At 48.9% G+C, this 142,780-nt stretch overlaps 2 protein-coding genes across 3 annotated transcripts; one reads left to right on the forward strand and one right to left on the reverse strand.

Moving 5' to 3' along the window:
• Positions 1-21,971: 21,971 nt before the first annotated feature.
• On the forward strand, positions 21,972-82,364 carry NDRG1 (N-myc downstream regulated 1). The gene is made up of 16 exons (XM_002759215.6): positions 21,972-22,088; positions 34,841-34,921; positions 38,495-38,530; positions 54,772-54,877; positions 56,245-56,365; positions 59,448-59,510; positions 60,565-60,625; positions 62,167-62,253; positions 64,336-64,392; positions 68,131-68,234; positions 69,876-69,932; positions 70,715-70,766; positions 71,976-72,023; positions 74,328-74,363; positions 77,289-77,340; positions 80,506-82,364. Exons 2-16 carry the CDS (start codon positions 34,859-34,861, stop codon positions 80,745-80,747), a joined length of 1,185 nt encoding a protein of 394 aa, XP_002759261.1. The 5' UTR covers positions 21,972-22,088; positions 34,841-34,858; the 3' UTR covers positions 80,748-82,364.
• A 6,870-nt stretch (positions 82,365-89,234) lies between these two features.
• CCN4 (cellular communication network factor 4) lies at positions 89,235-129,968 on the reverse strand. 2 transcript variants are annotated; one of them, XM_035276840.3, is made up of 5 exons: positions 129,794-129,968; positions 108,730-109,009; positions 101,338-101,598; positions 95,332-95,525; positions 89,235-93,524 (listed from the first exon to the last, which is right to left on the reverse strand). In XM_035276840.3, exons 1-5 carry the CDS (start codon positions 129,860-129,862, stop codon positions 93,225-93,227), a joined length of 1,104 nt encoding a protein of 367 aa, XP_035132731.3. In that variant the 5' UTR covers positions 129,863-129,968; the 3' UTR covers positions 89,235-93,224. The 2 variants fall into 2 exon arrangements, with proteins under 2 accessions (XP_035132731.3, XP_035132730.3); XM_035276839.3 differs by lacking the exon at positions 129,794-129,968 and adding an exon at positions 115,249-115,501.
• Positions 129,969-142,780: the final 12,812 nt, after the last annotated feature.

Consider the following 142,780-nt stretch of genomic DNA (forward strand, 5'->3'; position numbering starts at 1 on the left):
TATTCCTTAACTTGAAGTGCTGGAATATAGTTGGGGGCATAGAGTGGTAGAACTCTTTAATTTGGTTGGACATGGTTTCACAATCAAAGCTCGTTTTGTTTGGTTCTCATTTCTGCCGCACGGTGGAATGGTCAGCGCACATCCCTATGGAGCCACCCACCTTTCCACAAAACCCTCCGAACTGGTAAAGGCTGGATCATCAGGGAAGTTCCCACTGTGCCTTTTTCTGCCTGGCAGCCCTCTGCTTCACTGATGAAGGTTCAGCCAGGACTCCTGGGCTGCCTCTCAGTCAAGGCCAAGCTGACTCACAGCCACTTGTGACAGTAAGTAAAGCATCCCCACCATCATCATCATCTGACAAAAACTGATCCCACCCCAGTCCTATGCTGGGGCCTGGGTGCTAAAGACAGGCTCTCTCCTGAGTGTGCCACTGCCTGGGCCTCACAGCGAGCCATGTGCTTGTACTTATGTGATGTATCTTCCTTTATCCACACCGTGGATTATACCAACCTCATGGGATCAATGCTGTTATTATTTCTTTGGGGCAGTTTTTACAGCTTTATTTAAACACAAAACGTACACATGAGCTGTCTACACATTTTCTTTGCTGCGTAGCCTGGCATTGGAGTTGGTGACTCTGATGGCCAGCTGGGCGAATCTTTCCATGATGGATTTGCAGTTCTTGGAGGAAACATCGTGAGCCATCTCAGCACAGTAAGATATTTTGCAAATCAGCAGCACTTCCAGCTCCTTGACATGGACCAGGAACTTCCGGAAGTCACTGGGAAACATGTGCTTTGTTGTTATTTTTGTTTTGTTTTGTTTTTTTTTGCTCCCATAACCAGTGCTAGGCATCAAGATCTGGCCTTTGAACCTTCTACTAACCCTGTTGTCAGTACTTCCAGTTCCCTGCCAGTTACTCTTAATTTTGACGTATCATTCTGACTGGTGCCGGATGAACTGCTTAGTTCTCCTTTTGACGATCTTGGGCTTCACAAGGGATCTGAGGGTGGCCATGATGCTGAGGAAGAGATGGCTGCCACCTCCGTAGGGAGCACCAAGGAGGAGGATAAATGCTATTACTAGCCCTACTATACAGATGAGTAAATTGAGATTCCAGATGGTGAAGTCGCTTGTATAAGGTCATACCCTTAGCAAGTGCATCTGGATTTACGTTCTGGGCTCTTGACCAATCTATGTGGCCTCTAAAGGACACCTTCATTAGAGACTTGCATTCGTTAGATTATGTCTAATTATGAGTAACAGAACAGAAAACAAATAACAGTAGTTTAAGCAGCACAGATGTTTACTTCTTGGTTGTGTCCAAGACATTCTGAGGAACCGTCTGGGCTGGTACGGTGCCCCAGAGTGTTGATGAATCAGCTTCCTTCTCTGTTGTTCTGTGCTGTGTTGGTTTCATGCCTAAGGTCACCTCATGGTCCATGGTAACTGCTGGAGCTCCAGTCATTGCATTTCACTCTTGCCAGCATAAAGGAAGAAACAAATTAACTTGTGCATGCCTTTTCTTTAAGCATATTTTCTAGAAGGTTTCAACCACTTCTAATTAGATTGCATTGGCCAAAACATAGTCACATGCAAGGGAAACGGAAATATTTATTTGGGCTAGTTATCTGTTAAAATTTGGTGTTCTGTTAGGAAAGACGAAGAGGAGGCTGAACACACCTCATTATTTTTTTATTTGAGGCCAAAACAAGGGCTTGGGCTGGGAATTAATGTATTCAATGATGAGTAAGTTATTTATTAATTCTTAAAACTATTATGTAGAAAGGGTTTCCTCTGTGGTCATCTGATTCTCCATCCTGGGGACCCAGGGTAACTAAGGCAGACACAGTCTCTGCTGCCATATTCTTACAGTTTATAGTCATACAGTTAGTCATGCCTCTGATTTTAATCCAGTTTGTGACTCCAATAAACCACATCCTTCTCCAAGCATTGGTTTTTCCATCTGCAGAACTATCAGATCCTGTAACTGATAAGGACCTTCTAGCTAGAGTATTCCCTGATGAGATGTCTCTGAGATTTAGGAAAAAGGCAGGATGATAAAGAACTTGGTTCCATGTCCTCCCCAGGGATAACAATCACTAACTCTCAGGGTTATTATTTAAAATGGGTGGGTCCCCCTGGGGAAGTGCCCAGAGAGGTGCCTGGCAGAGAAGGGAGTCTTTTCTTTATAGGTCTCCCTGTCTCTTCTAAAGAAGGAAATTCCCTGGTCATGTAAGGAGAATGCATTTGGGGCTTTGGGACATCCAGAGAGTGTGGGGTGCCCAGGGCTTGGAGGGCTGTCAAGGGAGGTTGGAGGGCATCAATAGTCTCCCATTCACTCCCCACACTACCCTGACTCTGGGAAATTCTCCCATCCTAGGGAAGAGAATCCCTGCAGCCCTTTTATTCAGGATAGGAAGTCTCTCTGAGAGGCAGCACGTGGATTCAGAGCCTTTCAGCCTGAATTTAAATCCTGGCTGTGTCACCCACTAGCTTATAGTATGGGCAAAATTATGTCCCACAAATTCATAGGATGATATATCCTAACCCCTAGCACCTCAGGATGTGACTGTGTTGGAAGACAGGTCTTTACAGAAGTCCTCAGGTTAAAATGAGATAACTAGGGCAACCTAATCCAATGTGACTAGTGTCCTTACCAGAAAACCTGGCCACAGGTACAGAGGGAAGGCCATGTGAAGACACACGGAGGAGACAGTCATCTACAAGCCAAATACAGGCCTCAGAAGAAAGTAACCCTGCTGACATCTTGGTCTCGGACTTCTGGCCTCTGGACCCGTGGAGAATCCATTTCTGTTGTTTGAGCCCACACTCTGCATTATGGCAGCCCTAGCAAACTACTACAAGCTCTGAGATGTGACACTTTTCTCACCTAAACTCTGTTTGCTTTCCTCATTTACAAAACTGCCAGCATAGTCACATCTCCCTCAGAAGACTGTTCTGAGGCTTTCAATACGGAGAGCACCGAGAACAGGGTGGGGAACAGGATTTGCTCTCATTAAGCATAAACTACGATTATAATGGTGAGTACCTGCCCACCTCCTCCTCAGACCTCAAAGGCTGAGGTTCCTGTCTATGCCTCCACCTCTAGCATTCAGTGGAATTGACACTGTGCTCCTAGCAGGTCACAATGTTGGACTAACCAGGCCTGAGCTGACTAAACGCATGATAAATGAATGAATGCAGCCTTACAAGTTTACTGGAACAAGCATTTCAATCAACACCAGTGGATATCTTAACTGTAAACGCTTAAAGGCAGAGATGAAACTGTTGGTAGTGGGTAAAGTACACGAGTGCCCAAGGGTGAAAATAGGGATTTCTTTTGGGGAAGAGGCAGCAATTCTAGCAGTCACTCCCACAGGAGGTAAGCCAGGTCAGAGACGCTGGCCCCAGGCCAAAGGCTTACCTGCATCTTGGAAGGCTGACGCAGCTGCCTGGAGAACGTGGCCGACGAGTGGGACGTGACTGAGCAAGCGGGCAAGCAGGTGCAAGGTGGCAAAGCTGTCAGAGAAGCCAGGGAGACACCTGTTGGGCTGGGCCACCCAGAAGAACAGTGCCCTGCACCAGCGTTCTGCAGAGGAGCCCCCAGATACCACCAGTAGAGCTGATGGGGGCTGAGCAAGGCCGGTGAATGTGATGTCACCCGGCTGCCTGGGGGGTTGCCCAGAGCAGGGCCTACCCTCCAGGCCTGTGACTGACTCCTAGGCCTGGCTCCTCCTCCTACCTTGCCCTAGGGAACTTCATAAAAGGGTTCTTCAGCACCTATCCACAATGGGATTTCTGTTGCTTGGATATAAGACACATGTGAAATATCCCATTGTATTCTCCCTGCACAAATTTTTAGATTCTGAGCCACACAGAGAGGTGTTAGCTGGTACTTCCTTCCCACCACTGCTGGGGAAATCACTGGACAAAAGGGCCTGTCCACCCCAAACGTCCCACATGAGGCTTTCCTCTTCCACTTTGTCTACTGAGTTTCTGCCTGAGCCTTCCCCTTCCCAACCCTCCTAGTTTTCTGGTTATGGATTCCTCAGCTCCTCCACCTATGATACCAGAACCATTCTGGGAACTGAGGAAAGCAATCACGGAATCTAGGAATCCCGTTGTGCCCAGAGTTGGGGGTTGGAGCCACAAAGACGTCTGGAGAAGATGAAGTTTACACCCAGCTTTGTTGGAAGTCAAAGGCAGCCACCCGAAGTCAGCTTGCCATCTGCCAGCATGCCCACTCATCTCATCAACATTTATTAAGCCTCTGCAGTGTATAGCCAAGCTCTGGATGCTGGGACATACTGGAGACCAGCAAATGTTTCTCAAAGAGCTAACCCCCAGAGGAGAGACACGCCTGCAAATAGAAAATGGGGCTTACATGTGACATTGGGTTTCAAAATACCTTTTGCAGAGTCCTCCTGAGATGCTGGGACACATAGGCAATGGAGACTTGGCAGGAGAGGCCAGCCTAGAAGGACTCCAAAGGAGGGGCCTACAGATGTGTTTTGAAGAACAAAACATCCGCAAACTTCCCACGCCTGCCAGGTAGAAGCTATCTGCACACACATTCTTCCCCCACACAACGTATATCCACCCCATGTGTAACTGTAGGCCTCTTCCTCCACATTGACTGTTAGAAATCATTTAAACTGTCCCTGAAAACAGAAATAGTCTTCACCTGTTGTCCAGAGGAGTAAAGGAAGTTTTTCCCCAGTGCTTTTTGGGGAATTGTCCTGTGTTACTTACTCTAGATAGAATTGTCTAGACAAATAAAGCAGTAGACTAACAGAATGTCTACAATGACGGAACTGTGCGCTGGCCAGTCTCAGTAGCCATTGGTCACCTGGGTTACTGAGCACTTGAAACATGGCTTATTTTAAATTTCTTTTCCTTTGAACAAATTTAAACACAGACCCGTGGTGGCTACGGGCTGTTGTATTAGACGGTGCAGGTCAAGCCATCGGAGGCTGCTCCTTCGAGGGACTGCAGCCACTCTGTTATCATGGATGTTTATTCTCAAGACCTGTTTTCTACTCGGGAGCTTAATGCACTGGTGCTCTGGCCCTTGCAGTGATGCAGGGATCCCGACACTAGGGTGGTGGGCAGGGATCTGAGGCCACACATTCAGGTGTGCAAGAAACACCTGTTTTCCTTACTTTTTAAAAAATCCATAGGGACTTGCAGCCCCCATTATGCTGGCTCAGTGGAAAATTCAGTCTCTGTCATTAATGGACACCCAGCTCCTCTGCCCCAGTGTCAGGCAAAGTTTCACGGGTTATGTTACAGAGTGACAGTCTCTGGGGAACTCAGGGTTTCTTCAGAGCAGGGGCTGCTGCCTGGGCACCAGGCTCTCCAGAGAGGTGGGTTGAGGACATAGCATCCCCTCTACCTCCCCAGGGCAAGAGCAAGCGGCCCCGCTGCTAACAGAACCCCGGACCTTGGTCCCAATTCAAGCAAGCAAAGCGTTCTTCCTTCTCCACCTTTAAGTTTCTCTCCTTCCCTTCTGGGATTCTTGATGCAAATCTTTCATGGCTTAAGTTTTATCAAAACAGAAGCCAGCAATGACTGTGTCTTGCCTTGGGCCCAGTAACCCTAAACTGCAAGTCAAGTGGGCTCAAATGGCCAGGTTTCTTCCCAAGAGCCCTGCTGAAAAAAATAAAAAGAGCCTCACTCTCTAATATTGCAATACATTATCCTTCCTCAGAGGCCCATCACTCACCACATGGAGAAAAGGGGGAAAGACCTGGGAAAGACATTTGCAGAAAAGGAACAGTTTTGTCAGGGCCTGTGGCCAGCAGGTTCCAGCGTGGCAGCCTCCGAATGATACTAGTTGCAATGGTGGCAGCTTCCTGAGTGCCTGCTGGGCAATCATCTCCATAAGTCCTCATGACGAGTTGGATATTGGCATGCCCATTTCAAAGATGAGGAGACTGAGGTCCCAACAGGTTAGACAATGTAGGTAAAGTCTGCAAGGATTAAACCTAGGTCTCTTTGTCTAGAAGCTTCAGCTCCTGCAGGCAGCATGGCAACAGAGGATGTAAATGAGTGTAAGGAGAGAGGCAAGACAGCAATTTGCCTTGGGAATGGGGTGTCTCAGAAGTGAGAAGCCAAGCCCTCAGCCAGGAGATGAGTCAAGTCATTCAGGTGACTCCAGAAACCCAGAGACCAAGCCAGCCTGGCATCCCAAACTGCTGGCCTGCTGCTAAACACGCACACCTTCCTCAGCTTCTATTAATAATCTGCCAGGAAGCCTCCCACGGTTACTCACCTAATAATTAAACACATGATCACTCTTTCAAAGAGTCCTGGCCCACCACCACCAAGGGGGAAGGGAGGAGGTGAGATCAGCAGCAATGCCCTTTCTCCCTTTGAGGAGAGGCAGTGTGGACTGGATTGTGGTAAGACTGGATCTGCAATCATAAGACCAGGGACCTAGAGCCAGGAACACTCTCTCTGGGTGTCAGGTTCCTCAAACTACACAGGCAGAATGTTGATTTCAAGCATTTCCCCATCAACCTTGGCATTTCCCAAGCACTTGGTTGCTTAGGAAAAAGAAACCATGGAGATTTGGGGTCCTCCAGATATGGTGGTTAGAGACAAACTTGGCTGACTGCCTGGGTTCCAGTTCCAACTCTACTTACTCCCTGGGACATCTTTGGCAAATGACTTAACTTTTTCCCTGCTTTGGCATTTCCATTTATACAGTGGGGATGATAAAAACAGTACTCTACCTTTTGGAGATGTGGTAAAGATTATGATTATTACATGCAAGTGGTTTATAACCATCCCTGGTACTTACATGCTAAATAAGTATTAGCTCTTCTCATTAGCCATGAACCCTTGGTCCAGAACTTTACCTGTCTGAAGCTCAGCTTCCCCACTGTCAAAATGTGGATATAATAATTCCTACAGTTGGATTGCTAATTGCATGAGATGATGTAGATGAAGTCCCTGTGTAGGGTTGGCCTTTAGTCATGGCAAGCCCTCTCATCTTGTTCTTTTCTTCTGAAAGGGCTTCAGGTTAATTCTAAGTTTTCATCATGGAGGGCTTACTGGACAGGTGAGACTCACAGAAGCCAGGAGAAAGTGGGGAAGCTGGTGGTAACAGGAGGTCAAAACAAAGAATGGAGCCAAAGGAGGAAAGAGCCTCCTCTCATTCTTGCAGAGCTTAACTAAAGTGGGCCCTGAGTCCTGGGGAGGTCTTCCAGCAAGGAACAGTCCTCACCACATTCTGGAGGGGTACATGGGACAAACAGCAATGGCACCACCATAGGGGAAAAAGGGAATTCTTCAAGAACTTTTCTAATAAGACGTGCTCTAGACACCATTTAATGATCATCATTCCATATGCCTGTCCAGAGATGTTGATGGTGCTGGGTCCTCACAGAAAGAGCAGATTCTTGGGAAGCAGCCAGGTCTGTTAGTCTTCCCAGCTGTGAAACTGTGAGCAAGACACTTCACCTCTCTGAGCCTCAGTTTCCTCCTGTGTAAAATGGAGATTATAATATTTGATTCACAGTATTGTTGCAAAATTCAGAAAGGAAGCGTGTATTTAGCACAGTACCTGGCATATAATAGATGTTCAACATGTATTAGTTTATTAAAGTTAGAGTTCATAATTATATTCCATTTCCATTTTTCTATCATTTGCTAACCCTTGTCAGCTGAGGACCGTGAGGCTCAAAGAGAGGAGTGACTTACCCCAGTTCCCCGTAGCTGCTGATTAGCACAACCAAGGACTTTGCAATGAAGCTAGGTTTGGCTTCAAGTCTGGGAGCTGATAAATGGCTCCAGACGTGGAGTGGGCAAGGGAAGGGGTGGGATGGGATTTTTATGACTTGCGGATGGACACAGAGATAGGACAAGCTCTTGAGATTATATGTTTTAATTGTAGGATCTCTCACTGGTAATTCTTGGAGGACAAGTATAATTACACGACATAAATGATGTCACTCATCAACAAAAAAGACATGCAAATGCATTGAGACAATGAGATACTAACTTTCATCTATCAGATGAGCAAACGTCCACCATGCTGGAGGGCTGGTGAGACGCAACCCTCCCACTGCCTGTAAAAAGGCAACTTGCAACAGCGTATTAAAAGCCTTAAAAATATGCACACCTTTGAACCAGAGATTTCCCTTCCCTGACTTTAACCAAAGAAATCCCTGAAAGATGTAAATAGATATGTGGAAGTACCTACAGGATATTCACTCCAGCAGAAAGCAGAAACACTCAAAATGTCCATCAATTTGAGATGTCACATTGAATGAACTGTGGTTCCTGCTTGTGATGGAGCAAATATTATGTGTTTTTAGGAAAGATCATGTGGACTTATTGGTGGTGGTCCTGGAGGAACTCCCCGTGCGGTGGCCGTGTTCCCCATCTTATCCCAGGTAGCTGCTGTATCCTTCAGTGTTCATTTTCTAATTATTCCATTATACTGTATACTTCAGTTTTATGCATGTTGTATTTTTTAATAAGAAAGTTTTTAAAAAGTGTGGTCAGATGTTTTAAGATGCAAAGATGCTCACCATGTATGGTATAGAATAAAAGAAGCAAGTTATTAAACAGTCAGTGAGTATAAGAGTGTTCTGTCATCAAACACCTGTTCATACTTGAACCCTATCCAAAATTCTAAATATATATTTACATACACATGCACACTCAGAGAATAAAGTGTGAAATGATAAGCATCAAAATACGAATGGTGATTATTTCTGAGTGGTAGTTTGGTTTATTTTAATTTCTTTTTCTGATGCATGTACGTATATACATATATGTGTATGTATTTAGTGTTTATCTGAATTTTCTAATAGTTGTACATGAAACATTTCTTTCTAAAAGTTTAATATATTTATTATGAGAGTAACAATCATTTCTATAGCATTTCTTAGTTTATTATAGCTCAAGAGAAAACAAAGTCTAATAGTTGGGTGTGGTGGTGGGCCCCTGCAATCAGTCCCAGTTACCCAGGAGGCTGAGGCAGGAGGATCGCTTGAGCCCAGGAGTTTGAGGCTGTAGTGTGATATGGTTGCACCAATGAATAGCCACTGCACTCCATTCTGGGCAACATAGTGAGATCCTATCCTTTCTCTTAAAAAAAATAATTGGTCTACTTACACTAAATGTTCATGTGCTGAAGATAAAGTGTCTGTCTTCCTGGGCAAATATATATTGACCTGCTATAAACTATGGATGGCTCATGTGTTTTAGGCAGATGTGCATCTCAGACCCACCCGGTCCTCAGTGCCATCCAGCAGGCTGTCTGGGTAGCTGTCACTATGTTTTCTCTGCTCCTGGTGCTTCCTGGCTTTGCCTCCACCTCCGTGGTGACAGCCACTGGTTGGATGTTTCCTTGAGGTCCAATAGATTGCCCATGTCACCAGATCCTGTCCAGCACTATGCAGGCCCTGTCATTGGAACCCCTTTCCTGAGCCTAGGCTAGGAGTTGGATTTCTTTTTGGTATTAGTCAAGTGTGGCTTCAGCTTCCTCATCTTCCTCATCTTCGAAATGACAGGACAGATGGGAATTCCCTCTGAAAACTCCCTGCACTCTGCACTTGTAAGGAAGATTATTAGGTGCAACCTCCCCACCTACTCAGGTGAACTCTTTGAACCTAGGTTTAAGGTAAGGGCATCAATCTGAATAACACACAGAGAGAGAGACTCTAAAATAAAATATCATTTACTGGGGACTCAGCATTGTGACGGGGATACATGTGTCATAGTGAAGTATGTGAGGATTCAGGGAGGCAAAGAAAGATGAGTTTTTAAAGGAATAAATAATGAGGAAGATTACATAATTGGTTTAAGATAATTATTCTTGACTACAAGGATCAATAAGAAGGGTGGTGTCAGTCCAGGGCTGGATAGGCCGTTGCTGGACAGATGCCCTAGCAGAAGCGTTCTTTTTGGTAACATTGCCATGGCTTTGGACAAGTTGTGTTTTTGTAGTCTTTTGTGATAGTTTTTCTTATCAGACATTTGTGCGTGAGAACCCTTTCTTTACAGTCTTTCTCAGCTCTACCTTTTAAGAGTTTATTTAACACAAGTGACTCCATTTTGATTCTGACAACTTTTATATTTCTCCCTTTTGATTAAAACCTTTTTTCAAAGTTTGGTGCAGTGGCTCATGCCAGGAACATTTGGAGGAGGATTGCCTGAGCCCGGGAGTTCAGGATCAGCCTGGGCAACATGATGAGACTCTCTCTACGAAAAAATGAAAAACAGCATGGTGACACATGCCTGTGGTCCCAGTGACTCAGGAGGCTGAAGAGGGAGGATCACCTGGGCCCAGGAGGTCAATGCTGCAGTGAGTGTGATTGCACCACTGCACTCCAGCCTGGGCAACAGAGAGAGACCCTGTCTCAAAACCAATTTTTTTTTTTGAAAGTGTCCAAAAAAAAGGCTGATGAAAAAAACGTCTTGATGAATCATCCTGCAGTTATGATCTGATTGCTCCTCAGTGCTGTGATGGACTTGTCCTGGGATGTTGTTGGTCTGAAGGGAAAGATTGGTGACTAGAAGTCAGTGTCAAAACTCTCTTAGCCACATTTGAGCAACAAGGCATCTAAGGTTTAGAGGAAGTGACATTTAGGCTAAGTCTACCTGAAATCTACTGTTAGGTTTAATTTTTTTCTGTTCTGTAGTCTTTTGGCCATTATCTCAAAGTGCAGGGACAACATCATTTTGATAGGAATCATACTTTTGCAGAAATTTGACAAGTAACAGGTACAAAGTTTCAAAGAAAATTACAAAGTAACATAAACAGTAATATGACAATCCCAGTTTGTATAAAAGTCTTGAGCTATAAAAATAGGCTTAAAGGTGGGCAGGTGTGGTGGTTCACGCCTGTAATACCAGCACTTTGGGAGGCTGAGGTGGGTGGATCATGAGGTCAGGAGTTTGAGACTAGCCTGGCCAACATGGTGAAACCCTGTCCCTACTAAAAATTCAAAATTATCCAGGCGTGGTGGTACATGCCTGTAATCCCAGCTAATTGACAGGCTGAGGTGGGAGAATTGCTTGAACACGGGAGGCAGATGTTGCAGTGAGCCGAGACTGCACCACTGCACTCCAGCCTGGGTGACACAGCAAGACTCCATCTTAGGGGGATAAAAAAGCTGAAAGGAAACCATTTGAATAAATCGAATGGCCATGGAGAATTAGGTGAGACCTATCATAACCATGTGACCTGCTTTTTTTTAACAAAAAATTTTGTATTGGGTCTCAGCTTTTGCGGAGGAATTTATCCGGGTGTAGCATGAAAAGGATAGCCATAAGAAATTAAAAATTGCTGGGATTGCAGGCATGTGACACCATGCTTGGGTAATTTTGTATTTTTGGTAGAGACAGGCTTTCTCCATGTTGGTCAGGCTGGTCTCTAACTCCCGACCTCGGGTGATCCGCCCACCTCAGCCTCCCAAAGTGCTGAGATTACAGTTGTGAGCTACTGAGCCCTGTCAACTTTTTAAAACTTCTTTTTATTACTTTTTAGCTTAAACGAGTTCAGGAGTTAAATATTTAAATGTTTATATTTTAGTTATGACCGGCTAAATTGTACAAGGAAAAAACTATCCAGGTGGCCTTGAATTTTAGCAACAAATTTATCTTTTTGTTTATGGGTGCAGTTTGCTTGATTAGCTGATGTGGGCAGGAAACAATTCAGAAAAAGATATTTCTAGTTTTGGGGCTTTTTCCTTGGCTTTTGCTGGTGTATGTGTGGAAGGCAAAGCAAAATTTTTATGCCAGACATAGAAACCTTATATCATTGTTCCGATCTCAAGACTCTGACCTGTTTGATCTGAGAATGTAACTTTTATAAACATGCTATCCTGTTCTTTCTCTTTTAAACTATCAATCTTTTAATTAACTGTTCCATCACACTGAGTGATTATAGCACAGAAAACCTAAATTTACATTTCCAAAAGGGATGACCCTCCAGTGTGGAAGGTTAGGTTGTTGGTTATCACGGAGCTGTTGTAATTAGAAAGCACTCTCTCTTTTTTAAGTCTTGGCTGAAGTGTCCTCAGAAAAACTTTTTAGTGTTTTTCAAATTAACGACAGTAGATTATCTTAATAGTAGTGAAAAAGAGAGCAGATTTAAAGCACTCAGAGAGGAGAAAGAAAAGGAAAATAAAGGAGATAGATAAAATTAGGAGCTTTTACATGCTGGCATTTTATTTTCACCTTATAGTTGCAGTTTTTGAATTTGGTATCCAGAAAAATGAGCTTGGGGAGTTCTAATGATCCCTATGATGGCTACCGATTTAAAAATGCACATGAGGAAAAGCCAGGTAGCTGGATGGAGTCCCAGAAAACTTGGGATGCCTTAATATTTGAGAATCCCATTTCATTTCTTATTCTCTTGAGAGCAAAGTAAACCCTATACATCCTGTCAGGGAATGTCAAGAGTTTAGACCAGTGTTTCAGATGATGGCAACCTCCCCAGTGGCTTTTAATTGGTCATTTCACAGCCACCATTTAGAGTGTTTATTTTTGCTTTCAGAAAATGCTCAGAAACAAGCATGGGGGAAAAAATCTAAATTACATCTAGACATGCATAGTCAAACTAAAATAAACCAAAATCAAAGTGTTTACAAAAATTTTAAGTCAGGCATGCTGATCAAGCAAAATATTAAACCAGGTATGCAGAAGGAATCAATAGTGAATGCACCAGAAAAGACAAGCCTCACTGGCAGAACATAAGTTCCATGGAAACCAGAAAAGAACACCCATCAGAAAGACAAGATCACTTTGTACTAGAAGGGACTTGTCAGAGAAAAACAAAAAGTCTTTTATTTTCTCAGGAGGAATGTAAGCTCTTTTATTTAAGTCGGTCTTGCCCAAATCAGATCTTAAAGTCAATGAGCTTTTACTGAAAAATGGGGTCTTGGCCTAAGCGAAGCCTCACCAGGGATGAAACGGTGAGCTGTGGAAGAAAAGAGCTCAAAGGACTCAAACGTGCTTCCTGCACACCAGTTCCAAGAATCGTACACTTTCTACAAAGATTATTGTGCTTCCAATCCCACTTCTGACACCAGTTATGTTATCCTAAATAACAGAGAGGGAGACTCTCTTAAAGAAAACGGTATTTCTTTGAAAATGAACATTGCAATGGGAATACATGTGTAATACTAAACTAGATGCATATTCAGAAAGGTAAAAAAAAAAAAAGGCCAAAAACTTTTAAAGGAAAAATGAGGAGAATCACATAATTGTTTTTGATAATTATTCTTGGCTACAAAGATTAATAACAGGGATGGCATCAGTCCAAGGTTGGACAGGGACTTGCTGGAGAATACCCTTGCAGAGGCGTTTATGTGTGTGTTAAGGCTGCAATGGCCTTTGTGAAAGGCTGTGCTTTTTGTAGTGTTTTGTGATAGTTTTTGCTATCAGGCATTTTTGCATGAGCACCTTGTCCTTATGGTCTTCCCACAATCCATTTATCCATTTTTTAAGGTTATTTATTTATTTATTTATTTATTTTTTTAGCACAATTGACTCTGTTTTGATTCTGACAATTTTCACAAAAGCCTGTTGGTTTCTCCTCTGCATCACCTTCCTGCCTTAAGAACAGGGCAGCCGTGCTTTGGTCTGTCTTGTAACCTGAAGGTAACATCAACTCTTCCATGCTGCAGTCCGTCATTCCCTGAGAGTATGTCTGATTTTCTACAGCAGGCAGGGTGAACAGTCTTCCCTGTGTTGCCTAGAAATGGGGGTGAATTTTCCCTCTCTTCTTGCATCTTGTCCTGGTGGGAGTCAAAATTACACATTGCTGGAATGCGGGCTTGGGTGAATGTTTCAGTCCCTTTCCAGAAAGAGGGAGCAACAGGCTCCTACAGAATCAGTGCTGTTGCTGAGTTGTGGGTTAGTAGGCTGCTAGTCAGTAATGAATCAAAGAACCATTTAGATTTAGCTTCAGAAAGCATTGCACGTGAAAAAAAACGAAAGGCTTCACATTTGTATTTCTAATTCTAATAACGTTGAGCAGGTTAATTTTTTGACCAAGGCAGAATGTACCTCCATGTCTAGCAAAGGAATGGCCACTTGAAATTTAATTATGAACAAAATATGCAAAGTCAGGTGTCATTTATCCTGCAACCAGGTTGGGGAATAGGTTGAATGATGGCTACAAAACCTTTTTGCAATCCTTAAGCCAAATCCCAGGTGATGGTGGCAGGGAATCATCAGTCAAGAGCCAGGAGGGAGATCCAGTGAGGCTAATTCTAACTTTTCTATCAGTAAAGACAATCATTTTCTCTCAGAAAGTCAGTGAGCCCCTCTATTAATAAGATAAATGCAGTCTTGGAGGCAGGTTAAAGCTTAGAAAATGCCAAAGAACGATCCTATCTTCTAAACCTCAATGAATGAGGCTAGCTTTAAGCCAATTGTCTGCATATTACACTGAAATCTACCTTCCTTCCTTCCTTCTTTCCTCCCTTCCTTCCTTCCATCCTTCCTTCCTTCCATCCTTCCTTCCTTCCTCCCTCCCTTTCTCTCTCCCTCCTTTTCCCCCTTTCTCACTTCTTCTCTTCATCCTCTCTTTTCCTTCTTTCTTCTGCTCCCTTTCTTTCTTCCATCTCTCTCTTCTTCTTTCCTCCTCTCTCCTTCCCTTTCCTTTGGTTAACAAAGATCCCTTCAGTCTTATCCATCCTATGTAAGGCGTTGTGTTTCCAAGACAGAGGAGCCATTGCGCCTCAGTGAGTTCCACCTGCAGAGGCAAAAGCAAAGGCACAAAGACGGGATGCCAGCTGGCCTGATGGAATGAGGAGGCAGGCAGGTTTGGCTGGAAGGTGCAGTTGGTAGTGATGGCAGTGGAGGCAGATGATCAGGTGATGCAAGAAATGTGGGCACAGTGTGAAGGGCCAGTGGCTTCAGAACCAGTGGCTGCCAAGCATAGAAGAAGGAATATCAAAGCTCCCCAAAAACTCTCCAAAAAATGTAAAAAAATTTTCAGAGATCTGCTTTCCTCAGAGATGAAGTCCCTAATTAATTGATCCAATCCAACCTGACAACCCTGTGATTTAATCTAGAAAGAACGTGTCAAAGAAAAAAGCCAAAACCAAGTAAGACTAACCGGGGTGATGCTGAGCTCTGGAGACAGAGGCCTGGTGATACCAGCCCTGGATCCTCCATCCTGAAGCCACCTCTCCTCTGGACCTTACTGCTGCATGAGGCCATAACTACTTCCTGCCCCCCTTTATTGCTGAAGACATTCAAAATTATATTGATGCCAGGAATACATTAAAAAGCTTTTTTTCTTTTTTTGAGATGGAGTCTCACTCTGTCACCCAGGTTGGAGTGCAGTAGTGCAATCTTGGCTCACTGCAAACACCACTTCCCAGGTTCAAGCAATTCTCCTGCCTTAGCCTCTCAAGTAGCCGGGATTATGGGCATGTGACACCAGCCCAGCTAATTTTTGTACTTCTTGTAGAGATGGGGTTTTGCCATGTTGGTCAGGCTGGTCTCAAACTCCTGACATCAAGTGTCCTGCCTGCCTTGGCCTCCCAAAGTGCTGGAATTACAGATGTGAGCCACTGCCCCTGGCTGAATTAAAGAGTTCTAACTAATAAAAAGAAAAATACACACTACTCAGGAGATCTGATGTTAAGATCATGCTCATCCATGAGAGCTTTTCCTGACCTTCCAGAGTAGTGAGATTCGTGGGTTACGTAGTCTTCACTTGCAACAATTGCAGTTATATAACCATGCCATTGTTTCCGTCTGATGTGGCTCTCATGAGGGTAGGGAACATGCTTTTTTGTTGTCTGTTTATTCTTAGTATCTTGCACAGTGCCTAGTGAGAGATAAATTCTCAACAAGTGTGTACTGAATTTTTAAAAAAGAATTTCAGTGGAGGGGAATGAGAGAGGTTTGCTGAGGAGCTGGTATTCTGCATGGGCCTTGGAGGGTGGTGGATCCGTCAGGATGGGCTATGCTAGGCTGCAGTAACAACCTCCCTCAGAATCTTAGCAGTGCATGGCAGCAGGTTTTCTTTCTTTCCTGTCTACTGTGACAAAATATTATAAAAGGAGCGGCTTATAAACAGCAGAAATTTATTTCTCATAGTTCTGAAGGCTGGGAAGTCCAAGATCAAGGCCCTGGCACATGGTGAGGGCCTGCTCTTCATAGACAGTCATCTTTTGACTATAATCTCACAAGGCAGGAGGGTAAAAGCATCTCTCTGGGGTCTCTTTGATAAGGGCACTGATGCCATCCAGGAGGGCTTCACCCTCATGACCTGATTCCCTCCCAGAGGCCCCACATCCTAACACCATCACATTGCGGGGGTGGCTTTCAATATGTGAATCTTTGGGGCGGTGGGGACACACCCATTCCTGCCTTTGCAACTGCCACATTACAAGTCCATTTTAGGTTAGTTGCAGGCTCTGCTTCATGTTTCCTTCCTCTAAGCTCCAGGGAATAGAACCTCCACCATTTGGTGTGTGGCTAGTCACAGTGGCAGTAGTCAGAAGAACAGCTGATGCACACGATGACTACGAAAGTTCTCACCCAGCAATGACACAGGTCACTTCCACTCACCATCCATTGACAGCACAAGTCACCAAGACATGCCTGACTTCAAGAAGGGAGGGGCAGGAAGAAGGGGAACAGAAATGGCTGGTGATTAACCCTGCTGTATTTCCGAAATGAATGAATGAGTGAAGTCACCATAGGTGAAGGGGGTGAAAGGCTCTCTAGGAGGAGAAAGCAGATTAATCAAAAGTTCAGAGATGTAGGTGACGATGAGTATTTTCAGGAAAAGCAGCGAGTGACTCTGGCTGGAGGAGGGTGTGGGGAGGCAGACACAAGCCTGGGCTCGTGGAAGGATATCCCTATTGCCACATCAGGGATGGCGTGGAGAACTTGGCAGGTAACATGAGCAATGAAAGGCTTAATGACAAAGGACCTATGATTTAGATTGGTCAAGATGACAGTGGAGCCGGTCATGTGATGAAGTGCATGGGAGGAGCAGAGAACAAAACGGAGCAGTGTTGGAGGGCTGCAGTCCCTAAGTGTGTCTCTCTGCAAATATGCTACAAATACTTGCTAAATCCATATCAGCCATGTATCGAGTTGAACTGTTTGTCTCCAAAAATTCATGTCCATGCAAAACTTCAGAAGAGCCGGGTGTGGTGGTACCTGTCTGTAGTACCAAGGTACCTGGAAGGCTGACATCAGAAGACCTTTTGAGCCCAGGAGTTGAAGGCCAGCCTGGGTAACATAGCAAGATTCCATCTCTAAGAGAACAAACAAATAAAAATTACCCTATTTGGAAATAGGGTGTTTGCAGATATAATTAGGTAGGTTAAGATGAGAGGGTACAGAGACATGAGAAGAGAATATGCTGACAGAGGCTGAGATTGAAGTGATGCTTGTATAAGCCGAGGAACAGCAGGGATTGCCAGTAACCAGCAGAAGCCAGGAAGGGGAAAGGGAGGATTCTTCCCTGAGACTTTAGAGGGAGCAGAGCCCTGTCCACATCTGGATTTTTTACTTCTAGCCTCCAGAACTGCAGGAGAATACAGGGCTGTTGTTTTACACCACCCAGGTTGTGATGATTTGTTACAACTGTCCTGGGAAATTCATCCAAGCCAGGGGTGAGTAGAATCGGATTTTCTAAGGGCCAAACAATACACAACTCTTCATTTACGTTCAAAGTAAAGGAGTCACTATATACCTGAATGTAGCCTAGCCTTTACCCTCATTTGGAATTGTTTTCCTTTCACAGTTTTTTTTTTTAATTGCATTGCTTACAACTTGATATTATAGGCCAAGCATGCTTGTAGAGAAATGGGATAATTTACTTTTACTTTGTTAAAAATCCCAGATGGCGGTCCCTCCGCCTGGGATCATGAAGCAGGTAGAATCCCCTTTCCCCTCCTAACAGAGTCCAAGCAGTAAGACTGAATAAGAGAGGGTGAGTTCAAAGAGAAACATTTGCATCTGCTCAGTTCTTCAACCAATATGTACTGAACTTCTCTAGGGTCAGGTGTGCAAGATGCCAGGAGGGATGAGATGAGATGATGATGATGATGATGAAGACAATGAGGATGATGACTAACACTTAAATGAGAGTTTCCTATGTGCCAGGGACAGTTCCAAGCACTTTACATATGTTATAGACATATATTTATCACAACGACCTTACATTGTTATGTGTATCTCATACATGAGGAGGCAGAGGCAGGAAATCAAATAACTTGCCCAAGAGCATAGAGCCTGCAAGTGGCTGAGATAAGAGACAAATAATTCTCCAAGAGAGGACAGTGGTGACTTGGGAATAGGGAAGTGGGAAAGAGGAGGGATAAAGGCTGTTGTTCTTCCTAACAAGTTTTGAAGACTTACTTGACCAGGTTCAATAGAAACTTGATAAACACTGCAAAGCTAAGGGAAGAGGAAATGAAGAAATGGGACTTTGGGGACAGCTGCCTGCTTTGAAAAGTTTAGGGAGGAAGGGGTGAGAGGAATTGGGTTGAGACATAGCAGGGGGATTTAGGATTAACAGGGGATTGGTTTAGGGTGGGTCATTGATTGCAGTGAATGTTTACTTGTTGATTAGTTTGATCCAGAAGAGAGGGAGAGATGGATACTGGAGGAGAGAGGGGGTCCTGAGGGAGCCCAGGACTGGAGCTGGGAAGATACTCACTTTTTAGGGACACGTTTTCATTTTGACAGACAGAAAAGACTATGGGTCTGCTGCAGTAGACCCTTAAATTGTGATGGAGGGCCTGATGGTTTCTCGCACTCATTTCCTCCATGCACAGAGAGGTGGAGTGATTTGCCCAGATACTACAGCTCATAAGTGGTGAAGGTGGAGTTGGGACCACAGCCCACTGGGTTCTTCCCCATAAATCCCTGCTGTCTCCTGGTCTCCCCTAAGCTCGAGTACCCACAAATTCCAAGAAAGACAGTTGCGAATAGGTGATTCCTATGGTCCTTTTTGGAACATTTAGTTAGAATATTCTAGTATAAAATCTCAGGTGTTGTTAAGTAGAAATTTCCAGCAGACATTAGTCCAGAAAATCCAATCTCATCCTGTGATGGATTTGCAGCACGTGCGCATTTACTAAGCAAATCTGATTCCACTGCTGACCAGTGAGAAAGAGGAATCACGTAAACAGTTCAGTGCAATTGCACCCACATTGATCTCTGAGAGCTTCTGCCGCCTCAGCTGGCTGGGGTGGGGGACGTAGAGGTGCATGCAGTTCCCAGGTCCCGGTGAGGGGCCCCTGCAGAGAGTAGGCGTCCTCTATGCTTTATGTGCATCCAGACCTGTACTAAAGTCAGTCTTTCTCCTGCGGCTTGATACTTAGCTAAACATGAGAAAACTTCATGTGGTAATCAGTGGAAGAAAACATCCTTTGCAAAATGTGTTGGGCTTACTGAGAGGGGGAGTGTGGAATCCAAATGGTGTCTTCCTCAAGATTTCTCCAAGGTGATGTGGACTCTGATTTCACTTGGAAAATTGTGTTCCACTGCTCTAATTCTTTTCTTTTCTTTTTTGAAAGAGGTCTCACTCTGTTGCCAGGCTGGAGTGCAATAGCGTGATCTCGGCTCACTGCAACCTCCACCTCCCAGGTTCAAGTGTTCTTCTGCCTCAGCCTCCTGAGTAGCTGAGATTACAGGCACTCACCACCACACCCAGCTGATTTTTGTATTTTTAGTAGAGATGTGGTTTCACTATGTTGTCCAGTCTGGTCTTGAACTCCTGACCCCGTGATCTGCCTGCCTTGCCCTCCCAAAGTGCTGGGATTACAGGCATGAGTCACCACGCCTGGCCCAGCAACTGCTCAAATGCTTGCCTCCCCTCTCTGCTCTTTCCTCCTCACTCCACTCTCCTTTCCCTGTCCTCTGATGTGTTCAATGCTAATGGCTTCCAGAAGGTTAGGCTTTCTGCACAAGCCCAGCCTCCCACCAGGCAACCCCCTCAGCATTTCAAGCTGCAAGTCTGGGCTGCTCTTTGTGCTCCATCCTGAGGACCCCCTCAAAGAGGCAGGCAAGGGCATCCCCTGGCAAAATGCCCTTATTCTTCCACACACTTGGAATTCCATTTGTTACTGAAGAAGTGGGCCCCCTTTGCTGCACTTTTGAACCTGACACTCCTTATCTTGACACTTCGCACTTTTGAGCTTGACACTCTTGTAGCTTTTGCAGATAAAAAAAAAAAAAAAGGTGCTCTCTCAAAAAAATCACCACAGTTGGGGAGCCCATGGAAAAATGGATAAGTGTAAGCTGGGTGAAAGCAAATAGGCACACAGACTGCTTGAAGGATCTTTAGACAACAGGATGGCTCCCAAAGATGCACAATGTTTGTTGTTGTTCATGATCATGTCCCCAGGGTCTAGAATGGTACCTGGGCATAGCAGGTCCTTAATATAGTTAGGGAATGAATGAGTTCAGCTCAACCATGCTGTATGGATGGAGAAACTGCGTCTTGAGGCTGTGCTATGCTATGCCGCATAGAAAAGGTCTTTGTCTTTTCAGTCCTTTCCCAGTGGTGGAGAACAGGACCCAGCTCATAAGACCAGCTCGATTCTGTCATTTGTGGAATGACAGAATAAGTAAGTGTCTGGGCCTAGGGGGGCAAATGGGAAGCAGAGAGGAAAGTCATGCCCCCTGCCTTGGGACAGCATAGGTTGACACAGAAACGAGGTTTACAATTCAGCAGGAAATGAGAGGGTGTGTGGTGTGCGTGTGTGTGTGTGTGTGTGTGTGTGTGTGGCGGGGGGTGGGGGGACAGCGAGGGTCATCTGAGCTTGCCCTAAGTCTGGTTTTGGGCACAGTGGCAAACTTAAGGCTGGGCAGGTGACCTGAGGACAAATGATGGTGCCAGCTGTCAGTCTTCCTTTATTCATAAAATCATGTTCCACCAGGCAGTGCTTCTCAACCTGGCTGCATGTTAGGAGCCACGTGGGTAGCTCTGTAAAAACCCCAATGCCCAGTTGGTTTGCACTCCCTGGGATTCTGATTAAACTGTCCCTCTCTCTTTCTCTTTTCTTTCTTTTTTTTTTTTGGCGGCTCCTCTGGGGCTTCTCATGTGCAGTAAGGGTTTAGAATTGCTGGTTCCTGTGGCCAAATGAGAACATGCAGGCAATAGTTACACACAAACAGGGCAGCAGAGCAGGACAGTGCTAAGGCTGGAAAGGGTGTGTCATGGAAGTTTAGGAAATCAGAAGAGGAAGGGGTTAGAATCCTCCCTTCTGGGCCTGGGGGCAGGAGAGAAGACCCAGCGGGCAAGGTCCAGCGAGTGTGCTTAGATCTGGGAAGATGAGGGGAAGGGGGGCGCTAGGCGGTGGGCGGCGGTGGGCAAGATGGACGAGATTCAACGGGAGCGAGGATTTCAGCGGAGAGCTTCGGCGACAAGGAAGGAGGGAGCTGGTCTGGCGAAAGCGAAGGCGGCTGCTGCGGGCAGGCAGCTGCATCCGGCTGGGGAACCGAGTGGGTGAGACCCGGAGGAAGTGCAGGGAGTCGCCCAGGGCGTGGCGCGACTAGACTCGGAGGAGAAACTGAGGCCGAGATGGGGCCCTCCGGCCTCACAGAGACACGAGGAAGTCCGCAGGCACACGCACGAGCACACACAGGAACACGCACGAGCACACACAGGAACACGCACGAGCACACATAGCAACACGCACGAGCACACAGTCCTCCTCCGGGCAGGGCACACGCGCCCGCACACAAGCCGAGGCCCCGGACTCGGAGGGGCAGCACAGCCGACCCACCACCCGGGCCCCGAGGCCCCTCCTGGCCGCACCCCTGCGAACGCTTGCGCAACAGGCGGCGGCTCCAGTGGGCGCAGGCAGAGCACGGCCCCAGCCCGGCCCGGCGCGCCCCGGAGGAGGGAGCGGGGAAGGGGTGTGTCCCGGCTGCGTGCGGGCCCGCGGGGTCTGGGCGGGGCGAGGCGCGGGGGCGGGGCCGCGGGCTTATAAAGTCGGCCTCCGCGGGACGTAAACAAACCTCGCCTGGTCTGCGTTCGCGCTGCGCTTCCTCGGCTCGCCTTCCGCCCTCGGCTCCCGCGGGCGACGCGCCGCCCGCCTCGGCACAGTCCTTTCCTTCCTCCCTCGCGTTAGGTAAGCCCACGCCCTCCTCTCCCGGGCGCGACGCGGAGCGGAAAGGGGCCGCCCGTGCAGTGCCGCTGGAGCCCAGGGACCGCCCTTTGTAGCCCCGCGGGCTCCAGGAGCGAGCGCCCCGGAGCAGCAAGTGCCGGGCCATCCTGGGGCGCGGCGTGAGGCGCCTTTGGGTGTCGGGACCGCTGAAAAGGGCGCTTCAATTAGGGAAAGGGAGGAAAAAAAGGCAGGTTCCCATTTATCTTCCCCCTCGCTGGGGATATGGGGTTGTGGGGTCGGGAAGGGGGCGACGAGACGGCCCGAAAACACCTGGATCGCGTTTCCTGGCGTCCTCTCGGAATCCCAGCTGGCGCCGCTGGCAGTAGTGCGCGCTGGACGTGGGTGCAGAAGGGACCGGGTGTGTGTGTGTCTGTGGGGAGACGGAGAGATTGCGCGCGAGTGTAGATGAGAGATTGGTAGCCGCGAGCGGCCCTGGCGAGGAGGCTGGAGAAGGGGGCGTGGGTGTGTCTGGCTCCTAGACTGGGTCCGGAATGGGTGTGGATCCGAGAGGCTGGTGGCACTTCAGTCCCGAGGTGCACACAGGGCGGTGTGGGTGTGCGTGTGAGTGTAAGAGTGTGTGGAGGAGAGGGTCTAGGGTGTGTCACAGCGCGACCCCTGAGCGGGGCAAAGTGTCTGCGAGTGCCCTTGGGCAGGGTGCGCCCCCGGGGTTGGCGCAGCGGCGGTAGCGTGGGAGACGTGGTCTGGGATAGAAGGGTCTCGGGGACACTTGGCAGCCCCAGAGCTGGCTGGAGCTAGGAGTGGCGTCATTTTCGCCTCCTCCCACCCTCCCCCACTTTCCTCCCCTCCCTTGCCTCCGGTACTGGCCGCTCCTGCCCTCCAGGGGGGAAAAACAGCTGGAATTACTCCGACGTTCCTGGGAGATCCGCCTCGGTCTCTGATTCAGCCTAGGGAGGAGATTCGGGCAGGGCATGGGGAATGCGGCTGGTTCTGGGGAAAACACGCTGTCGCATCTCTGTCAAATTAGTAGCTGGAGCTAGGATTTAGTGGGCTGGTTCCTTACTCCCACCCCTCCCCGGCTTCCCCTGCGGATGGTCCCTGCTGTCCCTGGGGGTCCTGAAGAGCACGCCTCTGTGGCTTGGAAGTGGGAGGTGCCCAGCAGCGGGTGGGGGAGTCAGGGCCCTTGGTTATTTTATGCCCACCCAAGAATAACCCTTGCTCACTACGCTGGGGCACTGAGCGTAGTGCCCCAGTTTGCTTGGTCCCTTAAAGCTACTGGGAAAGATCTAAGATTCAGAGATCAGCCCGTGGCCAGGCAGGAGGGTGGTAGACATCCTTATATTACCCATTAGCTGCACGGGACTTTCTCTTAAGCTTCCTCAAATGAACATATCTAAATAGGGCCCCTCTGTTCTTGCTACGGAAATGCAGTTTCAAGGCGATTTTTTCCATCTAGATTCTTCCTATATAGAAACTCTGGCGTTCTTACTGAGTTTCACAAATGTGATTTGAAATAAGCAAGGTGTGGAGAGGGCAAACCCCAGCGCCTGTCTTGGAGGGGCTGCCTTTTGGTGGGGAAGACACACAGCTGGAGGCGCAGACTGATTTTGTGTGGTGTGTGTGATGTCAGAGCCAGCCTCAGGCTGAGGCAGCGAAAGGTGGGGGATGAAGGAATGTGTGAGGGAGAAAGAGAGTTTTGGGGGTGTGATGGAAAATGGGAGGTTCCCCTGACCTGTGACTTGTGGCCGCCACAAGAATGTAACCTGCACCTTGGCGAGGAAGAGGATTTGCCTTTCTCACCCTGTAACCTGGCCCTGGCCCAGTGCCTGGCAGGTAGGAGTTGAAATATACACGTGGGATGAATTGGCTGGCTCTGTGCCTTCTGCGTGGTTGGTTCTCCTGTGAACCAACAGGTTGAGTCCCCGGCAAGACCTGGCATGGTGGAGGTATTGAGTTTGGCTTTTGAAGGACCCTGGAGTGTCTGGGTCTCTTCTCCTGAAGTTTTTTTTGGAGCAACAAGGTTTGGTCGTTTATGTGGAATAAAAAACTCATACAGGACCTAGTCCAACTTCTTCCCATTTTACAGCTGGAAAGTGAGATGCAGAGATGGGAGGAATGTACCCAGTCAGAGCTGAGCTGGAGCTGGAACTCTGTCTCCAGACCCCTTTGTGGGAGTCTCCTGGGTGGGACTGAAGGCAGTGGAGAGAGTTCCTGACAGGATTTTGCCTGCCTGCTATGGAGGGGCAAAAGGAAATTGCATCTTCACTGAGTTTCAGGTGAGGAAACTTTTGAGGCCAAAGAGGAAGAGTGGGATGATTTTTTTTTTTTTAAGTGTAAATGAGGTATTTTTGAGAGATTAACAAAACCAGCCTAAAGAGCAGGTGCTCAGAGGCTGCAGCCCACTGGGGCAGCCTTTGACTGCATGGGGCTGCCCACCTAGATGGAAGGCTGATCTCAACTGAGCTGGGGGTCCCCCCTAGGTACATTGAAACCGTTTGGCGTGAACTTGCCTCCACATGAACCTGGAGAAAGATGGCATTGTGTTTTTCTGATGAACCGAAGCTTCAGTTCTTCTTAGGACTCAACCCCAGAGAATCCTATTCTAGACGTGACTCGATGGCCCTGTCCTGAGAGAGAAAGCATGATGACTCAGCATCCAAGACTCGCAGGGTTCAGGTTGGACTCAGCCTGGATGGAAAGACGGGGAAGGACACGGCATCTCTCTCCCTCCAGAGCATTTGCTGTCTGTCTTCATCCACCTTCTTCCTTGCAAGAACGCTGCCTGGACCGTATTGCTCCATTAAGTGGATGAGGCAGCCGAGGCCAGGAGAGTTTAAGGATTTGCCTGTAGCCATGTGGCTCAGGGGCGAGAGCCAGATTTTGAACCCCGACAGTTGGACTTAAGAGCCTTTTTTTTTTATGACAATATGTTGGGGTGCCTGAAGAAATCAGGCTTGAATGAAAAGGCAATCAGGAGCTCCATGCCTCAGTTTCCTTCTGTAAAATGATAGTAACAGACATGCTGTCATCAGGATGTATAACTGCTCATCTATGTAAACTGAGACCAGCACTCAGCATGTGGAAAACAACGTGCAGGTGTTTGTAGTCGGTGACACGCACAGAAGACATTCTCAAGGCATCTTCTTGGCAAGCGGAGTCTGGGGCCCCTTGTCCTAAACCTACCCAAGGCTGTGAAGGTGCCTGCAAATGCTTGATCTAGGTTTTGCTTTTTGCTAAACTTATGTAGCCTGCATAATAGTGTCATGAGAACCTTGTCTGAAATGCACATTTTTGAGGCCCAGTCTCCTGCGATTCTGTCTCCATCAGGGATACGGTGTTGTTTCAAAGCTCCCTTGACTGGGTTGGGAGTGGGGAATCCCACAGGCAGCCAGAGTTGAGAACCTCTGCTCTGGAGAGACATGGGACAGAAGAAAGGAAGGCGTAGTCATACATTCTGTTCCTCCTAGGCTGCCCTGTTTCCTCAGGGCCTGGGAATTAGGGAGTGCTCAGTAAAGAGCTCTTGTCTCCTCCAGTGCCTTGGGGGCTCAATGCATCTAATTTAGGTAGAAGACGTTCTTTACACCACTTAGGTCGGAAAACTGAGGCTCAGGCAGATGACTCTACTGTCCAGAGTCCAAGGAGTGGGGTTCTAGCCAAGGAGAGCCTCCTGAGCCCTTTCTACATGCTAGCATTGCCCTTGGAGGCCGCCCACCACCTCTGGGCCTGCCTTTTGAGAATGAGCGTGGTTTCCTGGATCCACCCCAGGCTGCTGTTCCTGTCTCTCTGATGGCAGTGTGGTGGAAGGCCTGTGCATCCACTTGCTTTTTATCTTTCAACTTGGAGACAAAAAGGCAGGCTAGTTGGCGGTCTTGACTGAGAACTTGGCCCAGGCAGGTGAGGACACTGAGGCCTCACAGGAAGGCAGCTGCAGAAGTAGAGGGTCACAAATGGGTGCTGGCCTGGAGCCGAATTCTCAGGATGGGGACCATGTGGAAAGAAACTTGGGCCCCTCGGGTCGGGTGTCAGCTCTGGCGCTGCAGAATGGGAATGGAATACACGATCGGGGCCATAAGTAGGTCTCTTTTTGACCCAGATCTTTGACTTTCCCACCTAAGATTGTTTGCAGACCTGCCTGCCTGCCCCCTGCCTGCCTGCGCTCTTGTCTGACCTTTTGAGTCCAGCAGTTGTTCTTGCAACTGAGGTGGTAGAAGGTAAGACTTCTTAACAGTCCAGGGCCTTCAGTGCCGGGCCCAGCAGTTGAATCTTTCCTTTCTTTCAATCTGCAGGGACCTTTCTGCAGCTATACATTTTAAACCTGCATAGAGCTCTGTTTAAAGGGAGGTGGAGAGGGTCCCAGGTCTCCATCCTTTTCTCCTGTCTTCACCCTCAGCCCCACCCCCATGGAACCTAAGAAGGTTCTGAGTAACCCTCTTCAAATATGGATGTGAGAGGGCCATTTCAGAGGTGGGTCTGCGGCCTCTCTCGACTGGGAATGCTTACCACCTCTCCGTCCTCGTTTTTATTCACGGAACTCTCTTTCTTTGTCCAGAAAGGCCTCCATGGCTGTTCCCCACTGGAGGGGAGGCTGAGTTGGGTCCTTGCTTGGACCTGCCCATGTCCCCCATGAAACCTGGGTGCCTGTCCTGAGTAGGTATTGTGTTCGTGGTGGTGGAAAGGACGCCCCATTGATTAAGGAAGTAGCTTGGACCACCTTGCTACAAAAGATTGGAGGCCCGTTCCAGAGGGTGCAAGCTGCAAGACCGTTTTAGGGAAGGATCCTGTTAGTGTGGCCAGCATCCCATCTCGGGACAAAGGGTTCAGTATGAAGAATCCATTTCCTCGTCCTCTGCTAACACTGGCTCCATTTGTGTGATTTCCACAAATTATCTCAGACCGTCCAGCGCAGCTCAGGCCTGTCCCACAGATTCATAGAATAATCCTCTAAGGAGACCAGTGTCCTCCTTTGGACTTTCAGTTATTCGTCCCATCCCCTCAGACGGTCATCTTCTCTCTGCCAAACAAATTACTCAAGCTGCCAAAACTCCACTGAGAATCTCCAGGAGGATCTCGGGTGTATTGCAGAAAAGAGGTGGGCACTGATGAGATTCCCAGCATCCCCCTCTGCCTGCTGTTGTGTTTGGGACACTGGCTGACCTCCCTGGTGCTGTGCTCACGTCAGACACGCGGACGTTCAGTTTCGGCTCCAGCCCCTCCGTACCCACAGCCAGGGAGTGGAATGCAGCCTTGGCTTGTTTGAGAGGGAGCCTGTGGCGTTCACCTTCTTAGGGATCCCTTTTTCGTTCCTTGTTTATCACATACATCACTGACACCTCCTGGGTTTCAGGGTCCACTGCAAAGCATGGGGACCCTTGAGGATTTCCTAGTGTGGTTTTGTTCTCTGTGTGACATCTGCACTGTTTTCTTGATTTTGATTGCCCTGAAACATTTCCCTAACCTCTAAACCAGGGAAGGTCCAGTGAATTCACCCATATTCTTGGCTGAGTTGACAAGGTAAGAAAGACAGTGAGTGAAGACAGTCAACTTCCTCCCCCTCCCTAGAGACTTGAGTTTCAAAAGGTCCAGAAGACACCCAGTGAGCCCGTGAACTGCTTTGTAGCTTGACTTCAAAATCTCTTTTGGCAAAGAAATGACAAGGGAACGTATCCACAGTAAGGCAGGGCTATCCGGGACCTATCTCAACGTGGTTTTCCTTGAGGTTCGGGCAGAAATGGTGCTGTTCTTGGCAATTTTCTGGGGAAATTGCTATAGCAAACAGCAACAGCACACATTGATTTTTTGCCTCCTTTTAAAATCTGTTCTGTCAAGAGCCCAGTGTGCTGGAAAGAACACTGGCTTTCATATGGCTTCAAAACCAGGCATGTTATGGAGGGGTAGAATCTGGGCCAGTTGCTGATGGTGACAATCAATGCTACACTTGTCAGCGATCCCCCCAGGCCTCCTTTCTCTGCTTCACCAAAGGCCTCCAGGGGACTGTTGTCTGCCCTCCCCCGAGGGAGCGAGCACCACACCTGCAGCCACAACAAAACAGTGAGTTTTTCACCTTTCCCTCAGCAGGGAGGAGTCTAGGCTTGTGGCCTTTGGAAGTCATGTGGGCCTTTGTTTTTGTGCCTCAGGTTACCGGTCTGTGAACTGGGCATGATAATACCCAGACTCTCCCAAGGGAGCCTCCTTGAGGAGCCAGTGAAACAATGTGCTGAGTGAGCACTTTTCCCAAGCATTGAGTTGGCTGTCTTAGGAAGGTCCTGTGGGGGAGCTGAAAACAGGGAACTTTCTGGATGTTATGAAGGGGGATAAGTCCAAGACGCCAGTTTTGCCAAAAGCTCAAGCCTACTCATGGCGGCTCAGTGGCGACTGTGCAGGTGGAGGAGAGGCATGTGACTGCCCGGCTGATGTCCACACACCAGAAGCCTCATGGTCACGTGCAGCCCCCCCTCACAGCATTGCCCCTGGGTCATGGGCAGTGGTAAGGACAGTGGGCATATTTCAGACAATGCAGAGTTGCTATCAGTGTTCCCTTTAAGGTTGCTTTAACCTATGCCAGCTTGACGCTTGCTGACTTGGGGCACACATCTTAACCCCTTGGTGCCTCAGTTTCCCCATCTGTTAAATGTTGACATGCTGGCCCCTCTCTCCTAGGGTTTCTGTGAGGCTTATAGGAAATACAGGGTTCAGAGCCCAGTGAGTACTGCAGATACTCTACTGGTACTGTTTTTGCGGTGTGTCTGTAGAGTTTCATTGTTGCCTTCCTGTGGCTGCTCTTCTGGTGGGTGGAACCTGGAAATCCTGGGGCAGATCATGGACGTTGCTCTATTGGATAACCTTTCAGCCCCACCCTGTGGGAGTTCGGGGGGGCGCTCAGGAGAGTTTGCTCAAGAGGGTGTACAGATGGGTGGCTAGGCTCTAGTCTTACCAGACAGGAGTCTGAGGCTGGCAGAAGTGGGGGCTTGGTCCAAGGTGCAGGGCTAATCTGGCCAGAGCTGAGCCCAACAGGGCCTTGGTAAGACCTGTGGCTTTGGGAAGCACCTTCTTCCCTGCATTTCCATTTGTCTACAGGTTTGTTGTGGATAGCGTGATCTCCATGGACATACACTATGCCTACTTAACAGATGGAGAAACCAAGGCCCAGAGAGGAAGTGACTTGCTCAGAGTCATGGAACAGGAAGGTGGCAGGGTCCCCAGGCCCTGATTCCCAGGCCAGCACTCCTGCTGCCCTACTGAGGCTTTTGGGAAACACAGGCTCTATGTGTCCCCTCAGCCCCCCAGGGGCTGTTGAACAGTTCTCAAGTGACCTCAGATTACCCAAGATGCCTCTGCCAACTGCCCTCCCAGGCCCCAGGGTCATGGGTCACATTCTTTTCTTCCTCGAGCAGATCGTGACCTTGACTTTGCCTGGAACCTATGATCCAGCTCTCCACTGACTCTCCTGGGTCTGCTGGACCAGAAAGGTATTTGTGTAGCCCCTCTTGGGCCCTCGTTACTCATTGACAGTTCTGGTGGAGAGGAGGGCTCCAGTGGTGTGCATTGGGACTGATAGCCAGAAACCCCAGTGGCATTTGCTGGACGTCTTCCACATGTTCCTCTCCTTGCTGAGACTCTGTCTGGGACTGAACCCCAGGCTGTGTCCTCACAGATGTCCTGGCATCTCCAAGTCAACCCTGAAAAGAAAGTACGCTGATGAATGAAGCAGCTGTGTGCCAGGTTCTACGTGCCATTCTTGAACTTAAGCCCCACTCTTAATCGTTGCCCATTTGACAGACCAGTAAACTGACACAAAGAGGTTAGGTAGCCCAGTCATGGTGGCACATGCCTGTGATCTCAGCTACTCAGGAGGCCGAAGTAGGAGGATTATTTGAGCCCAGGAGATTGAGACCAGTCTGGGAACCTAGCAAGACCCTGTCTCTCTAAAAGAGAATAAAGTTTTAAAAAGAGATTCGGTAACTTGTGCAGGTTCACAGAGCTAATAAATGGTGACCCCAGCATCTGGCCTGCCAGCCTCCCCCCTGGCTCCTGGCTACCACTACCTCCTCTCTGGCATTGGTCTTCTCAGAATTCCTTCCAGGCAGGTGGATGGGGACAGAAGTGGAGATATGACCTGGAGCCCTGTTTCTGGCGCTAAGCCGGGTTTTAGCTGAAGGAAATCTGCTGGAGGGGTTTCCTCTGTGTTTCTTAGGGAGCAAAGATGGCCTCAGAGATGGAGACACGGCTTGTCAGTCCCAAGCCACTGCAGAGACAGGGCAGGTGGGCTAGGAGTCAGCCCCAGGTCCCCTGGTGTGCTGCGTGTGGCCCTGCCTGCTACCACACCTGCTAGAGGACCAATTTAATGCTTTCTAGTGGGTCCCAAGGCTCGGTGATTAGGACTTTGCATGAGGCAGGGGGCACTGGAGTCCAGCAAGTACCTCGACCCCAGGGACAGGCTCCGCCTGCCCCACCTGCTAAGCCTTGAGGGCCTCTGGTGCCCTGCGGGGAGGGAGCAGGAGTGGAGGCACCAGCCAGAGCCCCCAAACCAGGTCACATATCACCTGCCACTTCCTGCTGTCAGACAGAGATCTCAGACACCAGAATACAGTCTTCTGCTAGAACTGGGTCCTTCCACTCGGTGGTGACTTTGAATCCCAGAAAAATGTTTTGGGAACGAGTGGAGTGAAGGAAGAGTGTGAGCATCAGCTCTGGCTCCTCTCCAGCCTCTGTGCTGCAGCCAGCCGGGTGAGCTCAGGACAGCCGGCCGCCGCTTGGGTCCAGCCTCCTCCTCCGTGAATGAAGGTGGCGGGGTGCGTGGGTGTGCGTGTAAGTGCATGTGAGAATGTGTGTGTGTGAGTGTGTGTGAGTCTTGATGACTGTTACTGTGAGAGTCCATGAGTGTATCAGTGTGAGAATGTGTGAGTGTGTGAGAAAGTATGTGAGTGTGAGACTGAGCGAAAGTGAGTTTGCAAGTATGTCAGTGTGAGAGAGAATGTGTGAGTGCATTTGAATGTGTGTGTGTGCACCTGCACTAGATTAAGAATGTATCCAACTGACATTTTCTGGATACTGTTACATGCTAGGAATTACTAAAATCAGCTGTTCCAAAGGTGGGTGGATGTTGCACCAGGGGACATTGGCAACGTTTGCGGATTCTTTTGCTGGTCACAGCCTGGGAGGTATGCTGTGGGCAAGTGGTGGGCAGAGGCCAGGGACACTGCAGAGCCTCCTTCCATGCTCAGGGCAGCCCCTAAAGCAGAGGCTGCTTATGGAGCCCAAATGTCAGCAGTGCTGAGCTGAGATCTCTGTCCAAGAGGTACAGTGGTGGTGAAGACAACATCTTCCCTGCCCTCCAAGGGGACAGACAGGACAGTGGACACAGCCAGGACGCAGCCTCATGAGCGAACCTGAGGGAGCCCCTGTCCCCTGGGACTGTGAGCTCCATGGGGCAGGAGCTGTGTCTGTTTGCTTCTGATCCCCAGACGGGTCCCATAACTGGTCTCGGCACCATAGCTGCTGTTATTTATGTTCTTAGCTCCGTGTTGGGCACATGGAACCTATGTGGGAAGAAACTTCTGAATAAATCCTGAGTTTTCCAGCCTGCTTCCTGGAACTCAGATATTTTTGAAGGCCAGCCTGGAGGCATGGGGGCTGGGGATGGGCAGATTGTAGGCAGCCGAGTCCTGGGGTAGAGCGGGTCTCAGGCCCTTTGCCCTGGTTTCAGCCGAAGCACCTTGGCTTTTTTTAAAAAAATTTATTTTTATTTTTTAACATTTTTGTATGTTGAACTTTCTTATGTGACTTCCTTTGAACAAAAGCTCCTGCAGAAAAGGGAATAGTTTGAAATGTTGAGGTATCAGGGACAAGGTGAGGGCTGCTTGACTGGCCCAACTTGGGGGAACTGAGGTGAGGGAGCCGTTCTCCTCCTGCCCTGCAGGCTGGCCGGTTCAACTCACAGAAAGCACCTTCTGCAGTCCTTGGTTCAGGCAGCGTTGGAATTTGCAGGGCGTGACCAACATGCAGCCTGCCCCGGAGCCTGCAGCCCCCACAGTCACCCCAGACTAGTGCAGAGTCTGGGACACTTCCCAAATGGTTCACAATCAATCATCTAATCTTTTGGGAGATAATAAATAATGTCACCAGACATTGCCAACTATCCCTGGGGAGATAAAATCCCCCCTACTTTGGATGCGCCCTGTGATCATACTCAGTAGCTTTATCTCTGGGTTTCCCAAAGGCCTTAGCTCGGAGGTGGCTGGGTGAGAGGTCCCACCAGCTCCCAATAGCAGATGCTCAAGAACTTGGTATTTCTAGGAGACACAGTGAGTTTTCAACCCATTGCCTCGTGTGGTCTCGGGAGCTAAGTTGCAGGAAGAAAAAGTAGGGTAAAGGGGTTTCACCAGCTAAAGAAACGAGAAAGGTGGACATTTCTCCCTGTTCTGTTCTAAAGGAGAGAGCTGGTGGAGCTGACACTATATCCTAATGTGATCACAGTTTCTGGAAGCCAAAGAGAACTGACCAAACTGGGCTGAACCACAGCATTTGTTGAGTCCTTTTAAATGTAGAATTTGCCTGTAATCCCAGCACTTAGGGAGGCCGAGGCAGGTGGATCACGAGGTCAACAGATCGAGACCATCCTGGTCAACATGGTGAAACCCCGTCTCTACTAAAAATTACAAAAAATTAGCTGGGCACGGTGGCGCGTGCCTGTAATCCCAGCTACTCAGGAGGCTGAGGCAGAAGAATTGCCTGAACCCAGGGAGCGGAGGTTGCGGTGAGCCGAGATTGCGCCATTGCACTCCAGCCTGGGTAACAAGAGCGAAACTCCGTCTCAAAAAAAAAAAAAAAAAAAAAATGTAGAATTTGTTTTCAAGACATTGCATTCTTCAGGATTAGCAACAGTTTGAAAGTGAATTTCACTGAAAGCGTGGCTGGCGTGCTGCAGTGCCCATTTATTCAGAGGAAGCTGCAACCTGACTCTGCATCTAGGAGTCTCACGCTGGGAGCTAGAGGTAGAGAAAAGAAAAGGCAGGCAAGCTACCTGCCTCATGAAGCTCGCGGGGAGGGCTGCTTGACTTCACCCTGGAGTGCTTTGCTGAGCAGGGTATGCTAAGAAGCTCCTGTGAAATGAGAAGTCCTTTGACTCTCAGAATGAGGGGTGGTGTTGGCAGGGCCCTGGGTTTCTGGAAGACTCCCTAGGTTGTGTAGGTGAGGTGTCCCACAGGCCAGGGTCTTGGGACCATGAACCTGCTGAATTAGCAAGACTAACAGACCCAGGCCTTTCATGCCTCCTGCCTCCAAGCTGGCAGCTGCTCAGGAATGCTCACAAATATAAAACTGACTTTGTTTTCAGAACGTTCTGGAACATAGACTCCAAAGTCTACATAAAGGCATTTTTGTGGGACTGGTTATCTACTGGGGCCCCAGACCAGAGCATCCCAGTGGAGAGTGGGATCCACCCACGGAATGCCATGTGTTGGCAGAAGGGATGGATGCGGGTGGATTTGGGAAGGCCCGCACTTGCCGGCTGACCTCTAAGAGGTGTTTCACCAGGTTCTTGGGAGTTCCTGGGTCTTCAGAGGAGGCTAGGCAGAAATTTCAGAGACTTGCATTCTCTCTACCATGGCATCCAAGGGGTCTTGGGCAGTGCGGGGCCCGGGTTCACACGCTGAAGCTAACTGCCGTGTGAGGGCTTTGGTCAGGCTGTTTCTCATGGCATTTTCCATTCAGAAGGTTTGGATCTGTGCACCGGGTGGGTGGCCTGGGCCCTTCCCTCTTGTCACTTACCCCATCTGCCCCGGTCCTCTGCTGCTGCCTGTAGTACTTGATCTTATTCTTCATTTATTATGCTTCACCCCAGGGATTGGTGGGCATTTAATTTTTCTAACTTGACTATTGATCTGTAGGAATACGTGCTTATACTTCTGGTTCCTAGATTCAGCTCCTGGAAGTATGCTTAATAGATATCACCACCTGCCCAAGCCTGGCACCCCGGGGAGTCAATGGCAGCATTCCGAGTCTTCCTGAGCTCTGACTCAGTCTGGTTTTGCAGCCTACTCTTCTGCACTTGCCCTGTGTTAGAGCATCCCCTGCTTTGGTCCAGGAAGTCCTTTTTGCCTTGAAGGTCCTTTTTTTTACAGAATTGTGCTGTGTGTTCAGTGCCTGCCACACTTCTTGGCTTAAGGTTTTCCTCTGCCCCTCTTCCCTTTCGGCAGGTAGCTGGGAGTCCTATGCTGTGTGTGGTGTGTGTGTGTTGTGGGGGGCGTGTATGTGCACGCGCATCTGTTTGTCTGCGTCACCAACCTTCTGTGAGGGCTAGCTGTAAGGCTGAAGCTCGTACTATGCCTATACATGATAAGGGTCATGTGACCTTGTGATCCCATTTTGTTGTCACTCTGGTGCTGCCTGACTTTAGGATCAGCAATATTGGTCCCTTTCTAGAATGCAGTGAGCTGCATCCTGGGTATGGTGAGTGGGCCTGAACTTGGTGTGGGGACATGTTTGTGAGCCTGATGCGTCCATTTCATTGGGAAGGTAGTTTCCATGAGGCTGAATATCCTCTCAGTAAATCTACTGCCCCAGCCCCAGTGGGAAGACTGGGTTGGGTCCATGGGCCGTGTGTACAGGGGGCATCCTTGTCCCCTGCAGTGTTCCATGAGGGAGGTGAAGCTGCTGGGCAGAGTGCAGGCCTGGCCTTCTTGCCATTGGCCTTAGATTTGCTTCCTTCAGGAAACCTCTCAGCAGGAAGTGTTGACCTTGTGGCCTTTGTCTCCTTGCAGGCAGGTGACAGCAGGGACATGTCCCGGGAGATGCAGGACGTAGACCTGGCTGAGGTGAAGCCTTTGGTGGAGAAAGGGGAGGTGAGTGGAGATCTTCCTGGCTACCCGCTCACATGCACGTGTACCCATAGACACACACAGGCATACCGGAGTGCACACGTGCACTCGTGGGCATGCAGAATGCAGACACTGCACAAATACACATGTACACAGCATACGCACAGCATACAAACATGCTGCACGCACGGGTACACAGCATGCACAGACACACGTGCATGCACACATAACACGTGTCCACTGCTTCCCTGAATGCAAAGCTGTGAGAGGCTCAGGTTCAAGTCCCATAGGATCGGGCGCTGGGCCCCTTGCCCACTTCTCTGGGCCTTTGTGCTCTCATTTGTAAAGTGAGGGCATTGAACCAGAGGTTTTCTCAGCAGTCCCGTCTCAATCTAGCATTCTGTGGTTATAGAACATGCAACATGGAGCCCAGTTTCCCCTGGGGACTGCCTGCCTCAGCTCTTATTAAAGCTGCATTGCCTGGGTTTAAATCCAAGCTGTGGCACTTTGCAGCTTGGTATCTACTTGCAAACCTCTCAGTCTCTTCATGTTCTAGTTCTTCATCTGTAAAGTGGTGATATTAGGACTTATTTCATGGGGCCAAGTGAGGAGGGAGTGACTGAAATCATGGGGAGCAGTTAGAACTTTGCCATGGAGGAGATGGGCAATGCATAGTCACTTTTTCACTTGCTATTATTCTTTTTGGGCAACTGTCTTCTGTCGACATAGCCCTTCCTCTTGGAAGCAGAAGCCCCTGTCCTATAGCCTGGGCTGGCAGGGCCCATCCTGGGCCGATTGTTCTGATGATGAATGACCCTTTACATTTGCACAGTTGACCTTGTAGCTTTAAAACATGTTCACATCCCAGTTCTCGCTGAGCCTCATAACTGCCTCTGATGACAAAATGCAGAAGCTTGGGACCAAAGTGAAGTCAGTCTAAGGCCAAATAAATGCTTTGGAAAATGATAACCATGCGCTGACCACATCCTGCGTGCCTGCCTCTTGGCCAGCCGCACCTCAGCTTTATTTCACGCAGGTCCTGGGTTCTGTGATTGTCCTCATTTTGTAGAGGAGGAAGTTGAGTCTTAGGGAGGTTAATTTGTCTTCATTGCATAGTTACAAAGTGTGGGACATGGAATCAAACCCAGGGCAGCTGCCTTTGGTGAATAGATTGTTCATTTAATTTTCTTAGGATTCTACATGTAGCTGCTCTGTTTTAGGTCCATAATTTCATGGACTTTTCTTTACAAATGTGTGAGGCAACTATCTCTTTTCCCAATTTTGCAGATTAGAAGAAAAACTGGTTCCAGACAGGAAGGAGATTGGCCAAGTTCATGCAGATATCTGGTACAACTAGAGTAAGAAACCAAGCCTGGGGAAGCTGCGGAATGCTTGCTCATCATTCCACACTAGGGGTCTGCAGACCTTTTCTGCACAGGGTCAGATAGTAAATCTCTTAGGCATTGAAGGCCACGTGGTCTCTGTTGCAACCACTCAACTTTGCCATTATAGCAAGAAAGCAGCCATAGGCAGTATGTGAGTGAATGTACTTGCTGTATTCCAGGAAAAATTTAAAACGCGGTGAGGCAGATTGTAGTGTGCCAGCTCTTACTGTATACAATGCAGGTTCTAAATCCATGTCCTCTTCACTCTGGCTCTGTGACATAGTCTTATGAAACAAGCAAACAAAAACTAAGTAGAACAAATACATATCACTGTGTTCTTATTTCTCCCTTTTTAAAAAAAAAAGACCCTGTGAAAATAGTATCCCACACTTTGCGTTATTCACTGCACATTTCTGGGAGATCTTTCCAAGTTCAGTCCATAGTCCACTTGCTTTTCTCTTTTTAGGTACATAGTATTCCATCAAATGTATTTGTCCAGTGCCCAGCATGTGGACACGTGTCTTCTAGCCTTCTGCTGTTACAAACAGTGCTGCAAGAAATGTACACCCTTGTATGTTTCATGTGAGTCATTCCATACATATGCAGGTGCACCCCTAGAAAAAAGTTCTCAGAAGTGGCACTGCTGGGTCCAAGGGTAAATGCATTTAACACAACATTATTTATTTGTTTCAGGCAGCCTACTAGAAATCATAGAACATTTTATGTGTGAAACATGTCTCTAAGAGCTTGTCATGTCAGGGTTACATGCCAGTCCATCTCTCAGTGAATATATACCCTTTCTCTCAAGGTTCAGATGAAATAAGTTTCTTTCAAGTCCTTAGATTGACTCAGCAAAGTGTTTGGAGTGAGGCTTTAATTATTGGGAAGTTCTTCCTCGTGTCTGTCCTCAATCTAGGTTACCACTGCACTCTGCTAACGTTTTGAAGGTTGGTGTTGTACAGAAGGGGTTTTCTCATTCTTTCTCACCAGTACACATTCACACACAGGACAGTGGTGTAGGTGCCAACCACTTTTGCTTCCACTTGAATTTACCCAAACTCCCTGATGCTCTTGCCCACAGCCCAGGGGATATGGAGCTTGTAGGATCCCGAGCACCAGGGCCTCTGCTTCCATCTAGTCTTCGGTCCCTGCCCCCTGTCCATTCCATTATTCTGTTCCCCTCGCCACTTTTGCGTTTTACTCTGCTGAGCTGTCTTCTTTCCTGGGGGTTTGTGGTGCGTCTGGCTGGGGCTCAGTCACAGAGGGTTGGGACTCCGTCTCTGGGTCAGGAGGAAAACATGCCAACAACATCTCTTAGAAATGCTGGCCAGCCAGGGCACCAGTTGGTCCTCCAAGTCACACTTTCACCAGTCCACAGGGGACATGGGCTTTTTCTCTGTCTTCCTGGGCCTGTCCTGCCATGGACAGCTCTGGTAAAAGACAGAATTTCAGCTGAAACTCAGATTTTTTTTTTTTGAGACGGAGTTTAACTGTTGTTACCCAGGCTGGAGTGCAATGTTGCAATCTCGGTTTGCTGCAACTTCTGCCTCCCAGGTTCAAGTGATTCTCCTGCCTCAGCCTCCCAAGCAGCTGGCATTACAGGCACGTGCCACCATCCCCAGCTAATTCTGTATTTTTAATAGAGACAGGGTTTCTCCATGTTGGTCAGGCTGGTGGAACTCCTGACCTCAGGAGATCCGCCTACCTCAGCCTCCCAAAGTGCTGGGATTACAGGTGTGAGCCACTGTGCCTGGCCTGAAACTCAGAATATTTAGAAGTCTCCACTCTCCTCTTCTACTAACAGAGATTGAAATTTAATCCAGGTCCGGATGACAGCAGCCATGGAAAAAAATGTAAGGAGGAGCATATGTGGTCAGGTTTGAGATTTAAAAGTGTAACACATGGGTAGAACCAAGGAGACCAGTTAATAACCAGTTATCCAATTTCTGTATCTCTCAAGCTTGTGGTCAGCTTAGACCTTCAGATTTTTATCTGTTAAGGCTATTGTCAGCAATCCAGTTAATGTGTCTGCTTTTCTGCCGGACTTCTATTTTGAGACAAAAAGAAAGTTTGCCTTTGTGAGAACTTAGGGAGACCCCACAAAGGAGGGAGTGTAGGTACAGATTCAGGGTGTAGAAAGGCCCATGTGTTCCAACATTCTTTCTCTTATAGAGGAAACGGATGAAATTAATCTTTTTTTGTCTTTCCACAGAGCATCACCGGCCTCCTGCAAGAGTTTGATGTCCAGGCAAGTAGAGGATGTGGCTCTCCTTTCCCTTTCTCATCTCATCTTCTCTTTTTCCTTCTTCTTTCCATTGGTTTAAGTAGATTATTACATAATCATTGGGGGCAAGGGGAGAGAAGGCAGTGGTCTCAGCCAGGTCCTCACTCCCAGCCGCTGCTCCCAGACAGAAGCTGGCTTGAGTGCTGTCCAGAGAAGCAGGAACCAGTCACCTCCTATGAAAGCAGGACAGAGACACCACCCGTTTCAGCCCCACAGAGCTAGCCAGAACGGTGGGGCGTGTGTAGGGAAAATGCTGTCGCGCTGGGCGGGCTTGGGACCCTGTGAGGGTAGGGAACGGAAGCAAAGGCTTGATGTTCTTGGCGCCACTTGGGAAACTGAAACCACCCTTCTCTGTGGTTTACTGGCCCAGAAATGAAGTCTGTCCATCTCTACTCGGGGCTGCAGGGCGTGCCAGGGGGTGCAGCTCAGCCGTGTCCAAGAACAGGCTCTCAGGAAAACAGGCTGGGCTCTCTCAGCTGAGGGCTGGGTCAGAACTTCAGGAACTCTAAGTCCTGGACTCATTAGCCCCAAGCTCGGGTGTGTCCCATGCAGTGCTGGGTCCTGGAGGGTGGGGCAGAAAGCCTAAGCATATGGCGAGCTGGTGGTCTCCCTGAAGGAGAGGCACACTCCTGGACCAGCCGAAGGCGGCTGAGATGGTGTCACCTGAACCTCTACCATGTGGTGCACAGGTGTCCCCGGTTTGGGACCCATTCTGTGCTCTACATCTTACTCCTCTATTCTATCTCCTTACCCCAAAACAACTCCACCTTTCATCTTGAATCTCTTATTTCACGAATGCTCCCCCATCCGTCCCAAGGTGAGGAATCTTGCATTGTCTTTGGAAGGAAGGGGAAGGATGGGAGAGGGGCTGGAAGCATTGGCTGGTAGATCAATACCACGTTTGAGGTTTTCAATACCACGCCCAATGTGTGTATTTTCTCATTCTGGTTGTGTCAGGTGTCCCTGGAGATCAGCCTGACCTCAGGGTCTCTGTGGAACCATTGGGGTGTGCCTAAGGTGTGGCTTTCTGTCTGGGTATTTGGTTTCTTCTGAGCACAACACATCCCCACGGTGCAATTGGCAGTTCAGAACATACTTAGTCAGCCCTCCCTGTGCACCAGGCTCTGAACACAGGTACCTGTCCACTACAAAGGACATGCCACTTAACCATGGCAGCCTTAGAGATCATTGTCTCCATGCTTTAAGCCAAGGAACTGAGGCTCCAAGAGGTTGGGCATTCCTGACCCTTCTCCTCCCAGGAGCGTCTCTCTGACTGGTCAGGCCTATGTTTATAGTGGCACGGCTGTCCCAGCCTCACGGTATAAACATGTCTGTGGTCAATGAATTGGGACCAGGACTGGCTTCTCCCCATTTGATGAATGACGAAATTCAGCCACCCAGTCAATAAAACTTGACTGAGGTCAGGCCATGATATCATACCACTTTGCCATAACTAAGACATGCTGGTCAGATGCAGTGGCTCACGCCTGTAATCCCAGCACTTTGGGAGGCCAAGGCAGGTGGATCACCTGAGATCAGAAGTTTGAGACCTCCCTGGCCAACATGGCAAAACTCCGTCTCTGCTAAAACTAGAAAAATTAGTTGGGTGTAGTGGCAGGCGCCTGTAATCCCAGCTACTTGGGAGGCTGAGACAGGAGAATCTCTTGAACCCAGGAGGTGGAGGTGGCAGTGAGCTGAGACTGAACCATTATACTCCAGCCTGGGCAACAAAAGTGAAACTCTGTCTCAAAAAAAAAAAAAAAAAAAAAAAGAAGAAAAAGAAGAGAGGCAGCACTGGAAAGTGACTTGCGTGAAGTCACTTAGCAGTGATTGCAGAAGTGGTGCCAGACTCCGGGCCCCACCTCTTCCAGCCCTGAGAGCTTCCCATGCTGCCTGTGAAGGTTTTAATGATGCTGGTGAGGGCTTCCTACCTGGCAGGTGCTGTGCTGAGGGCTTCCCAGCCAATATCTCATGTAATGCCTCAGTGATAACATGAGAGACGCCATTAGCCTTATTTTTTACATGGGTAGACTGAGGCCAGAGTGGAGGGACTGGGAGCCACACCCAGGTCTGCCTGATGTGCTCAGGTCCAGGCTTTTCACACGCCCTGGCCAGAACTCCATCCCGTTCTTCTCTGTGTCGCAGGATGCCAGGCATATGAAGGTGTTCCTGGAAGGTAGGGGGTGAACATACTCTCTTTATCAAGTCCAAGCCTTGATTTTACAGCTGGGGAACCCAAGGGAAAGAGAAAAAGGGGAAGTTACTCGTTTAGGGTGGCATAGTGGCGTAACTAAGAATTATGGTAGCAGATCCTCTTTTTCACCCTCTTGAGAATGGAGGAAAATGCGCCCCGGGGCAGTCAGAGCTGCAACAGTTACTGTGGCTGCGGCACCAGCACCATGGCCTTGGATATTTGACTGGTTCTCTGGGCTGAGAACAGCTGGAAGTTAGCCATAGGGTAACTGTATTCAGGGATGGGCCAGGCCACACCAGCCTCCCTCAGCTGCCGTTGCCAACCTTCCTGTGGCTCAAATGTCAGTTCCAGGTTTCTCCCCGGGGAAGCAGCTTGCTGGCGCTGAGGTTGTGTCTTCCTGCGGTGGGGATGTGGTCATCCGTCTTCCTCAGATGAAGGCCCCCTTCCAGGGCCAGAAAGAGTGAAACACAAGCCCCATCGGTGCCCTTTCCTGGTGATTGGCCCAACGCCGGTTGCTTCACCTCCCTGCAACTTCAGTTTCCTCATCTGTGAAATGGGGACAGTGCTCCAGCCTTGCTAAGTGGTATGGAGAGAGGTTACTGACGGGGACAGTGATGTGGTGCTTCCCGCATTAGTGCTGGGGCAGACATCACGCACCCTATCCACTAACTGTCGTGGGCTGCTTCCCCAATTATTTTTGTTATTGTGGAAAAATACATGTAACATCAAATTTACCATCTTAAGTACTTTTAAATGTACAGCTCTGTATCATTAAGTATGTTCATATTACCAGGCAACCATCACTGTCATCCATCTTCTGAACTTTATTTTTTTTATTTTATCTTTTATTTTTTTTCAGACAGAGTCTTGCTCTGTCATCCAGGCTGGAGTGCAGTGGTGCAATCTTGCCTCACTGCAACCTCTGCCTCCTGGGTTCAAGCAACTCTCATACCTCAGCCTCCTGAGTAGCTGGGATTACAGGTGCCCGCCACCACACTGGGCTAGTTTTTGTATTTTTAGTAGAGACTGGTTTTTTCCATGTTGGCCAGTCTGGTCTTGAACTCCTGACCTCAAGTGATCTGCCCACCTCAGCCTCCCAAAGTGTTGGGATTATAGGCCCCCGCACCCAGCCATCTCCAGAATTCTAAAACTTGCAGAACTGAAACTCTGTCCCATTAAACAATTCCTCGTTCTAGCTTCAGGCAGTCACCCTTCTATTTTCTGTCTCTGTGATTTTGATTAAGCACCTCATGTAAGTGCAATCACATACTGTTTTGTTATTATAAAACTATTAATTTGCATTGATTTGTTCTTTAGTGTCTGGCTGGTATAACTTAGCATCACGTCCTCAGGGTTCATCCCTGTTGTAGCATGTGTCAGAATTTCCTCCCTTTTTAAGACTGAGTCATATTCTATTGTATGTACGCCCCACATTTTGCTTCTCCATTTGTCCATTGGTGGATGCTTTGGGCTATTGTGAGTAAGGCTGTGAACATGCGCATAGTGATACCTCTTTAAGATCCTGCTTTCAATTCTGGGGGCATATACCCAGAAGTGGAATTGCTGGAGGTATTAGTCTTTTCTCAAGCTGCTATAAGGACATATCAGACACTGGGTTTTAAAGAAAAAGAGGTTTAATGGGCTCATAGTTTCACATGGCTGGAAGCCTCACATTCATGGCAGAAGGTGAAGGAAGAGCAAAGGCACGTCTTACAGGGCAGCAGGAGAGAGAGGGTGTGCAGGGGAACTGCCTTTATGAAACCATCAGATCTCATGAGACTTACTCACTATCACAGGACCAGCATGGGCAAAACTTGCCCCCATGATTCAGCTACTTCCCACCAGGTCCATCCCACATGTGGGGATTATGGGAGCTACAGTTCAAGATGAGATTTGGGTAGGGACACAGCCAAACCCTATCACTGGATCATGTAGTTATTTTGGATTTTAAAATCTTGGTTATCAATTCTGGGACACCTGGAAGGCCTCGTTTATCTGTTCCCCATGAAGATAATTCCTCACAGTCGTGTTTCTCTGGAAAGTCTGCAAAACACTTTTATGTGCCTTAATAGCCAATGGATTTTATCTGTTCATTTAGTTGGGCTCTTACCTGCTTGTTAAAACAGGGCTCCCTCCTGGCCAGGTCTTCGGGGTCCAGTCTGAGGAGTCTGAGCTGCTTTATTGTGTGTACCTGAAAGCAGCCAACGTTATTCTTTGAAAAATAATTACTGCTTCAGCACTTTGACTAACTCAGGCAGATTCTTGCTTCCTTTCCCAATGTAGTCAATAATTTAGGCTTTTTTTTTTTTTTAGTGAATCAAAACTGTTCTTCCATCTCCCTCCTATTCTCCCATCTTAGGACACAGGAAACTGAGAGAGCAGAGAATAGATCTCACCCCTACTCCCAGGGAAGGTCAGCCTGTGTTGCTCAAGCCGGGGTTAGCTAAGGAGCTGCCCCTTAGGACATCATTAAAGTGGGGACCACACAGAGAAGCCTTTGGAAGGACGGTAGCCAAGGTCAGGATAAGGTCTCCCAGCACCGTGCACCAGCCTGGGCTGAGCTCTCTGAGTTAATCCCCAGAGCTGTCCTGTGAGGTTAGGGCATTTTTTTCCTATTGTGCCTTCCTTTGTTTCTTTAACAAATGCCCACTTTGTGCCTGGCATTAGTTTAGGTGCTGGGGAGCAGTGATCAGTGTGACAGGCAGTGACCCGTGTTTCAGGAACCTAAATTCTGGAATAATAGCTCAGCACTGCCGAGCACAGAATGTGTACCTGGCAGCTCGCCTAATGTGCCCCACGTGATCCTGCCCCATCCTAGAGAGAGAACCTGAAGCACAGAGAGGTTAAGGAACTCGCCCGAGAGCACAGAGCTGGAAAGGGGACCTCAAGCCTTGTGCTTCCAGGGTGCATATTTGAAACCAGTCCTCATTCCCTAGAAGAAGAGGCAGACAAACATACAGACGAGCAAACATGAGAATTAAAGCTTCTGTAGGTGCTTTGAAGACAATAGTGAAGGATGAGATGGAGCCAGATGATGGGATAGGTTGTGGCTGGGGTGCTGTATTCTTAGGTTGAGGTTTTTTTAAGTGGTGACATTGCACTGAAACCTGAAAGATGAAGCCAGTCATGTGACAAAGAGAAGCCCGGGGATAGATCATTCCAGGCGGAAGTAGCAGCACGAGCAAAGGCCTTTCTGATCTGGATTTTGAAATTTCCAAGGGCAGAAATGCATTGTTCCTGTAAGCTGTTAACAGGCTCAGTGTTCCAGGTAAGTCACAATGTTTGAGCTGAATCTGAGTGTTGAATGATACTTTGTCAAGGTTGTTACCAAAAAAAAAAAAAATCTTTTGTATAAATCTGTATTCATTTAGATTCAGCTTCAAGATCCAGTTGATTCATGAGATTGATCAAAGTGTCCCTCAGATTTTTAGCAGCCTCCAAATTCTTGGGTGGAGAGTTGCTGTAGAATTTCCTTCAGAAGATGCAGTGCAGTGTGACAACAGAAGCTGTCTGGGCCGGATGGGTGACAGGGCCAGGGCCTACAGGGCACATCAGCCCAAGGACTGGTCAGCATATTCTGACCTCAGATTCACACGGGGGTTCCAGCAAAGCCACAGGACAGCACCTGCCTGCCATGGACTTTGGTGTCTTCTGATGAGCCAGGCCAGCACTGAGGGCCTCCCACGTGCTCTTGCTGAAACTTTGGGGATGTACCACTGTCCTTACTTTACAGATAAGGAAGCTGAGGCTTTCCCAGGGGTGGCAGCAGTGAAGTGGGCCACATTGAACCCAGGGCTGTCTGACCCAGACAGTTCACTCAGCCTTGATACTTGAGTGCAGCCCTGTTCCTGGAAAGGCTGATTAAGCTCATATGAACTAGAGATTCTGGTTCATCTTTGCCATGTCTGCTTGTCAAAAAATCTGGCCAAGCAGATCATCTAAACAATACTTCATTGGGCTTATGTTTAGCCTACTGACAAGGAGTTGCTGTAGGACTCAAGAATTGATGTGCCTTAATGGCAAATGGATTTTATCTGTTCATTTAGTTGGGCTCTTACCTGCTTGTTAAAACAGGGCTCTCTCCTGGCCAGGTCTTCGGGGTCCAGTCTGAGGAGTCTGAGCCACTTTATTGTGTGTATCTGAAAGCAGCCGACGTTATTCTTTGAAAAATAATTACTGCTTCAGCACTTTGACTAACTCAGGCAGATTCCCACTTCTTTTCCCAATGTAGTCAATAAATTAGGCACTTTTGTTTTTTTAATCAAAACACACACACTGAGCCCAGAGCTTGGCACTGAGGAGCTACTGGCGGAGTCTGTGTCAAGCTGCTGGGTGGCCTGTCTCAGGAGACAGATCGCCCACCAGAGCAGATGGCATCAGGCCTTGTCTCTTCGTCACTGGCATCGCTTTTGGGTGGTCTCTTTGTTTTGTCCCGGGTGATGTTCGGGCAAAGTGATTGGTGATTTGCATGTGAGGTTCTGTCAGCGCTGTCAAGCCCCTGCTTGGCTCCCCCTTCCTGGAAAGATTCGGGAACTCTCAGAGCATGGGGTGGGCGGGCTGCGGGCCTAGGTGTTGGGTTGCAGGAAGGACGCGATCTGATCTGGCTCTGCTGAAGAGGCTTCGGCATCAGGTTTTAGGCAGTTGATTTGCAGATTTGATAAGTAGGGAGGGTGGGAGTATTTTGGGTTCTACCTTATTTGCTTTGGCTAGAATTCTAGAGTCCAAGACTTCTGCTCCAGATGGGGAGTTTTGTGGAAGGCCACTTGAAGGAGGGAAGAGGAGGAAGAATGAGTATTTGCATACTCACCGTTGTCTCAGGGCTTCCCTGCCAAGGTGAGGGTGTTGGGCTCTGTTGCAGATGAGAGACCCATTTAAAGATGTCAGGGCATTTCCCAAAGGGTACTGCTGAGATAGTCATAGATGTAGATCCGTCTGCTTCCGAAAAATGCTAGAGTTAGGAAAGTCACAATGGCTGGCCTCTGTTGAGCTCGGCTGTATGTCAGAAACCACGCTGGGCTCTTTGCCTGCATCTGCTCGTGTGATCCTCACAGAACCTCACAAGGGAGGTATTCTTGCCATCTTCATTTTATGTTGAAGATGCAAGGCCCAGAAAAGTCTTAAGGGATTTGCCCGATGTTATACCATGCCGAGATAGCTGGCAAAAGCTGATTCAATCCCCATGTGTGGAGCCAAAGTTCAGTTCATTTAACGAGTTTTAGGGAAGGGACAGCAGAATTGACTTCACCACCCCTAAATTGTACCTTGTGAGCTGAGTGACTTTCTGTGGCTTCAAATTGCTTTTTCTATTGGATTTGCTGCCTTTAATTCCCTCCACCTGGATCTTGAGTTATTCAGACGATTAGATTTGATTTGGTTTCCATGGGAATCTGTGTTTGTGTGCTCACCAGAACTCCCTGGGAAATGAGCTGATGTTACCCACAGGGCCACCATGTGGAGCAGTGGAGGGGGCTGGGGCAGCCCGGGGGCCAGGCAGGGGCTCCAGAGGTCTGGCTCCCAGTTCTGCCGAGAGGCCTCTTGTTCAGTAGAGCTGAGCTGGTCTCGGGACGTATGATCCCATTCAGGGGGAGCTGTTTTTCTCCCCTTTTCTTGGAAGCAGACCAGCTCACAGGGAAAATGGAAATGGTGACCTTTTGCTCATTTCTCTCTTTCCACACAGTTGCTTCTTGTTTTCATGCCCCATGACTGCAGGTGGGCAGAACTCAGACAGAAGCCTGGAAGTCCTCATTTCCCATCCTCCCCCTCCCCCAGCCCTACTTCCTAGCAAAGCCACTGGGACTTAGAGCAAACCCTTAGAGTGACAGATGGCAGGGACAATCATCTGGATCAACGCAAAATGAGGCTTTGCAAAATAAACACGGTGTCCCTTTTCTGCAATTCTGCTGTGCGTTTCCTAGGAGCACCCTCCAGTGGAGTGGGAGAGTGGGGCTCATGCACGGCCCCCGAGGTATGCCCAGGCCAGGCCCAGCCAGGCTGACCTCATTCATCTCCTGGTGTCCCAGAAAGGGTGCAGTAAGTGGAGGCAAGGGCAGACCCAGCCCTGTCATTTACCACCCGCGTGTCCTTGGCCACTCGCTTGACCTCCCCAGGGCTTAGTTTCCTAATCTGTGAAACAGTGGGGAGCATCGCTGTCCGTGAGCCCGTTGCAGACATTGAATGCACACAGCAGCGGGCTCAGCTCACAGGCCTTTGTTGCCCTCCCCTGCTCCGTGGATGACAGGGGGTCTGTTCCGTCTCTCCACCCTAATCCAACAAAGATGTTCTTCCAAGTTCTTTTTTCCTTGAAGAATTGAGGTCTTGAGTGTGGGTTCCAGTTGCATGCCGGATTCCCAGGCTGACTCCCTCTGCCCACAGCAGCTCATTCTCTGACTGTGTGTTTAATTCTCTTGACCCGATGTCAACATAAAAGACTGGGGAATTAACCGAGAAGGGACAGGCCCAGCTTGACCCTCGCCTTGACAGTCTTGTCTTCCATTGTGTGGGGCTTGTAGGGGAACCATGGCTTTGGAAGCCCCAGGACCTGTCTATCTTGGACCTTAACTCTGTTACCTCGTGGGGCACCTGTACTTCAGCCCCAAAGGCTCTCTGTTCAGTGGCTGCCGTGATAGTACAGGAGACAAAGCTGGCTTACTGGACTTGCTCAGTGTGTGGCTGTCTTTTTGTCGTATTCCTCCTGGCTACACACACCTCCCTGGTTGTCTCTGGTACTCTGATACTTTATGTGCACCTTACTGTTTTTGTTTTTTAAGACAAGGTCTCCTTCTGTTGCCCAGCCTAGAGCATAGTAGTGCAGTCTCAGCTCACTGCAACTGTGACCTCCCAGGCTCAAGTGATCCTCCCACCTCATCCTCCCTAGTAGCTGGGACTGTAGGTGTGATCCACCATGCCTGGCTAATTTTACTTTTTGTAGAGAGGAGGTCTCACTATGTTGCAGAGGCTGGTCTCAAACTCACAGTTACAGGTGTGAGCCACCATGCCTGGCCTGTGTTTCTTACTTAATGCAATGGATCATTAAGGGATATGGTACAGCTGTGGCTTCCCCTCCTCCTCCAAGGGCATAGGACATGAACCAGGAAAATTCAGGGGGAGGAATATATCATTTTATGAAAAGACGGTAGGGAGGGGAGGCCCCTGACATTTCCTCTTGAGCCTCCATTCCCGTGATTTGTCTTTCTTCCCACCATCGGCCTTGACTTTATGTTGCTGAGCCAGTCAGCTTCTGGCCTGCTGTTCCAGAGGGCGCCCTACTGCACTGGCCGTGCCTGGACCTCAAGGCTTGCTAGACCAAGGGAGGGGTCACCCAACCCACCAACTGACTTAGAGCTTGGGTATGCAGTCATCCTTCCTCTTAAAGCCCAGTACGGGTGGCATCTGCCCAGGGCCTGCTGGGAAGGAGGGGATTACGGGGACAGGGAGACACAGTCACAGCTGGCCTCCAGAGACCCTCCAGATGATCCAGAGAGTTGACCTAAGCCAGTGGGGCTGGCCCTGGCAGCTTCACTCTAATCATTTCTGGAGCGGTCATCCATAACAGCTGACGTGAAGCGAAACGCTGCCGTTTGCAAAACACATTCAGGTCTGTACCATGATTTTTGTCTTAGGAGAAGCTCAGTGGAGCAGAAGGCATCGTTATTGACCTCAGCTTACAACGGATAGCAGGCATTGTCAGAGAAGGCTGATAATTTGGCCAGGGGCACACGGTGGTTATGTCACTAGGATAAGTATTGCTCAACAAACAGTGCTGTAACAAGGAAATGTTTGCTATTCTCCCCAACCTAGAAAGCTAACACCCCAGGCTATGAACGTCACCCAGCCCAGCTGGAGTTAGTCCTTCCAGCTTCCCGCTGTCGCCCGAGCATGCGGCTTTGGTTCTCAGATTGGTAGGATGGTCACTGAACCCCCGAGCGTCTTATCCGTATTCCAGGTAGGATGCAGGCGGGAGGGTGAAAGGACAAGAATCAAACGGCCAAGTTTGACCCTTTTTAAAAAAACTCTCCATGAAGCTGCAGGAATTTCTGCTGGCATCTCATTGGCCACAACTGAACCTCCTGACCATCCTTGGTTACAAGGGAGATGAGGAAGGAAGGGGAACGTTTCATCAGGCACTCCACTGTTTAGTGTAGAAGTTAGAATTCTATTCTGGAAAAGAAGGGAACAACAGATGTTTGGGATGCCAACCAACAGTCTGCCGTAGTTTATAAAGCTCCAAGCCGGGTTTGACAGCCAAAGGGATGAAATCTCTAAGGCATGCTTAGTGTTAGGTCCCATTTCCCCACTTGACGTCTTACAGTAGACCGTTGTGGGAGGTGCTATGTTTGCTACTCGCCAGCATACAGGCAGTGTAGACTGTAAATCTCTATGCGCATCCTCCAGGCTAGACTCTGTGTGTTAGAGAGCCAGTCTTTCCCTCTGGGAATTGGCGCTCTGGCTGGGGAGGCAGCTGTTCCACAGTTATTCGTAACTGTGGTCATGCTGTGAAGAAGAGAGCAGGGTCTGCAGGTCGTGTGTATGGTGGGTAGCAGGAAGGAGGAGGTGATGTCTGTGCTGAGGAGTTTCCATTGTCGGTGCACATCCTCACAAAGACACACAAGCCTGCAGTGTGGGGGCAGGTGCCTGTTTTGGGAGGATGGGAGCAGCAGGTGTTATTTCTCCATTCTGTTTGGTAGTGTAACTCAACCTGTGCCACACGGGTTGCTTGTCCTTGGGGTGCTGGGGAGATACAGGTGTTCTGCAGTGAAATGAATGTGGGGTCTAACTTGCTGCATCCCCCTTTAGAAAGTTACGGTGCACGTTGCAGAGAAAGGTTTCCTTCACCTCTTCTGCTCTGCACAGAATGTGAAATGGGATGTTAAAGAGAACAGGCTTTGGATGCAGACATTCCAATCCAAGGTTGGTTCAGATTTTGCCCCACTCTTCCAGCTGTGCGGCCTTGGATGAAGTCCTTCATCTCTCTCGGCCTCACCTTTCTCATCTCTGCAGCGGCTGTTGCATGCATTTAATGAGAAAACACGTGTGAAAAATGCATGAGTAAGATGCAGTGGCTGTTTGTGACCAGCCCCATCCCTGCCATCACCTATAGACGTGAGAGAGCAGCTTTCTAGACTCTTCCAGAGCAGGTGAGAAGAAAGTGGTGTGTGCAGCCAGGCTTTTGTCTTCTCATCCCCTTGTCTGAATCAGGCCCTGGGAGCAGGGTCTTCCGTGACGTGGTCCTGAACTGTGGAAGACCTGGGGGTGGGGCTCTGGATGGTGGAGGAGTTGTGTTTGTGTTGCCAGCCTGGTCCTAGCCAGAGTCGGGGGGTCTTCTGCTGAGCCCTGACACAGGCACTTTGCTCTCTCGGGCAAGAGGACGAACAGTGCACCATGCCGTTCTGATGTTCTGGGTTCCTCGTGCCCTCTCTTTGGGAAAACGTAGAAGACACGGGACGGGTTCCTCTCTCCAGAACACTGGGTGATTTATTCCCACAGGGACAGGAGGACAGAACATTCCTTTGGGACTGAATAGGACAAAGGCCTGTGTTTGTGAGTGTTGTCATTCTCCCATTCAATCTCAGACAGTCTTCCTGGCTAGCTCAAAACCACGTGCGTGCACGTGTGTTTGTTGGTGGGTGTGTTTGTTGGGGATGTGTGAGTATGTGTGTGAGACTTAGGGGATGGGACTTGGACGCAGGGAAGATCACAACACTTGCTTTTCCCCCTCCTCCTCCTGGGTGTGCTGGGGGGCCAGAAACTGAGGGGAGGACTGATGAGGGCCAGCAGACCCTGGCACAGAGGAGCAAGGGCCCAGCGGATGAGAGATCAGATCCCGGGTCTACCACTATAAGCCCATGACCTTGGGAGAGTCACTTCAGCTTCTTTACCTGTAAAATGGGATTGATGGGCTTCCCTGTGGCGTGGTCTGATACCCTGCCTTACTCTTCATAGGTGCTTAGCAAATGTTCTCCCTCACCACTGTCACCTGTGCCTGGGAGGCAGCCCCGCACCCACATGACCTTCCCTACTTCCACTTTCCCAGAAGGGGTCTTTGTCCTTCCCACCAAGGCTACCAATGTCGAAACCTGCTTTTTCTGAGTCCTGCTCAGGCTGAGATTTGGGGCGATGTTGAGGCAGCAGCCAGGGTCCTGACAGTCCTGTAGTTCCTCATGAGTTGGGGTGAAGCGTTAGTGCTCTGTGAGACTCTCACCAACCCCAGGGGTCTTACTGGGAGGGAGCTGAGCATCTCATGGCCAATCCAGGAGCAGAGTGGGGATGATCCCAATGTTGATCCATGCCCTTAGGAGAGAAAGTTTCTTCCTAGGGTGTGATGCTCACCATTATCTGCCTGGATCAGATCTCTTATCCAGCAGATACTGGCTGCCCACCAGGAGCAGGCAGCTGTGCAGGGGCCTGTGAACAGAAGAGCGAAGGAGACCCACACAGCCTTTCCTCCTTGGATGGAGGGAGGGACCCTTCAGTTTAGTGCTAACAGTGTCGAAACCTGCTTCTTCTGTGTCCTGCTCAGGCTGAGATTTGGGGCGGTGTTGAGGCAGTAGCCAGGGTCCTGACACCCCTGTAGGTGTGAGTTAGGGTGAAGCGTCAGTGCTCTGTGAGGCTCTCACCAACCCCAGGGGTCTTATTGGGAGGGCTGCAATTTTAAGACCTTCAAAGAGATGAGTCAAAAACCTGTTACCCACCCACAACCCCGGGGGCTTCCAGGGACATTCTTGATGCCAGCTGCGGTGGCGTGTCCCATACCTGCTGCCTCATTAACACCCTATGGTACGTACAGCGGGAGTCCCCTTCCTACCTGGTGCTGTGGTCTGGGCTCTGGCAGGTGAATCCTCTCTTGCTATGGAGCCTGGGTTGCAGGTGGCCCTCCTGTCTCAGGGGTGAGGACATAGAGGCTCAGAGGTTGGGGAACAGATTTGCAGTCTGACATCTGTGGCGGTAGGGACACTGCCTACCCTGGCCTGTCTTTAGAGGGACCCATGTGGGCCAGCTGGGGAGACAATGAAGAATGTGCCCCCACAGACAAATGAGCCTTTGTTCCCACAGTGGCTTCAGGGCCAGGCTGGGCCCAGCAGATGATCTCTGGCCCCCGCTGGAAGCCAGGCCACTGCTCCCTCATCTATGGATTTTTCCAGTGCCTGTTATGGGCAGGAAAGAAGTGTTGGGCCCTGAGGGGCAGAGAAGGCAGAAGGGAGATGGGCGGAGCTCTGTGAACCAGGGGACTTACCTTGTTGGGGGCTAATGCAGGTGCCAGGACGACTCCCTGCTGGGCAGGCCTGGATGCTCCCAGGAAGCTGGGTCTGTCTCTGCTGTGCCTCTCTATATGTCACCATCCTCACCTGGTAACCTGCATCCCTGTGCTGTTCAGGAACAGGGAACTTCTGGGTGACCTCGAGGAGGGTGGACACCCAGGGCAGGCGAGTGGAAGTGACAGTTGAGAGAGACTCACGACCACCTTCTGCAGGAGTTTAGATGAACATGGCAGGTGAGAGACTGGTCCATGAGTGAGCTGGGGTGCTTGTCTCCTTTCTGCAGAAGCACCATGGTGGCCTGGGGCTGGCTGGCTTCAGGGTTCTCCAAGTGAGGGTCAGAAACCCCTGCACTCTGCCAGTGGGGAGGGGGAGGTGGTGAGTTCTTGTTGGAAACACAGTGTAGAGTTTTCATATGCTGCGGGGGAGCCTGGTATTGGATGCCATTTTTCTTTGTTTTTGAACTTGTTCCTCAGTTTGAGAATCATTCGTCTTATGGGATGCAGGAGGTTTTCCTGGTCCCATTCCCAACAACCCCCCAGTGGGTTAAATCCTCTTTCTCCTTTTTTCTCGGAGGACCCAGAGGACCCACAGCTCCCGGGGCCATCTCCCCTGCCCCTGCTGGCTTGTGAGTTCTCATCCACTCATCCCTGCGGGATGAAGGGGACCTGGCATGCAATAGGTGTCTAGTGAATGTTTCTTGGATGAAATCAAACTGCCTTAAGTATCAGGAGTAAAGAAGTAGCAGAGGTAGAGTCCGATCACCGGCTGGTGTGGACAGCGTGGGGGTGGCTGCCTCCTACCACCTCACCGGGGTCACTCTCAGACTGAGCTGCCCGCATTCTGTGTCTTCAGCACCCAGGAGATAGGCAGAGCCAGACTGTTCCTGTTTTCAAGATTCAAGCTGGGGAGGGAGTGACCTGCTCCCACAGGGCGCCTGAGTGAGGGTCTGTCCCATCCCCTCTTCTCAAGCATGAGTTTGTGAACGCTGACCCTCCTCTCTGCCGCCACATGGCAGTGACCTCTGTTGGTCACATTTCTGGCGGCTTCTGGAAGCAGGTTCAACAGCATCCAGAGTGCTCTGTATTCCACTTCAACGCCTCATTTACTCTTTGGAAAATCAGTGCAGCGTGCTGAGATGAGGGGGCCTCATGGGGCCTGAGTGTGCGCCGCTCGAGGGTGGGTGAAGTGTGAGGCGCCTGGGGCCTTGCAGAGGCTGACTGTCTGGGGGACCCACCTCTGCACTGCCTGCCCCTATGACTCGGGGTCACCAACGTCACTTCCTCAGCCACTGGGTCACGTGACCCTGGCAGGGCTCTTGTGAAGGTGAGGACATGGAGGGACATGGCTCAGCACTGCCCTGGCACTTGGAAGGCGTCTGCAGCCTGTCCTCAGCAGGCTGATGGCCCTACTTCCCTGCTCTCCAACTGCCCTGTGGGAGCAAAGCCCAGAGTGGGGCATTTCAAAGGGGAGGGCACTGCTCTCAGACATGGAAATCGCTCAAGGGAGATGAGTTACTGGGGTCCTCAGGGACTTCTGGGTGGCCTTGAGAAGGGCAGAAGCCTGGGGCAGGCATGAGGGGAAGGGTGAGTGGAAGTGACAATTGAGAAAGACTCCAACTACCCCCTGCAGGAGTTTAGGTGAACGGGGCAGGTGAGAGATTGATCCGTGAATGATCTGGGGTGCTTGGGACCAAGGCAGGATGCCTTTTTTTTTTTTTTTTTTTTTTTCCCAGAGGAAGAAAGAAGAGCAGCTCTTCAGCTGTTAGGAAGGTTTGGTGCGGAGAGGTGTGGGGATGACGGGGGTGGGGGGCCGGCTGGGGGTCCATGGCCGAGCTGGAGAGTTGGCCTTGACCAGAAGAACCACCAGGACCTACAAGAAGGAAGGGCAGGAGAGAGGATGGGCATGATATCATTCAGCATTCTTTGGGTCAGCTGGACATGGCTTACATGTGATTGGAAGTTGGTGGCTTACGTAACCGAAAATCCCGGATGGTGGGTGCCATCCCCAAATCCCCTTTCTCTCTTTGCCGTCCCTGGGCTGCCAAACTTTCAGGCAGGCCATTGCCTCGTGGTGACAGCGTGGCTGCTGCAGATGCAACCTTGCTAGACCAAGTTCAATCCAGTTCCCCAGTTACTAGAAATAAGTGCAGTTGGCTTTAGTTGGCCTGAGCCAGCCCACCTGTTCCATCCTGATCCAATACTGGCAACCGGGAGGTGGAATGCATGAATTGGCCTGGGCTTGTGAAACGTGGGGCAGGGATCAGTGTCAACAGAACCCCCACGATTGAGGGCAAGGGTTGGGTGGGTTTCTGAAGGAAATTGGGGGCTGTTCTTGGAAGTAGAGTGTGAATTCTGGGTAGCCCTAAGCTACCAGGTGTTAGTCACAGGTACAGTAACCTGTGGGGCCAGTGGGGCCTGGGGGCAGGAAAGCGCAGGCTTGCTGGCCTGTTTTCTGGATGGAGTAAACACAGTCTGGTGCAGAGATGGCCACAGGCTGGCCCTTTGCCCGGCATTTTGTGCAGTTAACAGCACAGTCTGAGCCAGGCCTCCGTCTCCTGCCTCCAGGGAGTCCCGTCCTTGCCCTGGTTCTGGGATTGGCTTCCAGCCAGATAGAGGTGCTGCCCGAAGCCAGGGCTCTTACAGTCGATTGAGAAGTGAGCTTCCTGAAAACACAGTTGGAAAGAGACTGGGTGTCTTCAGCCACACAGACGCCGTGAACCCCACATGACCAGCCCACTGTCTGCTGTCTCTCCTCAGGAGCAGGACATCGAGACTTTACATGGCTCCGTTCACGTCACGCTGTGTGGGACTCCCAAGGGAAACCGGCCTGTCATCCTCACCTACCATGACATCGGCATGAACCGTAAGTTCTGAGGATCCCAGGTTCCCTGTCAGCCAGTTGCCGAGAGGGTGGTGGAAGAAGGCAGCTGAGAAGGGCAGTGGCCGGGAACGGGTGGTTTCCTTTCTGCCTGGGACTTCCTGGAGCTATTCTGGGAAGAACTCTTGCCACAGCCTGGAAAAGCCAGAAATGCACTGCATGTGGGCATGGAGTTGTCTGTGTACCCAGAGGTGCTGGGAGCACTGGGGCACTTTGCTATCTGTGACGGCGACTTCTTCAGTCATGCATGCATATGGTTTTTAGTCTTTCCACAGAATTGTGCAACCATCAGCACAATTTTGGAACATTTTCTTCCTTCTAAAAAATCCTGTATCTTTTATTGGTCACCCCACCCCCAGATGACTGACCCTTCATCGACTTTCCTTTTCTGTGAATTTGCCTATTCTGGAATGTTGTATACATGGAATCAAATAATATGTGAATTTTTCTAACTGGCTTCTTTCATAATGCTTTCAAGGTTTTTTTCCAGGTCATGTATTAGTATTTGTATTTCCTTTGTTGAATAATAATATTCCATTGTATGCACTTACCACACTTCATCTATTCTTTTCTTTTCTTTTTTTTTTTTTTTTTTTTTTTTTGAGACATATTCTCACTCTGTCACCCAGGTTGGAGTGTGGTGGTACGATCTTGGCTCACTGCAATCTCCACCTCCCGGGTTCAAGCAATTCTCCTGCTTTAGACTCCCAAGTAGCTGGGATTACAGGCACCCACCACCACACCTGGCTAATTTTTATATTTTTAATAGAGATGGGATTTCACCACATTGCCCAAGCTGGCCTTGAACTCCTGACCTCCGGTGATCCACCCACCTCAGCCTCCCAAAGTGCTGGGATTACAGGCATGAGCCACTGTGCCTGGCCATCTATTCTTTGGTTGATAGGCATTTGGGGCATTTTTACTTTCTAGCTGAGTGAATAACACTGCCATGTTTAGACACAGGGTCACTACTCCAGATGGGAGGTTATAGTGGACCCAGAAGGAAAGAAAGGATGAGGGGGGCAAACCCATCTCATGCCAGGGCCATCCTGACCCTGACTGACTGGAGGAGCTGCAGGGGCCAGCCTGGGAACCCCTTCCAGCACCAACTACAAGATTCACCTGCCAGATACCACTCCCTGGCCCATGACTTAGTCTTGCCTTTTGTCACCAGGAAAGTGGGCATAGGTACAAAACCAAAAAGCGAAAAACATAAACATCTGTATTCTTCAAAGTTCACTTCCTTCTTCTGAATAGGAGTGAAGCAAAATGAATGTGCTTTGCCACCGAGACACCTAATTTTTCTCCTCTTACTATTTTCTCATCCCTCCCCCCGCTCTGCTGTTCTTCAGACAAAACCTGCTACAACCCCCTCTTCAACTACGAGGACATGCAGGAGATCACCCAGCACTTTGCCGTCTGCCACGTGGATGCCCCCGGCCAGCAGGACGGCGCAGCCTCCTTCCCCGCAGGGTGAGAGCCTCTTGCCCTGTGAGCCCTGCAGGGTGGAGACTGGGTGTCGGGGAGGGGTTCAGCTGGCTTGTTCTTTTAAATACTTTTTAATTGTGGTAAAACATAAAAGTTACTGTCTTAACCACTTACTAAACTGTGGTAAAAGATACATAATATAAAAGTTAGCATTTTAACCATTTTTAAGTATATAGTTCAGCGGCATTGAGGACATTCAGATGTTGTGCAGTCGTCACCACCTTCCATCTCCAGGACAGTCTCATCTTCCCAAACTGAAACAACATACCCATTAGATGCTACTTCCCCACCCCCCGTCTTTCCTCCAAGGCTGGCTTTACCATAGGTGTGCCCAACCTATGAAGGGGAGGAGGACTTGACATAACCCAATAGTGTGATGAAAAACCAAGGAGGTTGGGAAGAAAAAGAGGGCGAGAAGGAGCGTTGTTGGAGCACTTCCTGTGGGCTAGGCACGATCATTCTGATCTAACATTGCCATTTTGGCTTACTCCTTACGGCTAGCTCTGTGTGGCTGGTGTTAGCTCCATTTTCCAGATGAAAATATCAAGGCATGGAGGTGTTAACTACCTTTCTCAAGATTGCACAGCTGAGGCCGGGCGTGGTGGCTCACGCCAGTAATCCCAGCACTTTGGGAGACTGAGGTGGGTGGATCACCTGAGGTCAGTAGTTCGAGACCAGCCTGGCCAACATGGTGAAACCCTGTCTCCACTAAAAATACACAAATTAGCTAGGTGTGGTGGTGGATGCCTGTAATCCCCACTACTCAGGAGGCTGAGGCCAGAGAATCCCTTGAACCTGGGAGGCGGAGGTTGCAGTGAGCTGAGATCACACCACTGCACTCCAGCCTGGGTGACAGAGCAAGACTCCATCTCCAAAAAAGGAAAAAAAGGTTGCACAGCCAAGACCTGAGGCGTTGGCTTTGGCCCTATCTACCGGCTCTAAGACACGTATCCTGTTTGGAAATCAGGCTGCCTTAGTTGAGAGTGTTTACACTGCCTGGCCCTTGTCCGCTCATGATCTGCATGGGTATGGCCTTTCAGTTTCCCCTTGTGCAACTATGCTCGAGCTCACTGGACTCCCCAGTCAGCATTACGTGGGGGAGGCAGACCTCAGAGATACCTCCTTGTCCCTGCTCCTGATGCTGTGATTAAACTAGGGCAGGAGTAGCTTCTTGGGTTTAAAGTCTACCAGGAGGGGCCTTCTTGGCATTTACTAGTAGATATCCTTTTTAATCAGTGTTCAGAATTATCCTTAATAATTAACCTTTATCAGAGAGGAAGGGAAGGGACAGCTAACCATATGGGACCAGGACCAAAAATTTAAAAGTGTATTAAAACAGTGGGACATGGTTAATTGTTAACCAGCAGATAAAGCCAGAGGTATGTCAGTAGATCTATCTTTGGTTGGACCAATTGTGTGAAAGGCTTGGGGAAGCAGAGACTCTTAGCTCCCCCTGGAGAAGGTTTACAAATATTCTTAGGTCTGAGCCCCACTGGTGCCCAGGAATTTTTATTCTTGGTCTGGAGGCTGAGGGGTACAGGGTATTTTCTCCCTGGTTTACTAGGTCTTTCTCTCCTTTTTTTTGTTTTTGAGACAGAGTTTTACTCTTGTTGCCCAGGCTGGAGTGCAATGGCACGATCTCAGCTCTCTGCAGTCTCTGCCTCCTGGCTTCAAGTGATTCTCCTGCCTCAGCCTCCCAATTAACTGGGATTGCAGGCATGTGCCAAAACGCCTGGCCAGTTTTTTGGTATTTTTAGTAGAGACGGGATTTTACCATGTTGGCCAGGCTGGTTTTGAACTCCTGACCTCAGGTGATCCACCTGCCTTGGCCTCCATGTGCTGGGATTACAGGCATGAGCCACCACACTGGACCTTAGTAGGTGTTTTTCATGTGTATCTGATGGGATCCACTGTCAGAGTGGGGCTGGCTTGTTTCTTACTCCTGGAGTGGGGCAGAGGAGAGTGTGGGGCTTGGCAGGGGTGTGGTGGCGTCTCCCAGGCCCTCTAAGGGTGATCTCTCCCGTATTCTGAAGCTGAGACAACAGAGCAGGGTTGAGGATGCCTGGCTGGGCTCCTCCTGGCTCTGGTGTCCGCTGCCTACACAGGGCCTTGGGAGTAGAATTCTGCTGCTTCCTCACCTCACACGAGCCCTGGGGAGGAGTGAAGAAACAGAAGGCCCTGCAGCTAAGCGACTTCTCCAGTGTCACACCTTAGGAGCTGCTGGCTCCAAAAGGAGCTGTGTCTTCGCCCCTCTTCTGCCCTGTGGCCTCAGCTCAATGGCTCTGTTGACGTGGGGTGACACCATAAGGTCTCTTTCTGGCTCTTCCCAGGGCTTTGGCACATGCTGCTTCCCTGCCCACTTGCTTAACTCATCAGGCTCCCATGACCCCTTCAGTGCCACTTCTTCCAGAAAGCCCTCCCTGATCACCTGATCATGGCAGGTTTCTGTTTTGATAGCCTTTGTTATGAGTCACAGCCCTCTGTTTCTGTTGACTGGAGGGCTGGCTCCCTCCTGGTTTGCACCTGCTTTGCTCACTGGCCCCTGTCATCGCCTCACCAAGAGCCCAGCATATGTGAGGATCCATCACTCCTTTGCTGATGGAACTCACTCATGCCTGTTCTAATTGCTTCTCCCTGAGGTTAGAATTGTGAAATGCCTTCTAGTCAGTTTCTGCAACACCCTAGACCCAAAACCAGACAAACACAGTGAGGACATGTTTCTGGCTAACCATCCACCGCTTGTGAGGCCAAGTGGTTTATCTCTCAGCCTCAGTGATATTTATAATCTTGCTGTTGGGGGAAATCCTAGCAGCCTCCTAGAGTTATTGAAGGAACTGAATGAGCTAATAATGACCATAAAATTCCTCCCTGGGACCTAGAGCAGAGGAAGCAATTGATAGTTACGGTGTGCTGCAGGGGTCTTGGAAGGAGGATGGGAAGGGAGTAGACTGGGAGTCTGGGTGCATGGGGCAGGCTGTTGCATGGCCCCCACCCTTCAAGCCTATCCCTGTTTGGATTACCCGTTTCTGTCTGGAGCTCACTAATGGCTTCTCTGTCTTGTCTCCAGGTACATGTACCCCTCCATGGATCAGCTGGCTGAAATGCTTCCTGGAGTCCTTCAACAGTTTGGGTAAGAGCAAGGGATCAGCTCCCCCTGTGTGTGCACAGCAGCCTGGCTTCTAGTGTCCGCCTGTGACTTGGCTTTGATCTGGGGACTGACCACTAAAACTAAGGTTGCAGATTAAAGATTAGGCAAGAAATCAGCTCGTCACACTCTGTGAGGACTGTTGTTCGCACAGCCTCTGAGCTCTAGTCTGCCTACTGTAACTTCAGCTTTCCTCTTGCATGAATGTTAGTTGCATGATGGCGGCTGCCCCACCCATTCTGCTCCTGCCCCCTGTTCTTTCATTCCCTCTCTTTCCCATGGAATGTTCTGGAATGGAGTTGCCTGTGCCCTTAGCTTTTCTCTCCACACCATCATTTTTCCAGTGTTCCTCTCTTTTTTGAGCCCTTCGAATAATAATAACTTCATGGTTCTTACTCTATTTGTTTTCATTTCAAGTTTTAGAATCCAAAATAAAGCTTAAGAATGGGAAGAAATGGGCCGGGCGCGGTGGCTCAAGCCTGTAATCCCAGCACTTTGGGAGGCCGAGGCGGGTGGATCACGAGGTCAAGAGATCGAGACCATCCTGGTCAACATGGTGAAACCCTGTCTCTACTAAAAATACAAAAAAATTAGCTGGCATGGTGGCGTGTGCCTTTAATCCCAGCTACTCGGGAGGCTGAGGTGGGAGAATTGCTTGAACCCAGGAGGCGGAGGTTTCGGTGAGCCGAGATCACACCATTGCACTCCAGCCTGGGTAACAAGAGCGAAACTCCGTCTCAAAAAAAAAAAAAGAATGGGAAGAAATGATGCCGTAACGGGCCTTCCCGTAAATGTCGGATGGTCTCTCAGAGGCTGGGTGGTGGCCAGGAGGGAAGTGAGGAGAAGGGGGCACAGCTCTTCAAGGTCTCGGTCTCTGTCCAATCCTAAAGCACAGTGACCTCAGGGCCGTGTGGGCAGTCACGGCAGCATGCCCCCACGTTGCCTAGGCAGGCAGTCACCCTCAGGAAGTTCTCAGTGTGTCCTTGGGGCTTCCGTCACTCTCTCCATCTGTGACACGCGTTTGTATTTCTGCTTCCAGGCTGAAAAGCATTATTGGCATGGGAACAGGAGCAGGAGCCTACATCCTAACTCGATTTGCTGTGAGTGTTTGGCATTTTTTGAAAATCGCATTTTAAGTAACATTTTCAGATGAAGGAAGACATTTGGAAAAGCATCAGAAACCCAAAAGGGAAAAAAAAATGACCTGTATGCTCCACAGTTTTGTGTGTGTCTGTGTGTATGTGTATGTGTGTCTATGTGTATGTGTATGTGTGTGTGGTGTGGGTACTTATGTATATATATATTTGTGTGTGTGTGTGTGTGTGTGTGTGTACACAGCCTTTTCTCTTCCTCCACTGAAGGATGATACTGGGCACATTCTTTTGTTGTTGGCTTTGTCCGCTCAGCCATCTAGTGAGAACATTCCTCGCTCACTGAGGACGCTGCTATGACACTGCTTTGTAACAGCTGTACAGTTTTTTGCAGTAAGGGCACTCCTGGGTCCTAACTGATTCTTAAGTAAAGCCAGACGCGGGAAGTTTTCGTGAGAATTGTCACTGTTACTCCTCTGGGCTCAGGTCAGGAGCCACGCTATTCCTTTGTATCCTCTCCAAGCAATTGTGCAAGGATGCAACAATACTCATTTTGTTCAGCCATGGGTATTTTGATGACCTGTTTGCTGGGCTTTGCTGGGGATTAGGAAGACTGACATGATTCTACAACATCCATCTTAGAAAAGAAAGAAAGAAGTGCTGACATGAATCAAGGTGGTCTGGCCATATAGACTCTCAGCAATTTAAAAAATGCTCTCAACTGTATCCAAGGTGTACATATCAATATCTTAATGTATCTGCCTCACATAATGACATTTTGTTCAATGACAGATTGCATATTTGACAGTGGTTTGATGAGGTTATAATGGTTCATTTTTACTATACCGCTTTTATGTTTAGATTTGCTCAGATTCATGAATACTTACCATTGAGTTGTGATTCCCTGTAGCATTCAGTAGAGTCACATGCTGTATAGGTTTGTACAGAAAAGCTAGGAGCACGGGGCTGTACCATACAGCCCTGGGGAGTTGTAGACTGTACGATCTAGGTGTGTATAGTTACACCCTGTGATGTTCACATGATGACAGAGTCTCCTAATGATGAATTTTCTCAGAATGTATCCCTGTTATTCAGTGTTGCATAACTGTGTGCGTGTGTGTGTGTGTGTGTGTGCGCATGCGCGCAGGCATGTGTGTGTTTATAACTACAGTTGTTACTGCCATGACTAGATAGCATTTTTGCACCCTGTCTGATGGATGAGGTTGATAGTGTGTTACACCCATTTGAAGCTGGGGAAGCTGAGCCTTCATGGGTTGAAGTGACTTGCCCAAGGCAGGTCTGCAAAGCAGTGGGCTTCCTACTCCCCCCGTGCTTCCTCTTTCTCCTTCCCGCTGTCTCTAGGACCCAATCCCTTGTCTGCTGTACTGGAACCTCAGTTTGGTATGGGGTGGGGCCGAGGAGCAGTAGCCTGCTCTGGTGCCCACACTGCCTTTTTCTGGGTACTTCTCCCAAGCTTCGGTTTGCTTTGGAAGGTTCCTAGTGTTTCCGATGACTGGGCTGTCTGTCTCACTTTGTGTCTTGAATTGCAGCTGAACAACCCTGAGATGGTGGAGGGCCTCGTCCTCATCAACGTGAACCCTTGTGCAGAAGGCTGGATGGACTGGGCCGCCTCCAAGGTGAGGTGGGGGCTTGTCAGGCAGGCGGGTTTCCTGCAGGCAGAGGGACAGGTGCTCACAGCCTCTGCCTGGAGGAGCCTTGGCTCTCTGAGCCTTCTCTTTACGCACTCCTCCACTACCCTCTACTGCCCACTCCAGGAGAGAAAGCAGTTCCCTCTGCTTTGCTTAGAACAGTACACATGACCTCAGCCATTTGCCATTCAGAAGACTTAAATACCACCAAGCTGTCCAAAGCAGGAAAACCACTAGGATGCGGGTCCCTGAGCCAGCTTGGAAAAGCGTTGCTTGGTACCTGACTTGTGCCAGGCTTTGGTCAAGATGCTGAGCAATCTTGAAGAACAAGACTTGAGATGAGCAAGACAAAAGCCTCTAATCTTAGGAATTCATTCACATTATTAAAGAGACATACATACATATTTAGAACTGACCGTGCCACAAATTTGCCGATAATAATTAGCTGGCATAGATTGAGAGTTGTCTGTGTGCTGGTTTCATTTTGCATTGCTATATGTGCATTACTGCAGTCAATCTTCAGAGTAACTCCAGGAGGTGAGAATTTTTATAACAGTTTCAGAGGTGAACACTGAGACTTGGAGTGGCTAAGGGGATTGCCCAGGGTCACGTAAAGCTGGGAAGTAGAAAGGGGCCTGGATGCAGCTCACTTTGAGGTTGTGGTGGGTGGACCTGACCATCCTTGCCCCTGGGGCTCCCGTCTGGGATGGGAGATGGCAGGCCTGGTCAGAACGGGCTGCCTGCAGGAGGAGGAACCTGAGCTGTGTTGGCTAGTGTCCTAAGGTTCCTTGTTTGTCTTTATAAAATTATCATTGTGGTGTTTTGTTTCTTTTCCTGTAAAGGCCCTGGTGTTTGCCAAGGAGAGGGAGAGGTCATTCCATTTGAAACAGGACAAAGCCCTTTCAAGCTGAGGTGATCCCAGCTTCTCATTGTGAAAGTGCGTTTTTGCCGAATTTTGGGTGGCTGCCAGCGACAGAGGGTTTGAAGGGGTCATGCCTCTTGCCCCTTCTCCCCTCCCTGTCCTAGCCACGGTGATTTTCCATTTGTTCTTTGAACATTACTTCAGAATGCGGGAGCCCTTCCCTCCTGCCCAAATGACATTCAGGAGTGGAATACACTCCCTGGCTTTTATTTGATTTTCCAGCAAAGGAAGTGACATTCCAGTCAACCTGTTGGGCTTCGTGATCGCTGTTCTGAGCCAGACTCGAAGGTCTGGGGATGGCGACCACTGGCTGATGTGAACCCTGAGGAATGTCTGTGGGGTTTTAACAGCTGTGCTCCACCCTTCCTTTTCAACCCCGGCCTTTTGAGCACCAGGCGTTGGGGTTAGGTACTGTGATATGTGCAGTTACTTCCTGCAGCCCTCACCTTGACCTTGTGGCCTTGAAGTTCCTGGCACTCCCAGTTCCAGATTAGAAGTCTGAGACCCACAGGCTGCAACTGCCCGGTGCCACACAGCTGGGCAGTGTCAGTCAGGGGCCAGCCAAGGACCCCCAGGTCTAGAGCTTCTCTTCCACTTATTCTTGCTCTGGTCAGCACACATTTGTGGAGCTCCAGCTGTAAACCTAGTGTTGTCACTGGGGAGAGGTAGGAAAACGAAGATCAGCCGTGTCTTTGGTAATGTCAGTATGCTTAGAAAGGGGAAACTGGCTTGGGGATGATAGAAGAGGGATAGTTGGGAGCCAAGCATATCCTGGGTGTAGACTGGGGAGCTCAGCGTGTTTTTAGAAAAGGTGAATGGAAGGCCCTCTTTGCTGAGGACTTGGTGACTGTTTGGAGCAGGGTAAGGTAGCAGGAGCTGAGTCTTCATTCAGCACTCCTTTGCTGCGCATCTCTTGTGCACAGACCTCTGAAAATAAGAAATTGGATCTAGTTCCAGGCCCTGCATTTGAGAGATCAGGCCCAGGAGGGAAGTGGAGACAAAAACTGAGTTTCTATCAAGGGGGATGTCCCTGAGGCCTGCATTCAGAGGGGAGTCTGGCAGTGCCACTCTGCCCCCAGGGAAGCGGGGTTTTCTGATCTTGTTAACTACTATCGGCTCCTGGCTTCACCCACTTTACTCCTCCCCAGATCTCCGGATGGACCCAGGCCCTGCCAGACATGGTGGTGTCCCACCTCTTTGGGAAGGTGAGTTGTGTGGTGTGGCATTCTGTGGTTCCTGCTGAGCACCGAACTGTGTGGTGCTCAGCACAGGGCCCTGTGTCGGGGTGGAGACAACAAGACACAATCAGTGGGGCCGCCGAACTAATGCTCATGAGATAATGTGACGTCATTCATTCATAAGCAACAAGTCATTCATTGTCTCTCTCTTTTTGTATGTGTCTTTTAAAAACAGCTGTTTGAAGTACCATTAACTGCACATATTTAAAGTGCACAATTTGCTAATTTGACATGTGTACATTTGTAAAAACATCACTGTAATCAGGAGAATAACGTCTTCATCACCCCAGGAGTTTCTTGTGCCCCTTGATAACCCTCCTCCCCCTCCTTCCCAGGCAACTTCTGATCTGCTTCTGTCTTTCTAGGTGGCTTTGCAATTCCTAGATTTTGATGTAAATGGCATTATACAGTATGCACGCTTTTATTTATTTATTTATTTATTTATTTTTGGTCTGGCTTCTTTCACTCAGCATAACTATTCTGAGATCGGTCCGTGTTGGTGGGTGGATGGACAGTTTATTCCTAGGCTGGGTGCAGTGCTCACACCTGTAATCCCAGCACTTGGAGAGGCCATGGCAGGAGGACAAGTTGAGCTCAGGAGTTCAAGACCAGCCTGAGCAACATAGTGACACCCTGTCTCTTCAAAAAAAGTAAAAATTAGCTAGGCATGGCGGTGCATGCCTATAGTCCTAGCTACTTGGGAGGCTGAGGTAGGAGGACCGCTTGAGCCCAGGAGTCTAAGGTTACAGTAAGCTGTGATCGCCCACTGCACCCTATCTCTTAAAATCAGTGTATTCCTTTTTAGTGCCAAGAAGTATTCTGTTTATGTATGTGCAACAGTTTGTTTTTCTCTTCACCTGTTGATAAGGCCTTTGGGCTGTTTCCAGTTTGGGGTTGTTATAAATCTAGTCCATGGCAAACATGTCCATGGAGTTAGCCGTGTGCTGGGCTCCATCCTAAGAGCTTCACAAGTATAAACTGTAGCGTTCCACCCAGGAGCTCTGTGACCTGTGTGATATATTCTGTTCTCATTCCCAGTGTATGGAAGAGGAAACTGAGACCAGAGAGGTTGAGTGACTTGTGTAGGGTCTCACAGTCAGGGAGAGGTAGAGCCAGTGTTTGAACCTATGAATCTGGCTTCATTCTGGTAACCAGAGCAGGAGGGCGACTGCCTGTGCTGCTGCCCGGCTCTTAGATGAGCTGCTCTTCTGCGGAGTCACCCCACTGAGGGTGAGCGAGCCAAGCAGCTCAGCATGCTAGAGTGAGTGGTCATCTTCTTATCAGCTCAGCCTGCCTGGCCTCAGCCTCTGGTTTGGTGTCGTCAGCTGGGGCCAGCTGCCCTTGGGAAGGACATGCCATGGGCTTGGCTGCAAGCTGAGGGTCTGGAAAACCCCTTGGTTGCCTGAAATTGCAGTGACCTGCTTTGCCTACTGTGAATGGTCCATATATCACTGTCTCCTTGTAGCTAACATGTGTGACCATCTGACACCCCCGTGAGTCCTGGGGAAACAGTGGAGGGATCGTTGGGATCCAAGCATATCCTGGGTGTAGACTGGGGAGCTCAGTGTGTTTTTAGAAGAGGCGAATGGAAGGCCCTCTTTGCTGAGGACTTGGTGAATGTTTGTAGCAGGGTAAGCTAGCAGGAGCTGGGTCTTCATTCAGCACTCCTTTGCTGTGAATCGACCTCTGAAAATAAGGAATTGGATCTAGTTCCAACTCCACTCTGGAGTTGCCGAGTGCACCAGGGAAACAGTCTGCACTCTAGCTGGCGAGTACAGCTGTTAGGTTTGCCTGTTGTGTTGATTTCCTGTGGCTTCTGTAACAAATTGCCACAAGCAGGATGGCTTAGAACAACGCAGGTGGGCCAGGGCACAGTGGCTCATGCCTGTAATCCCAGCACTTTGGGAGGCCAAGGCAGATGGATCACCTGAGGTCAGGAGTTTGAGATAAGCCTGGCCAACATGGTGAAACCCCATCTCTACTAAAAATAAAAAACCAGCTGGGTATGGTGGCGCATGCCTGTAATCTCAGCTACTTGTGAGGCTGAGACAGGAGAATTGCTTGAACCTGGGAGATGGAAGCTGCACTGAGCCAAGATCACACCATTGCACCCCAGCCTGGGTGAGACAGAGGGAGACTCCATCTTTAAACAACAACAACAGCAACAAGAAAAGAACAACAAAAATGTGTTCTCCCACAGCTCTGAATCTAGAACTCTGACATCAGGTGCTGGCAGGGCCGCCCCTCCTTCACAGGCTCTAAGGGAAAATCGTCCTGGCTTCTTACTGTTCTAGGTCGCTCTCGGCGTTCCTTGTCCAGCGGCTGCTCACGCCGCTCTCTGCCTCTGTCGTCACGTGGTCTTCTCTGTGTCTGTTCCAGTTCCCCCTCACCTTGCTCATTTGAGGACACTTCCCATTGGATTTTGTCCCCACTCATGTCATCCAGGACAGTTTCATATCAAGATCCTTAATTAATTACATCTGCAAAAACCCTTTTCCCCAGCAAGTTTGCATTCCCAAGTTGAGGAGATTTGTCATGGACACATCTTCTGAGGGCCACGGTTTAGCCCACAATAGCCCTCTTTCCTCTTTACGATTCACTCTTCAGTGTGTGATACATTTTCCCTGTCCTGAGTGTGGAATCTGAAACTGATGGGAATTGGGAAACACTTAGAGCCACTGTCTCTGTTTCCCTGGAGGACGGGTCTCAGGCATAGTGTTGAGCATCTGACCTGACTGTACCCCACATTATTTGGAGACTGATGGTCAGGCCGTGGTGTCTGAGGGTGCTCCAAGATTACTGCCCTTGGTTTTAACCTGACATCCCAGTGTGATTGCTGCTTTTTCCAGAGTTCATCTCTTAGTAGCCAGTTGGGCTCCGTGCTGTCTGAATGATCCTGGACAGTGTGATGCAGCTCAAGCTTGACATCAGCTTTCTTTGACCTCCAGCTCCAGCCCCTCGTATGGCTACCACTGGTCACATCAGATCCTTCTGTGAAACCTGCAGTGCCTGCCCTTGTACAGATGAGAAACAGAGCAGACAAACTGTTTGTTTGTCACAAATGACATTCAAAAAGCATCCAAAGATGGGGAGGCTGAGGCTGACTTCCCCAAGGCTCGGGCTGGCCCCAGTGGGAGTCGCAGTTGCCCTTCTTTCTAGCAACTTGCTGTTGTGTGAGATGGTTTTGGTTTTCAAGCAGGAAAACCTTCTTTTCAGCTCTTTTCATTGAAAAATAATTGCTAGCATTTGCATCAAATTTTTATTGTTTGCAGAGGTGAGAACACAACGTCCATTAAGTCCTATAACCTAGTGACATTATCCCCCCTCTCGCTGACTTTTTTTTTTTTTAAGAGAGCTGAGGCTCAGAGAGGTTAAAAGATTTGTCCAAGAAAGGGGCAGTGATGAAGAGAATTTCTAGATCCAGCAGGTCTGACTTCACATTGAAACTCCCGAAGTAATGGGTTCAGAAGGGCGGGCTGTGGCCTTCCAGGACTGGGGTCTTTTCTGCTCCCGGTGGATAGTGAAACCCCTGTCTGCACCTGGCTAGGCATGCTGCTTTCCCGAAGGTTTTCTAGGTCCATCGCTGTCTTGTGGATTAGGCATTATTATCTTTACTTTGTACCCAAATAACCTGGAGAATGGAGAGTAGTGACCAGCCAGGGGCACAGGACAATAATGACCATCTTCTCCCCTGTCTAAATGCAGGAAGAAATGCAGAATAACGTGGAGGTGGTCCACACCTACCGCCAGCACATCGTGAATGACATGAACCCCGGCAACCTGCACCTGTTCATCAACGCCTACAACAGGTAGTGGGATGTCGTGCAGTCACATCATTGCTATTTATTAGGTGTTTTCTGCCGATCTGAAATAGGGGCAAGTGAGAGGAGGGTATAAAATGAGTGGAAGATGCAGGCCCTGAATCTGAGTAAGTAGATTCATAGGACAGGTGCCCAGGAAGGACACGTGGCCTGTATGCTGGTTCCTGGCGTTCAGCTCGTCTTGCAGGGACCTGAACAAGCACTCCAGACCCCTGGGGGTGCAGAAGTGAGAGGGACGTGGTTGCACAGTCAGAGGGTTGAGAGTGAATGTGCGTGCCCACTGCTGACCTTCACAAAGAGCCAAATGTGGGAAGAGCCAAGTGAGAGAGCAGCAAAGCGCTCCTGGAGGGCGGGATAATCCAGGCAGGCTTCTGGGAGTTTGTCGGGGAGCAAGGATGAGGAGGGCCTGAACACAGCCTTTGGCTAAGGCATGGCCTGCTTAGGGCCAGCACTAGGGGCTTATCTGGAGCTCATCTAGGGGAGGAGACAGATCAGGGCCATTGGTGTCAGCCAGAGAGTCTGGAGTCTTCCAGGGAGCTCACTCAGCCTGCTGAGCTAGCTCTGCCACACTTCCAAAACAGGAGATAGAAATGAGCCCCATCGTGTTTATCTCTGCTCAAATGTTAATGATGTGACTTCCTGAAATTAACATTTGTAACAGAGCTTAGTAGCTGCCTCTTTCTACACTCCTGCCCTCATCTCAGTGGTCACATCCTCACTATGTGACTGAAGAAACAGAAGCCCAGCAGTGCATACACATAGCAAACACTTCCTGAGAACTGGAGTGAGTCAGGCATTTGGCTGGGCATTGGAGACACAGGAGACCAGCACAGCCTGCAGACTCCACATGCTAACTTGTCTGCATACATAGCACAGTAATTAACGGACCCCACTCAGAATGTCACTAGGAGGGTCCTGGTGTTATTGTCATTTCCTGTTGAGGACGCAGAGGCACAGAGAGGCCCAGTGTTCTTCCCAAGGCCACACAGCTTGAAAGTGTCGGAGCGTAATTTGGGTCCTGCGTGTCTAACTCCAGGCCGTGAGCTGGGAAAGAGCGTGTCGGGTCGGGAGCTGTAAGACAGCAGAGAGGGTGGGCGGCCACGTGCAGGGTGGGTGGTCACGCTGGACAGGGCCCGTGCTGGGCCTCACGCTAGTGCAGTGGGAAACCACCGCGAGATGAGAGAATGCAAAGACCAGCCTGAGTCTTAAGGCGATAGTTTAACTCGGAGCTAGTGAGGCTGGGACTTAAACTAAGAGGCCATAAGAGCATTTGGGGATCTCTTCGTACATTTGGCCCTCTGTCAGGTGGGGGCTCTGTCTAGGGGGACAGGGAAGGCAGGGACCCTCTATAATGGAGGACCTGACTTCTAGTCTCATTAAAAAAAAAAAAAGCCACACAAATATTTGTAACAAAATGAGGAGGGCTCTGCTTGAAATACGTGCGTCCTGCTGTCCCTCTAACCAGGTCTGTGGACACCAAGAGGGTGTGCCTTCCTGAAAGCCACAGGGCCTCTCGCAGGGGTGGGGTGTGAGTGGTTTGCCAGAATGGCCACTGGCAGGACGGGAGTGGGAGCTTTCTTCAGAGGAGGGCGCTCCTGCTCATGCTAATAATGCATTTCTTTCCTGTAGCCGGCGTGACCTGGAGATTGAGCGACCAATGCCGGGGACCCACACAGTCACCCTGCAGTGAGTGGCTTTTCTCTCCCTCAGCATTGCAGGCAGGGCTCCCCTCTGCACATGTGGCCTCGCTGGCAGGGCCTGCTTTCTGAGTGTGGCATGACGCTGCGCCAGTGAGACCTGGATGTATTCTACCCAGAGACTGAGCGTTACCCAGCCTGACTGGACTTACCCCTGTGCCAGTGGCATTTGTTTCTAGGGTATCCCCATGACCTACGCCTTTGATCTTGGAGGAGGATTGTTGATTGTACTTGGGTCCGCGTTTATTCAGCACCTACTACATCAGTAACTGTGTGAGGCTTTGCTTCATGAAACCTAGAGACAGATAGCACAGAACCCAGCCTCAAAGCACTCCATAAGTCTAGGAGGAAAAGACAGTCACAGAAGGAACTAACTGGGATTACACCAGTAATGATAGTGTCCTTTTGTGGCTGAGTAAACCGCACTGTATGACCCTTGGGAACCTGGCATGTCATTGCCTTTGTCCTCACGCTGTTCTTGTTTCTGTCTTGATTACCAGCGACATTCTGCTGATCCCTCCTTGAGAAGATGCTTTAAGAGAAAAGCATTGGGGCACAGACATTCCCTGGCTGAAATTCATACTAAGTTGTAAATGACTAATAACCAATTTTATCCCAAGATCAAAGGAGAATGAAGTAAAAGCTCAAAGGGTGTTAGGGAAACCAAAATGACATTGTTTTTAGAATGCAGGCCCCCGCGTGGCAGGCCTGGGAGCGGGACAGTATTTAAAGGAAACTTGCACTAATTCTCTGCTCTATCCCTCACCCCAGGTGCCCTGCACTGTTGGTGGTAGGGGACAGCTCGCCTGCAGTGGATGCAGTGGTATGTCAAAATCACAGCTGGTTTGTGTGTTTAACTTGACAGGCTAAGTCTGCTTGACTTTGGTGAAGTGGTCCTGCCCTCCCCTCCTCTCCTCTGCCCCATCAGGGCAAGTGATTTTTGAAATGCCATATTGGCCTTTGGGCAGAGGGCCCAGCCAAGTCTCTCCCTGGTGGCTGCCAGCCCTGGCTGCTTGCCAGTGTCTCCTCTCCCAAGCCCCCTCCCCCCACCGATCTGTGTCCCATTGGACTGTTTGAGTGGACGTGTTTGCCACCTGGCTTCCTGGCCAAGAGACTCACCTCTTACTTGGAAAGCAGATGGATCTTTCCAAACTGAGTGGTGGCTAATGAGCTGGCAGGCGACAGAGGTACTGGGAAGCAGGGCTCAGCAAAACTTTCTGAGTCCTCTCACCCCTTAACTCCCACCTGCAACTTTGTGGCAGCAAAAAGAGGACTCTGCCTTTCAGACAACCCCATAGCTGGGGAGACGGAAGATTTAGGGGCTGTGGGTCAGAGTCCTAGAGTACTGGCATGCCTTGTGCAGTGATCTGCAGAGTGACATTTGCAAATGTTTGTGTAGTAAAGACCTAGCGTGCCTTAATGAACCATGAGTTTCTTATGGGCTGACTGACTGGAGGATAATCATGGGATACATCAATAGAGATACACTGTTCAAATCAAGGGAGGTGATAGTTTTACTTGAGACATTGTGAACATCATGGGCTATATGTGGGTATTCTGTCCAATTCTGGATGCCCCTTTCAAGGGGGTCACTGACAAAAGGAAGAGGGAAACCAGCTTAGTCAATGTGATTTTACATGAAGAATAGTTGTTAGATCTGGGAATGTTAAATGTGTAGAATCTCTGACAGCTGCTGGTTAAACAAGGATATTCATTTAGCAGGTATTTCTGCAGTATCATTTACATTTCAGCTAGTCTTTGTAACAACCCTTTGAAAAAGATATCATCCCATTTTATTGATGAGGAAACGGAGGCCCAAAGAAGTTAAGTAACTTACCCAAGGTCATACAGTGGTAATGGCAAGGCTGGGATTTAAAGCCACATCTGCTGAGTCTCAAACGCCACATACTTTTGTCTTTGCCAGCCGAAATACTGGAGTTTCTGGTGACAGCGGCAGAGTGGCAGGAAAGGGGAAGATGTTTTGACTTTGGCTTCACATAGAAAATTAACAGATTTCCTCCCTCTTGTGCAGGTGGAGTGCAACTCGAAACTGGACCCAACAAAGACCACTCTCCTCAAGGTACAGGGAAAACAGTGGGGGGTTGCGTCTGTGGTCTCATAGAAACTCTCATGTTTTCTGCAACATTGAGTTGGGCTTGAAAGGCTCACTATCAGAAACCATAGAATTGATGACTTACCAACATCTGTTGGGAGCCGAGTGGTGATCTGAGGCTGTGAAGTGAGGCATCCCTCTCTGGGACTGCAGGATCCCTCAGTGGGCTGCTGGTCTGAGGCCTTTGGGGATAGAGAGGCCGGGGATGACTTGGCAGGGGCCCTCCATAGGTTGGGGCCAGGACATTTCTCCAAAAGGAACATCTGCTTGTCATAAGAGGAGACGTCTCCCAAGGCTGGGGAAGGACAGGATTTCTCCAGCAGGTTCATCTGAGCACATGGTGTGTTAGCTCACTCATGGCTGGAGTTGAGGGTCTGTAGCAACCTCCGCCGGTCCCTTGCCAGTTAGGACTGATTGCACAATGCAAGCTACCTGCTGTTTGTGGCAGCCTTGTCCGGAGATGCAACACAAGAGTAGGAACCTTTCAGAGGGTTCTCCTGGCGTGGGTGCAGTTCTGCAGGGACAGGTGGCCAGGAGGGACCTGGGTAGAGATGAGGTGGCTCCCTTGCACTGGGGGAAGGACAGGGAGGTGGCATCTGAAGGTCACCGTGCCCTCAACTTCCCCCAAAGAAGTAGAATGCCTTTGAAGGGCACATGTCGGGTGTTGATACTTACTGGGTGGGAGGCTGTTTTCCTATATTGGGCTCTTTACACAGATTTCCTTTCAAGATTCCCTCAAAAGGAAATGGCAAGATTAGAAGCTGCTGGGTGTCAAGCTTGCATAATGCCGTACTTTGAGGACTGTTTTCATAAGTTATCACAAAGTGGGTGGCTTCAAGCATCAGATATTTATTCTCTTTTAGTTCTGAAAGCCGGAAGTCCGAAATGAAGGTGTGGGCAGGGCTGTGCTCACTCTGAAGGCGCTAGGGGAGAGTCCTGCCTGCCTCCTCCAGCTCCTGGTGGCTGCTGGCCACACGTGGTGCATCTTGGCTGGGAGATGCATTGCTCCAGTCTCTACCTCCATCCTCACTCAGCACTCTCCCTGTGTATCCCTGCGTCTGTGTCCAGACTTCCTGCTTTTAATAACATCAGCCATTCTATTTAGAATCCACTCTAATCCAGTATGACCTTATCTTACCTTGATCCTACCTACAAATACCCTATTTCCAAGTCCGGTCACATTGGTAGGTACTGGGATTAGGACTCCAGTTATGTCTATTTGGGGGACATAATTCAACCACAGCCCATAGCAAAGGGCAGATGGCCTGACTGTGGTCAGGCGGCCGATTTGATGGTAGATCTGGGAACAGAATGTACTTCGGCCTGATTCTAGAGACTCTTCCACAGCGCTAGCCCTGTAGGTAATACTGCAGTGCACAGAGGTTGGGGTTTGCCCAGTAGACATACCTGCCGCAAAGCCCACAAGTTGCAAGCTACAAGCTAAATGTGCTGAGCACTGTGCCTGGAGGGAAGCTCAGGTGTCCTGCTCCTGCATGCTGGTTGAGCTGAGGGCTGCCTCAGGTCAGCGTCGCCTTGTGGCTAGTGTTGAAGGTCCTGACTTGAGGCACCCTGGGATAACCTGTAGGATAGCCACAGCCTCACTACTCCCATGAACTCCTCCAGCCCCGTTTCGCCCCAGGCCACCCTCCTCCGAGGCCACCCTCCCCCCAGCCTCGCCCTGCTTCCTCGCCCTCAGTCCTGCTCATTTGCAGTCTGGATGCACATTCTCACGTGCTACAGTGGCCTCTTGAGGTTTGGTGATTTCACAGGAACTTTGAAAGTCCACCCGTTAGGAAGGGTACTGGTTGGGAGCTGAATCGGCCCGAAGCCACAAATTCAGCTGCTTCCTTTTGAGGGAAACTTTCAAGGGAATGCATGGGAAGGGCTTTGCTATCAAACCCCTTCGGGTCAGACAGATCCTGGCCACAGTCTTGCAAGTTCCTCAAGCTCTTTCTGGCCCAGTTTCTGCCTGTGAAATGGGACAGCTGTACCTTCCGTGGTTCTTAGGGAATTGAGTGAAATAATTTATAGGGCTTAGCGTAGTGCCTGGCATGTAGTAAGCTACAAGGGATGGTTGCCAACGAGACACCAGCAGCCTTGCTTGGTGGGACTGGGGCGCTTCCCACCTATGGTCCACCCAGTGCCTCCTTTGTAAGGCAGGACAAGGCAGGGCAGGGCAGCGGGCAGATGCGCATTGTTTTCGGAACAAACTCAGTGTGCAGATGGCCCTGGCTGTGGTGCTGGCCCCTAACCAACTTCCCTCTCTCCTAGATGGCGGACTGTGGCGGCCTCCCACAGATCTCCCAGGTGAGTGCCGCCTTGGCTTTTGCATTCCACACCTGTTGCCTCTCCCTGGGTGGAGTGCATGTGCCTCTGTGACACCTGTTCCCTCACTGCCTTGTTATGACACTGGATGACAGTTTGTGGAGTGTTGAGAAAAGGTGCTGTACAGGAGGACTCTGATCCCTGAGGAGCCAGCCCCTGTGGAGTCGGTGATACTGCGGTTCACAGAGGTTAAGGGATTTGCCAAGTAGATATACTTTGGTCCTCCTGGGTCAGAATCTAGGTGTGACTGCCCCAAAGACCACAAGCTTCTGCTGGAGCAAAGGGCCCAAAGGAGCTCCAGCCCAGAGCAGAGGGGCATGGGGGAGATTAAACCCATTGTGTATGTGCTCATGTAAATGTGTGTACATGTACAGATAAACACATTGTGTGTGCGCATGTAAATGTGTGTATACATGTACAGATAAACACATTGTGTGTGCACATGTAAATGTGTGTGTACGTGTACAGATAAACACGTGTGTGCATGTAAACGTGTGTACATGTACAGATAAACACATTGTGTGTGCGCATGTAAATGTGTGTGTACATGTACAGATAAACTGTGTGTGCACACGTAAATGTGTGTACGTGTACAGATAAACTCGTGTGTGCATGTAAATGTGTGTACATGTACAGATAAACACTGCGCATGTAAATGTGTGTGTACATGTACAGATAAACTGTGTGCATGTAAATGTGTGTACATGTACAGATAAACGTGTGCATGTAAATGTGTGCACATGTACAGATAAACACATTGTGTGTGCATGTAAATGTGTGTACATGTGCAGATAAACGTGTGTGTGTAAATGTGTGCATGTAAATGTGTGTGCACATGTACAGATAAACACTTTGTGCGCATGTAAATGTGTGTGTACATGTACAGATAAACGTGTGTGCAGGTAAATGTGTGTACATGTATAGATAAACACGTGTGCGTGTAAATGTGTGTACATGTACAGATAAACACATTGTGCATGTAAATGTGTGTGTACATGTACAGATAAACACGTGTGTGTACATGTACAGATAAACACATTGTGTGTGTGCATATAAATGTGTGTGTACATGTACAGATAAACACGTTGATCAATGTAATGTGTTTGCTGCATGGCCGACTCGTTCGGTTTCCCCTCCTATAATCTCACCAACCTAACAAGTAAACTGTTAATCTGTTGTCTTCTGATTTTATATCCTGATAGTTTTGTGTCCTATCTTAAAATGGAATGAGTTTTTGTCATCCTTTTTCTCCAAAACCCGCCCTGCCTCCTTTCTTCCTCCTCTTTTCCTTTCTCTACTTAAAATGAGAATGGATGTACCCTGGCCGTAATTAAAAGAATCTTCAGAGCTTCAGAGGAGCTCAACTAGTGCAGGCTTGCGGGACACCAGCCCAGGGAAGAGCAATTCCTGTGTAATCCTGTCATCGTGTGTCCTTGTAAGTTGGGTGTGTGTTTACAAAGGGTTTTCCCATCCTTGATTAAATTAGGTCCTTACAATAGTCCTCAGAGGTAGGAAGAGCAAGCATTTTATTCTAGTGTCACAGAAGAGGAGACTGAGGCTAAAGGTTGAGAGAGATGACCCACAGTTCCTGCAGCTGAAATGGGGCCCAGATATTCTTGCTCTCAAGCCTGTGTTCTTGGTTGTCTCCACCATCTTGAACACAGGCGTCCCTGTTCTCTGCAGCCCTGACCTGCTTCTCTCATCTCTTCCTTCCACTGTTCCACAAATTCCAGAGGGCAATTTGAGCATAGGCTCTCTTTTAACTGTCATGTGGCTCTTTGCGGAGTGCTGGCAGGAGTTAGCGGAGAGCAGAGAGGGAGTCAGCTCAGCCTCTGCCAGTGCGCTCTCGCTGTCTCAGGAGAACAGGACCCAGGGCACTGGATACAACAGTCGGAAGTAACTGAAGAACAGATACTTTGCGTGTATCCCCTTGATACTTGAGCATCCACCTCCTAGTTTAGATTAAATTAACTGAGAGAACTGGTAAAACTGGGTGTGGTCTCAGCGTTCCATACGCATTTCACTTAAAGTAGCCTGGTTAGTTGTTAATGACTTGGTTTGTCTATCCATCCAACGAACCATCCAACCATCATCATTCATCCATTCATTCTTCTTCATATTGTTTCTTTCTTTTGTCCTTCTAACATTCATATTTCTCTTCTTTTTCCTTCCTTCTGCCCATCACTTCTTTTTTAAATCCGTCTATCCATCCATCCTTCCTTCCTTCCTTCCTTCCTTCTTTCCCTCCTTCCTTCCATTCATCCATCCATCCATCCTTTTCTTTCTACTCATCCATCTATCTATCATCCCTTCTTCCTTCCAGGCAACCTGCTATTGAGGCTGATAGTGACTTGCCTCAAGAAACAAGTGTTTTGGGTTTGGAGAGCCCTGGGTTAATCTACAGGACCCACCACTTACTTGTTGTGGGACCTCGAGTGGATTTACCTCTCCACATCTCTTCCGATATGAAATGTATCTAAGGTAGCACTGACCTCATAAGGGGTTGTCAGGAGTGAGTGAACGCACACAGAAAAGCCCCTTGCATGGGGAGTGGCTCCCGATGCTGATGCAGTCATGTTCCAGATGCTAGGTTGGACACGTCCCTTCGTGGAATCTCCCCAGAGACACACAGAAATAGCTGTGGCACTGTGCCGTGTATTACAGGTGAAGAAACTGGCTCAGACAGGTCGTGTCACTTGTCCAAGTTCCACAGCTGTGGGGTGCATTTCCCATCATTATCCCATAGTCTTCCTTTGACTTTTGTGTTTTGTCTGTCAACACTTGATGGCCTTTGTCTTGAGCCAAGCTCTCAAATGAAAGTGACCACAGGCACGGCTGGTTCCCCATGGCCTTGGGTGATCTGGTCCCTCAGCGACTGACTGCATTTTCTCTCCCTGTCTCTTGCAGCCGGCCAAGCTCGCTGAGGCCTTCAAGTACTTCGTGCAGGGCATGGGATACAGTGAGTATGGTGTTCCCTGTGTGCAGTGGGCTGGGGCAGGTGTCAGAATTGGAAGTGCTCTGTCCTGAGCCAGGCTTGGATGAGCAATTCTGTATCTTCTTGGCCAGCTTCAGCTTTCTGCAAATTGAGCAGGGCCGAGGAAGAAACGTTTAGGTGTGTGGAGGGTGCATGTGGCAGCCTAGAGGGTCTAGCCTCTCGTTTATACCAGAGAGGCTCATTTTCCTGTTGAACAGAAGTTGTTTCACACCAGGGATTTTGGGGGGGTTAGATGAGGACTGTCCCTTTAAACACCAAGACAATGACAAACAGTGACATGATAATATTTTTAAAAATTTTGATGACAAGTTTTAAGAGACTGCCAGCTGTAGTGAGGATGAAGCTGATGCCAATGATGGAAGATTACTAACATGTTGTTTTATCTCATCTAACCACGCAGCAATCCTTTGACATATTCTTAGCCCCATCTTATCCATAATGAAGCTGAGGCTTTGGGGGTCTAAGCAGGAAGCAGAGGGCAGATCTGCAGAAGTTCTTTGAAGACTGTGAAGCTCTGTGGAAGTGGGCTAATGCTAATGTTGCTTATATTCAAGGCAAAGCAGTCATGTCATGAGCTTTGGGAAGTGGAGGATACATTGGAAGCATCATTCAGGAACTCGCTAATTCTTACTTCATAGTTACCGTCTGTTAGACACATACAGCCTTTTTTCCAAAAGCACCATCCCAGGACTAGGACAGACCCTGGCAAGTTGCAGCCGGGCTGAACAGCAGCCGCGGTCACTGCTGTGGGCTTGTCAGCCATGGTCCAACCCCGACGTGACTCTGCATTCTTCTGACCCTACTGCTGAAAACTATAGTTTGTGTGTCCTTCCTAATTAGGAAGGTATTGAACTTGCGATCCCTTTTATCTTTTCCTTAAACTGTCAGCCCGTGTAAAATAGTAAGAGTATACCTGGCACACTGACTGCAGTCCTGGCCTCAGCCTCAGCGGTGATTAGCTATAGCGAGGTCGGGGGCTGGCAGGTTTGATTGCCGTGCCTCAGACTCAGACAGGATCCACATCCCCAGATGCCCTCTTCAACAGAAGATCTGCCTGTGGGGCCCCTGCCTTTCTAGCAGGGAGGGATGGAAGTTGTAGGCAAAGGCCGTCACTGGAGAGAGCCCAGGCAGCCCTGGTTTACCCTGCAGGGTGTGAACTGTGGCTCCCATTTGTCTTGGCCCCGCCAGGGTTTGGATTTCTGCTTTAAGAGTGTGTTCTGGAGAGAAAGGAAGTGAAAGCTAGACCTCCTCTTTCTCCCCAAATCAGCTTCTATTTGCAGAAAGCCATAACCTCCTGCAGGTCTTGGGGGGAAAAATAACAGGAAGAGCTATGGTCTCAAAGGCATCAGCCAAAGAGAAGGAAAGGAACAGGTCACTGGGCTCCTGCACACCACAGGGGGCTGGCCTGATAAATGCTTTGCACACCCGACATCAGTGCTCCCTCTATCCTCGTTGTGCTCAGTAGAAATCCCAGATGTGCAGTTGAGAAGTAGGGGCTCCGAGAAATATGTGAGCTGTGGATGTGGCATTGACCCTAATTCTTGTTGAATTCAAAAGTAGCTCTTTAAGATAGTTCAGCAAGGATGTATTCTGTTTGGGAGTGCCTGCCATCAAAAAGTCCCTCCCTGTGCCTATCAAGGAGATAACATGAGCCCCGCATGCCTGTGTGTATCAGCTGCCCCGTTTCTGATGTCTGGGACTCAGTGTGGCCTCCCAGCCGTCATGCTTCAGGGGTGGAGCACTAGTTTTCTTAAGCTGCACTAACAACTTTCCACAAACTAGGTGGCCGAAAACAATAGAAACGCGTTTTCTCAAAGTTCCAGAGGCTTAAAGTCCAACTTTAAGATGTGGGCAGGGCCTTGCTCCCTCCAATGGCGCTAGGGAAGAACCTTATATGTCTCTTCCTGACTTCTGGTGGCCCCAGCGATCCTTTACCTTACGTGGCTGGTGGCTGCATTGCTCCAGTCTCAGCCTCTATCTTTGCACGGACTTCTCCCCTGTGTGTCCGTGTGTGCTGTTTCTATAAGGACATCACAGTCATTGGGTTTAGGGTTTCCTGTCAACCCGGGATAATTTCATCTCAAGGTTGAAACTAATTACGTATGCAAAGACTCTATTTCCAAATAAGGTTTCCTTTTGAGGTTTCAGGTGGGTGTGACTCTTGTAGGACACTGTCCCACCTGGTACAGGTGGGCAGGAATGTTCCTCTTCATTCCACCCCATCAGCACGTGCCATGCACAAGAGCATTTGAGGCTTTAGAGAAGATCCCAAAGAATGGACAGTGCCCTTGTTAGCACGTGGGCTGACAGGCTTCTTTGGGAAAGAGAGGATAATGAACAGCCCTGCCGGGAACTTTCTGTGCAGCCCCTCTCCCTTTCCCCACCTGTGATGTGCAGGGCTGAGCCCGGCTGACCCCAGCTGTCCTCCCTGCTCCAGTGATCATGGACAGTATTGGGACATGAGCATACACACAGGTGCTGATACCGGGATCAGTATTCACATACTCACTTTACAGATGGGAATGATGGGGCTTGGGGGATACTCTCAAAACCACACAGCTTTTAAGAGGTAGCAGAGGCTGGGCACGGTGGCTCATGACTGTAATCCCAGCACTTTGGGAGGCCAAGGCAGGTGGATCACAAGGTGAGGAGTTCAAGACCAGCCTGGCCAACATAGTGAAACCCCTTCTCTACTAAAAATACAAAAAAATAGCTAGGTGTGTGGTGGCATGTGCCTGTAATCCTAGCTACTTGGGATGCTGAGGCAGGAGAATCGCTTGAACCCAGGTGTCAGAGGTTGCAATGAGCCAAGATTGCACCACTGCACTCCAGCTTGGGCAACAGAGTGACACTTCATCTCAAAAAACTGGTGGCATAATTGGGGTTCAGACCCAGATCTTGCTTCAGATCACTCACTATGTGATTGTGGCAATTCCTTCCCACATCTGGGCCTCGCTGTCTCTCTCTGCGAGTGGACACAGAGAGGACAGGAGCCCAGGAGCCGGATGGCCGCAGGGATTAAGGCCTCTCTGTGGCTGGCACATAGGAGGTCATGTGGCTGGTGGACGGGCGTGCCCGGCTCCTGACCTGGCATTCTCCCCTCTAACCGGCTGTCTCTTGTCCCTACAGTGCCCTCGGCTAGCATGACCCGCCTGATGCGGTCCCGCACAGCCTCTGGCTCCAGCGTCACTTCTCTGGATGGCACTCGCAGCCGCTCCCACACCAGCGAGGGCACCCGAAGCCGCTCCCACACCAGTGAGGGCACCCGAAGCCGCTCCCACACCAGCGAGGGGGCCCACCTGGACATCACCCCCAACTCGGGTGCTGCTGGGAACAACACCGGGCCCAAGTCCATGGAGGTCTCCTGCTAGGCGGCCTGCCCAGCCGCTGCCCCGGACTCTGATCTCTGTAGCGGCCCCTTCCTCCCCAGCCCCTTCTCACCCCCTACCTGCCACACTGCACCTAACTTGGTATTAATCCAAAGCTTATTTTGTAAGAGTGAGCTCTGGTGGAGATAAATCGGGTCTATTATGTGGGTGCCCTCTCCAAAGGCGGGGTGTCGGTGGACCTAAGGAAGGAAGCAAGCGTCTCTGCATCTTACTCCATCAACCAGTGGCTGGTTGCCACTCTCCTCCCCTCCCTCAGAGACACCAAACTGCCAAAAACGAGACACGTAGCAGTGCACACTTCACAAAGCCAAGCCTAGGCTGCCTTGAGCATCCTGGTTCAAACAGGTGCCTGGTCAGAAGGCCAGCTGCCCATTCTGGTTTCCTCTCTGAGCAGAAGCTGACCCCATTCCTGGAAACAAAATCCTTTTCCCATTTTTGTGTGTCGGGGGTAATAGTGAAGTGCAGTCACCTCTTTTAAATAGGCAAAACAGGAAGGGGGAAAAGGTGGGATTTATGTTGAGGGTAGAGGCATTTGGAACAATGAATCATTGTATTTAACTTGAAGAAACCGATTTTTAAAGTTGGTGCATCTAGAAAGCTTTGAACGCAGAAGCACACAAGCTTGATTTTTCCAGCATTCTCTTACTGCGCAGCAGAAGCAGTCAGCAGAATCTCCTGGCTTTCAGACAGACATGTTTCAGCAAACGTTGCGTGTCATGGTTTTTGAAGGCTTTAGTTCTGCTTTCTGCCTCTCCTCCACAGCTGCAGCCTCCCGCCCTGTTGAGGGAGGAGATCATTTAGATTTGTTTTGCATTCCTTGGAATGGAGGGAAACATTCCACAAGCTGCCCTGGCTGTGATGAGTATCCTTGCCAGGGCGGGGTAGGAGCGTTGGGGTGGGGGTGGAATTGGGGTTACTCAGTGTAGGGGATTCCTTGTGGTTGTGATGGGATCCAGTGCAGTTGTGATCCCAGCCTGGGTCCAGGAATTTTGTATTAAATCCAGTTCTCAATCTTCGACAGCTGGGCTAGAATGTGAACTCCATAGCTGAATCTTTCTGACCTGGTCACATTCCTGGATCCTCAGAACTCTTTGCTCTTGTGGGGGTGGGGGTGGGGGTGGGAACTCATGGGGAGCGGTGGCTGAGAAAATGTAAGGATTCTGGAATACATATTCCATGGGACTTTCCTTCCCTCTCCTGCCTTCCTCTTTTCCTGCTCCCTAACCTTTCGCTGAATGGGCAGCACCACTGACGTTTCTGGGTGGCCTGCATGGCTGCCAGTCTCCTGTACTACTGCCTTGGTTCACCGTGGATTTTATCATAGGAAGTTTGGTAAGTCAGCCGCCGGGGCCTGAGGATTTCTGGGGCCCTGGAGCTGGGAGAAGGATAGTCCAGCCTTCCAGGGGGCTTGAGAGGCAATGACTCACTATCTGCCGCCTGTCACCTTGGAGGCCTTTCCTGGCATTGCGCAGAAAGGTTGGGGATCGAGCAAGAGAGGCTGAGTATAGATGGGAAATTATTGTGCACAAGTCTTTCCAGAGGAGTTTCTTAATGAGATATTTGTATTTATTTCCAGACCAATAAATTTGTAACTTTGCAGCCGCTGGTGTCTTTTTTTCTCTCCCTGAGAGATTGTGTGTGCGACATTGTAGTGCAGGGATTGGTTTTTCGCTGGGTATTGCCCACTCTGGACAGCTGGGGGCCCCAGCCCCTCACCTCTAGAATTCTTTGCTTTAGAGAAGCACATCCAGCAGAAACAAAGTCAGCTTATATGTTAATTCTAATTTCCTGGTGGCCACATTTTCAAAAGTGGAAAGAAACAGATGAAATTAATTTTAATAATATATTTCATTTATCTCAAGATGTCTAAAATATTACCACTTCTATAAAAACTGAGCAGGTATTTCGCCTTCTTTTTTCATTTTAGGAAATCTAGTATTTCATATAGCGCGTTCAGACCAGCTGCCGTTCAAGTGCCTGATTGCTTGGGCAACATCGTGATAAGGGGATAAACTTTCTTTTCAACCTATAATTCAAGGAAAACAGCTTTTTTTTTTAAACATTTATTTTTATTTGTTGAGGTATAGTCTCACTTTGTTGCCTAGGCTCAAATGCAGTGGCACGATCTTGGCTCACTGCAACCGCCACCTCCCAGGTTCAGTGGTTCTCATGCCACAGCCTCCTGAGTAGATGGGATTACAGGCATGTGCCACCATGCCCAGATAATTTTTTTTAATCTTTTATTAAAAAAAAAATTTTTTTTTTTTTTGAGACAGAGTTTCGCTCTTGTTACCCAGGCTGGAGTGCAATGGCGCGATCTCAGCTCACTGCAACCTCCGCCTCCTGGGTTCGGGCAATTCTCCTGCCTCAGCCTCCTGAGTAGCTGGGATTACAGGCATGCGCCACCGTGCCCAGCTAATTTTTTGTATTTTTAGTAGAGACGGGGTTTCACCATGTTGACCAGGATGGTCTCGATCTCTTGACCTCGTGATCCGCCCGCCTCGGCCTCCCAAAGTGCTGGGATTACAGGCTTGAGCCACCGCGCCCGGCCTAATTTTTTAAAAATTTTTTAGTAGAGATGGGGTTTTGCCGTGGCCAGGCTGGTCTCGAACTCCTGACCTCAAATGATCACCTAGGCCGCCCAAAGCGCTGGGATTACAGGCGTAAGCCACCCTACCCAGCCCACATTTTGTTTGTATTACAAAAAATGTCTGGAAAGATCACACCTTTTCTCATGCCCAATGACAACCATCGTAATGCTTATTTTCTACTCTACATTAAAAAAAAATTAAAAGGTTTTAGTGTAACCTCTTATTTAAGATTAGTTTAAAACATGCAGTTGCATAGGTAACACAGAGTTGCCATATAGCCTGCCCTCGGTGACCGCTGTGACTGCTGATACCTGACGCTACTGCATACTTGTCACAATGGAGGGATCAACTGTACGTTGCTGTTAACTAAGCCCCGGACTATATTGAGAATTTACTGGGGTTCCTCTAATGTCTCTCCAGGATCCCGTCCAGAACACCCCATTACATTTTGTGGTCGTGCCTCCTTAGCTTACTCAGACTTGTCACAGTTTCTCAGACTTTCTATTTTTAATAGTGTTGAGAAGCACTGGTCAGGCAGTCGCAGGTCTCACTGAGGTTTGTTTTTTTCTCACGGTACAACGGGGCTATGGGATTTCCGGGGAAGCCCACAGAGGTGGTATGTCCTGCTTCTCACATTATATCCAGGCCACACACTATCACTGTGGTTTATCGATGCTGATGGGATTAACGGTGATGACCTGGCTCGGGTAGTGTTTGCCAGATTTCTCCATCGTCAAGTTACCTTTTCTGCTTTTCCATACTCATTCTTTGGAAGTGTGAATTCCAAAAATTTGAGCCAGGTCTCCATTATTTAGAAAGTTGATTTTACAAAGGTTGAGGAAATGCACCTGTGACGCAGCCAGGAGGTCCTGAGGATATGCGCCCAGGGTGGTCGGGGCATGGCTTGGTTTTATACATTTAGGGAGATGTGAGACATCAGTCCATACAGGTAAGGTTCCATCCAGAAGCAGGGACAACTAGAAGCAGGGAGGGGAATCCCTGGTCCCAGGTAGGTGAGAGACAGATAAATGGTTGCATTCTTTTGAGCTTCTAATAAGCCTTTCCAAAGAAGGCAATCAGAATATGCATCCATCTCAATGAGCCAAGGGATGACTTTGAATAGAATAGGAAGCAGGTTTGCCCTGAGCAATTTCCAACTGGACTTTTCCCTTTCACTTAGTAATTTTGGGGGCCCCAAGATTTTCCTTTTCACAGAAGCAAGTCACTAAGTGCAGCCCACACTCAAGGACATGCCCCCTCTCAAAACAGCTATCATGCTGTTCTCTGTGCTGATTTTTCTTCACTTCCCTTGGAGAGTTTCTTAGTCTGCATCAAACACTTTCGAAGTCTGCACCATCCTGCAGCATGTGGATGCTGCCATAGTTCACAGTCCTGCTGTTTAGAATCTAGACTCGGAAGAAGGAGGGGACGTCACCTCAGCACAGAAGAGCAAGAGGGCATTCCCAGCAGAGGGGCCAGCTCGGGCGCCAGCACTGAGGGTGGACGGTATGCGTCCTTTTTTTCTTTTTTGGTCCCTAGAATTAGCCTAAATCCATTGGCTTACGTATTTATATTGGGCTTCTTAGGCTACATGGAAATCCTTCACTGGTGTCCCACATGGAATCCAAGAGCAGAAAGTGAGGCTTGGCCTTATGGAGTGGGAGACAGGATTGGGGAGGAGTTAGCCTCCTCTTCTAAGATGGAATTTCACTCTTGTTGCACAGGCTGGAGTGCAACGGTGTGATCTCGGCTCACTGCAACCTCTGCCTCCTGGATTCAAGTGATTCTTCTACCTCAGCCTCCAGAGAAGCTGTGATTACAGGCACACACCACCACGCCCAGCTAATTTTTTGTATTTTTAGTAGAGATGAGGTTTCACCATGTTGGTCAGGTTGGTCTCAAACTCCTGACCTCAGATGATCCACCCGACTCGACCTCCCAAAATGCTTGAATTACAGGAGTGAGCCACCGTGCCCAGCCCAGTATGTGTCTTTGTGAGGAACCTGTAGTGTAGACCTGGGCAGATGACATTGTGAGCTGTGCATGGTGGGAGGTGAATCTGGAGTGATGGTCTTAAGAGAGAACGGCTCCCTCGCAGCTCTATCCTGTCCCAGCAGGGGCTGAGAGGAAGGCAGAGTCCTTGGGCTTCTTTGTGCCATGGATGATCCCTTTGATAAGTTAGAGAAGGCTTCAGACCCCTTCTCCAAGGAGTTTTAAATGCATAAAATAAAATACATAAGACTACAAAAGAAACCACTTATAGCGAAGTATAATTATCCGAATGTGACTATTATGTGACCTAGTCACACGTGCTGCTTCAACAGTAATGTTGAGGCAGATCTGAACATCAACATCGCTGCAGTTTCAAAGTCCTGCACTTTGAGCTATCTGCTGCAATTGAAATAAGAGGATTATCTGAGATTACAACTGCTGATACTATTGGGGATTGTTGCCTACATTTAGATAGAAGGAAATGCTAAGTTGCCATTAGTGGTTAAGAAAAACAAAGATGCATTTTTCCCCCCATCCAAGAATAGGGCCCTCTGAATTCTATACACAGATCCTTGGAGGGCCCAGGGACCCAGGTGAAGGAGCCCTGTTTAAGGTCAGGGGAGGGAGGAGCATGTCGGCTCATGAGAATTGCCTTTCCTACTGTGTCCTGTGTGTCCGGAGCAAGATAAAGTAGGTGGTGGAGGAACTAACAAGGAGGCATTACGGCACAGGGGCTGCGCCAGCTTTGGGGAGTCGGTGTGGCACAGTGACCCGCTGTGGTCTGGCTTCCTCAAGGAAGGAACTGTGGCAAGTGTTTACATGTATCAGTGCTATTTAGAGATGTACACCCAAAGGCTGTTTGGCCAGCTGGGGATCTGATTCTGGTCTCCTAGCTGCTCGTTTTGGTTTCAAATCTCCCGACTCGGGTTTCAGCAGCACCGGGGAGGCCAAGTGTGAGTTAAGATTAGCATTTCCAGGTTCCATTCCTGGCCCTTTTCAGCAAAGTTTCCCTTAGAGAGTCATTGGATTGGTCCCTAGAATTAGCTTAAATCCATTGGTTTACGTATTTATATCGGGCTTCTTAGGCTACGTGGAAACCTTTCATGGTGTCCCACATGGAATCCAAGAACAGAAGTTGAGGCTTGTCTTATGGAGTGGGAGATGGGATTGGGGAGGAGTTACCGTCCTCTTTTCTAAGATCAGATCTTTCTGTAACTGTGAAGCATACAATGGTGGCCCTAACCCACAGGCTACCTGACCTTTTGTCTCTTGAACCCAAAACTAATCAGGTTTTTGTGTCTCTTAAGGGGAAGAATCTCATTGGTCCAGCTCTACTCAGGTGTCCACTCCCTGTCTAATCAACTGTGACTGGGCTCACTTTGTTCTGCCCTCTCTCCCCGGCATACATGCAGCAGGTGTCTGAGTAATTGATGTAATTGTGCTCATGAATTAGGCAAATCTGTTGCATGATTAAACCTATTCACAGCCAAGCTCACTGTGGCAGAACATGCCCTTTCTCATCCATACTTTGAGAAGTGTCTGCTGAATGCCCAGCCCTCCCCAGAAAGCAGGTGCCACCTTGCAGAGAGGAGACATTTAGCATTTGTAACACACATCACTGTGGGTGTAGGGATTTTTTTTTCTTTTTCTTTTCTTTTTTTTTTTTTTGTGAGTTGGAGTCTTGCTCTGTCACTGGGGCTGGAATGTAGCCCCCTCCAACCTCCACCTCCTAGGTTCAAGCGATTCTCCTACTTGCCTCCCAAGTAGCGCACCATCACCCTGGCTAATTTTTTTGTATTTTTGGTAGAGATGGGGTTTTGCCATGTTGGCCAGACTGGTGGGAATTCTTCTGTATCGACAGGGCCATCATAGAGCAAAGTGCACAGTGCACACTTCTTTTAATACTATTTAGTGTCCTTTACATATTCTTTCCTCTTTTTGTTATTTATTTGTGAGGAGTTTTTCTTGCTTCATAGATGAGGAAACCAGGGCTTAGAGAGATTCAATCGCTTGCGCATCCTATTCTAAAATGGATTAAATTCCTCGATGTCTTTTACAACAGTTCACTGAACACATGACTCATGCCATCACCTATTGATGCCTTGGGATTGTGGAACATCAGTGAGTTCCCGGAACTAACTGAGACTGTGCATGCCCGTAAGGTTTTTATTGACTGTGACGGGTGTTCGGCCCACTCGGACTTGGGTGACCTGCTTTTGTATCTTTCATCTGGTTTTTAATTTTTCTGCCTCCTCCTCTTCTGCCTGGCTGGCCTCTGCTATCAATAAGCCTGCTTCGGGCAGCTTCCACTCCCTTCGTATGGAATGGACTAAGAAATCTACATTGTTAGGGTTGTGTGAAAAACAAGAACAGTGAGGCTTAGGCTGGGATCTGGAGACATTCATTACAGAATATAACATATTTAACAGTGCATGGGCTTCCTGCCAGCTTGTTTGTCTCCTCAGAAGTCATTTTTGCTCAGTCCTACATTTAGAAAGAACTCAGATTCAACTAGAAATTGGCTCTCTAAACATAGAGAATGCCTTTGCATTCCAATTTTTGTCAGTAGGGGTGATTGAGAGCTCTGCAATATGCTTTTGATAATAAAATGCTTCATAATAAAATGATCTGGCCATTTCCCCTAAATCCCATTTTCTCCAAAATTCAGCCACCTGATATCCTAAAAAATTGCCCTAACATCTATATATTCATCTTAATCTGAGGCACCCACAGGTCTCCAAGACCTAAGTTCCAATTTTGAAACCAATGTGCTTCAGGAAAGTGTTCTTACAAAGAATGCATGTGACAATTATATTTTTATTGGAATGGAGTCTCCCCTCGACTTTTATTATACTCTCATCATGTGTTTTGGGGTGCAGTGGATGAGAGAGATTTGGCCAGGAGGTATCAAAAGATGCATTCACCATTCGCCGCAGCCATCTGCACATCTGCTCATACAGCTCAGCGTATGCTGTGTCCTGTGCTAGGCTTGGGAGCCACAGGAAAGTATAACACCCTCTTTCTGCTTTAGAGAAGCTGGGTTTTTAATCAAGTTACAGCATAAGTTGAAAACATAAATGGAAAAAAAATTAAGGGGCTAAGCAGTCTATAGTTGAGGTAAAAGAGCATTCAACTGAGTATAAATAGACCTGGAAGTATAGATAGTTTGCTGTTTTAAACGAGGACTAAATAATTTAAATACACACACACATACACACACACACACACACACACACACACACATTGACATTAATTCTTACTGCAGCCTTGCTGGTTATCCCCAGTTCATGAAGAAACTCAGCTAATAATAGAAGTGTTTAGTAAGTGCTTAGTGTTCTAAGTTTATTAAGCGCTTAGTGTTCTAAGCTCTATTTTAAAATTTTGTAGGCAATATGCATCCCACTGAGGAGTAAGTACTACTATTTTCTATAGCTGGAGAAACAGGCTCAGATGGGCCTAGTAAGGAATAAAGTATATCAAGATCCACTTGAGGCCCAAAATCAGGACTGTTTCCACTGCATCTGCAGCCTCCCTTGCACTTCTTTTTCCTCCTCTTGGTTCCTAAGGCAGCTGGCAATAGACACTCTGTCCATCCATCCAGTCCCCGCTCACTCAGTCCTTCACATGCACCTGCTTCTGAGCAAGGCTCAGAGGATGCAGTTACAGTTCCTGACCTCACAGTAGGCAGTCTCCTTGGGGATGTAGAAAGCCACTGACTACGTGAGTGAGTGAATGAATGAATGCCAAAAACTTCATTTTATATTTACATGAGGTGTCTTTCAGCCTGGATATATTGGCAGCCTTTGAGTTCTAAAATTTGTGTTTCTAAGCCCATTTCCAAACTTTTGAGCCATTTTAATTTCCGTATATAAAATATCAGGCCTGGTTTCCACCATCTGCACGTTTATTGAATGTGCTCGATGCTCCATCACAGCTGCACGTACAAGAGAAGCCACCAAATCCAGTAAGTGACTTTGCTGATGGTTTATTACCTTAAGGAGAAAAGTCTTAAAACAGAGAAACTGAGCAATGAAAACCCTTCATATTGAGCAAACACATTCCACGCTACACAAATCATGAGAAAAATGAAGACTATTGTAAAACATGACAGGTTACCTAAGTGTTATTTTTCCTCTATTGGACAATTCTAAGACATTTCCTCATGTGTAGTTTTTTAGTTACACAAATGGCAGTAGGAATATTTAAATGAAATCACAGTTTGAAAATAGATACATACATACATACATATGCACACGCAGAGATACATAGTTGACTCTTAGGATTTCCAGATCTGCAGGGTTATCATTGTGGCTGCTTTGCATCCAGACAAGTTTGTAAAAAGCAGTGACATAGTTCAACATAATAGGAGCTGAATTACTTCCCCGAAGTTTCTGTGGAGACACAGCACAAAGCTAGCAAGATTATAGACAATCACATCATTTGAATCCACATTCTTTGATCACCTCTCTGAATCATTTTCAAAGTTAAAATCACAGCGATTGTCAGTAAAACGCCTCTTGTAAAGGTCATGCCTTTTGATCTGGAGGACAGAATAGGCGTACCAGAGGGGATGGCTCAGGTATCAGACTATCCTGAGTTTCCAGTCTTGGTCTGCTGTTCACTGGCTGGTAAGACCTTGAGGAAACTACTGAACTTCTGAAACTCAGATGATCATGCCAAGTTCTTTAGGTTTGCTGTGAGGATTAAATGAGATATGGCAGAAAAGCACCTTTCACAGGCTTGGTGTGAGCTAAGCACTCGTTAAATGCTTATAATAAGGTTTAGCACAATTTACTTTGGTGAATTCAGGTCTCCCTCCCTATCCCACGCCTAAGCACACCTGAGTAATTCACCCTAAGTACTCGTGTAAATTTCCTCAGCAAAGGATAACCCTTAGTGTGTGTATCTTGCCTTTGTCTCAGAACATATGGTTAACAAGGGACCGGAGAGGTGATGATCTATCTGGTCTGTTTGAAGCCCCTTGTAGATGTGATTCTCCCATAGGAGTCACTCAGGTCTTTTCTAGAGGCCTCTGCAAGAGCATGGGCTGGTAGAACAGGCTAATGTTTGGGCTCTAACATTTCGGTGGCTGACTTCTCAGAACATCTGAGTCTCAGATTTAAAAGTCACCATTTATAAAATGGTGAAGAGACACATACTCAAATTTCTGTAATAATTAAATGAGGCAATGAAGAACTTTGCATAGTGCTTGGCACCAAGTAAACAATCAATGAAGATTTTTCTATTATATTTATTATTACTAATTTTTATTGAATCAGGCCACACCATTGCAGGGAAATTCTGACTGTTAGAAAGAGCTTCATTAAATTGGATCAAAATTTCCTTCTCCATGGCTTCAACCAATGGGTCTGAGACTTGCCCTCTGGGCTCTGCATATTTCCATTTCTCAAAACTCGTGGTGCTTGAGTGAATCTGGCCTTCTCCTACCCATTGCTAAGAATAATCCCTACTTTCTCCAAGCAGGCCTCCTATGATCTTTGAAAGCTAATTTCAGTTTCCCAAATTGAGATGAAAATTCAGTAAGAACCTAGCTTTTGGGTTTCCACTGACTTTCAAATGGAGTGAGCTGTCATCTACCCTTGTCATTTGTAGACACTCTACAAATCTTGTAATTTGTTTTCACTCTAAGAAAATCAAATATGATCCACACTGACTTACAGAAGAGATCATTCATGGGGTGAATTCTCTTTATACAAGAATTCTTGCATATGTATAGACAAATATATTTATATATACATATGCATTTCTTTAAAATATTAAATGCCTTTTTTGCCTAAGGCACTTAATATAAAATTTTGACTACTAAAATTATATTTTCATTTAGCTTTGGAAGAAAAGAGCTTCTGAATAAAAGTAGGAACACATGCATAGCTTCCTGTATTCATCAAGTATTTAATGAGCACCACTGTATACTTTGCACCGGACTAGGCTTCGCAGAAGTCACAGTAAGGAGGACGTATTCCCAGTCCTTTTCCTGTTTAGGAATCTGTCTGCACATTGCACATAATTCCCTGTGAATAACTACCCAACATTCAACATGCAGCATTGGGTAAACAGAATCATCTTTTAAATGTGTGATGAGAACTCGTTCTGACTGGAAAGAGGAGATAAGCTATAGAGGATTCGTGGATTCGTGTCTGTTCCATATGTTTTGGATGCTTAAGCACCTAAATTATCAGAAAATCAGATACTCTTATCTTTTGAAAAGGAGCTGGAAAGACAATAAGAGGAAAAAATGACAGTGAAAAATCAAGCCATTTATTCTAAGATGTGTTCCTAAAAAAAGGGGGGGGAAATATGGGTTATAAAGGCAGTCCAATTTCTATCTGAATACTAACTTTCCCACTCACCAACTGGGTGACTCTGGTCAAGTCTTCTCACCTCTCTGAGCTTCTGTTTCACATTTGAAAAAATAGAAATACTAACGGGAACTTCTCAACATTGTCGTGAAGATTCAGTGAGCTAATATACACAAAGCACTGAGAACAGTGGCACAGAAAAGATCCTAAATAAAAGAATTATAATAGTAAATATTATATTTTACTAACAAAATAAATAACAGCCTGATTTCCATTAACAATAACCTTTGTTTTTTAGCTTCAACCTAATCAGCTTTAAACCCTTGTCCAGCCCGTTTCTGTTTCTAAACAACGGGTAACCCTCTATCTTCATACCAGAAAACCGGCCATTTGGTCAGCAGAACCGAAGGCTGTGAAATGAGTCTCTGCAATAGATGTGTCCTTAGCACGGGGACCGATGGAGTCCCATAGCCTCCAGCTCTAGAGGCCGCCCAGGCTGCTACCAAGTAGACTCACTTCTTAGTTTGACCCACACCCCAAGCTGAACTTGTCTTGGTCATTTCAGTGGGTCTGGCGTGGTCTGCAGCTGGGTCTCCCAAGGCTCTGTAAGACTAGAAGAATGTTTCAGGGCACCACTCTCAGGGGCCAGACAGGCCAGTTCAGAAGCCCTAGCAATGTCTATGAGCCCCAAGCAGAACAAGGGAGAAGATTCAAGGAAGAGCCCGGCTAACTGCCCCAAGCCCTGCCCGTCAGCAGCTGATTCGGCGTGAGGGTCCATCGGTCCTTCTGGCATGGGTTGACCTTGCCCTGTCTCTGGAGTATTAACTGGGGACTTTTCCATCAATAAGAATGTTTATCAAATTTTATTTCTGACTGGGAGAAACCTAATCTGTACCCTTCGTAGAGTAGGGGTGAAGAGAAACAACCTCAACAGTACTCAGGTTAATGGATAGAACTTTCTGTTAAAAATCGAAACCAAACAACTATTCACCTCACTTGGCAAGTGTCTGATAATCTTGGGGTGCACACATATTTGGAATCCGGATAGTTTTGCTTTGCTGAGGTCAGAATTACCCATTACAGTACCACTTGGCAGGCTCCAAATAATAGATGATTCTATTGTTCTAAATCCTGTCTATCCATCTGAATGGGCCCCAAGAGTCTTGTGGTATGGCATCTAAAGAAGAAATCAGTGATATTGGAAGTCTACCGATTCCATCCTTGGGAGTTAGGCAAGATCCAGCAGGACTTCTAGTGACTTGGAAAGGCTGGATCAGGCCTGGATGTAGTCCAGAACAGCTAGCAACAGGCATTTTTCTTTAGAGTAGATGCTTAATATTGCCAGGGAGAAAACTCATATTATGGGCCTAGCAGCCCCATCATGGGTCATTTGGGTGGTTAGAGACAGAAAAGGGGGCCAAGGGTCCAGATCAAGGTAACTAGGAATGAGTGGGAAATTGACAGAACAAGGCTCAATGCTGAGAAGTTATTGGCCCTAATGGCTGACTGCTTTGCAGGCATTGCACCAGCCCCCAAGACCCAAGATTTGTGTCTGCCTAGTTGGCAATTTCTGAGAAGTCAGGGTAGGATTCCAAGTCAGCAAAGATGTCATTGGGATTCCTACAGGTCAGGTTGCAGAAGCAGGCATTAATCCATAGGACCTGGCGGGAAAAGCCAATCCCATCAGGACACTGGAAGGACATGCTGATGGTCTTGGACTTGTAGGGAATGCAGCACCTGTTGTCCATGCAAACCCCACAGTACTTGGGTCGATAGGAGCGTGTGCTGATGCAGCCTGCCAGGGTGAAGTTCGTGGGTGCCTCTGGCTGGTACACAGCCAGACACTTCTTCCCTGCCTGAAGGAAAGAAAAGGAGCTTTTAGTGGGGGTGCTCAGAGAATGGACAACCGCCTTCTTCCCCCGAGCCCCCACTATTTCCCTTCTCACTATGTGGGAGCATTCGACTGGACTTTCATGTTCACAGCATTCTCCCAGGAGGGACAACAGCAAACACAGTGAGACCCAGCGTACTGCACAGTGGTAGATGGAGGACCACAGAGAAAAAAGTTTTGTTTGGGTTGTATCTCACAGCCTGCAGTTTCTCTTTCATCCTGCATTTTTTTCTTGCCTAGGGCCAGTCATTCATCATGGGTGACACCAACACGGGGAGCCCATGCAGCTCCTTCTTCCAAGGCAGCTCCCCTGGCTAGCTAGTGGCAAAACTGGCATCAGGACCCCATGCTCAGGGGACACGCTTTGCCCCAATCTCCCCACCCGGCTTTGCCTCTCATACACACCTTTACTATGAAACTTATTCAAATGGATTGACATTATTTAAAGGTAGCTCTACCTTCCACTGGGCTATGGGCCACTTGAGATTTGGTGTTTCTTCTGCATCTCTGTGGTATAATTCCATGCCTAGTACAGAGTAAGCACTTACTAAACCCTTTGAATTGAGGGCTCTTGGGGTCTACTATGTACCAGCACCATGCTAGATCCAGGCTGTAAGATGGCATAGAGCCTGCCCAATTTGAGAAACCCTCTTAGGGCACATAATTCTGGGAAAAAAAATGGTTGAAAATCAAAATTGGCTTGGACTTGCATTATCTGGTCCAGTAATGGTAGAGCGATCTCACTCCGTTTAGGACCTTTGCTCTCATTTTTCTTCAGCTGGTAACTTTTCCATGTTATGTTTTCAGTTAAGAGGTGTCTATGGAATGCCTACTGTATACCAAGCACAGAAAATACAAAGGCTAGTATACAGGGAAAAATAGAAAGGAAGAAGGGAGAAGAAAAGGAGAAAAAAGAAAAATGGATCCAGTTGAATAATACAGAGATGGTTGGAGATGTCTAGGGGATAAAAGTGATGCTGGGTGTCTGAAGAGGATCACACGGAGCTGTGCTGTCTTTTCTACACAAGAGGCAACCAACCCTCTTCTCAACATCCCTAAGAAACCTTCAGCATTCCAAAAATGGAATCATGGTTGAATTTTTTTGTTTTGTTTGCTTTGTTTTTAATGTGACAGAAGGCTGACCACTCCTATGGCATGAGCAAGGGGGACTTGAATTAGATAAATAAGACCCACTTCTAACTCTGAGGCTGGGGATCAAGCTAATGTGGCCCAGTTTTTTTTTATGCTCTATTTTAATTATCTTGGACTCTTAAAGCTGAAAGGGATTTCAGAGATCAACTCTAATATCTTAATGATGAGGGAATGGGGGCTCAGACATGAGTGGAGATTGGCCACAGTCACATGCAATTAATGCAAGTAGACATTTGACTCTAGGGTTCCCGACCTCATGTAGTGCTCCCTATATCACCCAGTGTGGCTGCTCTGTGTGGGGGGCTGGTATGGGAGTGGCGGGAGGGTGGAAATTGGTAAGGAGCCCTCAGAATCATTATAGAAGACCACTCCTGAGGGTCCCTGAGGTTTCTCTCAAGTGATCCTGATTCGAATGATAACTACCAATGCTTCCATTGAGTTGAATTCACGATGCACCAGCCTGGTAACCTGCATTATCCCAACAGCTGTTACACAATAACCAGGTGGGCTTAATTATTCCCACTTTACAAATGCTCCCCACGGGGATGTTCAGGAGCCAGGTTCAAACCCAGGTTTGTCTGCCTGTGCAGTCCAGACATCCAGCCCTGCTCTGGACCCACCTTAATGAGTGTACGGATGTCCAGATCGCATGGCCGCAGGTTGCAGAGGCGGCTCTCTTGCTCAGGCCAGCACTGGGCGTTAACATTGGAAATCCGAGTGGAGATCCCCAGGCCGCAGCTGGTGGAACAAGGGCTCCAGGAGCTTGTGTAGGCTATGCAGTTGCTGTGCCACGACTCCACCTCACCCACAGAGTCTGTGTGTGGGGACCAGAATCTGCATGAGTCTAGAGCTCCCAGCAGCCCCAACCCTCCCCTTCACCACACTGAGGTTTGGGGTCCCCAGAACTCAGAGGAACAGGGAGAAGTTGGCTGTCCCTCCCCACAGGACAGCAAGTTGGTTTCTAACCAGCAAAGGTACCCAGGGAGCAGAGGACATGTTTTCAGGTCCTTGTATTTTTCTGATCAAGAGAGGCAGTGTGGAAGCATGGGAGGAAACCCGTTTTTACAGACAGGTGAACCCACATTCAAATGCTGCTATACCACCTACAAGCTGTGTGATCTTAGATAACCCACCTGGGCCTGTCTCCTTATTAGAACAATAACACCTGCCTGTGGGGCTAGCAACACAGTAACAGGGCCCACATTTTTACTCAGTATGTATTAAGCCTCTTCCTAGGTTCTGCGAATAGAACTTTTTTTTTTTTTTTTAAGATAGAGTTTTGCTCTTGGTACCCAGGCTGGAGCACACTGGTGCTGCCTCCAGGGTTTCAGGCTATTCTCTTGCCTCACCCTCCCAAGTAGCTGGGATTACAGGCATTCACCACCATGACCGTCTAATTTTGTATTTGTAGTAGAGATGAGATTTCACCATATTGATCAGGCTGCTCTCGAACTCTTGACCTCAGGTAATCTGTCCCCCTCAGCCTCCAAAGTGCTGAGATTACAGGCATGAGCCACCGCTTCTGGCTGGGAATAAGACTTTTAAAAGACATTCCCCTGCCTCTGCAGAGATAAAGTTTATTTGGGGAAAGTTTAAAGGCAAGTAGCTACATCCCAGCACCTAACATTTTGTGTCAGTGATGCCGAGGACATACAGAGCTGGGTGCGGTGGTTTACACCTGTAATCCCAGCACTTTGGGAGGCGGGGAAGGGCAAATCACGAGGTCAGGAGTTTGAGACCAGTCTGGCCAACATGGTGAAATGCTGTCTCTACTAAAAATACAAAAAATTAGCTGGGTGTGGTGGTATGTGCCTGTAATCCCAGCTGCTCAGGAGGCTGAGGCAGGAGAATCACATGAACCCGGGAGGCAGAGGTTGCAGTGAGCCGAGATCACACCACTGTGCTCCAGCCAGAGCTAAAGAGTGAGACTCTGTTTCAGAAATAAATAAATGAATAAATAAAATAAAGAGGACATACAGGCTTCGGAGTCAAATTACCGGGGTTCAACTGGCAGCACTGCTACTTGCTGGCTCTGTAACTTCCGGTAAGCTAGCTCACACCTCCTTGCCTCAGGACGCCCACCTGCAGATGGGGGCTCTGTAACTTCCAGTAAGCTAGCTCACACCTTGCCTCAGGATGCCCACCTGCAGATGGGGGCTCTGTAACTTCCGGTAAGCTAGCTCACACCTTGCCTCAGGATGCCCACCTGCAGATGGGGGCTCTGTAACTTCCGGTAAGCTAGTTCACACCTCCTTGCCTCAGGATGCCCACCTGCAGATGGGGGCTCTGTAACTTCTGGTAAGCTAGTTCACACCTCCTTGCCTCAGGATGCCCACCTGCAGATGGGGGCTCTGTAACTTCCGGTAAGCTAGTTCACACCTCCTTGCCTCAGGATGCCCACCTGCAGATGGGGGCTCTGTAACTTCCGGTAAGCTAGTTCACACCTCCTTGCCTCAGGATGCCCACCTGCAGATGGGGGCTCTGTAACTTCCGGTAAGCTAGTTCACACCTCCTTGCCTCAGGATGCCCACCTGCAGATGGGGGCTCTGTAACTTCCGGTAAGCTAGCTCACACCTTGCCTCAGGATGCCCACCTGCAGATGGGGGCTCTGTAACTTCCGGTAAGCTAGTTCACACCTCCTTGCCTCAGGATGCCCACCTGCAGATGGGGGCTCTGTAACTTCCGGTAAGCTAGTTCACACCTCCTTGCCTCAGGATGCCCACCTGCAGATGGGGGCTCTGTAACTTCCGGTAAGCTAGTTCACACCTCCTTGCCTCAGGATGCCCACCTGCAGATGGGGGCTCTGTAACTTCCGGTAAGCTAGTTCACACCTCCTTGCCTCAGGATGCCCACCTGCAGATGGGGGCTCTGTAACTTCCGGTAAGCTAGTTCACACCTCCTTGCCTCAGGATGCCCACCTGCAGATGGGGGCTCTGTAACTTCCGGTAAGCTAGTTCACACCTCCTTGCCTCAGGATGCCCACCTGCAGATGGGGGCTCTGTAACTTCCGGTAAGCTAGCTCACACCTTGCCTCAGGATGCCCACCTGCAGATGGGGGCTCTGTAACTTCCGGTAAGCTAGTTCACACCTCCTTGCCTCAGGATGCCCACCTGCAGATGGGGGCTCTGTAACTTCCGGTAAGCTAGCTCACACCTTGCCTCAGGATGCCCACCTGCAGATGGGGGCTCTGTAACTTCCGGTAAGCTAGTTCACACCTCCTTGCCTCAGGATGCCCACCTGCAGATGGGGGCTCTGTAACTTCCGGTAAGCTAGCTCACACCTTGCCTCAGGATGCCCACCTGCAGATGGGGGCTCTGTAACTTCCGGTAAGCTAGTTCACACCTCCTTGCCTCAGGATGCCCACCTGCAGATGGGGGCTCTGGACTATAGCATCTCTTTCCAGGGCTGTGATAGGAAAGATGACTTCAGGCCTATGAAAGCACCCAAGCTGTCCTGGCCTTTAGGAAACTAAGCCCTTGGTTAATGTGAGTCTGTGTGGTCTGGGACTGTCAGCCAACTACCCCCTCTTGGATGGTCCTATTGATGTATGTGTCCCCAGCATCTAGAAGATGGTAGGTGTTCTTTATCTGAAAAATGGAAAATAGTGCTGAGCTCAAGACTGAGGCAGGTAAAAAGCTGTAAAGACAGAGAACTGCCCACAGAAAGATGGAACAAGACGCAGAGGAGAGGACGCCTGTCCATCTAACACACATGTGCATGAGGAGAGGAAGGAACAGGCAGAGAGGGAAGGGAAGGAACAGAAAGACAGAAGTTCTGGGAAAGAAGAGAGAGAAAGGAGAGGAGGAGAGAGAGAAAGAGTGTGAGTCAGAAAGAAACAGGAGACAGATAATAAAAGTAATAAAAGAATGAAGGGAAGGAAAGAGGGGAAAAGAAACACAGTAAAGAAGAGAAATCTAACTAGGATTAGAAGGAGAAAGAGGAAAGGTAAGTCAGTTTCTCTATGCTTATAGGTGTCAGGGAACATCGTTGAGTGAATGCAGGAATCACTGAGTGAGAGAGGGAGAGACTTGAAATGGGAGGATCCAAGGACAGGAGGGGCAGGTGGGAGGAGCTGGGGTTGCAAGCATCTTGGGAGGTTGTGGGGAGGGATTTGCCTAGGAGAAAAAAAGGCTTTGGTTTTTGGGTCGCCTCAGCTAGGCAGGGCCTCTGCTTGTGCTCGGTCACAATGGGGTCACTGGGCCACACACAAAGAATGGACAGCTTCTGCCTCCCTACTCCCCCCGTGACCCTCGTGTGGCCCTGCTGGGGAGGCGGTGGTGGGACAGCTGCCTTGCTGCTCTGGGGCTGCTGGGGACAAAGCTTTCCTGGAGGCGTCCTCCTATCCACACAGGATTGCTTCTCCACCTGGCAATTTTGTCTCCTAGGGTGCATTTGGCAATGTCTGGAGGTGACTTCGGTTTTCACAGCTCTGAGAAAAAGGATGCTTCTGGCACTGAGTGGGTGGAGGCCAGGCATTAGACTGCTGGGATTTGGTAGCCATGCGTAGATTGCTGCTAAACGTCCTCCCATGCACATGACAGCCCCACCACAAAAGTTCTCTCGTACAAGATATCGACAGTGTCGAGGCTGAGAAATCCTGCCCTACATCATCCCTGAGCAATCTCCAACACTTAAAATAATATATTTAAAAAGCTACCAAGCGGGCCGGGCACGGTGGCTTAAGCTTGTAATCCCAGCACTTTGGGAGGCCGAGGCGGGTGGATCACGAGGTCAAGAGATCGAGACCATCCTGGTCAACATGGTGAAACCCCATCTCTACTAAAAATACAAAAAATTAGCTGGGCATGGTGGCACGTGCCTGTAATCCCAGCTACTCGGCAGGCTGAGGCAGGAGAATTGCCTGAACCCAGGAGGCAGAGGTTGCCGTGAGCTGAGATCACGCCATTGCACTCCAGCCTGGGTAACAAGAGCGAAACTCCATCTAAAAAAAAAAAAAAGCTACCAATACTCCCACTTTATTGCCATTTTGCCACTGCTCTCTACCCCTTGCCTGGTAAGCACTTTCCTCTAGAAATGTCCTCATCCACTGTTTTTCATGGCGTCAGATGTTCCTGGTTTTCCCATACATCCTCCTCTCTGTTTCTCCAGGCCTCCTCTTCTCCTCTTCACCCTTTACATGTCAGCATTCCCAGACCTCTGCCTCAGGCCCCCTCTGTCTCACTCTGCATGTTACCCTCAGACCATCCCAGCCATCACCACCAGCATTTCAAGCAGATGACTTCAGAGTTCTCCTATTTCCTCTTCTTTCTCCCAATAAAAAGAAACTGGAAGCTCCTCTTTAAGATCCCATGGGCAGGGCACTCTGCCTTAAACTCAGTCTGTTTCAAACAAAGCAGATCTCCCTTGGTCCAAATGTGCTCCTTCTCTTGTATTTGATCCTAGGAAACGGCAAGCTCTGGGAGTCAGTCTCTGGCCCTCTTTCTTCTTCACCCCATGCATTAGATTGACATTAAGATCTTCAGTCTTACTCAGGCAATGCCTCTTGCATCTGTTCCTTCTTCACTGCCTCTATTCCCTCAGATCCTCATTAGCGCATCCATCCATCCATCCATCCATCCATCCATCCATCCATTTATCCATCCATCCACCATTGACCTATTTGTCCATCATCTATCCATCCAATCATCCATTTATTTATACATCCATCTATCTATGCATCCATCTATCCATTCATCAATTCATCCATCCATCCATCCTCTACCTATTTATCATCCATCCATACATACATACATGCATACATTTATTCATCCATCCATCTACCCGCCAATCTATCTATTTATATACCTGTCCATCAATTCATCTATCCATCCACTCATCAATCCACCCATCTATTTATACGTCCATCTATTTATCCATCCATGTATTAATCCACCCATTCATTCATCATCTATCCATTCATCATCCACCTATTCATCCATGATCTATACATCCACTCATCCATCTATTTATGTAATTCATTCATCCATCTATTCACCCATCCATTCATCCATCCATCTATCCATCCATCCACCCATCTATCTATTCATCCATCCAGCTACCCACCCACCAGTATGACAAACATTCATTGGGTACCTGCTAAGTGTATGGCACTGGGCTAGATTTCAGTAAGCAGCAATGAAACCACTGGACCTGTCCCCAGCCTCTTTTTCCAGGGCTTCCTCTTACCTGGTTTGCCTGGCTAAAATCTCACCTGCCCACCCATCTTCCTAGCAAGGGGGAAGCCTCAAATCATCATGAAGCTTCTACTAGACCCATCTCTTCTTGCTCATGCCTCCTCTCCCAGGTACCCACACACCTACCTTTCCATCACCCATTCCTAACTCTTCAGTAGAATAATAATGGATTGCACTTTTAGGACTCTGTTCTTTACAAAGCACTCCTCATTTTATGCCAGGAGGATCCCACAGGACAGGCTGGACAGATGGGATTATTTCTGTCTTACAGATGGGGAAATAGGGTCTCAAGGGAGATGTGACTTTCTCAAGTTCACAAAGCTAGTAAGTAGTAGACTGGGGAATGAGTCATTCTGTGGTGGTCAGAGCTCCAGGAGGGTCCATAACCCATTTGTAGGGTCCCGACTCCAGCCCACCCGGACCCACACCCACCAATGGCTCCTGTGTCTCGGGGCGCGGTCTTGCGTGGCCTCCTGGCGTCGTCCTCGCACACCCACTGCTCACAGCAGTGGCCGGGTACGTTCACCTGCCGAGGGTGGGGACACCAGAGGCGAGGGGGGCGCGCGCGGAGGCAGAGCGGTGTGCAGCCCACTGCGCCATCGATGCACGTGCAGTTGTACTTGCAGTTAGGCTGGAAGGACTGGCCATTGCTGTAGCGCACCCCGTCCAGGACGCAGCCCACACCGACCACTTCTGCAAACACAGGCGGCAGGTCAGGCCCAGCGGCCTTTGTGCCCCTTGCCAGCCCAGCTGCCTTTATAGGGGCTCCATGTGGACCATGGCCCAATCCTGGGGATGACTCCCAGCATTGGAGGAGGAACAGAAGCACAAGGGCAGCGGCAGGGAGATGTGAGAGCGCACAGTGCAGGGCTGAGAGTTTGGCTCAGCAAAGGGAGTGCGGGAGTTCCTTTATAGCTTCGGCCAACACCCAGGGAGAAAAGGCCAACACCCAGGGAGAAAAGGACGCAGCATCCCGAGGGGCTTGTTCCCTGCAGGGTCCCCAGCACCAGGCTGACAAATATCTGCCGCTAGGGCTCATGGTTCTGAGGGTGACTGACTTAAAACAAGCCAGAACACTTCGAAACACGTGTTCCATTCATTCCATACACATTTACAGAGCCTTCCAGGGTCTGGGGACTCAATAGTGGACAAAACAGGCAAAAGTCACGCCCTCAAAGAGCTTACACTGTGGAAAAGTCACATAGAGTGTGGGCAGTCTCTGTCTGGGAGGAAAGTGTAGCAGGGAGGGGAAGTTGGGAGTGGGGAGACAGTTGCAAATTTATTAATAACTGTTTCCCTGTTTAGACAAAAAGTGCAGCTCACTGCCAGAGCTCATTTAATTTTATATAAACACGCTATTTGAGGTTGTAGCAAATCTGACTGATTTTCAATGTGAAAACAAAATATAAAATCTGTTCCTTGGAGTTTTTTCTAAATAGAACTAACATCAGAATTGTCTGAATCACCAGAATAATCTATTTCAGAAAAATCGGATTCATCAAATGAATCTCAGCCAACTGTTGGAGAACAATTACGCATAGGGATGCCAGGTTTTCTAGGATTCGATATTTTCAGGGATCGAGACTTACTATATTTTGTCAGTGGAAACACCACTACTAAAAACACAATGCAGTAAATGAATGATGTGTTTTGTTTTCAAAGTTGGTATTCTAGAATGATGTGAATAGAAGAATAAAAGTGAGGTATTTTGTGGCAAAGTTATTTTGGGATAAATGCTGCAGCCTCAAGCGCTGCTGCTGTGTATCCTCAGCACAAATGGGAAAAGGGTTAAATCAGGTGGATGGGGAGTCCTCACCGGGTGTTGAAGCTCAGCAAAGCCTGAAAGAGGATGAGGAAGTAAGCCCGCCCAGGGATTGGGGGAGGAGCTTTCCAGATAGGGAGGGGCCGCTTAGGTAAAAAGGCCTGGAGTGGGAGTAGGTCTGGACTGTGGGAGGGGTCTGGGGAGGGGAGACAAAACGGAAAAGGGAAAGAGAGGAGGAGGTCAGAGAAGGCTTCCTTGCAGGCTCAGAGGATGGTGCAAAGCTGTTAGAGCCTAGAACTGTGCCTCGCACATAGTACGTGCTCAGTAAGCAACTACTGAATGAATGACACAAAGTATGCTCTGCAAGAACATTCATGAGCTGAGTTGAGATCAGAGGGCAAAAAGGTAGCATGGGGGACCACCCCGAGACCCAGGTGAGAGGGAGGGGTCTGAAGCTGGAAAGAGAAGAGCTTGGCTTCCAGACAGATTTGTAAGGAGAGCTACCAGGACTTGCTGACAGAGGGGCTATGCCGGGGAGAGGAGAGGAGTCAAGAAGGAAGAAGATGCTCTGTCCTCCTTGGACAAGTGGGGTTTGGGCTGGGTGGACTCAAGTGATCTTCACTACACGTGAGATGCCTGGTTGACAACTGAGTAGCCATGTGAAGTTAATTTTACAAGCTTGGAGTTCCAGGGAGAGTTGGGGACTTCTGGGCCAGATGTCACCCTTGACACCACACTCTCTCTGGAGGACAGCTTCTGGAAATGCAGGCAGAGAGCCCCGGAGCATCATGAGGAGCACAGCTCAAGGGGAGCAGTTTGGAATTTGCCTTCAGGGTTTGCCCGAAGGCGGCTATTAATAGTAGTAACAATCCTAATATCTAGCAGCCAAGAGGGCTTTCTAGACCGTCTGTTACCGGTTACTGCGTCTCCTCTGTATTGTGCTATTGCATTACTTATTTTATTCTATAAAGAAACACTATCACATTGTCGTCTTCATCTTTATATATAGCAGAACAAAGTTACAGCAAGGTGAAGGCACTTTGCGTCCAAGGTGACCACAGCGGGAAGCAGAATCCCGGTTTGTGTGAACCTTGCTGCGGCTACTGTTTTTCCTGGGGTGCGGTTATTCATGCAGGAGGTGCAGAAAGGAAAGACACTAACATCAACTGACCCTCTGATCTAGTGCCAGGCACCATCTGATACATTATCTCATTCCGTTCTCCCAATGACTTCATGAAGAGAGTTTTATTTTCCTCCTTTGATGGACAGGAAAGCTCTCCAAGAGGTTAAATGATTCATTTGTTCAAGGTCGTGACACTGCTGAATGATACAGCTGGGACTCAAACCCAGGGGACCTGACTCCACAGCCCATTTCCTTCTACCAGACACCAGTGAAGAAGGAGACAGTGGAAAGGAAAAAAAAAAAAAAAAAACAGAGGAAGCGCAGGGTTGAATCACTCATCTTTGCATTCTGAGTCACCCTGCCTCTGCCTGCGCGCTGTCTCTCCAGGAAGGGAGTGTGTGTGTGTGTGTGTGTGTGTGTGTGTGTGTGTTGGGGAGAAGGAAGTGGGCTAAGCCCAGGGATCTGCCCCTGTATGGGGAGACTTTGGAGGCAGAAGACAGTGCTGGAAGCCTGAAGTCCCCAGCACAGTGACTCTCCCCACCAGCTGCACAAGGGAACCCCAAGGAAACATGAGAAGCTTTTAAAAAGTTGTGATGTTGGCCAGGCACAGTGGCCCACGCCTGCAATGCCATCACTTTGGGAGGCCAAGGCGGGTGGATCACCTGCGGTCAGGAGTTCAAGACCAGCCTGGCCAACATGATGAAACCCTGTCTCTACTAAGAAATACAAAAGTTAGCTGGGCATGGTGGCACGCACCTGTAATCCCAGCTACTCAGGAAGCTGAGCAGAAGATTCGCTTGAACCCAGGAGTCAGAGGTTGCAGTCAGCCGAGATAGAACCATTGCACTCCAGCCTGGGCAATGAGCGTGAAACTCCATCTTAGGGGGAAAAAAATGTGATGCCCATGCTGGACCTCAGAATATGGGGGTGGACCTGGGTGTCAGTATTTTTCTTTTGTTAATCTCCATAGTTTTAAAGTTCCCCAGGTGAATCCTGTTTGCACCTAAGGTTGAGAACCACTGCATCTAAAAGGTGTCCCAGTCTCTCTGCTTGGAGTTTTGGGTGGGGAAGTGGGATGCTCCTTCTGGCTCTGACCAGCCTGCTCACCACAGCCTACTGGGATACATAGGGTTACAGGTGGTCCCATCAGCCAACTCTTTCACTTTCTAACTAATCGAAAGTGAGATGATGAAACCAGTTGGGTTTCCTTCAGGACCACCTATCTAATCTCAGATTCGCAAGTGCAGGTGTGATCTAGTTCGCTTTCCTCTTATTGAAGTACTTTCAGGAATTCAAGTCAACTGGCTCTGCCACTGGGCCTTCCCTCCCTTCCCACACCTCATGGACTATCAGCCCCACTGCCAGCAGGGACAGTGGGTCACACCTTGTTGTAGCTCTGTTTAAGATTTCTCCCTCATCTATGTTTATTTTGTGAAGAATCAATGGAGGAAGGGATGGGAGCCAGGGTGAGATCTACTCTTTATTCAGCTCCTGCCATGTAGCAGACACTTGACGTTCCAACCACCCAGAGATATAAACTTTGTCTTGAAGGAACTGAGACTTAAAAGGTTAAGTAGCTTGCCTAAAGTCATGGTACTAGTGAGGGATGATGCTGGGATTCGAGCTTGGTTGTCTAGTCCAAAGACCACACATGAGTTTACTACTCCCTCATGCTTCAGTTTAGGGGATCTAGGCCTGGAGCTAGACCTGCTCCCTCCTCTGAAGGTGGCCATGGATAAGAGTGAAATAACTTTCCTTGCAAACCAAGAACAGCCAGTTACTTTCTTTTCTTTTTTTCCTTTTTGCATTTTCTTATTTACTCTACAGCAACCACATGAGGTTGGTTTTATCAAGCTCCTTAAGTAATGTGCCCATGGTCACGTAGCTAGCAAGTGGGAGAGCCAGGATGTAAAACCCAAGTCTGTCTGCCTGTAAATACCATAATTCTTCCACCAAACCACACTGCCCTCAGGCCTGACCCAGCTGCATTTAAACGTAGTGTTTGTGCAACTGAAATAGCCAAACGATGAAACTCAGAGGTCACCCTCTGCCCACAGATGTATTTAGTTTGGCCCACAGAGCGGTTTAAAAATACTTTTGAACGTATTGTCAATGTTTACAAATCATACACAAATCTATGTATCTAGATTCTCTTGAAAACTAAGCATGCCAAACAAGACCTAACTTTTTTTCTGCTTGGCCACGGTGGCTGGGCCCAGCAGGCAGATCTCCGAGAGCCAGAGCTTGCGCACATCAGATTGCCATTGTCCCCATCATCCTCTGTTTGAGTTACATGAGCCAGGGTTGCAATTGCTCATTTTTATTACCTGCCTTGTCCTGATCTAATTACATGCAAATCTTCAAGGACAGATTTAGCCTGTCCTGGGAACTATCCCTTGGCTTAGCTGACCATTTGCAGAAAGAATGTTTTTTAGAGGGACCCTTTGTTCTGTTTTCCCTCTGGCCCAGAGGTGCCTTCTTCTGCACACCCCACACTCTCTTCTTTCTTGCATTAGGGTCTCATGAATTCAGATACTACAGCAGCGCTTCGGGGAACATGTTCAACAGAGCACTAGTGAGTTGTGGGCACATGTATGCATGTGATGTCCATATGTGTAACTGTGTGTGTGTGTGTAGTGTAGCGTAATGAGTGGGTAAGAATCTACCAGAATGAAAAAATTTAGTGTTAAATATATTTGAACAAAACATTATTATGAAGCTTATGATAGCTCTCTTTTGGAATCTGGCAATGGGCATGAACATTTGAAGCCTCCAAGAATTTCTATAGCTCCTGTTTAGCTTTATTTATCTCAGTGTTTGCAAAACTTTGTTACCAGGGAACCTGTTTGCATAAAATCTATTACAATCTCCTTTGGCCTACAGCTGTTGTTTTTTTCAAATAAAAGGAAAGGAAGTACACAGAAACCCACGGTGTTGGGAAGTTAAGTGGCTGTGCTGGGCTAAGGTGTGAAGAGACGTGGGTGAGGAGGACAGGGAAGGTGGTTTTCAGGCCACTGGTGGGGAAAGCAGGCAGGACAGGCAGTTTCTGGGTTCACAGAATCTCTGGATCCATGGCAGAATGTCTATAAATGTGTGGTGCCTGGCAGATGACAAGATCTCAATACAGCTTTAGAGATTAATGCAATGGCAGTGAACAGAATTATCTTTTTAATAACCTTGAAAAACAGCTTTCACAGGGGGAATAAATTATGAAACAGACCCATATAACAGGAGGTGGTTCTAGCGTAAGAAGACCAGGCCAGGTACCCCTGGGTTATGGAGAGGGAACAGATGACTGACAGTATATTGACAGCAATTCTTGAACTTCAGCATGCATGAGAATCACCTGGGAGTCTTGTTAAAGGTATAGAACCCCATTCCCACTTCCAGAGAATTTGATTCAACAAGTCTGGTGTGGGGTTTGTTAATAACATTTTTAACCAACACATCAGATGATTCTGAGCAGGTCATGCTGCAAGTTTTCTTTGAACACACTGCTTATATGGCTGCTAATGAGTTGCAGTAAAAGAAGAAAAACTAGAAAGATGGGGGAAGTGGGATGGTTATTCACAGAAAGCCAAAGACACAATGATTGGTATGAAAGTTGAAGCATGAAACAATGATAAAAGAAAAGAAACTGTCATAAATTAGCCATGAGGTTCAGATAAAATAACATTGACTGCAAATGATGTGCATAACCCTCATTGACAATCCACCTCAGGAAATATAATGATTAGCTGAGGATGAGAGATCATGTTGCATGTGCCTATGTGATGGGGTGTATATGGAGTCATAGTTAAGGGGAAGTTTTGATTCAGCACTAAGGGAAGAAGGGAGTTTTTGGTTTATGAAACTTCATGGAAGTTTTCAGAAGGTAGGCTGCTGCCTCATAATGCCTAGTTACTTCTCTTAATCTGATGAGTCATGTATTTTGAGTAATGCTTACACAATTCAAGGGAATACAAGTCCAGACAGAAGCAGGAGGTCAGAAAGTTTCATAAAAGAGGGAAGAAAAAAGGACAGAATTCCCATGATGGGGCACTTGAAGACCAAAGAAAACAACAACCAACAGCAATCTTCCCTCCAAACAGGAGAATATCGTAATAGACCAAAAATAAAGAAAAAGCAAAGGCAATTAGAAAGTCCAGGAAAAACAAAAAGCATCATAAGTAAGGAAATTCAAACAAGTACAGGATCTCATACTGCAGTGTACAATATTTACATAGTCATAATATTATAAATACTGGTGATTATATAACCAAAAATTATGACAATGATATTTGGAAGATAGGGATATATCAAGTGATTTTGGGAAGTTAAATCATCAGCTATCATAGAAAGTTAATAGGTTATACAAAATTGATATATCAAGGCAATTAAGATATAGAAGACATGTGTTTTATACTAGTAACTATCAGAAGAAATTACTAGAAAATTCAAGTGACTGTAGAAACTGAGACATGTAGGTAGCTGTGGGAAGGGATGACTGCAGGCTGCTGGTTTTCATTCTTTCAAGGCTACTGGATTTTTAAAACCATATTTTTTGAATTTACAATATTACCAACATATCGAGAGTCCTGCAGTACACTGGTGTGTCCTGGTAGGCCATGGGCATTTGTTAAAAGGTCCTACCACTAAGAGAACAAAATCAGGCTTAGGTATTTCATGGTGTCTTCCTCTTCCCTGGGGAGAGCCATGAGTGTGCCTCTAGGACTGAGAATAAAGCAAGAAGCAAAGTTCTGGAGGTAAGAGGAGTGGAGGCATCCTTTCCTCCCCTTCCCAGGAAGGACACAGCCTCTGGCCTCTGACCACCGGGTATACCTTCTGCTAAACAGAAGCCTGGCCAGGTGAAAGGCTGTGGGGGTCCCAAGGTAGAGGGGTTTGGGGCCAGAGCTGGGTTGCTAGGGGCTGGTCAGAAGGTACGGAGGGACTCACTTACGTGCACACACTCCTATTGCGTACCTCGGGCGGTCCCCGCTGTAGTCACAGTAGAGGCCCCGATGGGGGTCACAGATGGCAGCCTCCGTGCAGTTGTCCCCAAGCTGCTGAGCACACATCTTACAGCATTCACAGCCATCTGTGATGAGGCTGACCCCCAGCGGGCAGCGGGGTGGGGATGGTGGGCACTCACATGGCCACTTGCAGAACTGGGGGCGTGAGGTGGTGTCCTCCAGTGGAGCTGGGGTAAAGTCCATGGTCGTGAGGGTTGGAGAGAAAGCCTGCAGAGGAAGAACAGAGGGGAAGGGGGGCTGCTGAGGGAGGGGGTTCAAAGCCTGAAGGGCCCTGCCATTGCATTTCTATCCTCATGCTGTTTAAAAGGTTTTCAAAAACTTATTTTTCTATCATTTAAACATTTGGCCGTTTTGATGGTCAAACGTCTCCTTTATTCTCAGTAACACAAATAAAACGGGGAGCCAAGGTACAGCACAGTTAAACCAATTGCCCAAATCCCTCTGCTGGTCAGTGGCAGAGCTCAAATTCCACCTCAGCCTCTGCTCCCGTTCTTTCTTGAGTGATAGTCCCTGCAACCCCGACGTAAGTGAGGTGGTCTCACTTTACAGGGAGGAAGCCGAGGCCCTGAGCAGGTAGAAACTGGCTGCTAGTCACGTGGCTGCATGGGGCTTAGACCCCATGGCTCTTGTGTGACCACCTGCAGGGCCAGCTCCTTTGCTCACTGAGAGTCCTCAAGGCCTCTCTGAGTCAGAGGGCTCCAACCTCACACCGGTTTCGGTCCGCTGACCTATTGTTATTTTTTTCACCTCTGAGTATCAGAAAGGGCTGGCATGGTGCAGCAGCAGGTGTCCAACTTTCCAGCTCCTGGGAGCTTCATGGGCTCTGGCCCCTGAGGAGTAAGTCCTGCTTCCTTTGGAGCTTTTAAGCCCTGCATGGAGGAGCCCTTTTATTTTGTTCTCAGGGCAATGAAACTCCTCACCCCCCACCCCCCACTCCACTCCACCAACCCGTACTCCTCCCTGCATTCCCATTCCCACCCCCCAGCCAAGTTTCATCTTTATTCTGGCAAATGTGATGAACATAACAGGCCAGCTTGGAAGGGAAACCAAGGCCCAAAGAGGAACGGCAGACGGAGGTGCCTGGGTATCTGAGTGCAGGAGTTTCAAGCTGCCTATATCTCCGACACGCAGTCACCTGCCGTCCCATCTGGCTGCCTCTCTGAATCCCATCTGAGGCCCTTGCTCTATATTGAAGGAGACCTGGGCCTATGAGAGGAAGAGAATCGCCTGAGGACACAGGTGCGGGGGCTGGAGCCAGGCTGTGAGTCAGTCTTCCCACTCCAGAGCGGGCTGTGGAGCATTCTGTCCAGGGCTTCTCATCCTTGACGCCTGAGTTCTGAAGCAAGCAGAGGTGAACCCGGGACTTCTGTGGGGCTGGGGCAGAGGGCTGGCTGGGCTCTGGGCTGCTCCCTCCCTCTGAGAGCAGAGGAACCTGCTTTGTGGGATTACAGATCTGCCTTCCACCCTGAGCACCAGGCTCCGGTGCTGAGCTATGCAGACAGATTCTTTCCACCTTTACAGGAAAGGAAAGCAAGACCCAAAGAGACCGATGGACACTCCCAGGATGACACAGTTCACAGCGAGGCCGAGATGCAAACTGACCTCCCAACTCACATTGCAAGACCTTTCACTTTTGCCACCTCTGGGTTCTTCCATTCAACAAACATTTGCAGAGTTAGCTTATAGTCTCTCTTAAGTTTTAGACATTTGAGGATAAATTTTAAAAGCCCTTATGTTTGGGGAACCCACAGCTTACGGGAGAGGCAAGTTTTAGAGGTGATTTACTACAATTCGAGGCATTGACTCTGCAAATTGCTGGGCATCTGAGGGAGGCCTGGAAGCTCGCTGAGCACCAGGGCAGTAATTGCTCTGCCCAGGTGGGTGGGGTCTGCTCTTGCACCTTGGAGGACCAGGGACGAGGGAAGTGGTTGAGATGAATTTCTGAATGTCTGACTTGGCTCTGAACCTGGCACACAACAAATGAAGTAAATGTCGGTGAAATAAATAAAGTCCTTGCAAGTCAACAGACAAAACCCGACTTGAAGCTTGTGTCACCCACAGGCTTGATTTCAGGACTTGGTCAAATCCACCCTTTCCCTGCCTCACGGCCGCTGTGATGCAGCTCCCTGTGGCTGAGAGGCTCTTCCTATCTGTTTTACCTCCCTGACCTACATGTACCTGGCTTTCCCTTAAGCTGCAAGGCAGGCTCAGCAGTTAGACATTTCTGTGTGTGTGGAGGTGGATGCCTGTGAACTCCATGGAATGAGGGCAGAGTGGGGCAGCCACCCACAGAGTGCCTGCTCAGTGCCAGTCTTCATTGGGAACACATGGATGGCTTCTCTGTTAGGGCCCAGACAGACACCAGAATGGCCAAAAAGATCTTGCCTGCAGCCCCCTTCAGGGAGGAAGGTTCTGTGTGCGATGTGGCCTTGAAAGGCCTTGCTGATGGGGAGCAGAGAGCTCTCGGGGCTGGCAGTGCTGGGTGGCATTCACCTGGGAGGCACTAGTCAGCCTGCCCTTGATTGTGTTTCCTCAAAACACAAAGGATGCAAACCCCTACATTTCCAAATCAGTAAACACATACACACACACTTTCATACACACACACACACATACACACACACACACACACACACACATCTTGTTTTGACTTTGGAGAGAGACGTTTCCCTGTCAGGCCATGACTCTAGAAGCCTCAGAGCCTTGTGAGCACTAGCAGACCATCTCTGAGAGCTCCCACAGTCAGGATGTGTTCTCGGCAGAGGAAATGAAGATGCCCTCTCCTCCAGGAAGACTTCCCTGCTCTTACCTCGCTCTCTGAAATGTGAACTTAGAAAGGGCAAGGCCCAGGCCTTGGGTCTCTCTGTGCGCCTGAAGCACAGCACAGGGCACACAGTAAGGCTGCATGTGTGTGGACTGGTGAAATGAATGGATAGGGGATTGTCGGCTAAAAGGGCTTTGATGTCCTGACATTCAAGGCATCATGTACTGGCACCTCTCCACTGGGCACTCAGTTTGGGTGTCAAGAAAAGAGCATGCAACCTGAGACAGTCCAACGTGAGTTATTTCCATGTGGCCTTGAATAGCATTTTCATCCTTCTGAGCCTTGGCATTCCCATCTGTGACCTGGGCACAATCACACTCACCTCCCTTTGGGGGCAGTTGGGAGGGTGAAGGGGCATTGTGGATGTGGCAGCACTAGGTAGGGCCTGGCACATGGCACGTGGCACACAGAAGCCTGTCTCCTCTTACACTCGTTCGGTTGTGCGTCCTACCTACCCCCACTGTGCCCAGAACAGAGCTGGGGATCTAGACCCTTTGAGCTGGGCTGGAACTGGGTGGGTATCCCACTCCTGGGATCACTATCCATCCTCCTATCTCTTAAAGATGCCCAGAAGGAAGCTTCCTTTCTAAGTGCCTACCTGGAGGTACCAGGGCAGGCAGCTGGTTAGGGGAAGCTGCAGAGAAGGCCTCCTTTGGACAGGGAAGCCCTTTATTGCGTCCCTGGGCAGAGGAGGGAGGGGCTGTGGGCAGTCGGCTGAGCCAGCCTTTGCGGTTGGCACCATCTAGTGGTGGGAAACCTCCCTGACTCAGGCCAGGGGAAAAGGTGCTGGATAAGAGCTGCACAGGTGGAAAACCTCTAGACCCCAGGGCCTGAGGACTCCTGGGTTTGGTGCGTGAGCCTCTGGGTGCCAGCTGCCTTGCCCAGCATTGACACCCAGGGCGTGTGTCTTCAGGCCTTAAGTGAGTCCAGACTCCTGATAATAGATCAATCCTAGCCTCTCTACATGAATACAAGGGAAAACAGATGACTGGCACCCTCACACGGTGTCCACCCTCACGCACGGACAGTTTAGCTGGGGATGTGCACTCTGACTGAGTCATTCTAGGGACAGAAGATTATTGAATCCCTGCTATGCAGCAGGCTTCGTGCCAGACTGGGAGGAGACAAAGGTGCATAAGACAGAGCCCCCAACCGGCTTTCCACCCGGTGAGGCCAACAGACACATAAACAATGATTGCAATTCAGTGCAATCAATGCTATGACGATGGTGTCCACTCACTTATTCATCTTCCTGTTCATTTATTTATTCAACACATCTGTAGTCAGCTTTTATCAGGTGCTAGACATATAGTGTGAGAACCAAACAGACCTGCCTGTGGGATGACAGGGTGCGGCTGGGCTGCATGTGTGCCGGGGTGAAGAGGGCTTCCTAAGACATGAGGTGTGGGGAGTGGGTTTTGAAGAGGGGGTGGGAATCGAGCAGTGAGGAAGGAGGAGCGGGTAACCAATGCACAAGGACCCGCAGGTGCATGGGCACTGAGCTGGCAACATGTGCAAGAGCCCGGGTCCTGGAGAGCCTGGTGTAGGGTGCAGGGTGGAGGCAGGAGGAGGCAGAGGCTAGGACAGATGAGGATGGGCCCAAAGCAGTCGAATCGAGGAAGACCTCGAATGCCTTGCTGTGGGCTGAGGTCTGCAAGAATGATGTGTTAACGGATTTTAGCAGGAGGCTGGCAGGGTTAGATTTGTGTTTTAGAAACACCACACTGTATCCTGTCCAGCCTTTGTCACTGTTCATGTCACTCTGAGAGTTAACCTTCTGAACCCCAGACTTCTCCTCTGTAAAATGACATTGCTACCATTGCTTGCCTCCCAAGTGACTGGCTGTGAGCATCAAATGAGGTCACAGCTGGAACTCAGCCTGTAGTCCATCCATTGCAAACTGTCACTCCGATGACCATGTGGGGCCAGTGTTGCCCTAGCCCTCAGTGACTCTGGCTGATCTCATGTGTCTTCTGCACAGTGACTGGTATTGTTATTCCCATTAAACAGATCAGTAAAGTGGCTTGCCCATGCCTGACATCTAGTAGGTGACAGAACTTGAATTTGAATCTAGAGCTGTTTGATTCCATGTTTTCCCCACTACTGTACATGAGGGAGGATTTTCTGATGAAAAAATAAACAGTGGGAAGGTAGCGAGTGCAGAATCAGTGGAGGTAATCAAGAAGCAGCTAGACAATCATTTGGGCTGGTGGTTGGAGAGGGACATCAAGCCTCACAAAGCCTGACACATAGTAGGTATCAATAAGCATCTGTTGATAGGACGAATAAACAAGTGAATGTTCATTTCCTCAACTACTCTGTCATTCCTTGAAGGTAGAAGCCACATGCCACCCATCTGTTTCCCTGCACGCACAAACTCACAGGCGCTTACAAGCAACATACCTAAGATTTACTGAGTGAGTGCTCATTCTATATGAAGAATTTTGTATGCAGTCTCTCATGTAATCCCCCAACAAATCACAAGACAGGCCTGCTAACGTTCCCCAGAGCGGTGAGGACACGGAGGCACAGAGAGGTTAAATGACCTGAGCAAGGCTGCACAGGTAGTCAGGGATGGAACCAAGATCTGCCTCATCCCGACCTTTTGAGTCACTAATTCTTCTGCCCCCCGTGATCAATGCACAGGGAGGACTGTGCGCATAGGAACTTTGGGGACGTGCTTCTGTCAGACCTTGATCAAAACAAGTATTTCATGGGTGCTGGGAGCTCAAGGAGAGGCTTCAGATCCTGGGACACAGCCGGGTCCCTGTGGGGGTACCTGTCCCCTCAGGGCTTTTGTTTCTGCCAAAGCTGAGCTGGTAACAACCCACTGTCCTGCTTCAAAATCCCGCTTCTCCTCTACAGTCCAGCCTAAGCTGCTCTTCGAGTGGTCTAGTGGGAAGCACTCTGCTCCCTGAGACAACAAACGCTGCTCGTTGCTGAAGAATGAGGGCTGGGAGAGGCCCCGTGGCCAGACCTTCTTCTGGAGGGCCAGTGAGTCGTGACACTGAGAGGCATCCAAGAACTCCTTTGCCCAGTCTGCCCCTGTACGAGCAGTGAATGGCAGAAGGGCCCCAGTCTGAAGTGCTTGGCTCTAAGCCTGTGCTTACAGCTTCCAAGTCTCCCTGAGAAATCATCATGAAAGCCACTGCTTCACTCCCGCCTTCCTGCTCCACTCCAGAGTTGGGACCCCAACCAACTGCAGGTGCATGGTGCCGTGGTGGCTTTCACTGCGACTCCTCCAGGGCAGGTGGCATTTACAGTGAGTGACATCAGCTTCTAATGAAAAAGCCTGTCCAAGAACCATCTGGCAGTGGCTTGAGGTATAGGGATGGTGAGGTGCCACTGTAGACCCCCCTGTTAGTTTTGGGGCCCTCAATTCCAGTATGATCCCTGGCACCTTGTGCCCATCCAATGGTGGGGCCTCCCTCGACCCCAGGCAGGCTGAGGCAGCTCATCCTGTGAGCATGTCTCAAAGGCTTCTCACTGGGGGGTTCAGCTACCTGGAAAACCAGTATAGGCTCTCTCTCTCTCTCTCTCTCTCTCTCTCTCTCTCTCTCTCTCTCTCTCTCTCTCACACACACACACACACACACACATTATCATCATCATCATCAGTCACCTTCAATATCCAGGATGGCATGACATGTCTACCTGTCCTTTGCTTTGGTTCACAGTTCTTTTCACCAAGTACATGACTCTCTTTATCCACCCAAGAAAAGGAGTGGGGGAAACATCTCAGCCAGAGAAGGGAGCTGAGAGTTTCCCACCCCACCTTCTGTCTGTGCATCCTGTGTGGCTCTTAACTCCCCATTCCTTGCACTTCTGCTTGTGAAGTCATCCAGTGGCCCGGCTACCACCAGCCACACCCTGTGCTGCTGCCTGGGGACCTCCTCAATGCACCCAGGCCTGTCATGATGGGGAGTCACCGGGGAGCATCTGGGGCATGTATGTGTGCTGACCTTGAATGGTTGGTCTGGGGCCTCTCTGGGCGTGTCTCTGTTGGTCCAGAACGCCAACACACCCTGAAGGAAACATGTAGTGCCGCTGGGTCAGAGCTGTGGCTCCACATGTAGCCCAGGTGTGTCGTCCCAACGTACCCTGCTGTGGCTGCTGACGGGGCTCCCATGAGCACCAGTGCTACCGTGCAGTGACAGAAGCCCTGAAGCTCTGGCCCCTGAGCCGCGCCTGGCCCTCATCTTTAGTGGACAATGAGAGTATGGCCTTTGTCAAAATAAAAATGATAAACCCATTTCTGTGTAAGCAGTAGATATTGACTCTGCAGATACTATTGTGTTTATGGGGAAGACAGAGGTGGTGGCCATTCCGCAATGCTTCTGCAGGCAAGATGCCCAGGGCTTACTCCTGCTCAGCCTGGTCCTGCTCAGTTCTGCCTGCTGCAGCCTCTGAGCCCGCCCAGCCCCACCCACCGCACTCAGACTCCTCCTGCCATGCCCCTCTCCCCTCCCCAACCCCTCCTGACCCATCAGGGATTATGGTGGTGATTCCCAAACTTTACTGCAAAATACAACCACCCTGGGGCTTTAATGGACACTCTATCCAGAGGTTCCAACCTAAGGGGCCTGAGTAGGAGCCTGGGCTTGGGAATTTTTCCAAGTGGTTCTGAATGCCCCAAAGTTTCAGAACCACTGGTCTGTGAAACTTGTTAAAATACAGATTCCTAGGCCAGGCATGGTGGTTCACACCTGTAATCCCAGCACTTTGGGAGGCTGAGGCAGGTGGATCACTTGACATCAGGGAGTTTGAGACCAGCCTGGCCAACATGGTGAAACCCCATCTCTACTAAAAACACAAAAATTAGCCAGGTGTAGTGGGATGTGCCTGTGGTTCCGGCTGCTCGGTAGGCTGAGGCAGGAGAATCGCTTGAACCCAGGAGGCAGAGGCTGTAGTGAGCAGAGATGGCACCACTGCACTCCAGCTTGGGCGACAGAATGAGACTCTGTCTCAAGAAGAAAAACAAAAACAAAACCAGATTCCTGGATCCTTCTTTGAGTTTCCACCTCAAGTTTCTCTAGGCTAAAGGTCGAACTCTGTAGTCTGACCAACAACCCTTGGGGATTCTTACAGAAATAGGAGCCACTGCCTTAGAACATTGGGCAGGGGTCAGAGAAGTGTGGGGATTTTAGACCGTCTTCCTTTTTTAACTTCTGACTTTTGTACAACCCGCATCAGTGTGCACTACCCACCGACACCACTAAGCTGCTTTCATGCCGCAGCTCACACAGACCTACCCAACACGCAGCATTGTGTGACTCACCAGGGCGGCACAACTGCTCCGTAAGCATGTCTTGTGCAGGTAAATTAAAATGATGTATTTTATTCTTGATATTTTGTTTAGATAACTGAAAAATGTGAGAAAGCCAAAAGGAGTAGCTCTTGATGTTGAGACCCCCTAAGTCTTTAACCCCGTTGGACAAGCATGCTTATCAGTAGGCAGGTGAGCAGTGATGAAATGACCCCTCAGTCACACTTATTGGACAAACTTAAGCTGATTAAAACTGGGAAGGAAAAAAAAAATAAAGCTCCTGTAGAAAATGCATATGTATTTTTGAGATGACATTGAAAGGTGAGTGAGTGGTAACTGATTATGATGGTATATTTCAGCTCTCCGAAAGTGGACTTGGGAAAAAGTAACTCTATAATTTGACCTTCGCATATTTTTATAAAAATTTTTAGCAAGAGGCATAGGAGCAGAAAGTGGGAGGATAGCAGGGGTGGGATGGACAGCCCAGGAGACCTGAAACATCCCATTTGATGAAGAAGATAGACCCCACTTTCTTCTAAGAGTGTGTGCAGTTTATTGGCGAACAGGTCATGGAATTTGCAGAAAGGGAATGGCGTCTGAAATGAGGGGACCCCATTTAATATCCCCAGTCTCCTGACACTCCCAGCTTGGGGATCTGGAGCTGTGCTCGCCTGCTCTGAGCTTGTTTTGTCATTTATAAAATGACGGTGATGCCAACATCCTCCAGCAGCCCTGAAGAGCAGTTACCAGTGTCATCCCTAGTTCCCAGATGAGGAAAAGTGAGGCTCCAAGAGCCTAAGAATCTTGCTCAAGATCTCGCAGCTGGAAAGTGGTCCATTGCTCCAGAGTGTCCCTCCAGGACCCTTACTGCATGACTCTCTCACTCATTCATATCCATTCATTCATTCCACCACCCGCCCATCACACACATGCACCCAGCGTCTACAATGTGCCTGCTGTTCCTCACCACCGGGAGGATGGCAGTGGACATGAGCCCAGCTTGCCAAACGCCCTCAGAAGAGGAGTGAGGAGCCCGTGTGGGGATTCTCAGGGAGGGGTTACCCCTTCCTGCCTCCTGGGTGCTCAGCACTACATCTGGTACAGTCTGGTATACCACCCTGGGCAAGTGCTCCACCAGCAGTGTGGACTGTCCAAGACCTCGGCTTGCCTGGGTTTGGGAGGCCACACCTAGATGCTCCACCAGGGGGCAGAGTTGAGGCAGGAATGGCCAGAGCCGGCCCCAGCTGGGCCCAGAGACTTTCAGGACAAGGTTGTCCTGCTGGAAGCAGTTTCTGTTCACTGCTTTGCTGAAAAGAGACACTCTGGGGGCCGTGAGAGAATGCAGGTCTGGCCAGTGCCCATCTGTCTTCCCCACGCTTTTTGCAAAGCACATCGGGTGACTCTGAGTCAGCCACAGGTAACAAACACCTGTTTTCCCTACACCTCCCGTAGGTGTGTTCCCTAGGCACCTGTACCCCAGGCCTTGGTGGGGCTGCCCTTCAGGTGGGGTCTGGGACAGTGGTTCTAGGTTGAGCACCTTCTTTGAAAGCTCTTAGCTCCAAACCCATGAAAGGTGCCTGAGCCAGGCACACCCCCTTCTTTCCCCCACCACACTGCCCAGAACCGTCCAAGGATGGTTTCCGGAAAGTTGTTGGCCAGGCTGCGTGTCATGGGATGTAGAAGGTTTTTGAGCTTTTCTACTAATTGGTTTTATAAACATGCAGGTGAGGGAAGTCAACTTTACATGGGAAGGGTGCAAGGGGCAAGAAGCCAGGTTTCTTTCCAAATAACCAGCCCTAGTCCATGTGTTCACTCATGCATTCATTCATTTGTCAATCTGTATATAAAGCATCTGCTAAGTCCCACATGCAGTGCCCAGTGTCAGAGACAAAGACTCAGAGAATGCCCAGCCTCCAAGCAGACAGGAACTGAAAAAAGGCAACGGCATTATAAAGGTTAGAAACTATAGCCCGTGAGCCTTATGTGGTTCATGATGTTTTAATCAGGACCTGGCCCACTATATGATAACCCTGCTAGTCCAGGGAGGGTAGGAACTTAAGAGTCTTTTCATCGGGAGCTACTCCTTTTGATTTTCTCCCATTTTCAGTCATTTGAACAAAACATCAAGGGTAAAATACATCATTTTCATTTAACTGCACAAGACCTGCTTTCTGAGCAGTGGCGTCACCCTGATGAATCACAGAATGCTGTGCGCTCTTATGTTTTAGAGAGTGTGAGAAAACCACAGCAAAAAACACAGAACACTGTACACAACTTAAACTGTGTTCTTTGCTAGAGAATTTGCGAATATTTAAATGTTCACAAAAGTCGAGAGAATAATATAATGAACCCTACATATGCATTTCCAGCTTTGATATTATCAACACTTAGTTGGTCTTGTTTCTTCCATTGTCTTCACACATGTATTCTTTTCTTTCTTTCTTTCTTTCTTTCTTTCTTTCTTTCTTTCTTTCTTTCTTTCTTTCTTTCTTTCAGACTGAAGTCTCACTGTATGGTCTAGGCTGGAGTGCAGTGGCACGATCTTGGCTCACTGCAACCTCGCCTCCCATGTTCAAGTGATTCTCTCACCTCAGCCTCCTGAGTAGCTGAGATTACAGGCACCCACCACCACACCCAGCTAAATTTTATATTTTTTAGTAGAGACAGGGTTTCACCATATTGGCCAGGCTGGTCTTAAACTCCTGACCTCAAGTGATCCACCTGCCTCAGCCTCCCAAAGTTCTGGGATTATAGGCGTGAGCCACTGAGCCCAGCTGTATGCATTTTTATTCTTGAAAATCTAGTGAATCCAAGACATCTGACATTTTACCTGAAATTCTCCAGTGGATCTTTAAATTGTGAGGAATTTTTAGAAAAAAACATAACCCCCAGGCAATCATCGCACCAATAAATTAGTTACAATTTTGTAACTTTCTCTAGTTAGTACCCAGTCCACATTCAAATTTCATTGTCCCAAAGAATTTTTTTTAACAGATGGTTTATTTGAATAAAGATATCTACATTTTAAGTAGTAATTTAGTCCTTGTAATTATCCTAAAAGTCAGCCTGCTTTTACTATTAGCTTCCTTGTATCATAGATGAGTAAACCGAGTTACAGAAAGGTAAAGGTCAGATAATTTTTCCAAAGCCACTAGCAAATAGCAACGTTGAGCTTGGAACCTCAGCCCTGGGATTCAAAGAATCGATTTCTTATGGCTTCACACCTAACAGCCACACTAAATGTAACTCAGGATAGTCTAGGTAACCGCTACAAGGGTGAGATGAAGTGGGAAAAGGACATGGGGGTGGGAGTAGGGGCAGAGAGTGCTTCCTAGAGGATCAGCCATTTGCACTGAATCCTAAAGGATGAGTGAAATTGACCTGCGGGAGGGCAGAGAGGGCGTCGAAGCCGGGGACATGCATGCTCAGGGGTGGGCAGGTAGAAGCAATGTGGCACGACACGGGATGACCAGTGGGCCATGTTGCTAGGTCTTAGTGTTCAAGGACATGGAGATGGCAGTCAGGGGCCTGGGACAGAGGATACATGTGCCCTCCCCTGGGGAAGACAGTGGTCTTTCCTGAAGTCAGTTCCTGATAATCCAAACAACCCCATGAGGTCCGCACTGATGGCCCCAATTTGACAGACGAGGAAACTGAGACCCAGAAAGGCTGAGGTACAGCAAGAAAATGACACAGTCAGCTGTTTTGACTCCAGGTCCCATCCTCCAGTGACCTCTAAGGCAGCTGTTCTTGCCTACTGTCCATTTCATTCAAATAACCAAACATAGCCGAGGGTCTTTCATGCTGAGGCCCTGGGCTTGGTAGTGGCTATGGGGTGACAACAGAGGGGGCCAGCCCTGGAGCCACAGTCAACACAGACATGGGTGGAAGAATGAAGCTCTTTGTGATCACTGAGCTCAGGCTTGTTCCACCTACAAGGGAGGAGTGGGCATCTGCCCGATGGGGTAGTGAGGACTGTCCAGGCTCCTGAGCTCCTTCCCTGGAGGGGAGAGGCCCTGGGCTCCAGTTCTCCATGCTGAAGCTGGTGGCTTTGGACAAGTCACTTTCTCTGTAACAGGAGAAGGCTGGGATGAGGGGATTGCTGTGGGCCTTCCACATCTGACAATGGTTCATGGAACAGGGAAATCAAGCAGGGGGTAAAGTCTATCTGTCCTCCCTCCACTGCCCAGAGCATGATTCCATTTCCCTCCCCTTGTCCTGCACTGGATCTCTGGCTCAGATGGGGACAAACAGAACAGGCCTAAGGGGCTGACACACAAGGACACCCCTGGGAGCTGGTCTGGCCAGCCTGCTCGGGGCACATGGTGGTGTTCTGGAAGTGAGTAAAACTCTCTGTGCCTCAGTTTTCTCCTTTTTAAAATGAGGCTAATAGGATCTCCTGCCCCACAGGGCTCTCATGGGCCTCAAATGAGACATGTGGGAAGGGGCTTGCCATGGGCCTTAGCTCATACTAAGGACCCAACAAGAGCTGGCTTTTGATCATTTAAGAGCCAAAGTTTGTATGCATCATGACTTGGCCTCTGGAGCACAGGGCCAGAAATAGCTGTCGAGGAAGTCAGCTGGCATGCGTGCCTGTGTGTGTGCGTGTGTGTGTGTGTGCATGCGTGCCTGTGTGTGTGTGTGCATGCCTGTGTGTGCATGCGTGCCTGTGTGTGTGCCTCTGTGTGTGTGCATGTCTGTGTGTGTGTCTGTGTGTGCATGCGTGCCTGTGTGTGTGTGCCTCTGTGTGTGTGCGCCTCTGTGTGTGTGCATGTCTGTGTGTGTGTGCATGTCTGTGTGTGTGTCTGTGTGTGCGTGCGTGCTTGTGTGTGTGTGTGTGCCTGTGTGTGTGCCTGTGGGGGACAGATTTAAATACAAATAGCATGACTGGGAAGACAGGTGGCTGCAGTCCCATTGCATGCAGCGCCTGCCCGTTCTGTTGTCCATGAGCTCCCAAAAGGACCGTGAGACCACAGCATCTAACCTCACTGCACCTTGACTTTCTCTGTCTAACTGTGGCCCTGCCAAGCCCCTTCTTGACACATGCTCAACACCCAACCTCTTTCTTAGTCCTAAGTTCTCTGTGACATGGTACTTTATGTCCCTTTTACAGATGAGAAACTGAGGCCCAGGAAACTTACAGACTTGGGGCTGGACATGGTGGAGCTGGGTCTTAATCCAGGCTACGTGCTGCCTGCCTTCTCTTCACCACCACATTACCCTGCCTGGAGCACGAGCATGAGCAGAGGGGAGTTCTTCTTGTTCCTCTTTTCAGATAAAGACACTGAGGCTCAGAGATGCAGGCAGTGGCTGCAGAGACCCCAATCTCCTGACTCCTCATTCTGTGCTCCAGAACCAAGCCCATAAGCTGCCATTCGGTCCTCTTAGCAGTTGGGTCCAGGGCTCTTTGCCAGATTTCCTCCCTTTCCTCCCCAGCATGAAGTTTCCACTTCAAAAAAATCAGTGGTGTTCCCCCTCTGTATCTCCTATACACATATTCTCCCCAGCCCATGCCAGCTCTGGTTCAGTACACCGTGAGCACCTGCAATGTGCAGGCATAGAGAGTGACAGAGAAACAGAGCAGGGAAGATGTATGAGCAAGCCTGGTGGAGGGCACAGCACGTGCAAAGGCCCGGGGGCCTGAGAGAACAGGTGGTCAGGGAGTGGCAAAGGGCTTGGCTTTGCAGGAAGAAGGGGTAGGAGGAAGGGTGGCTGAAACACGGGGCAAGGCCAGCAGAGAGTCCCAGCTGGGTGACATGTTTCCTTCCACGTTGGCAAGAACAAGAACCCATGGGTGCCCACAGGAGGACATCTGCAGCTTCATTTGCGGGAGGCCACCAGTTCAGATGACTTCTATTTCATAAATCAGGTAAGGATGGGGAAGGCATTTCAGAGAGAAGGAACAGCTTGGGCATGTGCACAGAGGTGGAACCCAGGAGTATTAGCAAGGCTCATGAAGTGGAAAGGAAGACAAATGGGAGAAGAATCAAAAGATGAGGCTGGGAAAACAAGCTTGGGCAGGAAGAGCAGGGAGAGAGCCTAACTGGGAAACCTCTGAGATGGTGGGACCCCTTGGTCATCAAGGTGCCATTGTGATTTTCAGTTCTATGAGGATGCTGTGGGCCAGAAACCCAGCTATACTTTGAGGGTTGACAGAAGAGATGCGGTCTGAAAGGAGAATATTTTTGGACACTGTAAGAGGGGCAAAGCACATCTAAAAGGACTCCTAGAGCAAGGGACACACATTTTTGGTGCCGACAAACCCCTTTGTAGAGAAGCAGTAGCATGAGTTCCCCTGCTGTTTGTTAAGTGATGGATCTGCCCGATGAATGAATGAGTGGACTCTCGGAATATATGGCGGCTCCAGCTGGAAGCCAGCTGGAGGATCAAATCCAGTCTCCTCATTTCAAGATGAGAAAATGAGCACAGAGAAGGCAAGTGGCTTGCCTAAAGCCACAGAGCAGGAATTATTTCCCTCCGGTCTTCTCGCTATCTAGGTGAGGAGTCTACTGTTCTGCTCTGAGGGAAGAGGTATGAGTCCCTGCTCTCTCAGAATATTCTGCTACTCTTAGATATCCCCCTCCATCCCCTCCCAGCCATTAGAAGGCTCATAGTACACATGCCTTTCTCCACTCCCAGACTCAAAGGATTCCTAGAGGCGCAGGGTGGACCCCTCCCTTCCCTTCCTTTGGGCCTGGGCTTTGCTTTCTCTATCCCACTCCCCACCCCTTATCAAGACTTAGCAGATCCACACTCAAAGCCCCAAGCCTGAACTTGCCTCCACATTGGAGAACGTGGGATGGGCAGGCTCAGATCTTATCACATCTCCTGGAATGCCCACAATTCACATTTGAGAGGCAGTCTCTTCTCCCTTGACTCTGTCTCTCTTCCTTCTTTCATAGATAGGAAGAGGAGGAGGGGAGCTAGCTGGTTAATGGAATGTCAGAGCTCAGGGAGAGACTAGAGTCTATCTCAGTCACTGGTGTTTGAAATCAAGTGTACGTAAGAAGCGTCACGGTGCTGGTTAATGTGCAGATGTGTGAGGGTGACATCTTTCTAGAAATTCGGGTTCAGGTTTCCAGAATGGATGTTTTTCACCATCTCCCATGTTCTCTGAGCTTCCCCCTCTGAGTTCTAAACTTACCCCTCTCTGCTAATATAAATATCTGTCTCCACACTGGACCCATCCTCTGGTTTAAACATGGAGAGAACACTCACCACCACACCTCTAGAAACTAGAAGTGGCTGGGTATATAGTTGGGGCTGTTTGGGTCGATGGAAAAAGTAAAAAGACAGGCTCTGAAACACACAGTTGGCATTGAGGGACATGTCATCCTGACTCAGGTTAGTAAGATACACATCTCACCTACAGGCACTACCACCACCACCACCATCATCATCATCATCATCATCATCATCATCTCATCATCTGTTTCTCCTACACAATAACCCAGAAGTGTTTATTGGTCCTGTAAATGTGCAAAGTAAGCTGGCCAGGCTGTGGAATCTGTGGCTATTTAGAACACATGCACAGCACAGAGCCAGGACACCCGCATATCAGGCTGCACCTCCTCCCAGTCGCCTGGTGCTGAGCCTGAGGTCTTTATAAGCCCCTGCTCAGCACAAATTGGATTGGGCCTTGCCTGCAGCTGGTGCATCCACTCAAGTTGGAATCTCCCCGTCCTGCTATTGGAACAATGGAATGCTTGCCCTGGGTGTTCTGGGGCCTTGCAAACTTTGTTTCATTCCCCATTCAACACCCCTGAGAAGCCAACAGTGCTAATATTAATATGTTCCTTTACACAGAAATGATCCTGACTCAGAAAAGCTGGGCTACTTGCCTAAGGGTGCACAGCTCATAAATGGAGATGCTGGGATTAGAACCCTCAGCATTTCTCCCTCCCCACCTGTTCTCCTAGCCCTAGGCACACTTGTGTCTTTCTAGGCCAACACTGTCTAGTAAACTACAATGAGTGCCGTAGATGACATTTTACATTTTCTAGTAGTGGTATTGAAAAGTAATAAGAAACAGATGAAATTGAGATGAATAATATATTTTGTTTAACCCAGTATATTCAAAATATTATCATTTCAATGTGGAGTTAATATAAAAATTATTAATGGGAATACTGCCCTCTTGCATTCATACTATGTCTCTGAAATCAGTGGTGTCTTTCACACCTGCGGAACATCTCAGCTGGGACCAGCAGCCTTCCAAGTGCTGAGTGGCCTCCTGCCATACATGGCTACTGATTGGCCCGTGCTGGTCTAGACTACAGCCACACCCCTGCCCCACAGGTGTGTGCAAGGGCACTGTGCCCAGAGTAGTATGGCACATGCTCAGTGTGAACCCTTGCCATCATCCACATCACAGGGATGCAGGGCCCACCACAGTGTCCTTGAATGAGGGTACAGCTGTGCTGAAGCCTTGCTTTGAAACCTCCACAGTGACCCTGCCTGGCTCGTTCTGCTTCCTGGCTGGGGTTGGCACCCTTCTCATACCTTCTAGGCACCCTTCTCATACCTTCTAGGCACCCACCTGGACCACACCTGCTTCGTCATCCTTGCTTCTGTAGCAGAGCCCACTTCCCTTGGAGTTTGCCTCTTTGCTGCCCAGAGGATGGCTGAGGTTCCTGGGAAGATCCCTGGGTTGCTCTTTATACAAAGCCAAGGGCAGCCCCTTGCATGTGGGTTCTTTACTAGCACAGGGCAAGAGCCTTTTCTAAAACCCCGGTGTGGATGGGTGGGCTTGCTGTGGAACGCAGAGTGCTGCCCAGCCCACAAGGTAGTATTTTGTCTCCCAAAAAGCTGGGTGGGTGGAGATCTGTTCCCATGCTCACTCCTTCTCCAAATGCCATGCCAAGGGGGAAATGCCTTTCAGTGCCATGCCTGTGCCAGCATCCAAGACAAGCTGTGGGCAGGAGGGGCCCTGAGCTGGCAGCAGGGGGTTCAGGGAGCCCAAAGAGGTTCTGGGTGGGGAGTTGGGGGTGTGGGGCCTGGATGGAGTTTGAAATCCTCACTCAGATTCCATCTCTAAACAGGAGATGTAAAAAGATGTATTGTTTACGTACTCTGTTTTCTAAAGGAGACATTTTGTGATATACCCTGACCAACATTATTCTGCAGTTGCTTCTGGAAGCAGAGAATAAGTTTCTCTCACATCCAAACGTTCATACACACACACACACACAGACACACCACACACACGCCACACACCACACACACGCTACACACACAAACACACCACACACAAAAACACACCACACACACACACACAAACACCGCACATATATATACATACCACATACACACCACACACACCCAAACACGACACACACCCACACACCACACACACACCACACACCACACAAACACACTGCACACTGCACACACACCACACACACACTACACACCACAAACACATTTCACACCACACACACGCACCATACCGCATACACACTCAAAACACACACACAACACACATCACACACATACATACCATACACTGCACACACCACACACACACCACACAAACCACCCACACACCAGACACACACACCACACACACACCACACACACCACACAAATGACATGCACACCACACAAACACATATCACACACCACACACACCACACAAGCACATATCATACACACCACACTCCACACAAACCACACACACACCCCCCACACACCATACACACCAGACACATACCACACACATACACACCACACATCCCCCTACAGAAACCCCATACACGTACCCCACACACACCACAACCCCCCACATACACTCCACACACACCCCACACACCACACAAACTACACAAACACACCACACATCCCCCCACAGACACCCCACACACCCCACACACACACACCCACACATACACACCCCCCCCACACACACCCACACACACACACACCCCACACACAGTGCATCAGTGCTCAGCCCACATACATTGATACGGGAGGGAAGATGTGGGTTTCACCTATAGACCTACACGTAGACCACCACCGTCCTAGTGCTTGCCCAGGAATTCATCACACAGCATTCGTTTGCTGAATTACATGCTTCTAAGAGGTTTTCTTCAGTCACATTTTCACGTTCAGCAGGGAGCCGTGTGGGATGAGACTGTTAGTCCCAATTAGCAAATGAGGAAAGGGAGGTCTGAGGTGGCAGCAGGACTTACTGAGGCTGACATAGCCAGGGGCAGAGCCTGATTTCCGCCTCCCCACCCCGGCTGACATTGCCCCTCTCACTTGTCCCACTAGCTAGTAAGCTCTGTCGAGGCAGGACTACGTGCTCCTGATTTCTGCACAAGTACTTGGACCAGGGAGGCAGGAAGCTACATTGTCAAGAGCTGGACCAAGGTTCAAATGTCACCTCCCCTGATTACTAGCTGTGTGACTTTTGACAAATTAACCTCTCTGAAACTCAGTTTTGGCATCTATAAAGGAGGATGATTGCACTTGCTTCCTAGTATTGCTATGGGAATTGTAGAATGTGCCTAAAAAATGTTGTTGGATGAACTGAGGTAGGTCTTTTGCATGTGCTGGCTTAGGAGTTGGTCATGACATTAAATGGAGTCCCTTTCTCTTAGCACATGGTGGACATGCTCCACAAATGCAGAAGAAAAGAATAAAGAGATGAAAATGTAAGTCATGCCTGCGATGCACCTTTAGCCAAGATTAAATTCCCAAATGCGCTGGGCTGTGGCTGAGACCACCCTGGTGCTTCCTCCTCGGGCGATCGCCTCCTGGGCTGGCATCTTCTCCTTCCACCTCAGAACCTTGACAGAACATTTGCATGTCTCCGAAAAGCCCCCCTCGTAACTCTACTTCCTCAAAGTTTTCTTAGCAATGCTCACATACATTTTCTTCTATATGAACATTTGTAACCATTTTTTTCCATTAAGATCTCACTGGGCCCTGGCTGCACATATTAACTGGGGAGGATGGCCACGGATGGAATTTGGCTATGAAGCGAGGCTGGTTTCCGAATGGAGCCCAGCTTGTTACTCTCAGTCTCACGGCCACACAGCGGGCGGGGCTTCAGGATGCCTGAGAACTCAAGTGCCGTGCATTCCTTTGTCCCAGAAGCATGAAACAAGCATGGGATGGGTGGTCTGGAATCCCCAGGCAGGGGCTGCCTAGAATAGAGGTACCTGAGCTGGTCCCGGGGGCCTGCCCTTCATCCTGCTGCCTGTGTCCCTCCGAATGCTCTGCTCTTTGCTGGTCTCCTCTGGCAGAATCCTCGGTCTGCCCTTCACTCCCCCTCAGCGCCGGCTGTTCTGGGAGCCGACTGGCGCTCCAGCATACTTGGACTCATGCATAAACCTCTCGCCTCCTCTGCCCACACAGAATGGGCTTCTCTCAAACTCTCACCTTTTCTCCATCCACTCCCTGCCCTCCCAGACATGGCAACCTGCAAAGTTGTACCCAGATAAAGGCGCAGCCGTACCCAGAGCCTGAAATAAAGGCCGACTTAGCTCCTTCTGGGAACTCCTGTAGGAAACACTCAGCTTCCCCTAAGTAGGGATGGTTAGAATTTGGCATCAGAAGATCTAAGTTTAGGCCCTGGCCATTTGTTAATGAGGAGATCCTGGGCAAGTCCCTCACTTGCTCTCAGTTCCCATTTCTTTCATTTGTGAAATGGAGCTAATAACTTTTTGGTAAGGTGGTTTTGAACCAATGACAGGTAGGCACCATGCCAGGCATGAGGATTTAGCTGTGGATGAGACAGACTCACCCCCTGCTGTCAACAGACACACTGAGGCATTGGAGGTGTCCCCATTCCCCAGCTCTTCATCTGCTGTCGGCTCTCAGCCTCAGTGCTGGTTAAATCAGTCCCAGGGTCTTTGAGTCCACAGGCAGGAGGCTTAGTCCCAATGCTCGGTTTCCTCATCTGTGAAGGGGGTTTCTTCATCCCCAAGGAGGCCGTCAGTGTCAGCTGGTGATAAACACCCTCTTGCTATGTTCCCTCTGTCCCTAGGCTGTTCCACCTGCAGCAGGCCCTGACCTGGGCTCTGGACTCTGGGGCCCAGAAGCTGCCAGGTGCCTACCTCCTGCCTTCCCTGTGCTGCCTGCCCCTGACTTTCCCTCACCCTGCCTTTCCCTCACCTTGCCTGGCCCCAGCAGGCTGGCTCTATGTGACCACGTGTGTGACTCCCCTGGCTTTTTGGATGTGCAGAACTTTGTCCCTTCCACTTGGTATACCCTGGGATGCAGCTGAAAGAGAGAGAAACCCTGGGGTGCCCACATCACCCTCACCCCAGAACAGCAGGCTTCATAGTCAGGACCCAAGCATGCACACTCTACAAACTGCAGAGGTCTATGCAGACCCAAGGTGGCCACAGCTGGGGTTAGATGTCACCCTGAACACTGTTTGCTGGATAAGGAGCTTTTGTTCAAAGCTGATATTTCTCTTTCCACTTTTTTGGCTTTTTCCATTTCCCATCCTCGTAGTATCTCCAATGCTTAGAGTCTTGGAGTTTCCAAACTCAGAGACTCTGGATGTCTCCCCACAGCTTCCTTGCTTTATGCTGCTCCGGGAGGGTGGGTGACCCATCCAAGGCCACACAGCCAGTCCAGGCCAAGATGGGTCTGGAACCCAGGCCCCTGACTCCCAGGTCTGCTGAGGCGCCATTCTTGCTGTGCTGTGTCAGGTCAGAAGAGGCCAGGCTGGACCTGTGTGGTTTGTTTCTCCAAGTGTCGTACCGTCCTCCTCACCCTGCCAGCTTCAGCCAAACTGGGCAGCTGACTCCTCACCCTGGGCCCTGCCTTTGCCCTGTAAGTGGCCACCTTCCTGGCTCTTCTTCTCCTTCCCACCAACCCCCGTACAGCAGGACCCAGTGGAAAAGGGAGTTGGGTCTCCCTCTGAGCCCCTCCAGGCAGGACTCACCGTGGCCAGGACGCTGCTGGCGGCTGCTGCTGTCACTGCTGCCAGCGTCCAGGGCAGGAACCACCTCATGCCTGGACGTCAGTGGCACAGGCATCGACCGAGTAGCCCAGAGGATCCGACCACCTCTCGGGGGAGCTGGGCCCAGACTGGCCGGCCCATCAGGAGCACCAGATATGCCTCTTCCGCAGCCCTTGGGGGGTTTTATTAAAGCAAGATCTGACGTCAGGGTGAAGGACAAACCCTGCATTTTCCTCTGAAAAAACTTTTCCTGCCTCTCTCTCTCTTTTTTTTTTTTTTCTTTCTTCCCTCTGTCCCCACCTCCAGCCTGAGTTTGGCCAGCCTCCCCAGCTCTGACAGTTCTTAAAGGGAAAGTTACAAGGCTATGATTTCAGAGTAAGGCGTGAAATACTCACAGAGGAACTGGGGTTACCCTGCCTAGGTCTTCACAACAGTGCTGCAGGGCGGAGTGTGGGAGGGTGTGGGATGGGGGCAGAGATAATGTTACCTCAGGCAGGCGGGTATGTGGGCTTTGAGAGGGCTCCCAGTGGAAAATCAACTCCTTGTCATTTCTCTAGGCTGCTCCTACTTCTGGTTTTCTTTTCTTTTCTTTCTTTCTTTCTTTTTTTTTTCTTTTTTCTTTTTTTTTTTTTTTTTTGACAGAGTCTCACTCTGTTGGCCAGGCCAGAGTGCAGTAGTGCGATCTTGGCTTTCTACGACTTCTATCTCCCACGTTCAAGCAATTCTCCTGCCTCAGCCTCCCAAGTAGCTGGGATTACAGGCATGTGCCACCACGCCTGACTAATTTTTGTATTTTGAGTAGAGACACAGTTTTACCATGTTCTCCAGGTTGGTCTCAAACTCTTGACTTCAGGTAATCCTCCTGCCTCGGCCTCCCAAAGTGCTGGGATTACAGCATGAGCCATTGCGCCCGGCCCTACTTCTGGTTTTCATTGGCCCTCTTGCATTCCCCTCTCCCTAGCTGCAAGTGAAGGAGGATGGTTTTCAGTCCACCCATCTAGAAATGACAGGAATTCACCAATAAAATGAGCTCTGAGGCTCACATTACAGCATCACCTTCATGACACATGAAAGCCACGGTAACACATTTGCTGCTTCCCTTCTCTGCTCATCCGTCAGAGGCCGCTTGGTGCTGGAGCTGTCCCCACACATCTCTGGGTGCTTGTTCTCCCTGGGGGTTGGGGTTTCTTGCCTGCACCCTTGCTGCTCTGCTGCCACTGAGTCTCTTCCTTGTGCAAGAAAGGAGATGAGAAGTCTCCCATGAGGACCACTGCCACAGCCTCCTGACTAATACCCAGCCTCCCCACCCACACCTTCTACTGTCCACACATCCCAGAGCAATCCTTGAACTAGCATCATGCACAGATCATCTCCTGAATACAACTGTCCAAAGCCTGCTCGTCACACAGCACAGAATCCCCAGTCCTGGTGTGGCCCCTGGGCCAGCCAGCTCCCTGCACACTTCTTCCTCTCTCCCTGTTGTGCACTGTCCCCAGCCATGATGGCCTCCTTACAGCTCCTCTCACACCTTGGCAAGTTCTCAGCAACTCCAGGTCTAGTAGGAACGCTTGACACTGTGGCTTAAATGGCAGTTACTCCTTCTCATCCCTTTTCCTGTGACTTATTAACAAGGGATGTTGCAGCATGTGTGGCTGCTTGGAGGCAGCAGCAGGCTTATGTTCATGGAAGGGGTTCATGATCCCTATAGACATGATCCCATAAGAGATAGTGCTGATGATTTCTCTATTTATTGACCTAGGGATGGGCCTCCGATCCAATTCTGGCCAATGAAACACAAAGGAAACCTGCTAGGGACTTCTAGAAAAGATTCTCTTCCTCAGGAAGAGAATGACCATCTACTCATTCTTTTCTTTCCTTGTGTGCAAATGTGATGGCTGGAGCTGCAGCAGCCATTTTGGGTATATGAGGCACAAGGCTGAGAATGAAAAGTCAATAAACTGAGGATGGCAGAGCAGAAGCAAAAAAAAAAAAAAGGTCTGAGTCCTTGGGACTTCATGTTGTTACTGGAACCACCACTTTCAGACTTCTCATTACATGAAATAATTTAGTGACCTATTGCTTACACCATAGCTAGTCTGAATTTTCATTTCTCAGAGTCAAGTTGTATACCAATTGACACATGAGGATTACTAAAATCCTAAATGTAAAACTAAAGGGCAGGGTGTGTGGAGGGGGCACATAAGGACTGCCCTTTATGTGCAGACATGGTTTCACCATGTTGGCCAGGTTGAAAATAAATGTCAGTCATTTTCTTCTCATTAACTTATTGGTGCTCTTGAAAACAAATCCCAGGAGGCCAGCATTGGTGACAGGTGTCATTAATAAAGATGTTGGGTGCCAATCTAGGTTCACTTACCTTTTGATGAACACTAAATATGAACATCTCATGACTACTGGGCAGATGGAATATGAAATGGGAAACAAATCTCAGAGATGCCAGGTGGTTTCAGAACACACATATGAGCAGCAGATCTGAGGCTGAAACTAAAGTCTCTTAACACCAGACAAGGCACAGAGTCAGAACCAGACATTTCTGAGCCAGCTTGACCCACCAAAGCCTCTCGATGTGAAGTGTAACAAGAGCCTGCAGAGTGGGAACCCATTGAACCCACCATCATTTTTTGAGACATTGACTATCACCTGCAGAAGTCTGGGCTGCAGCCCCTGACTCAACTATGGATGAATGAATGCACTCTCACACCATTACAGTGATTCAAGTGGGCTAGGGATGGTTGTCAGCTGCATTTAGAGAGCAGAATGCAGCCAATCAACCAAGACTCCCTCTGTATAATTACATTTATTGAGTGATATTTTACAGCAGTTGTTCTAAGTTAACACATTTGTGGAAAATTAACATGGTTAAAAGAATGATTTTCTGAAGGATAAAAGCTTTAGCTTCCAGATCCAGAGTAAACACTATTAACAGGTAATTTCCCTTTGATCTCCCCCTGAGAGGACCATCCAGCACAAAGTTTACATGAGTAAACAGTTAGAGCAGAGACACAGGGATGTGGGGTAAACAGACTTAAACTGGGAAAGGCTCTTATCATCTCTATCTCTTTCCTATGCTAATGTAAATGAGGCAGCTGCCTTCAGCCTGCCCCAGTAAAACCTTTCAGCCTTCCAAAAGGTTTGAAATTACAATTTAGAACTTTCCCTAATATTTTCCAAAATATTTTGCCAGCCACCCCAAGTGAATTCCAACAATTTTTAGAAAATCTGATTGTGTCGAGCAATTAAAGCAGACACCCAGAAACATGACCAGAGTGCTGACCATGCCATCTGGTGGTGAAACTTCACATGACCCAGTGGGCCTCACAGGCACCTGCCATTCTTCAGTGTCAGTGAAACTGAAAAGAAATGGCCCAGTGACCAGGGCAGGATGGTGGATTTGGAGGCAAAATGCCTAGGGTGTCACCCAGCTCTTCTATTTACTGGGAGGCTTTGGACAATCAACAATCTCTCCATGCCTCAGTTTTGTTTAAAGAAATGACATTAGTGTCTGCCAGATAGGGTCCTCAGGAGGCCAGAAGGAAATAAGTGGAATGTTCCATCTCCCAGGACCTCCCAGGGCAGTCTTGTGCAAGGATGCTCCCCTGTCCTAATCACTTCATTTAAATAGGCCCTCCAGGCTGGTATCTAGCTCAGTCACCTGCTTTCCTCCTTCATGGTTCTAGCCCTGTGTGTCACTGTTTGTTTGTTGAGTATTGATCGTTTCCCTCATAGATTTTGAGGTCTAATGATGAGAACAGGTCCACCTTTCCCATCGATACTGTATCCCCAGCATCAGCACAGATCCTGGCATGCAGAGGGCACTTGGGACATATTTTTTAGTCAATGACCAAATGAACTAATGAAGAAGTATCTGAATGAGTGGTGAAGGGATGTATGGGTTGAAGAATGAAGGGAGGAAGGAGGGAATACTTGGAGAAGACAAATGTGTCCACAGGTACTCCTCAAGAGTCAAACTCTGCTACCTCAGGGTGCCAAGAGGAACACGAAGCCCATTTCAGGTCTCCAGGAACCATTTATGGAGGGAGCATCAAGGGGTAAATGAAAGACAGAGGTAGGCATCATTCAGCTGAGCCCAGGTAGGAGTGTGCAGGTTGCAGGGCCTGCAGGTGATTATCCACCTTTTTTTTTTTTTTGAGACGGAGTTTCACTCTTGTTACCCAGGATGGAGTGCAATGGCATGATCTCGGCTCACCGCAACCTCCGCCTCCTGGGTTCAGGCAATTCTCCTGCCTCAGCCTCCTGAGTAGCTGGGATTACAGGCACACGCCACCATGCCCAGCTAATTTTTGTATTTGTAGTAGAGACAGGGTTTCACCATGTTGACCAGGATGGTCTCAATCTCTTGACCTTGTGATCCACCTGCCTTGGCCTCCCAAAGTGCTGGAATTACATATCTGCCCTTTCTTCAGGCATCAGCCCCATAGGTATCACATAGGGTGACTTATTTTCATTGTCCATGGTGATTTATTGGAATCAGTGCTGTAGAGGGTTCATGGCGTGCTGGCAAGGCCACACAGGATCCCCCTCTGAACAGGGTCTCCCCTGAACTTAATTTATCCACACTCTCCCTGGATTCTAATTCCCTGTGCCCCTCCTCTGCTCCCCACTGACAACAGGATCTGCATCCTTGAACTTGGATGATTGGTCTGCATGTGTCCTTGCAAACACACAGTGAGGTTGTTCATTCAATAATCACGTACAGAGTACATACCATGTGCTAAGTACCTTTGAGGTAGGTGCTCAAAGCATGTACTCCTTATATTTGGGGAAATCAAGGCACAGAAGGCTAAAGGAACTGGCTCCAAGTCACACAGCTAGCAGGCATCTGACTACAGACTTGAGCCAGAGAGTGGGCTTCTGAGTCCTGAGCCTTTGTGAGTTGTTAATATACATAAATGGTGGGTGCAAAGTCTCCTTTCATTTTTCCTCTTTTCCACTAAGTTCTATTTTATCAGATCTGTCTGGCAGCCCCTTCCCTAGTGAGTGGCTCCTGACTGCTGCCTTGGTTTCCCCAGTGTGACCTCATTTCATCCTCCGTAAGGGGCTCTCAAATTCCTTCCAACTCCCACCAGCAGACCCAGCCACTGCTGCTTTCAGGCCTGTTAGGGAATTCCTCTGGGACTCAGGGCTCATCTGTTAGTTGCCACCTTTGCTGATCTCATTCTCATGTGGCTGATGTTCAATGCTCTCTACACAGGCCTGGGTTGAACTTCTACCTCCTGCTACTTACTGCTGTGCACCCTGGGATAAGTCACATAACCTCTCTGAAAACAGAGAAGTTGTCTATAAAGTTTCCACTTGTCTATAAAGTGGAGATGAGAGAGCTACTGAGCACTCTTAACTGCTCCTGGCACTGAGTAAGAGATTTAGAAAGATTTATTAAACAGCTTAGCACACAGTACGTGCTCAATAAAACCCCTCCTCTGGGATGCATATTCTTGTCACTTGCCCTTGCACCTTGAGGGTAGGGTCCAACCTGGGTCACTCCCATATCCCACATTTGGGACTACCACACAGTAGATGCTTCTGATGTGTATGGCAAGGACTGGGGAGACCATGGTGGGGACATGGTTTGGGCTCCAGCCTGCATTCAACCATGGTGGTGGGGCCTTCCGTTTCCTCCTCTCTGGGCCTGGGGTCCCCGCATCCAGCTGTGAGCAGGGCTTCCAGGCATGTTCTGCAGCAGATCTCCCAGGGCAGCTGTAAATGAATTCCAAAGAGGGGCTAGTGGAGGGGGCTCGAGAACAGAGGCCAGGTGAGAGCATTCCTCTACCAAACAGTGAGACTGCCTTGACCACAGCCAGATGCACAGAAGATTCCACAGGCTGTCTCAGGACCAGGCACCCCAGAGGCCCCCACAGGGGCCATCTGCCCCAGATTTACTCACAGTCTATTTGTTTGTCATGTATTTGTCCTATGAACATGCACAGAGCCCACACTGTGCAGGAGGCAAGGTGCCTGTTCCTGGATGACTCAGATGCACACAACACATTTCTGCTGAATCAATTTGGCTGCTCTGGAAAGGCAGAGGAGGGTGGGGGTGGGTTCTTCTTAGACTTTTCCCTCCCTGCAGTGCAGGCATGGTGGCCCCAGTGAGGCTCCACCTCTCTTCCTGGGGCCCAAGCAAGAATGGAAGAACTATTGAAGGGGCACCCTCATCACCAGGCCTGCCTAGAGGCCAGAGGGGCCAAGGTGTATCCCTTATGTCTACCTTAAACAGCTGGGTCTACTCTGGGAGGCTGGTGGCACTAGGAAACCCCTGATTGGCTCTCCTTCTTGCCGCTCAGGTCCTGAGCCACAGCTTCCTTGGGCAGAAACTCACTTAAGCCTTGGCCACAGGTGAGGTCTCCCAAGCCTCATCGAGAGCTTTGGCATTAGGCTGGCCTCCACTAAGTATGCAAGGAAACCCTTGCCACATTACATGATAGCAGGGAGATCCTAGAAAGCCACTGTCCTCTCTGACTCTCAGTCCTCCTCCCTGTAAAATGGGGGTAATGATAACGTTGCCATCCTAGGTTGCAATGGGGACTAATTTAGTGCTTAGCTTATGACAGAAGCTGAACATGGTTACTATTTATTTTCTTCTTTGCTTTTTTGTCACAGGGGCTCAACCTGCGTTCCCAACCTGGGCCATCTTGATTTCAACCCCCACCTCTGAGTCATTTCCCTAAAATATGGCTGTGAGCTGGGACACAGTTGTCTCGATTCACCTCCATTCCTGTCTTCACCAGTAAAAGCCCACAGCTCTGTATGTGCTCAGGGTGTGTATTTCTGCTGGTATCTTGAGTAAAATTAATTTGGGGTGTGTGCAGATGAGCAAAGAGGTGGAAAGGATGAGACAAAGACAGAAGTGGCACCCTTGTCTTAACTTGCTCCAGATTGTCCTTGGTAGCCTGGACTTTCTGTGGGGGGCAACTCAGCTCACTTAAGCTTCAAAACCCAATGGAAGACTAGGCACAGTGGCTCATGCCTATAATCCCAGCATTTTGGGAGGCTGAGGCAGATGGATCACTTGAGGCCAGGCGTTCAAGACCAGCCTGGCCAACATGGTGAAATCCATCTCTGCTAAAAATACAAAAATTAGACGGGTGTGGAGGCTGAGGCAGGAGAATTTTTTGCACCTGGGGGTCAGAGGTTGCAGTGAGCTGAGATTGCGGCACTGCTCTTTACCCTGGACGACAGAGTGAGACCCAGTCTCAATAAATAAATAAATAAAAACATAAACAAATAAACAAAAAAGCCTCAATGCAATGACCTCCTAATGCATGCAAGGCACAGGGCAAGACCACAGGGCACACAGAGATGAAAGGGCATTATTTGGCCCTGGTGGCTCATGGCAGGAGCCTCACATTCAGCTGGAAACCTGTGTGGCACCCAGAGACCCCTTCCCACCCCAGACCTGTGGAGTCTCTGGGGGCCCTTGATTTGGAGCATCCCTGGGGTCTCCGGCCTTCAGACCAGGACACAAATCCTCACTGCCCCATGGGCAGTGAGACAGACAGGTAGTTAGGCTTATTCTTCTTTTAAAAACTGAATTTATTAGGCCAAGACAAAAGAATTGCTTGAGACCAGGAATTCATGACCAGCCTGGGAAATGTGGCAAGACAACGTTCTACAAAAAAGTTAAAAAGTTAGCCGATGTGGTGTACTTGTAGTCTTAGCTATTCGGGAGGCTCAGGCAGGAGAATTGCTTGAGTCCAGGAGGTCCAGGCTGCAGTGGGCTATGATCACGCCACTGGACTCCAGCCCGGGTGACACAGTGACACCCTGTCTCTAAAAAAAAGATACTATTTATTAAAGAATAACTTACATTAAATTGCACACATCTTAAGTGTACAACTTGATAAAGTTTATACATGATTTATGTACTTCTGTGTGCCCCACCCACCCAGTTCAAGATAGGGAGTTTCCCTCATGCCTCCCTCCCTGCAAATTGCTCCCCATCCCCACAAATCACAATGATGACTTCTGTCACCCTAGATTCACGTTGCCTGTTCTTGAACTTCACCGACAGACGTGTACAGTCCATGCTCTGTTGCATTTCGTTTCTATGGCTCAACATGGTGCCCATGGGATTCATTGGTACGGCTGCTCCAGCCAATGTAGTTTGGGTTTTCAGGGCTGCAGTGGGAGAGTCCACTCCTGCTGTCCAGTTCTGGTAGGCAGTGGGGCCTCATACTCCTGCCTTGGGATCTTGCCCTTTCTTCTGCTGTGGGGGACTCAGCCAGGGCTCTGTCCAGCTTTCACCCCTGTTGCCCCAGGACCTCAGCTCCCCACATAGATTCCCAGCTGGATGTGAGGCTCCTGCTGTCGGCCACCATGACAACATTACGCCCTTTCATCTCTGTGCCCCCTGTGGTCTGGCCCCACGACTTGCATGCAGTAGGTGCTCAATAGATGGTCAATATAAGAATAACCTGCTCACCCTTTTTTATAAAGGGAGGATGGTGCTGCCTACCTCCCGGGGTTCTTGTGAGTTTTAAATCACAGAAAGTGTGTACCTCTCTGTGTCTCAGATCCCTGTGACAAGAACGCCACTGGCTGCTTCTAGAAAACATGCTGGGGCTTCCACCAAGCCCACCGCAGGTTTTGATTCATTAATGCAGACCCATAGATGAGGCAGGTGCTAACATCCTCCCCATTTTACGGAGGCATAAACAGTGTTTCTGGGTTCACCTTCAGGCTCATAGAGGTAAATCATTGTCCAAAGTCAAGTGCCAGGCAGGGGCTGGGATTGGATCCTGACTACGGAGGCACCATTGCCCAGGTCTGGGCCTCTCTGAGTGAGAAGCACGCAGGGTTCCGGAGCCTTCCAAGTGTTCCAAGAAGGAGGCGAGTGTGGGCTGGAGTGTTTGGCAGGCATGGTGGAAGATCTGGGTGCACGTGGGGTTTGGAGACTGCACTGGTTTGGGTTGGCAGCAAGCAGGAAGCAGGCATTCCAGGCTGGGAAGCAGCGAGCAGCTGCCATACAGCTCTGCCACGGGAAGGGGAGTGATATTGTGCTTGTCCCGGGTGTTGAGTGTTTCCAAAGCACCCGTGGAGAAAACAGGAGAGTTTTCTCCAAAACGGTAGTTTCAAAGCCAGCCTGTGCCAGGAGCCTAGAGTGACCCTAGGCCCTGAACCATGCCCAGGGAGCCACCTGGGGGCCTGGTGGGGCCCGCGATGAGAATGTCTTCCTTCTTGAGCTCCTAAGGCTTAGCAGCTGGCCCACATCAAATGCAGCACATTGCTGAATAGACATTCCCAAAGCCCTCGTGCATGGAATTCACCTGGAAGCTTTTAAAACATACAGATTCCCAGGACTGTGACCCAGAGGTTCTGAGTCAGCGTGTCTGCTAAGGGTTAGCAAATTTGCTTTTAAACAAACACCTCTGGGTGAGTCAGAGGAAGAGCATTCTTGGAGCCTGCTTTGCAAAATGTGGCAAATTGGAAGAGTATGTGCTGTGGATGCAGGTGGGCTGGAATCAGACTCCACTTCCTGCCAGTGTTTCATCAGTGAGCTATTTTTCATCTCTGAGCCTCAGATTTCCCATCTGTAAAATGGGTTGATGACATGTTCCACTGGAGGCTGTGGGGATGAAATGAGGCAGCTGGATGAGTTTCCTGGGGCTACCATAATGATTCCCATAGCCTCATGGCTTAAAACAACAGAAACTTGCTGTAATCCTGGCTACTCAGGAGGCTGAGGCAGGAGAAGCTTGAACCCGGGAGGCAGAGAAGCTTGAACAGTGAGCAGATATCATGCTATTGCACTCCAGCCTGGGTGACAAGAGTGAGACTCTGTCTCAAAAAAAAAAAAAAAAAGACAAAACAAAACAAAAACAAAAAAATAAACTTGCTCTGTCACAGATCTGAGGGTAGAAATCAGAAATGGGGTGTTGGCTGGGCAGCACACCCAGAGAGTGCTAGAGGAGCCCCTTGCCTTGCCTCATGCAGCTCCTAGTAGCTCCAGGGGTTCTTAGCTTGTGGCTGCATCACTCTAATCTCACTCGGTCCTCACATGGCCTTTTCTCTGTCTGTCCCCAATGTGTCTTTTATAAGGACAGTTGCCTTTGGACTTAGAGCCCACCCAGATAATCCAGAATGGTCTCACCTCAAGAATTTTAACTTTATACCATCTGCAAAGACTCCTTTCCCAAATAAAGTCACATGTGCAGGCTCTGGAGGTTAAGATGTAGCCATATCTTCTGTCCTTCCTTGTTTATCTGTTGTTAAATCCTGTCATCCCCACCTTAAAATGCACAATTTGATCACTTATCACCTACACTGCCACCATGTAGGCATTATGACCTACACCCAGCAGGGATGGTGTCACCCCAGGAGAGTACCCACCCTGAGAAGAGCTGAGTGGCTTCTCTCATGACTGAGTAACCTGTTAAGTGGATGCATAGGTTCAGGGCAGTGGCCATGGTAGAACTCAGGGCCTTACCAGATACAGGGATGGAGCCTGTTTGGCCATTGGGGAAATCAGGATTAGAAGAGTCAGCCCAGCTGCCCAACAGTTCCTGAGGGGCATTGGGCAAATCAGTGGCCCCCCTGGGCCTCAGCACCCCATCCGTGTGCTGAAGAAGAGGCTGCCACTCTCTGTATCTTTGCAGCCATGTAGCTCTGTATTTGAATGACTCATGCATACTGTATAGGCAGGAGTGGTTCAGAGAAAAGGGAGATTAGGGAGGATTCCAGAAGAAATTGGGGTTTTCTAGATGTGAGAAACAAATTTCTTTGGCCTTATACCCAAGACCGTCTTGGACTACCTCCTATCTCCTGTCCCACCACACCCACTTTTCCCTCCTGTCAGCTCAGATAAGGCTTGGCCAACCCAGAGTTCCCATAGGACCAGACTGCCTATGTACTGACTCTTTTCCCACAATGCCCTTCATCATGTGCTTTGTGCAAGATTCTGCTTTACTCATCATTCAAGATTCTGCTCAGAGCTTTTGTCCTCCAGGAAGCATCTGTCACTCAGAATTCCATGAGACAGGAAGAGTCACCGTAAGGGGATACAGGATTCCATTTATTGCACATGGCAATTTATTTATGAAACTTATTCCATATGGGGATTTTAAGCATCTGGGCTTACACAAATGGGAAACTGGGGCAGTGAAGATCTAGGAGGAGAGAGTAGGGGTGGAGTCAGAGAGCAGTCATTAATCAGCCCACTGAATTTTTATTTTAATTTCGCTTCCCATTTCGGTATCCACACCCTCTGGATCTCTTGCAGGTTCCACTCTGGAACTTCATCATCTTTGGTGAATTCAGGGAACACATTTAATGGGAGCACACCCCACTGCAAGCACCAGCCTGCAGAGGATGACCCCAGCAGAGGCCTTCATGGTTGCCGCTGTTCCCTTCACCAGTGTATCCCAAAGGCTTGGGAAAAGGAGTGTGTTCTGGACCTTCCTGGGGGTATAACTCAGGTGTGTGTGAGCAGAAGGTATGAAAACCCATGCTAGCAATCTGACCTCACTAAGTCTATTATGAAACACCCAGGAAGCACTGCATCTCCGTTTTATTCCACAGTGGCCACGCTGGGGTCCAGGTTTCAGTGATTTACCAAACAAACTGTTAGAACTATTCCCAGCTGCTTGAGCTGATTGATGCTTTAAATCCAGAATCTCTAGCGAGGGAGCCGGTGTCAGTGGATACGGCCTTTGCCAACATCCTGTTCCTTTTACCCTGATGCAACATTCTTTATTTATTTATTTATTTATTTATTTATTATTATTTTTTAATTTTTTTTTTTGAGACGGAGTTTCGCTCTTGTTACCCAGGCTGGAGTGCAATGGCGTGATCTCGGCTCACCGCAACCTCTGCCTCCTGGGTTCAGGCAATTCTCCTGCCTCAGCCTCCTGAGTACCTGGGATTACAGGCACGCGCCACCATGCCCAGCTAATTTTTTGTATTTTTAGTAGAGACGGGGTTTCACCATGTTGACCAGGATGGTCTCGATCTCTTGACCTTGTGATCCACCTGCCTCGGCCTCCCAAAGTGCTGGGACTACAGGCTTGAGCCACCGCGCCTGGCCACAACATTCTTATACATTATTTAAATTCATATACTCCAAGTGTCTGTTGATACAAATTAGCAACATTTTGTAGGTGATATATTGTATCCCCTGGTGCTGCTGGAAATTGCATCTGGTGATAAGTCTGGATGCAATCAAAGGCAATGGGGTGGATCTTTGGGAGGACTGGCTCCCTGGAAAGACAGCTATATCTGGATGTTTCATAATAGGTTCTATGAACATGAATAACTCAACCTCTCAGATAGGGAGGAAGTGCTTTCAACGGGAAAGAAAGCTCACAGAATTCGGGAGTTCCAGGTCCTCAAATTCATTTGGAATCCAACCGTGTGTTCCCATCTCAATAGTGAGAGTTCCACTCTCCCAATTCCTCCTTCCTTGCAAATTCGTGAATTCAACTTGCGTTATTATTCAGCCATGCTGGGACTCAGTGTTGTGTTTGGCTTTCACAAATGTCAATCCTTTGGCTACAAAAAACAAGGATTTCTTTCAGGACCACAGTAAAAGCTTTGTGGTTCGGTATTCAGATTTTGAGCTGGGAACTTCAAGTCCGAAGATCAGTTGCTTCCCCTAAGTTCTCCAGTGTACTGGAGATCAACTAACGGACCCTAAAGTACTTAGATTATTTATCACTACTAAAATATTCTAGGAGAGCTGAGCCAGGACCTTTAGCTCTTTGCATGTTATTGGTTCTTGGCCCAGGTAGAAGTTAAAGTAATCATGTCCATATTCCCGAGTGATTGCCTCATCCTTACTTCTGACCTTCTAACATCATTCAAGTTTCACTTTTGGACACATAAGTTTGGAATGACACAGAAAGGGGTTTCTGGTGGTTGTCATTCTCAACCTCAGCCAAATAAGCACATACCGTGCAACTCACCTTCAGAGACCCCAGAGACAGAGTTAAACGC

Source organism: Callithrix jacchus, chromosome 16 (genome assembly GCF_049354715.1).
Source record: "Callithrix jacchus isolate 240 chromosome 16, calJac240_pri, whole genome shotgun sequence".
Taxonomy (NCBI): domain Eukaryota; kingdom Metazoa; phylum Chordata; class Mammalia; order Primates; family Cebidae; genus Callithrix; species Callithrix jacchus.

Coding starts and splice junctions, on each gene's coding strand:
- CCN4 (XM_035276839.3), bottom strand. CDS start 115,416: ATGCACAGACAGAAGGTGGGGTGGGAAACTCTCAGCTCCCTTCTCTGG. Junction 101,599..108,729: donor CGCAATAGGAGTGTGTGCAC/GTAAGTGAGTCC, acceptor CTGTGTTTGCAG/AAGTGGTCGGTGTGGGCTGC. Junction 95,526..101,337: donor CCGAGACACAGGAGCCATTG/GTGGGTGTGGGT, acceptor CCCCACACACAG/ACTCTGTGGGTGAGGTGGAG.
- NDRG1 (XM_002759215.6), top strand. CDS start 34,859: ATGTCCCGGGAGATGCAGGACGTAGACCTGGCTGAGGTGAAGCCTTTG. Junction 34,922..38,494: donor CTTTGGTGGAGAAAGGGGAG/GTGAGTGGAGAT, acceptor GTCTTTCCACAG/AGCATCACCGGCCTCCTGCA. Junction 56,366..59,447: donor GCAGCCTCCTTCCCCGCAGG/GTGAGAGCCTCT, acceptor TCTTGTCTCCAG/GTACATGTACCCCTCCATGG.